The sequence below is a fragment of the Cryptomeria japonica genome, chromosome 4 (genome assembly GCF_030272615.1).
Source record: "Cryptomeria japonica chromosome 4, Sugi_1.0, whole genome shotgun sequence".
In the NCBI taxonomy this organism is placed as follows: Eukaryota; Viridiplantae; Streptophyta; class Pinopsida; order Cupressales; family Cupressaceae; genus Cryptomeria; species Cryptomeria japonica.
Window position 1 is genome coordinate 121,566,672 of NC_081408.1, and position 144,179 is coordinate 121,710,850.

Sequence of the window (144,179 nt, forward strand, 5' to 3'; positions counted from 1 at the left end):
TGGCAATCTACATCTTAAACCATACACTTCTTAAAATATTCTAGGAATTATCCACAATCATAGCAAAAAAACAAGAATTTTCTTTCTTTCATTACACCAAATTACAACATTAAAAGAGGTAAACAATAATTACCATACTCATTCTACCAAGCAGGACAAGAAAACATGTCATCGTGATCAATTTCTCTTACCAATTCATCCTTTTACAAAACTTTATTGCATAGAACTAGCTTCAAATATCAATTTCTACAACCAAGTTAACTTTCAATGAATAAGAGAAATGTAAATAACTCAATTGTTTACAATTTTTAGGTATATAAAAACCTTTCCAATGACTATGCCCCATAACATAGTGACAAGTTAACACCATTTAATCCATGATTACACATAATAACCATCCACGTGACTGGAATGCACAACACAAAAGGCCACATCTGAGCATGTCTAATGCTCGGTCAAAGATAACATGCATGATCAACATCTCTATACCTAATCTTAGAACAAATAACATGATCATAAATATCCAACATCTCACTCAAGGGCTTGATGGTGCTAGGGTACACCATAGAGGTGCTACTTTCCATGCAAGACCCTTATGAATATCCCTTGTTGCATAAGGTGGTTAGCCTCCAAGAGATAGTCACCACACATAGGTAGGTAGTGGATCCTAGTTGTCTCATAGCCTCACATACCCCCATCCTCAAGGTTCCCTACGTCTACTTCCTCGTATACACTCAACCAAGACCATCTCCTATGTTCTTGGAGAGGAATTCACATTTCAACATAAGACCAACATATGAAAACAACAAGGATAAACCATTTTAGCCACCAACGAACAAAAGAATAAAGATAATAACCATCAATTCTAATAGTAAGGCAAGAAAATAATTCTGGAATTGCAACATCAAATCAAGTAAGAAAAAGATCACAAGATCATGGCTAAACCTTCAAGGTCAAAATTAAATAAACTACTTGCCCACAAGGAAATAAAATTAAAAAATATCATAAGTGCACATAACATCACTATGTGACTAGCATCTAGCCACCAACGAGGAAGGAAGGAACAATCGTCTAGCTATCGTAGTAGCTCATCATGTGGTGTGGCCTAGTCACACGTTTGCATGGCATGATAGTGTGCACCTTGACATCACCCTGCATCACGTCATCAGGTGGAATGGCTCTACCCTAAACTTGCCAGTAGGCCACATGGAAATGTCTACTACATCCCGCATCGTGTCTCAGCACCGCATGGAAATACTCCAAGCAGAAGGAGCACACAATGGATGTATCCCGCATGGCAATGTACCTCATGAAAAGACACACACAGTTCACACCCCACATAGTGACATTCCTCTCAGGATACTCGCCATAAGCCAGAGGTATACATGGCTAAGGTCTACTCACAAGTCTACCAATGCTAGTCAATTGTCAGCTAATGTGGAAACTAACATACCTTTCATGAAGACAAGGAAAAGATCCTCCAATAAAACCCATCATTCTGCTCAAGAACTGACATCAATATGCTCAAATAAAGGAAAGGAATAGGTTGGCACACATGAACCTTATACATCGATTCATCACAAGGGAAAGTATTGAGGACACCTATAATACAGTTTCATTCCAAAACTATATTTTTCCTTGAAATAGGGAAGCTAAATTTGCTTCGCATCGACATTACTCATACATCATTCCATACTATTCAAGGAATGGTGACTTCTACTACCACCCCTTCACATACTAACTTATCAACAACCCATGGGTTGGCACTTAGTAAGGAAACAAATAAGCAACATCACATAAATTGTATGGTTTCCCATACTCATAAGAAAACATATCCTCCATGGTTGATTACTTCACCATCCCATGGGCACACATAGCAAGTACGGATTTCTTACAACACACAAGGAATAGCACCATTACTGGTTTAGTCACATTTATGGGGGGTACTTTTCAGTATGTTGTCATCTACTCAAGGTTTTAATTATGCTTTTCACATGAATAACTAAATAAAGTTTACTCTAGGTACAATTACTGAAATTATTAGCCAATTCACCATTATATAAGGCAATAACATTATTCCTATTTCTTTTCTAATTCCACTAAGCATTCACAACCACATTACTAACTATGCAAATTTCGTTATGAAACTCAAGACTTTCATCTTCCCATAAGAAGCCCAAAAGCAAACATACAATTTCATATGCATTATAAAAATTCATTTTTTTAAATCAATGCATTCTTGGTAGAATTTCTATAAATCTTATGATTTAGGTAGAGAGAAGGGAAGGAGATTTTGATAATCAAACTATTTCTGATAAGACACAAGATCAACAAGATCACACTACCAGCTAAAATTTCTCACTATAAGTCTATCATTTTAATTGCACGGTTTTCATTTTGCTATGGTTTAGGAGGATGCCAAACAACCTAACATGACATTTCCAATTATAATGGTTGCACAAAATGTTCTAGTTTTCCAAACAACAGATATCAAAACAGGTAATCTTCTGATACTACAAGACCTCTTGAGAACACTCACTATTCTTAATTCAATACAAAAACATATCATAATCTGCAACCTATCATTGAAAATCAAAATATGATAAGAAGGTAAATGAGGAGCTACCAAACAAATAATACACATTTATGCATACACATCAAACAAGCTTTTCATTCGTACTTTCTAAACATAATAAGGAAACTACATATATCCAAAAGAAAGTTCAATGAAGCATTTCTAAAATAGATCCTCAATCAAACCAGTTTAAAGAAGCACATAAAACAATCTTTCATTGAACACATTAAAACACTCTTGAAGCTACTATAACATGTTCTCTTTTAGATACTTCTTTTACAAACAAAGTAGTTTTCACATAATTCAACAATTCACATATTAATGCACATTACTTAAGATAGAATTTAATTATGTTACTCCTATGAGACACATGGAGAATTCTTTAATGTAAACATACAATTTTTTTTTTTAATAACCAATATGAACTTTCATCCGAAGCCCTTTTATAATCTAAAAAAACATAAGCATTATAAGCTCACACAAGGGCTCAAGAAGTTGCGACCTTCTCTTGTAAAAGAAAACTCAAATAAAAGACAATTAGACATATAAAAAACATTTTAGTTTTGTAGAGAGAGAGAGGAGGAAGGGTCATAATCATTCAATTTACTACATAACAAGCATTCAATATCTACCACACTAGTCCTTCAAGCGAACAACACTAAGCTAGATCACAACCTTAAACAAGCACATTTTGTACTTTTAGATTCAAGACAACACTAACCAACCCAAATGGTCTAGTCAAAAGAGTACAACGAATCAAAAGGAAGGTACATATGACTCTCTTTCAGAATAAGAGAAATCATAGACCAAGATCTCAATAAGCATACAAAGCACATAAAATCATTCCAAAGCACCCACATCAAGAAGGTGAAAACAAGGTGTGAACACACACGTTACACACTAGTTAAGGTCTGCTCAATCACACTCACACAACAAGTAGGACAAGCATACAACATAAGGTCAATACACCTCACACCAACTAAGGGCACAAGAAAAACTAGAGATCCCAGTGTTGTAACCTAGGCTCTAATACCAAATGTAATGCCCTATCAGGAAACCGCGTAGGGTTAAAGCTAAAACACACTCAAGGAGTACAATATTTTTTATATTTTATTTATTTTTTATAAGACACAACATTAAGACCTGTGATGACAAACATCCACAAACAGGTTTGGAAAGAAAAGAATAATAACAAAGAAGTTAATAAGTTAGAAGGAAAAAGTGGAAGTTGTGTCAATATATCAAAACCATCAGAAGAAGATAGAAATGACCTTCCTAACAATCCCCCTACGAAGGAGAACAAAAAGAATGAAATCAGGGAGTTTGAGATCAAAAAAGCCAATACCTTTGAGGCTCTACAGACATAGGAGAAGGAGAATGAAATCAATGAAGAGACACTTGAAGAGGGTGAGATTGAGAATATCACTGATTTCCATCACGAGGTCTCTCAAGATTCTATATCCAAAATAGAAGAACAGTGCCTAGATGAATTTGAAGAACATGAAATTAAACTTGGAAGGAGTAACAAGTTTGGATTGCCTCAGGTAAATTTAAATGCTTTGTTCCAGAACATTGGAGTTGATATGCTCACATCATCCTAGAAAAGAGGAGAACTATGGAGTAATATGCAAGATGAGCCTAGTAAGGAACAAGAAGAAAACATAACAGGAAATGGAAAGAAAATAAAAACCAAGAAGGTAGGAGGCCTTAATGGGGTGAAAACTAGAACTAGGTCCAAGGCTGATTTTGGTGCTTCAAAATCCCCATCAGGACATAAAACTATGAAATGGCATAGGGACCAGGAGAGCAAGCAAAATATAGCTAGTGGAAGGCAACAAACTATAAAGTAATCCTACCCTTAGGCTTCCAAATGAAGATAATATCTTGGAATATCAGAGGCCTAAATGGTCTCAATAAACAGGATATATTACGGAACCTTACTCAAGATCAAAATTCAGATATTATCCTCTCAGGAAACCAAAATGAGTAAAGAGAAAGTGGAGAAATTAAAATTCTTTAAAAATGGGGGAGTTTGTGGTAGTAGCTCGAATGGAGCAGCTAGAGGGGTAGCAATTTTGTGGAACAAGAAAACCATCTCTAGAGAAATGATTGATGAAGATAGCAATATTTTATCCCTAAAATCTAAAAGCATCTATGATGGAATGGAATGTGTCATTACTAATATCTATGCCCCTAACTCCAAATCAGCTTGATGCAAATTCTGGGATTAAATCTAGCAAAAAAGAAATTCTTTCCCTTCGAACAGCTGGGTTGTGATGGGAGATTTCAATACTCCTCTACAAGAAATTAATAAATATGGGGGTACCCGAACTCAACCAGATAGCAGATCTGACTTGATGGATTTTATTAATCACAATGCTCTCATTGATATGGATCTCAAGGGGGTATCCTACACTTGGTCTAACCGAAGGGATGGTGAAGATCTCATACAGGTAAGACTTGATAGATCCCTTTTCACTAATGATTGGATTCTTTCTCATAGATGCTCCCTTTCTATTATTAATAGAATTGGTTCAGACCATTATCCCATCTCTTTTGTTACTGAGAATTTTAAGAATAATCAAAGCTTCCCTTTTCAGTTCGAAAAGATGTGGATTTCCCACCCTAATCTTGAAAAATTTATTGCCAACTGGTGGAATATTGATGTAAATGGAACTGCCATGTATAAAGTGGCCAAAAAACTTAAAATTATCAAATTCAACATTAAGATATGGAACAAGAAGGTCTTTGGTGATATTTTTGATGCAAAGAAAAAGCTAAAAGAGGATTTGGTTTAGATCCAAAATTCTATATAGAAAGATGGCTACAAAAATTACTCCAAAGCCATGGAAGATGATGTTTTAGTCAAACTTCACAACATTATCTCTAGGGAAGAAATCTATTGGAGGCAGAGATCTAGGGCTATCTGGCTGGAGGTTGGGGACAGAAACACTAAATTTTTCCACATGACATCTTTAAAACATAAAGTTGTAAATAGAATTTCAAGACTTATTGTTGAGGACAAAACTCTTCTCAATAAGGATGAAATGAAGGATGAGGCTGTAAGTTTCTTCAATCAGCTCCTCACTAGTAACAAGGACATTCATCATACCCATCAACACAATTTGGTAAATATCATTCCCAAGATCTTTAATCCTATTCAGAATAAGTCCCTTTCTGCTATCCCATCTGCTGGAGAAATTAAAAAAGTTGTCTTTTCATTTCAAGGGGATAAAGCTTCGGGTCCTGATGGCTTCCCTGTGTTCTTCTTCCAGGAATTCTGGCATATTGTGGAAGAAGACATAGTTAATGCGGTCAAATAATTTTTTGGATCTAGAAGAATTCTTAAGGAACTCAATTCCACGTTTATTGCCCTAATCCCTAAAGTTGCTAGGGCGGATTCTATGGGAAAATTTAGGCCTATAAGTCTATGCAACTCTTTCTATAAAATCATATCCAAAGTTTTGACCACTAGAATTTTGGCTGTTGTCCCCTTCATCATCTTTGAGGAGCACAAAGGTTTTGTTCCTGGTAGGCAAATATTGGACTCTATCATTCTTGCACATGAGAATATTCATTCACTCAATACTGCTAAAAAAGAAGGCTTCTTGATAAAATTAGATTTGGCGAAGGCTTATGACAGAGTGGATTGGCATGTTCTTTTCATAATCATGGAGGCTTTTGGATTTGATGAAAAGATAATAAGAATTATTAGAGAGCTGACCACCACTCCTATGTTTTCTATTCTAATTAATGGATCTTCTACAAAATTCTTCAAATCGTCAAGCGGGCTCAAACAAGGAGATCTCATATCTCCTATTCTTTTCACCATTTTGGCTGGGAGCATGAGCAGATTGATTTACAAACTGAAATTGAGTAAAACCATCAAAGGCCTTCAACCTTCCTCTGCTAATATTTTTTTCTCTCATCAGCGGTTTGTTGATGACACTATCCTCATGGGATATTCTTCTATTAGGGAGGCTGAGGCCTTCAAAACTGCTCTTAATTCCTATGCTTTGGCTACTGGTCAGCAAGTCAATTGGGACAAATTGGCTATATATTTCATGAATACTCCAATCATAAGACAACAGAAGATAGCTAAAATTATTGGGTGCAAGGTGGAAATGCTCCCTTCCACCTATTTGGGTATTCCCTTGGATCTAACTCCCCTAGATTCCTTTTGGAATAGGCTTACTGATAAAGGTTCCATGTTATCTCAGGCTGGGAAATTGCAACTCCTTCAAGCTACACTCTAGAACCTCCCTATTTATGCCCTTAGTTTATTTGGCATCCCAGCTAAATTTTTTGAAGCATTGGAAAGAATCCGGAAGAAATTTTTATGGTCAGGAGTTCAAGAAAAAAAGAGGATATCCTTGGTTGCTTGGGACAAAGTTTGTAGACCAAAAAACAAAGGAGGGTTGGGGATTAAAGCTCCAAAAACCTTCAATAAAGCTGTTCTAGCAAAACAATTATCGAGAGCTTATGATGCCAAGAAAGATTGGAACCAAATATGGTTTGATAAATATATTCAAAACCAGCCAATCCAAGGGGTCCTTAATTCTAAAGACATCCATGTTGGATCCTTTATTTGGAATAGCATTATCAAATCCATTAAAGTGGCCAAAGCTGGAGCTGGATGGGTACTCAGAAAAGGTGATATAATAAGGTTTTGGGAGGACATTTGGATGAAGAATGAACCTCTTTATGATCAAGTCAACAGTCAAGTTATTGAGGAATGTAAAAGGAGGTTTGGGCTTTTGGTGTGTGACTACTGGAAGGAGGACAAATGGGTGAGGCTTGATATTATTCACTTTGGTTTTGCCTTACTCTAGAAGGAGCTACTGTCCTTTTCCCCTAACAAAGACTATAATGATGTTTTTCTATGGAAGAGTAATCCTAGAGGTGAATTTACAATTGCCTCTGCCTACAAAAACACTTTTTCTCAGACTAGTAATCCCATTTGGAGAAAAGTTTGGATTAGCATTCTGATCCCTAAAGTCAATATTTTCTTTTAGCTTGCTTCTCATAATAGTACCCTTACTCTTGACAACTTGGTCTGAAGAGGTTTCAAATTCCCTAATAGATGCGAGTTATGCCAAAAAGAGGAACAATCAATTAATCATCTCTTTTTTCACTGTTCCTTTACCTGGGAGATTTGGTGTAAGATGTGGGAGAAATGGAAAGTTAATTGGGTTATGAATAAGAGTATCAAGGATATTATTTGGCAATGGAACTTCCCCACCAAATGCTAGCTTATTCGAAACCTTTGGTCTTTGACCCTCCCCATGATTTGCTGGGGTATTTGGAAAGAAAGAAATAATAGAATATTTAGGGAAGCTAAGTGTAACCCTTAGGTGGTTTTTGAAAAAATCTGTAGGGCTATAAAAGAGAACATTAATATCCCTCACAAGAACAAGAAGTAATGGTTTGTTACTGATGTGAATGATATGGAAAAAGAAATCCTCACTGAATGGAATCTAATACATAAAGTCTACAAATCTGACAATAAGAATAGGAGAGATAACATTGTTTGGTGCTTTCCTGATCATGATTGGATAAAGGTGAATTTTGATGGTGTGGCTAAGGGAAACCCTGGGAAGTCTAATGGTGGAGGAGTTATTAGAAATACTCAAGGAGTCTGCATTGTTTCTTTTGCCTCTCCTTTTGGGATCCAAAATAATCATGTGGCTGAAGCTTTGGCCATGTTAAAAAGCCTCTAGCTTGCTTAGGGATTCAAATTCAAAAAAAAATGGCTCAAAGGGCACTCCTTAAACATCATCCAAGCCCTCAAAGGAACAAGCTCTGTCTCTTGGAATATTACTAACTTAGTTAAAAGTGCTAAATATTTGTTAAATAACTATGATAGCATAAGAATAACTCATACTCTAAGAGAAGGCAATAAGGTTGCGGATCTCTTAGCAAATGAAGGGGTTAATTTAGAAAATGATGTTAAATATATTGGAGAAACTCAATGTAAAAGGCAGGTTAAAGAGCAATTATATTTTGATCATATCAATGGATCAAGTTAATATCATGATTATATTGTGGGGAACGAATTCCAAAGATAGATTTTGGAGGTGGATTAACTGCCAGTTAATGAGTGCTTTTTGGCATCATTTCCATGATCATATGCATGAGGAAGATTATAATCATAATTGTTGGGTTTGTGCGGCCATAAACACAAGTTTCAAAACTACAAAAGAGTCTCTATTCTGTAACTCCAAAATTTACAAGCATTTGGGGTTTCATCTGCGAACTGAGAATTTTAGTTGCTGGTGCTTCTACTTGGAGCTCAAAATGGGTGGTAATTTAAACAGGAATGAGCCCCCAGGATACAAAAATTGGAAGAGTGAATGAAAAGTCTAGAGAAGACTTCACAGACATGGATTTACTGACTATATCGAAAAGCTTCATGGAAGCAGAAATTATGTTTCTCATGATTTTGCCAAAAGCTGGAGTAACAACAGAGTCACCCTGTTTGGGGAGATATGGCAAATTGATGAGAACCTAGTCGCAGAGGTCACAAGTCTCTAGAAGGAAGGCACCAAATTCTACAGGGAAAGGAAGTATGCAGCTGAAGCATTCAAAACCTTTTTGAAATTAGAGGATGAGAAGGGAAAGCTTGTAAAGAAAGACAACATTTCCTATTACATTCCCCAGCAGGTAAAGCCCTTTTGGCAAAAAATTTAAAGGGTTTTAATGGAGTATTTAACTGTTGATGGTAGATTTACAAAAATATATAATTATCACTTTGCTATTTTGAACCACTTTCGTCATGGGGCCAAAATATCCCTGCCTTTCTATTTAGCATCCTCTCTGAATGAGAGTCTTGCTAACGACGCTAAAAAGCCTAACTCTTACCCTATAGCCCACCATGGGCTAATATTGCTCATTTATGAACATTTGAAGGACAAGGCTAGGGTGACCAAAGATGACCCTCTGATCACAAATGCTCATATCTCTGAGAGTGGCAAAGATTCAGATTCAGATGAGGATTAGCCAAATGCCTCTACCCACAAAAAAAGGAGGGCTGACATAGATAATGTGGAAATGGAGGTGCACTATGATGTGGAGGAGGAAAAGAGGAAGGATTTTGAAATAGATATGGAGTATGAAAAGGATGAGAATATTAGTGAAGAGGATGAAGGGGGTAACTCTGAAAAACCCTCACTCTAACCCTATGGGCTTGGACAACAGGAATGATGCTTTGAGTTCTAAGGAGGATGACAATCCTAACTCTATGGGTACCAAACAGGGTAGGGACTCTGCGAACACCATATTGAAAACCACCCATAACTATACTCTGGAGTCCTTCAACTTCTAGAAATGGGTTGTCGACAATATTACTAGCATGCAAAGTAAATAGCGGGAGTTGGAAAACAAGATTAATAAGTTGATTAAGGATTCTGGAAAAAAGAATGATGATACTGAAACCAGTGAAGCTGAGGAGGAAATCAAGATGGAGGATTGGCAGGAAAAAGATTTGATCAAAGGGGATTTGAAACACCTTGAGGATGTTATAAGAAATTTGAAAGAACAAGCTAAAGAGGACAAAGACAACATCAACACATGGGTTGCCCATACCGAGAAGGATTTGAAAAACTTCATGAACCATAGCCTCCAGGTCCTTAAAGTCTCATCACAGAACATGAATGCTTTGGTGGATCATCTGGAAAGGAAAAATCAGGACAAGAATCTAGTTATCATTGATGATATTCCAACTTCCAACACCACCCACCAGACTCCCAGGTGCAGAACAAGGTAGAACACCACTAGGATGGAGATCAATGTGAAAGATAGCCAACTAAGAGAGGAAAGCAATGACCCGAGGGAAGCAGCCAAGGCAATGATGCTCTTGGTTCAAAATGCTGAGGATTCTATTAAAGTTTTTAATTAATTTGTAATGCTGGGTTTGGAGCCAACTTCTTATTGGCTTCTTGCTGTCTTTTTCTTAGCTGCTGGGTTTTGTGCTGGTTTTTGCAGCTGTTTTATTTCATCTCTTTCATGCTCATCTTTCAAACTGTAGTCAGGTTTCGGGTCCCTTAAAACCTATTTTTACTTAATCAAAAACATTAAGATACATTAGAGTTATCTAAAGCTTTGATAACACAACGGAAGACCTAAACAAACCTAAAGGGTTTCCCAACGTGATTACGTAACTTAACACCTAACTCAATTAGCGACATTAGATCCAATTAAGTAGGTTATCTTAATTACATATTATTTTTTAAAACATGGATACAATTTATTCAGTAAATTAACAATATAGATAGTAGGACGTGCTCATCCATTATGGTTGAAGATGAGTCTAACATGAGGATATCTACCCATAGAGGTTAAAACATAGGTAACAAATGAATTCATCCCTTAAGGTTAAAATATAGTTAACTTGATGAGTCCATCCATTTTAGATACCAAAATAGCTAATATGATGAAGTTCATTTATTAAGGTTAAAATGTAAATAACCCATTGAGTTCATCCATTATAGTTAAAATATAGCTAATAAGATGGAGTTCATTTATTATGGTTAAAATGTAGGTAACCAATTGAGTTCATCCATTATAGTTAAAATATAGCTAATAAGATGAATTCATCCAATAATGGTTATCCAATCATTTCGTTCAAACTTTTCCTTAACCATATACCATGCATTTAATTTCATTACATGCTTTAATTTCTTCATAACCTACTGAGTTCTTTCCATGCATTCTTAATTGTATTATCAATAATTGAAATATATTACATTCTATTATTCAAATCTACATCCTTTCATGATCCAATTATTGCATTTAAGAGACGAATACATACATGCATTATGATAAATCTCATCCAATCCACTTACACATTCTATCAAAGTGTCATCCATACATGCTAGCACTAACCCTAAAACATTAGAAACAAAAGCATTGCATAACACTGAAATGATCGTGGAGTTCACCCCTAGAGGGCTACATCTCCGGGTCTGCTCAACTGCAAGACCTCTCTGATAATTAAATAAGTTTAAGGTACATAAGGTTCACATTATTTACAATCCTGCCATTCAGGCGAACATAACCAATATACAAACGACCACTTCGGTCAGTAAATACATAAATGATCCCTACATAGAAATGAATCCAATGGAACATATTAAAAGCAAATACAAAGGTGTCTTGTCTAACAGTACTCTAATTAGGGACTTGATCAACTATGGCCAACCACAAGTCAACCAAACGATAGGGTCCAGATGAACATATCAAGGTCTTGCCATTACTTTGAACAAAAGGGAATACAGAAATTAAACTTGCATAGGCATTAACCGGTAGAGGCAATCTTTTTCCTTATTGATTTAAACACTGAATGTCGATCAATTTTTCTAAATGATCTAAGTTCTCAAAATACAACAACATAAACGAAACACAATTACAAGGTAAATTCAATACCACAATTGCACTAGCTCAATCTTGCCTATTTCCCAATTTAGAGAAAAATATAAATTAACAATTTATTCTACTATATGAAAATTTCATTTACCTGCCAAATTTTCCTAACGATGCTTTATTTAACTCCCAATATTTCCAAAAGTATATTATTTAAGTTTCCAAAATACCCCATGATATAATATTCCTATTTTCTAATTACCTAAAATAATTATTAACTAGTACATGTTTATTCACCCTTAGATAATAACATATAACCATTAATAATTTACTAATACACAATTCCAAATTAAATACCAATTAATATATATTTATATTAATCCTCATTAATAAACTGTATATATTAAAAATAACTTAATAATACACCACCTTCAAATTAATTATTAATTAATACATATCTATTAACCCTCATTAATAAACTATATATTAATAATAATTAATAATTAAGAAAATAATTAAAATACCATTAAAATAAACTTTCATTAAAATAAGTTTTTTCTTTATTTATATATATTTAAAAAAAAAAATAACTTAAAAAAAAAGGGTGGGGAAACCCTGCGGGGCCCACCTCCAATCGTGGGAGTGGGGGAAGCCACCATAGCTCTCCCCACTTACGGCCACCATAGTGGGCACAGAGGCCCTTGCTGCCACTACAGGTGCAGGTCCCTGTGGCCATTGCGGGCGCAGGGAAACCCTGCGGGCCGCCATGGGCATAGGTCCCTGCGGCCGCCGTGGGTGCAGGTCCCTACAGCCACCATGGGCACAGGTCCCTGCAGCCACCATGGGGCGCAGGTCTCTGTGAAATTCCGCAGGGAGTAGGGTGTGGGTAGAGCCCTCGAATCCTCCGCCCTCCAACCCTAGTTTATTTATTTTATTTTTATTTTTTTGTTAAAAGCAATAAAATTTTAAATTAAAACAACAATCCCCCATGGGATAAAATAAAATAAACTATAGCCCCAAATTTGCAGTCTCAAACTCAGAATTTTCTAAGAGGTAAATTTCGTTTTCAATCTTTAGACATGTATATGTTTTTTTTTTTTTGATAATCTCAAACAAAACCCTCAAATGAAATAAAAGTAAACTAAAACCCCCAATTCCTTTCATTCACAGTCCCATATATTTTCCAGAATGTTCAAAAAACAACAATATGAGAAATTTTCCCAGCAAGATCATGATTTTCCAAATACACAATAACTTTCAAATGGGCAAGATTTGCTCAGCCACAAAACATATTTGGCTTCCTAAGATGGATTTACTCCCATTTATCTACTCCATTTTAACAATCTTCACCCAAAACCAACCAATTTTTCTAAACTAAAACCTAAATTTTAAGAACATTCATGGAGGTTTTAAGCAAGAAATCTTCAAGAAAAACCATTCCCCTTTTTTTTTTTTGAATAGACAAACCCAATATCACAAGAAATCAAGATATGGATTTGAATCCTACCTCATTTCGCATTCCTAGCAAGATTTTGAAGATGAGCCCAATCTGCAGCTGTAGAAATCCTTCCTTACCCAAAATCCCCAATTTTCTCCATCCAAAAATATTTTTCCCAAAAAAAAAATCAACAACCCTAAAAATATTTTCCAACCTAGGTCAAATGGAATAAAATTTGACCTAATCTCCAAATTTCGAATTTAAACACTTTTTAAATAAAAAAGAAAGAAAATCATACTTTTCAACTATTAAATAATTTAACTTGTTTTTCTAATTAAAATTAAAATGCCTCTTTCTCATTTAATTTTAATTCTTTCAATATTAACAAAGCTAACATTTAAATTTCACAATATTGATGAAGGTAAAATATTTTAATTAAATTAAACTCCCAAAATCAATCTTTCACACTATATCAAATATATATATAAATTAAACTTGCTTTCTAATAAAAATTGATTTTCTTAAATAATTAAAATTAACCTTTCTATTCTAAAAAAAAAAAAGGGATTAAATTATTTTTATTTCGAATAACTTTAAATCTTCCCTTTTTAAAGTGCATAAACTAAATAAATTCATGATTTTAAATTAATCATTAAATTAAACTTGCTACAACATATATAGAGCGATCTTCTTAATTAATGATTAATCACATAAAAGAACCTATTTATTTTAATTCCTCAATTACTAATGCGTAAATGAACACCTTAAATCGAATTAAATATTTAAACTTGCTACAAACATAAATAGAGCAATCTTTTTAATTAATGATTAATCACATAAAAGAAACCTATTTATTTTAAATTCCTCAATTAGTAATGCGTAAATGAACACGTCAAATCAAATTAAACACTTAGGATAAAATACTCAATTTTTACCACACGCAAGACATGCAACCCAAGAAAGCCAACCAAATACATGACCCGCAAACCCAAACGAAAAGGAAAACTGACGGACCATAGGTGACGCTCACTTGAGCATTACTAGGGTAACATGAGGGTTTTATGACCACCTAACCCAAATTCTAAGGATGAAAGAGGTATACTCAACCTTGCAAATCCTGATGAAGACGAACCTCGAACCTAGGTGGTACTATTCCTACAATCTCTTGCAACCATGAGTCACACAAGCATACACATATATATATAATAAAAGTGTTAGCTCAAGATTAATAACAAGAATCAGGAGAACAATTAAACTTACATAAGAGTTGATGCAAAAGCACATTAACATGTACGTACAGTAATCACAATATCTGACTACAACATTACATCACGGTAAATCAACCATTCAAGAATGCCACATAAAAAGTCAACCAAGGTCAAACTGGTTTTACAAAGCTGACTAGGGTAAGAGGACTATAGGTTTCTTAGAGCTACTCAAGCAAAGAAATCAAATCTATCGATTAAATCTATCAAGCAATCAAATATATCGATTCAAATCTATCAATCAAATCTATCGATTCAAATCTATCAATCAAATGATCAATCAACAATCGAGCAATCAAGCCAATCACGTAATCAATCTATAAAAATCATTCAAGCTATCTATCCAAAAACATCATGCAATCACTCAATCAAGTCCATATTTCATCATCAATGTGTATTAAACATGTTACATTTAATCATTAAAGTGATTTTTAGCCTTTGCACTTATCAAAAATATCAAATTTGAGCAAACGCGCTAAACTACAAGCATATGCACTATCTTTTTTAACACATGCGCTAAATCTACAAGCATACGTGCTAACCCATGCAAAAACGCTACCTTTTTTATCATATGCACTAACAAATGATGTATTTGAGCTATCCTATGCATAAGCACTAACATCTTTAACATATGCACTAACAAAAAAAGCATATGTGGTATCCTATGCATTTGCGCTAAACATAATTGCATATGCGCTAAAACACACTACAAAAGCGCTAACTTAATGCTGAAAAAATTGAAAAAATTAGAAAATAATAAAAAACGCTCCTAAAAGAAAAAAATTTGAACGAAAACTTGAAAACAAAGCTTGGGATAAAATACATACCAGATACCCATGCTTGACAAGCTGCTGGTAATGTCAAACATGCTCAAATTGATGGTTCTCCATGGGAATCACTATTTCACCACCTCAGCAAGAATATTTTCTCCACAAGCTGACAAGGATAACAATGAAGTTAAAATTAGCCTTGGTTAATTTTATATTTTCTATTTGAAGGGTAATTAATTTCAAATGGGGCAATTTAATTTATTTTTTACAAATGAATTTAATTGACTGAATTTTTATCAAATTATCATGAGATTAATCATTCAAACTAGAATTTTCAACAATTTCACGATCAATCTCCTGAGGGGGCACACAATCAAGATTTATAATCTTTGCCAGACACACTATCGAGACTTGATTTAATCTTTGAAACAATGTTGTTTCGACATCATTTCAAAGAGGGACAAAATGTATACACATAAAAATGGCTATGAGTGATTAAATAAACATTTCATATTTATTTAATGATTATTCTTCTATTAAATAGTTAATTTGAAAATATTAATTTATTTAATTCATTTCGTGTCTTTCTATTAATTAATATTTTATTAATTAATTCATCTATCTTATTCTTCTAATCAATTAAATAACTAATATTTAATTATTCCTATTCTTCTAATTAATTAAATATCTAATATTTAATTATCCTTCTAACCAAGTTAATTAAGTATCTAATATTTAATTATCTTCTCCAAGCAATTAAATATCCAATATTTAATAGCAATTCTCCCATTCTATAGTCTCAAATATTAAATAATTTCTAATTATTTAATATCCCTTATCCAACTCACCCTCCATCTCCACTTCATCTTCTCTTTGCTAGCTCATCAAACATGTGGCTAAGGAAATTAATATTTCTTAAATATTAATTCATCATTTATCCTCAACCTCCAAACTTAATGAAAATTGTGTATGTACACATATTTCATAACCATTTCCTATATTCTCTCCAACATCCCTACATCTTAGGAAGGACTTGAGTCCACTTGTCCTCTCATGCCTAAATTTCCTCCAACCTTCCCTAGATTCTCTCAGCCAGCAACCCAATCAAGGTCAAATGAGTGACACTTGTCTTCTCCTTCCCCTTTTCTCTCAACCTTCACCTTTGCTCACAGCCATCCAAATCTACAGATTTGATCATGACCGTTGATCTGAGCCACATCATCTAATCCTCTCAAAGTCTATAAAACCAAGAGCTTCAGTTGAGAGAGAGTTAGTCTTCAAATCAATCTTATGCATCCGTGAGTTTTTGAAGCAATGAGCTATTAGCAAATAGCAAATAGAAAATAGCAATTATCATTTTAGCATAATCATGTAGTATTGCATATCAAAGTACTAGTTAACTACAAGTTATCAGTCAATTCTTCATATGCCATCTTGGAAGCCATCAGTGCATTGTCTGAGAGCACACCATCTGCAACCAAGAACAGTGGAGTTAAGATACAATGGGACATAAGCCATGAAGGTAATATTAGTATTTTATTTCATATGTACTTCATGTAGTTTCATTGGTTGAAATTTGGATTTCATGTAGCATTTCCATTTGTATTTTGTGAAACTAACTTATTGCAGGAAGCATTCTGAGGATGAAATTCAAGTCGACACAAAGTTTATTCCTAAATACCCATTTAGTTCCAATTACATTTTTGTCATTAGGTTGGGGAACCAATGTCCATGTATTGTTCTTTTAAATTTGTTCTAATTCATCTTCCATTTATTTTATCCAATGTTCATCTTGATAAGATTCAATAATAGACGTTGGTTCAACTTGAGAAATTAAGCATACCTCTTCATTTGCCAGTCTTCCTCTTGTCACCGTGGAATTCTCTGATGATGTCAGTGTGCCTCGATCAACATTATGTATTGGTGCACTCTGTATTGGTTCATTTATGATCATTTCAACTGCCAGTTCAGAATCTACAAACCTTGAATTTCCTCTAAACTATTCATCTATCTTCACATTAGTACTCTGAATGATCTTTTGCAATCTTTTATTGAAACATATATATGCTTTGCTGTTAGATGAATAACCAGGAAATATTCCTTCACCACTTCTAGTATCAAATTTACCAACATACTCATCTCTCCTAATATAACATTTGCTCCCAAATATTCTGAAGTACTTAAGAGTAGGAGTATTACCAAACCATAGTTCATAAGGGGTCTTGCCGATTTACCTTTGATGTGAACTCTATTGAAAGTGTTAACCATTGTATTTACTACTTCTGTCCAATATATGTGAGGTATATTAGCTTCCAATATCATGCTTCTAGCTGCTTCCAGAATAGTTATGTTCTTCCTTTCCACAATTCCATTCCACTCAGGTGTCTGAGGTGTTGATAGTTGTCTTTTGATTCAATTCACTTCACATAATGTATTAAATTCCTTAGATATAAATTCTCCTCCTTGATCAGATCTCAAACATTTGATTTTCTTACCGGTTTCATTCTCTACCATTGCCTTGAATAACTTGAATTTTCTGAAGGCTTCTGATTTCTCCCTGAGAAAAGTAACCCAACACATTCTAGCATAATCATCAATAATTAGCATGAAATATCTATCACCCTATATACTTATTCTTCTTGCAGGACCACACAAGTCAGTATGAATTAAATAAAGAACATTATTGGATTTCTTAGAAATGCTTTTAAAGGTTGTTCTAACCTACTTTCCCATTTGACATTCCTTACATACCGGATTACGAGGTTTCACAATCTTAGGTAAATCCCTTACTACCTTAGTTGTATAGATCTTTACAAGGCAATCAAAATTCACATGACAGAGTCTCTTATGCCATAACTAAATTTCATCAATATGTGCAATCAAACATGTCTTATCACTATTATTCAAATGAAAGATATTATCTTTAGTTTGATTATTGATTGCAATCTCCAATCCAGTTTTGTTTCTAATTTTGCATTTTCCATTCTTGAATTGTAACTGAAATCCCTTTCCAATTAATTGACCAACACTCGAAAGATTATGCTTCAATCCTTCAATATAATAAACATTGTCAGTATTGTGCTTACCATCCAACGATATAGTGCCTTTTCCTTTGATCAAACAAGCATTATCATCTCCAAATATTACTAGACCTCCATTGTATTCCTGAAAAGATAAGAATTTACTTTTATCAACTGTCATATGATGTGAACATCTGCTATCATTGATCCATTCATCTTTCTATTCAATTTTAGCTACTAGGGCCTACTCTACTAGTGCTAGTGGATCTTCTGTTATTGCAACAAAAGCAGATCCATTGTTTGTCGGTTCTTCATCAGAATCATTTGTAACTCCTTCATTAGCATAGTAACATGGTTTATCTTTGTTCTTCTTAAATATGTATCTCTGATATTCAGGGTTAGGCTTATATGTTCTTTCAGCTTCCTCTCTCAATCTTGCATGTCTATCAGGACATCTAGATGCTATGTGACTAACTTTATTGTAATTAAAACATTTAAATAGTGCTTTACCTTCATAGTTACTTCCAACTGGACTTTTAGGCATTTTCCTTGCAAATAGTGCTTCAAGTTCTTCCAGTTCTTCATTTTCCCTCCTAATATCTTCAAGTTCTTTTGCATAAAGTGTTTTCCAATCATATGATGATGATGATGTTGTAGATGATGATGCTTTGAAGGATAAATCAATTTTAATTGTAGCAACAAGACCAAATTCCTCAAGCTCAAATGTTGAAAGTTTACAAACCAAGGTGTCTCTAGAGACTGATGTATTAGGCATTGTTCTCAATTCGTTAATAGTAATTACTTTCATTTTGTAAGTTGGTGGCAAAGCTCTTAATAATTTAGAAATTATTTCATCCTCACTCGAGGAACCTCCACAACATTGTATACCCAAAGCAATTTCATTGACTCTTTCCATAAAAGTAGAAATTCTTTCATCTTCTTCCATTTTCAAATTTTCATACCTAACCCGGTAACATTCCAGTTTAGCAATTTTGACAATGGTATCTCCTTCATTCAAAGTCTCCAATTCATCCCAAATATCTTTAGCAGTAGATCAGTCTGATAGGACCCTAATTTGTTGATCTGATAATGTGCTCAAAATTACTTCTCTTGCTTTGCAATCCTTCTCATAATCCTTGGTCAAATTTGGTGGATTAGGTTGACTCTAAGTAAGACCAACATAGCCATTCTTTGTAACTTCCCATATATCTCTTCCAATTCAATTTATATGTGTCTCCATTCTAATCTTCCATATACCATAGTTAGTTTCATCATGTTTTGGATTGTCACTCCTGAAAATGTTAGTTGCCATAGGATCTCCTCAAGTTGTTAGGCTTCTGCAAAAAGAGGTCTTGGCTCTGATAAAAATTGTTAGGAACTAGAAGGACAACTGAGAGGGGGGGTAAATCACTTGTCAATAAATTTCAACCCAATTATAAATTACTTCAACTTAATACTTAATATCGGTAAACCAATCTTAATGTCGGTTAACGGATTAATAGTGAATATCAATACCGGTGCAACTTAATGCATGAAACAGAAATAGAAACAACATCCACAATACATAACACAAATATTTTTGACATGGGAACCCTATAAGGGGAAAAACCACAGTGGGAAACCTTACCCACAATCAAATGATGCTATTGCAGATAGTATTTCTATACAAATGGGGTCTGCACATGTAGAAATGCCAACCGCCTAGAGCACACTACTCAAATGGGAGTCACAATGACTACATTAGGATGGTTAAATCCTAGAATAATGTACTTCTTCAAAGTGCATCTACATTGTTGGATTCAGTATTGGTTTAAGATTTGAAAAAACCTTCAAACGTTTCTCTAACCTTCTCATATGATCTTCAATATTCGCATTTACCAAATGCCACACACTGTTACATCTCCATCTCACAAATGAGATCTTACATTTATTTTCTCTAAGATCTACTCATATGATCTTTAATATTCACATATACCAAATACCACACACTGTTACATCTCCATCTCATAAATGAGATCTTACATTTGTACAAAACCTAAGACCAAATACTAAGGTCGACTCACTAAGAATATTACATTCAAATCAATTACAAAATAAGTCTTGATACAATACAAGATGTTGGCTTCAATACAATAACCAATAACAAATCATCTCCATAACGTATTGTGTTGATCTGGACTAGATAACGTGTACCGGTCCATAACCTAGACCTATTTATCGATAATCACAAATATGTCAAACCGATTAGACCAATTACAAAAACACCAAAACCAAGTATCTAAACCATGTCCTTGACATAATCAAGTGATCTTAAGATGATAATAAATCATCATCAGTGTCGGTGAACCATATAACCTACCAATGAGCATATATCGGTGACAGTGCATAAGTCACTGACTTTACTAGTGAACATAATATGCCGGTAACATAACCATAGATCTCTAGAAGGATAAGTGTTGACATCAATGAAAAAAATAATACAAAACATCCATAATACCAAAAATATCCCCCTTTGGTATTGAAGCCAATACTAGATGGAAAAATATCTAAGTGCCAAAGCAAAGTGCCAAAAACCAAAAACCAATAGTCTCCCAAAATAGAGATTGATACCAGAATTCAAAAACCAAAAGGCAGAGAGTATATATCTCTCCCCCAATGAATAATCTCCCCAATAGGATAATGTTTTTTCATAGACATCTCTCCCCCTTTGACATGAAATTCCAAAGCAATAAAGAAGGTATACCAGAATATATAACCAGCTACTCCCCCTGAGAAGTATCTTTCCTCCACCAAAGCTAGAAAAAGGTTTCTCAATTAGTTTCTATCGGTTTGATGCTAGTCTTCAATCAACCAAGTCTTTGCTAGTGAGGGAATTACCCCAAGCAACTCTCTGAGATATTCAAAAGTTTCCTTAGGCAAAGGCTTTGTAAAGATGTTTGCAATCTGCTCTTTAGTATTCACATAAACCAATTTCACTTCATTTGTTTCAACATTCTCTTGTAGAAAGTTATACTTAATAGAAACATGCTTATTCTTAGAGTGAAATACTAGATTCTTTGTGTAAAGCGGAAAATGATCGAACCCTAGTTGCTCTCCCCTCTTCCAACTCCAAGGAGAGAGAAGGGAGGTGACTAGGGTTGACAGTTTTCACTTAGGGGAGACTTTACATTCAAAAGAGGGGTTGAAACCCACAAGATCCAATCCCACACAATGCAAGATTGGATTCTAAATGAGTTTCAAGGGTTAAGACAGCAAGGCTACCCTCTTTTGTAAAGAATGTAGATACAATGATTAAGCTAGGAATGCATAGAAAGTGAGAAAGATTCGCTTATAAACTGAGATAGGGATATAGGATGAAGCTGTGGACCTGGAATTAGCAGTAAAATGTCGATACGGCGCTGTCCTGCAAATTTGAGCAAAAGTTGACGGGACGATGGCGCCCGGCGTGCACACGGTCCTCCAAAAAATCCGTGAAACGAAGGGGGATCTATTCGTCTCTGCACAAGGATTCCAGATCTTCAATTTCAGCCACGTACCTGCAACCTACACACAAAAAAGCGAAGACGATTGGGGGGTTAGGGATTAGGGGTTTGCCCTTCGGTCAAACCCCAGTTTTGGAATTAACCAAGAAATGAGAAATGCTGTAAATGTAAATGTTTGTAATGTAAAACAAGTACTAATACCTTGTTGTAAGGATGTTTGTATCCTTATGTGCGAAGGTATAGATGTTGTTGTATGTTGTATGTTGTATGTTGTATGTTGTAGTATGTGATCTCCTCTTCAATGGTTGAATCCTTGTCTTGATTGCAACACTTAGCCTTGAATGGAGACTTGGAATGATCAATTGCTTGAAGGAATGCTTGAATGCTTGAATGCTTGAATGCTTGAATGCTTGAGTATCATTTCCACGTCTTGTACACATATGTCCTTCTTACCCAAAATGGGAGAGGAAATGTAGTTTATATACTTGCCAATTAGGGTTGATAGACTGATTTTTTCGACCTTGGGCCGACAAGGAAAGATAATTTTCCAATTTGCAAACAAAAAGACCCGAAGCCCCATAGGAGACCAGGCCCAAAATAGGGCCAGGGACCAGGGCACTGGGCGCCATGGTCCTGGGGGACCAGGGCGCTGGGTGCCCTGGTCCTGAAGGACCAGGGCACTGGGCGCTCTGGTCCCACCTCTCGGGATAGCAGGGTGCAAGGAGGGATCAGGCCAGGGTGCAAGAAAATGCAGTTTTTGATGTCGTGGACAAGTTTCAGGGTCTCCATTTAGGTTCCGTGTTGCATCGCCATCGTGAAGACCCAAATGCGGTCGAAATTGCAACTGTCACAATTTTAGGACACTACATTTAGCCCCCACTTTAGCGGGAGTATAGGCGTACGCTCATACTTCCGATAAAGTACAAGGAAACAACATTGAAAGACTTTCACCATGTCAAGGAGGCAAGACACACCAAGCCCCCAATGGACTAAGGATCTTACAACTTCGATTGACAAAGTAAAAGGGAAGATCATGAGGGAGAACCATGACTGTCAGTAGTAAAGTTCCCTCACTATGAGTCATGCAAGAGAAATACCAAAAATTTTCAAGGCAAAGCTAAGTTCGCCAAGAAATTTTCAAGTATCTTGAAGGGATAGACAGGGTGTATGCCCCCCTACGTTAAAGCGATCGCACATGCCTCAACGGGGGTGATTTCTTTAAGGTAGTGATACACATAAGAAAGGAGAAAGGAAAGGAGCACATTATCGCAAAGATTTAGCCCCCAAGTGTGAGATAAACCCAAGGATAATAGACACAAAACACAAAGCACGAGGTGACTTCGCTTTCCTCGGGGTCAGTATGCTGTAAGATAATTCATGTATATCATATGTATGTATGCATAATTGTTCTTCATTCCCCAATCAAGGAAGGTCACCTAGAAGAAGGGAACACATGTGTCTTTTGAGTCAACATGAGAGAGACCAAAAGAGATCTCAATGCTTTGCATCGTCCTCAAGTAGACAACACTAAGGACAACAAATAGAAGAATGAGAATAACATATAGAAGAAGTAACAAAAGAGAGGAGGAGAGAATCTGCTATGCTAATGAAACTAGTCTAGCACGTCATCTACCCCCCGATCTTGCTGATCAATGCTTCGGGAAGGCAGGGAACACGCTAGAGGAGGAACATCCAACACAGCAGATGGAGCTATCACAAGATCCAAACAAGGGCTATGTTCATGTTCCAAGCCACGTTGTTCTTGTCTAGGAGCTAGGATAAGTGCTTTAGAAAATTCATTAGATAAATGGTTATCGATATCAACAAGTTCATATTCACTATCAGAAGCAAGAGGAGTAACATTTTCATCATGAATAACATTTTCATCTATATCATCATCAAGATTTATAAAAATAGGATCTTTGACTCGCACAGGATCAAGACCATCATGCATCTTATGTTTAGGAGATTTTGGAGAAAATGGAATAATGCTTGTTGAAGGTGTTTTTGGAGATTGCAAAGTTTGAGAAGCGGCTGCTTGAGCTCTAAGATGACGCTTTCATTGGCATTCACGTGCAGATCGATTTTGTCTAGTCTTAGTAGGAAGTGGAGAAGATTGAGGAGGAGGAATGTTCTCATCCTTATCACTTGGGTGTTTAGGTTGTGGTCTCTTAGGCTGGATAATAGGAGAAGAAGAAGGTTTCTTCTCTCTATAAAAAGAAGGAGGAGGAACTGCTCCATATAAAGGAGGAATATTTGGTTTAGGAAGGAGACCAAGTCCATCATGACGAGGAGGTATAGGTCTACTTTTAGAAAGTTTATTCGGCATAGACATAGTCACATCCATAGGAATGGGTTGGGAATCTTCTTGAGGAAATACATTAGTTTTATCTTTCAAAGGAAGAACTTCCTTCTCAAGAACGATAGGAATATCAAGTTTGGGTGTTCTAGGTTCACTTAAAGATAGGATCATATCTGTTTTCCATTTTTGATAAGATTTGAAAAGATGATCACTTCGCGAAGGAAGAGATTGGAATTGTTTAGGCCAAAAATAATCAATAGGAATGCTAGAAGTTCTTTCAGCTGGTTTAAAGAGACTATGATTGATAGTAACAACTTCACCATTATGGGGAAATTTCAAACACTTGTGAATAGGAGAAGCAATAGCTTTCATGGAAGATAGCCAAGAATAGCCAAGCTTCACACGAAATTGTTCGGATGAAGGAATAATAGCAAAGTTCACATCAAGGGATTTGTTATGGACCTCAATAGGTAGTGTAATAGAACCAATTGCAGGAGAAGAAAATGCATCAAATAATTTCACAATCACATCTGTTTTGTCATAGATCACTTGATTCAATTGCAAAGTAAAAAGAAATTCTTCAGTAATAACATTAACCATGCATGAAGGATCAATAAACACTCCACGACAAGGTGTATTCTTAACTTTTGCAACTATGTATAAAGGACCATCAGGTGCCCTGATAGTTTCATTAGAGTCAAATGTGATGGAAGGTTCTTTAGGGTTTTCTTGCTGCTCTACAAAGTTAATCACATTTGGAGTCATAGACACAAGACCATCAGATGAGAAAGAGGAATCATTAGCCTCAATCGCATTAGAAGTATGAGAAGGTAATGGATCAGTAAAAATCTGAATATTTTGGTTAGGAGGAGCGACAGATGTGTTGCCTTTATCATTCACTCCAGAAACAGAGATAGTATTATTATCAATCAAATCTTGAATTTTACCCTTTAAAGAAAAACATTTTTCAGTATCATGCCCAGGTTGACGATGAAATTGACAAAAAGATTTGTTATCAAAATAAGGTGAATTAATCTTTGCAGGATCAATTTGCCTTATAGGAGGAAGAGTAAGCACATTTTGTTCCAATAACTTATTCATAATACTATGCAATGATTCATTCAAAGGAGTATACTTTCTTTCTTTCTTGAAAAACTTAGAAATAGGAGGCACACCTGATGCTGCATTCACATTGTTGTTGATGATGTTTTCATTGAATTTGATGGAATCTCTGTTTGGTTTAAACTTTCCAAATGGTTGTTGACTACTATCACCCTTATCACTCGGAGCCATAGGATGTGATTGTTCCATTTGACTCACAGTCAGTTGATAATTGTGAAGAGTTGCACACAACTGTTAGAAAGAAGTAAACTCAGAAAACAAGAGTTTGTCTCGAATATCTTTTTGTAAATTAGAAATAAAGATTCTTTGAATATCATTGTCAGGCACTGCAAAAGAAATTTGAGCATACAAATGCTTATATCTGCCAATGAAATCAGTCAGTTTTTCTTTAACACCTTGTTTACAATGCATTAAATCAATCAAAGTAACTTTAGGACTTATATTGTTCTAAAATTGTTGAATGAAAGCATTTGCAAGTTGTTCAAAAGAAGTAATAGAATAAGAAGGCAACGAGCAATACCATTGTAGGGCTTTATCTCTTAATGTTCTAGTAAACAGTTTTGCAAGCAACCGTTGGTCATAAGCAAAATCAGTACATATTGTTTGAAAAGTCTTAACATGTGTTAGAGGATCACGCTTACCATTATAAAGCTCCAAATGCAGGATTTCAACATGTTTAGGAGGGATAGCTTGAACAATTTCAAGAGAAAGTGGGCTCGCAACATCAAATGTGGGCACACTAAACTTAGATTGATTCATAGAGGCAATTTGTTGTTGTAAAGAAGAGACAGTTTGTGCAAGATTGTTAATGGTCGCTTCAGTCGAAGAATTCATATTAGATGTGTTAGATTGAGATGGAGGTGCTATGTTATTGAAAGAAGGTAGAGAGTAAGGTGGCGGGACACTATGATAGTTAGTCATAGGAGATGATTGGAAAGGAGGAACACTACAAGGAGGAATGGAATGGTTGAATGAATTGCCCCCTTGCGTCATGTTCATTTGTGAAGATATAATAGGAACACTCATTGAAGGAATGAATGAAGAAGTTGGATTAAATGAAGGCAGAGGGTTAATTGAAGAAGAAAGATTGCCCCCATGACTGGTGATCATAGGCGGAATGTCTTGTATAGAGGTAGTCATTATGTTTGGTGTAAAGGTAGGTATGCTAGCAATAGAAGTTGTCAAAGGAATAGAATGATTGACTTGAGTGGGAGGTTGTGTATAACCTAAAGTTTTGGCACAATTCTTCATAGGCATCACATTCGAATCCACAATGTATGCAATACCATGCAAAATATCAATTCCATTCTTATCACTTTGAAGCATATGTTTTAGACCCTCAATTAAAGGAAGAGCTTGACTATCGGGGTATTCTTGAGACATCCATTGTCAAAAATCGTCAAATTGGTTATCCAATTTCGCAAGTTGTTCTGCAGAATCCTCATGGAGAGCTTCTTCATTATTAGGAGGATTAGAGGAATTACCCATGTCCTCGTTAAAAAGGCTACTCAAATTAGGTTCCATCTCCTCGGTAGTTAAACCTCAGAAAGACTTAATTCTACGGCTTCGTCTAACGGGAATAGTGTAAGTAGGGCTTATTATTGTAAAACTCATGCACTAGAGAGGGAGAGAAAATTTTGAATTTAGAGGTAGCAAATTTCAGTAAAACCAGCCAATCTCCTAGATTTAAGCTGTTAAATGCAATCACAACAATCTCCCGAAATTTCGGAAAAAATGTCAGGGACCGTGGCGCTCGGAGTGCACATGGTCCTCGCAACTTTTTTCAAAATTTACAGGGATGAAAGGTATGATGATTTTAGAGCTAATCTGAAAAAATTGAGTGATTTTACGATCTGTAGATAGGCCAAATTAAAGTTGCAATCTCAAAATTGAACACCACCAAAATTGTCGAAAAATGCAAAATTTGAATTTTGAAAAAGAGAGGGAAATTGAAATTTTGAATTTTATGATTTTAGAGGGAATGTTAAGAGCAATGCAAGTTTTGAAATTTAAAAATTGACTCAATTTCACACAAAATTCAATTTTGAAAGCGGAAATCAAAGTTGTTGTAATTAAGCACTTAATTTCAAAAGTCACAAATTGCAAGAATTTGAATAAAGCACTGAAATTTCGAATGAATGTAAACACACTTTTCAGATTTAGGATAGTAAGAACACAATTTTGACACAAAAATTTCAATTTCAACAATTTTTTTGAATGATTAGAAGCCTTAATCCAAGCAACCACAAGACCAACTTTGACTTTAATTTTGAAAGTGTTATAATTGATAAAATCAGCCAAAATTCTGGATTTTAGCAGAAAAATATAGTAAGATCTAGCTTCTGAAATTTTGGAAAAAAATGTCAGGGACGATGGTGCTCGGAGTGCACACGGTCCTCACAACTTTTTTTCAAATTTTCAAGGATGAAAGATATTGTGATTTTATTGCGGAATCCAAAGTTACAGCTGATTTGGAGATGTTTTGATCAATGAAATTGTCGGACAAAGGTTGAATCAAGAGGGTTTCAAAAATTAGGGTTTTGACACTTAACCACTTAATTTTCAAAATTAAAGCACAAATATGAACTGATAATTTGTAATAGAAGAGCAGATCTGAAATAAGCATTAGCAATTAAACATTTCACAAGTTCAATTTCCAAAAAGAAAATTTAGGGTTTTTTATGCAATTAACCTCTAAAATTTTGCAAAAGATCAAACATGGAAATGTAATCAAGGAATCCAATTTTCAGATCTAACCATGAATAATCAAAAAGGATGTTCACGTCAGGTTCACCAAAATGTAGAGTGGAAAATGATCGAACCCTAGTTGCTCTCCCCTCTTCCAACTCCGAGGAGAGAGAAGGGAGGTGACTAGGGTTGACGGTTTTCACTTAGGGGAGACTTTACATTCAAAAGAGGGGTTGAAACCCACAAGATCCAATCCCACACAATGCAAGATTGGATTCTAAATGAGTTTCAAGGGTTAAGACAGCAAGGCTACCCTCTTTTGTAAAGAATGTAGATAGAATGATTAAGCTAGGAATGCATAGAAAGTGAGAAAGATTCGCTTATAAACTGAGATAGGGATATAGGATGAAGTTGCGGACCTGGAATTAGCAGTAAAATGTTGATACAGTGTTGTCCTGCAAATTTGAGCAAAAGTTGACAGGACGATGGTGCCCGGCGTGCACACGGTCCTCCAAAAAATCTGCGAAACGAAGGGGGATCTGTTCGTCTCTGCACAAGGATTCTAGATCTTCAATTTCAGCCACGTACCTGCAACCTACACATAGAAAAGCAAAGATGATTGGGGGGTTAGGGATTAGGGGTTTGCCCTTAGGTCAAACCCCGATTTTGGAATTAACCAAGAAATGAGAAATGCTATAAATGTAAATGTTTGTAATTTAAAACAAGTACTAATACCTTGTTGTAAGGATGTTTGTATCCTTATGTGCGAAGGTATAGATGTTGTTGTATGTTGTAGTATGTGATCTCCTCTTCAATGGTTGAATCCTTGTCTTGAATGCAACACTTAGCCTTGAATGGAGACTTGGAATGATCAATTGCTTGAAGGAATGCTTGAATGCTTGAATGCTTGAGTATCGTTTCCACGTCTTGTACACATATGTCCTTCTTACCCAAAATGGGAGAGGAAATGTAGTTTATATACTTGCCAATTAGGGTTGATAGATTGATTTTTTCGACCTTGGGTCGATAAGGAAAGATAATTTTCCAATTTGCAAACAAAAAGACCTGAAGCCCCATAGGAGACCGGGCCCAAAATAAGGCCAGGGACCAGGGCGCTGGGCGCCCTGGTCCTGAAGGACCAGGGCACTGGGCACTCTGGTCCCACCTCCCGGGACAGCAGGGTGCAAGGAGGGATCAGGCTAGTATGCAAGAAAATGTAGTTTTTGATGTCGTGGACAAGTTTCAGGGTCTCCATTCAGGTTCCGTGTTGCATCGCCATCGTGAAGACCCAAATGCGGTCAAAATTGCAAGTGTCGCAATTTTAGGACGCTACACTTTGATATATCAATTGTTGTTGAATTGTCACAATAAATGATTATTAATTCTTTTCATTTTACCTTTATGTCCTTCAACACTTGTTTAATCCATAATGCCTGAGTACAATTAGTTGTTGCTGCAACATATTCTAATTTTGTTGTTCATAACGATGTACAACTCTACTTCTTGCTTAACCATGAAATCAATATGCTACCAAGAAAGATTGTTGCACCAGTGGTACTCTTTCTGTCATCCACATCTCATGCCCAATTTTCATTGATGTATGCACATAAATCAAAATTTTCATCTTTAGGATACCATAAACCAAGATTTGTTGTGCCTTGTAGGAACCGAAAAATCCTTTTTACTATTGATTCATGATTTTCTTTAGGATTACTCTGAAATCTTGAAACAATATAGTGTTTATTCATTATATCAAGTCTTTTTTGTGTCATATACAGTAAACCTCCAATCATAGATTTGTATCTTGTTGGATTAATAGGAGCTGAATCATCCTTCAATGATAGTTTATCAATTGTAGTCATAGGAGTACTTACCAGTTTAGAATTTTTCATACCAAATTTCTTTAGTAGTTCCTTCAAATATTTTGTTTGGTATATAAATATACCTTTATTAGTTTATGAAAACTGCAATCCTAAGAAGAATTTTATCTCAACAATCATAGACATTTCAAATTATTCCTACATCTTGTTAGCAAAGTCCTTACACAATCCATCTTTACCTCCAAAAATGATATCATCAACAAAAAATTCAATATCCAAGATGTCATCATTAGTCACTTTGTAATATAATTTGTTGTCAGTATTACCTTTAGTGTAACCAAGCTTCAAAATATATTTGTCCAGTCTAGCATATCAAGCTCTAGCAGCTTGCTTCAATCCATACAAAGCTTTTCTTAATCTGAAAACCATATCATTATCATTGGTCAGTGAAAACCCATCAGGTTGTTCAATGTAAACTTCCTCTTGAAGATCACCATTCAGAAATGTGCATTTTACATCCATCTAATAAACTATGTAGTCCTTATGAGCTGCAAATGCAAGAAATATTCTAATTGCCTCAATTCTTGCTACCGGTGCAAAGGCTTCATTTTAATCAATTCCCTCTTTCTATGAATATCCTTTACAAACTAATCTTGCTTTGTTCTTGATTACCATACCATCTTCATTAAGTTTATTCCTAAATACCCATTTAGTTCCAATTACATTTTTGTCATTAGGTCAGGGAACCAATGTCCATGCATTGTTCTTTTCAATTTATTATAATTCATCTTGACAAGATTCAATAATAGAGGCTGGTTCAACTTGAGAAATTAAGCATACCTCTTCATTTTCCAGTCTTCCTCTTGTCATAACTCCTTGATATTTATTCCTAATTATATAATTATTTGAGTGGTTCAGTCTTACATACCTAGGTTTGTTCTGATGGTGTTGTTCTTCGGTCACTATGGAACTCTCTGATGATGTCGGTGTGACTAGATCCACATTGTTTACCGGTGCACTCTATATTGGTTCATTTATGATCATAACAATTGCCGGTTCAGAATCTACAGACCTTGAACTTCCTCTAAACTATTCATCTATCTTCACATTAGTACTCTCAATGATCTTCTACAATCTTTTATTGAAACATCTATATGCTTTTCTCTTAGATGAATAACCAAGAAATATTCCTTCATCACTTCTAGGATCAAATTTACCAACATACTCATCTCTCCTAATATATCATTTTCTCTAAAATATTTTGAATTACTTAAGAGTAGGAGTATTACCAAACCATAGTTCATAAGGGGTTTGACCAGTTTCACCTTTGATGTGAACTCTGTTGAAAGTGTAGACCACTATATTTACTGCTTCTCTCCAATATATGTGAGGTAGATTATCTTCCAATATCATGCTTCTAGCTACTTCCAGAATAGTTTTGTTCTTCCTTTCCATAATTCCATTCCACTGAGGTGTCCGAGGTGCTGATAGTTGTCTTTTGATTGCATTCACTTCATATAATGTATTAAATTCCTTATATGTAAATTCTCCTCCTTGATCAGATCTCAAAAATTTGATTTTCTTACTGGTTTCATTCTCCATCATTGCCTTGAATAACTTGAATTTTCCAAAAGCTTCTGATTTCTCCCTAAGAAAAGTAACCCAACACATTCTAGAATAATAATCAATAATTAGCATGAAATATCTATCACCCTATATACTTCTTGTTCTTGTCAGACCACACAAGTCAATATGAATTAAATCAAGAACATTATTGGATTTCTTAGAAATGTTTTTAAAGGTTGTTATAACCTGCTTTCCCATTTGACATTCCTTACATACTAGATTATGACGTTTCATAATATTAGGCAAATCCCTTACTACCTTAGTTGTACGGATCTTTACAATGAAATCAAAATTCACATGACAAAGTCTCATATGCCATAACCAACTTTCATCAATATGTGCAATCAAACATGTCTTATCATTGTTATTCAAATGAAAGATATTACCTTTAGTTTGATTAGTGGTTGCAATCTCCAATCCAATTCTCTTTCTAATTTTCCATTTTTCATTCTTGAATTGTAATTGAAATCCCTTTTCAACTAATTGACCAACACTCAAAAGATTATGCTTCATTCCTTCAACATAATAAATATTTTCAATATTGTGCTTACCATCCAAAGATATAGTGCCTTTTCCTTTCATCAAACATGCTTTATCATCTCCAAATCTTACTAGACCTCCATTATATTCCTGAAAAGATAAGAATTTACTTTTATCACCAGTCATATGATGTGAACACACGCTATCAATGATCCATTCATCTTTCTCTTCAATTTTAGCTGCCAGGGCCTACTTTACTGGTGTCAGTGGATCTTCTATTATTGCAACTAAAGCCCATCCATTGTCTGTCGGTTCTTCATCAGAATCATTTTTAACTCCTTCATCAACATAGTAACATGATTTATCTTTGTTTTTATGAAATTTGAATCTCTGATATTCAGGGTTAGGCTTATATTTTCTTTTAGCTTCCTCTCTCAATCTTGCATGTCTATCAGAACATATAGATGCTATGTGACCAACTTTATTGCAATTAAAACATTTTAATGGTGCTTTACCTTCATACTTACTTCCAACTGAACCTTTAGGATTTTTCCTTGCAAATAGTGCTTAAAATTCTAGTAGTTTTTCATTTTCCCTCCTCATATCTTCAAGTTCTTTTGCATAAAATGCTTTCCAATCAGATGATGATGATGATGATGATGATGATGATGCAGATGATGATTATTTGAAGGCTAAATCACTTTTAATTGTAGCAAAAAGACCAAATTCCTCAAGTTCAAATGCTGAAAGTTTACCAACCAAGGTGTCTCTAGAGACTGGTGTATTAGGCATTGTTCTCAATTCATTAATAGCAGTTACTTTCATTTTGTAAGCCAGTGGCAAAGATCTTAATACTTTAGAAATGATTTCATCTTCATTTAAGGAACCTCCACAACATTGTATACCCAAAACAATTTCATTGAATCTTTACATAAAAGCAGAAATTCTTTCATCTTCTTCCATTTTCAAAATTTCATACCTTACCCGGTAACATTCCACTTTAGCAATTTTGATAGTGGTATCTCCTTCATTCAAAGTATCCAATTTATCCCAAATAGCTTTAGCAGTAGATCGGTCTGATAGTCACATGATTTGTTGATCTAATAATTCTCTCAAAAGTGCTTCTATTGCTTTGCAATCATTCTCCTTATCCTTGGTCAAATTTGATAGATTAGGTTGACTCTAAGTAGGACCAACATAGCCATTCTTAGTAACTTCCCATATATCTCTTCCAATGTAACTCAAATGTGTCTCCATTCTAATCTTCCATATACCATAGTTAGTTCCATCAAGTTTTAGACTGTCCTTCCTAAAATGTTAGTTGTCATAGGATCTCCTCAAGCTGTTAGGCTTCTGCAAAAAGAGGACTTGGCTCTAATACCAATTGTTAGGAACCGGAAGGACAACTGTGAGGGGGGGGGGGTGAATCAATTGTCAATGAATTTTAACCCAATTATAAATTACATCAACTTAATACTTAATATTGGTAAATCAATCTTTATATTGGTTAACAGATTAACAGTGAATATCAATACCAATGGAACTTAATGCATGAAACAGAAATAGAAATAACATCCACAATACATAACACAAATATTTTTGACGTGAAAACCCTGTAAGGGGAAAAAACACAGTGGGAAACCTTACCCACAATCATATGATACTACTGCAGATAGTATGTGTATACAAATAGGGTCTACACATGTAGAAAGGCCAACCTCCTAGAGCACACTGCTCAAATGGGAGTCACAATGACTATAGTAGGATGGTTAAATCCTAGAATAATGTACTACTTCAAAGTGCATCTGCAATGCTAGATTTAGTACTAGTTTAAGCTCTGAAAAATACCTTCAAACCTTTCTCTAACCTTAAAATGATGTTTGCTTGATTTTCTCTAAGATTTGCTCATATGATCTTCAATATTCGCATATACCAAATACCATACACTGTTACATCTCCATCTCACAAATGAGATCTTACATTTATATAAAACCTAAAACCAAATACTAAGGTCGGCTCACTAAGAATATTACATTCAAATCAATTACAAAATAAGTCTTGATGTAATACAAGATGTCGACTTCAATACAATAACCAATAAAAAATCATCTCCATAATGTATTATGTTGATCTGGAATAGATAACGTGTACTGGTCCATAACCTAGACCTATTTTCTATTAACAACAAATATGTCAACCCGATTAGACCAATTACCAAAACACCAAAACCATGTCTTTCGCATAATCCAGTGATCTTTAGATGATAATAAATCATCATCAGTTTTGGTGATCCATATAGCCTGTCAGTGAGCATATACTGGTGAGTGTACATAATTCATTATCTTTACCAGTGAACATGATGTGTCAGTAACATAACCATAGATCTCCAGAAGGATAAGTGTTGACATCAATGACAAAACTAATGCAACACATCCATAATACCAACATAATTCTTTTTTGTGGTTGTCTAAGTGGTCTACAATCCTCCTTTATATAAATACACTAGGTACATACTATAGGATCAATTCCATGCATGTCTTTGTAATCCCACACAAAAGCATGTTAATGACATTTAAGCAACTCAACTAGTATTATTCTTTGAGTCTTTGTGAGTTGATTATTGATATTTAAATATTTATTTAGATCAATTTCCACTTTGACTGTAAGATCAACCTGAGATGCCTCAAAAATATGAGAAGTGCAGACTTCTTGTGGCAACATGGTATGTAATATGTCAGTGGCTGCAAGAAAATCTAATGTTGTAATATTTGGTGTTAACTCCTCCGACTATTTCTCTTGTTTTAACTAATTTGCAAGAATTTTATAGAGGATTGAATCATCATCCTAAACTTGTATGAATGATTCTCTATTAATAATCATAATATGATTGACAGAGTTGACTCCTTCCTTAAATTATTCTCCCACATTATCCCAAACAACTTTCTCTTGATCAAGTTGGGGCTGAGTAGGAGAATACATAGCCATAGTTTTGGTACTATTTCCATGAGAAATAGTCATATCCCCTGACTGACATCCAATATATTCATCAGTTGTAGCAAGCCAAGGTCTCCCCAAAATAACCAGATATCCTCCCAATGTGGCTTTAGGAGACATGATCATAAAATTTGCAGAATATTCCTAGGAATCCAAAGTAACAACTACATCTTCATCATACCATTAGGCCAAACTATGGAACTGTCAGCAAGATGCATGACTATAGGTGTAGGCCTAAGATTGGTTTTGTTAATTTTCTGCATAATATGTCTTGTCATTACATTAATGGTTGCTCCCAAATTTATTAAAGCATTCTTTATATGAGTTCCATTGATGAATTTTTCCACAATAGGACTACCAGGATCAGCATATTTAGGAATTGAAACCTTTCCTAACATAATATAAGCCAATTGACCCATTACATGCACTATTTACAAATACTTTTTCTTTCTAACAAGCTTCTTTAAATATGCCTCCTTAATTGTTTTACCATAAATAGGGACATCCTTAATAGCTTGAAACAATGGAATTTTAACACATGTTTCAGCTGATCTATGATATAAAAATTTACTTCTTCATGTAGAATCTATTTAAATAGCTTACAACCTCTGAGGAAATGGGGGTATTTGTTGATTTTGAGGTTTTGGGTTGTTGGGCTAGATATTTACTTTTCCTTTTGTATCTCAATTATAACTAGAGGGGATGGGTTAGGTAAACTTGTCCCAGATCTAAGGTGAATATCACTTATAGAAAGAGAATAAGTTGAGTATTAATTAGGATAAGCTGGATAAACTTGTTGTTGCTGTTGAGGCTTGTTATTAGTATTTGGCATGGGTTGAGTGGGTAGTTGTGTAGGTTTAGGTGGAGCACTATTGGAAATAGGAGGAGGCATTATAGTAGGTTATTGTGGAATTTTATATTATAGTAGGTTGTTATAGCATTTTATATTTTCATTAAAGGGACATCCTTAAAATTATTGTAGGGTACCGGTTTGTTCTTCCTACAATCAAAGCTCTTATGTCCATATTCATTGCACTGATAGCAGACAACATTCATATCCAGGAGTACATTAAATGAATTTCTACTTTCATAATTCATAGAAGCCTTATTGTTTAATCTACAGTCAGCTATTATGTGCCCAAATTTATTAAACCGATAACAATAACCATGAAAGTATGATACATATCGGTTGGGTTGTCTTGGTCCTGAATGGAAATGCCTCATTGGGTGTCTTCCATTCATGTTGTTGAATTTGGTGAATCCTTCTCAATCAATTCTTGCATGCCTCCTTGGGTCGGCATATTTATGCATGAAATGTGGCCTCTAGTTCATTTTTGCATATCGGTTTTGATGTTGATTTCCAACAACATTTGAATATGTCTTTTTTCCCATATCCTTGCCTACAGTGAATGTCTTCTTTTCTTCACCTTCAATTGAAGAGGTGAACATTATCTCTTTGTCAGATTTACCTTTGAGGGTTGAACCTTGACTAACTTCAAAGCCTAAACCTCTGGTGTCTTTGGATTGCTTTTGTTTTCTCAACATCTTATCCAAAGACTCAGTGTTGCCTTCATACTTACTTATCATCTTTATTTCTTCCTTGCTTTCTTCAAGCTCCTTATTATTTCTGCTTCCAGCTCTTGATGCTCCTTTTCTTTCTTTGTCATATCAAGGGTTGTAGCTTCACCGATCCTCTTAGTTTCTTCCAGCTGTAGTTTAAGTCAAATATGATTTGACCGGACTCTTCCACAGATTGCTTCAAGAGATCTTGGTCTCTTCTTGTTTTACTCAATTCTTCAAATGCACTAATATGTTCACTTTCCAAATCCACTTCAACCTCAATATCCTCTTCTTCGTCATCTTCATTAGCAGGTTTGTCAAGTGCCATGAAAAGATTTACTTTTCTATCATTCTCATGGTCATCATCTTCTAATGGATCTTCATCATCTATTATGTCATCCTCAATGGTATATAGGTTGTTTTGGTTTCGTTAGCCTCTTCTTCCCTGTCGATAGTCATTCCTATCTCTGTCTTTGCCAGTAGATCTTTGGAACTCTCTTGACTCATCTCCACCGACTTCTTTGTGAGGACAACTTGGAGTGAAGTGTCCTACTTTCCCGCAGTTGAAGCAATTAAGTGGTAGCTTTCCCTTGTATCAGTCAGATCCTCTTTTGAGCTTCCTGACAAAGTTTTCTACTTCAACATCAGAGTCTTCATTGGATTCTTTATAATTAATGGCTTATTTTCCCTTTTTGGTGATGTTGAATGCTGCTTCTTTCCTTGTGGAAGTCTCACCAGTTGTTCTCATCTCATAGGTTGTCAGGGATCCAAAATGTTCATCCATTATAAAAGTCTTCAGATCCTTGGCTTCTTCTATGGCTGACACCTTAGTATCATATTTGGGAGTGAGAGATATAAGTATCTTTTTGACAAGAATCTCATCTGTGATCTCTTCTCCAAGTCCCCTAATAGTATTCATAGTTTCATCAGATCTGTGAAGATAGTCTGTAATGTTTTCATCATCTTTCATTTTGATGCTTTCTAGTTGGCTCCTTAGCATTTTCAACTTCACTTCCTTGAGATTTGCATCTCCCTCAAACAACCTCTGCAATTTGTCCCATGTCTCCTTTGCTGAAACATAGTGCATGACTTTGACAAATTTATTATAGGATAGTCCACTCAAGATGGCATGTTTTGCCTTTGTATTATTCTCATACTCCCTTTTTGCATCCGGATCAGTGGGAGGAGTATTGGGAATGGCATACCAATTCTTGACCGACATCCACACATCAAAACCAAGAGATGAGATATAGGTCTCCATTCTTCTGCTCTAGAAGGCATAGTTGAATCCATCAAACATGGGGGCTTTTGAGAAAGCAAACTCACTTCTTGCCATTGTGCTCAAAGTCCAGAATCTACCCAAGGTTTAAAGATAATTGGGAACCTCACTCTGATACCAATTGTAGAACACATAATACCACTAAGAGGGGAGCGAATCAGTGGTTTCTAAGTCTTTTCTTTTACCGATCTAATTTCAGACAATCAACTATTTACTTAATAATGAAACAGTCATACCGATAATGGAAGAGAGAAAAACAAAGAGATCATTCACACACAAGAGATTCACAACACCAGATTTACGAGGAAAACCTAATTTGGGGAAAACCTCAATGAGAAGAGCATTTGGAGACTACTACTCCAATCCAGCCTCACAAGTAAAACACCAACTTATAAATATTTTGGGAACCAACCCAAGGAGCATCAACCCCTGCACCGTTAAGGGCACCAACCCAAGGAGCACCAACCCTTGCACCAAGCTTCAAATTGGTGATGTATATTGAAATACTATTCTAATACAATTAAGACTTCTTGTTGCAAATGGATTCTATAACTCTTGAATCAAATAACTCTTTGTTATCTTTCTCTCCCTTTCACACACAGTCTCTCAACACACTATATCACACTAGGATGTTTCCTACTCCCACACCTTGCCAGTTAGGTTCAACTACCTGACTATGATACTGCTGGTAGAATCCTCTCACCGGTTTTCTCACTCTCTCACACTACAACTTTCTCAGATCACCTTCTAAAGTATTTTTCTTGCTCCCTCTTTCTTCTCGTCACTCCACAATCTTCACAGCATCAACCTTGTTCTTGTCTAGAGCTCTCATTACTTATCCTCTATTTTCCTACCAGAATGCAATTCAAAAACTTGAGTGATTAGGGTTTTCTCTTTTCAACACAATCTTCATGAGATCCAATCCCACCTTTCTTGGATCAATCACTTATCCTTGAATACTACACCTACACACTATTTTCATCATCCAATGCATGCTTTTCTCAGAGTGGCAATCATCTATCAAATCTTCTATCATGAAGTCAAACAACACATAAAGTGTTCTAGAAGTTTCCTTTATGAGAATAACCTAAATTAGATTTACTTTGCCTTGATTCAGGCATCAATTGCTCCTTGATCTTCCTCTGTCATTTCGTCTTCCTCAATCTGCAACCAATTAGATGCAATCCCTTGATTTATAGTTTCCTTCATTAATGACAATTTTTTGTTTCACCAACCCTGTTGATGAAGCTTCACCAACCACAACACACTTGCCAACTTAGCTCCACATGAAATCACATCGATCAAGACATGGCCTACCAACATGCAATCAGTTTAGCAAAAACATATCAATAAGACCCTTGGCGAGTAGAGTGTTCTCCTTCTATTAACCGGTAGAGCATTCGGTACCAGTTGCACATTTTCACCTTTGGTGGTGTGAGACAAATTTTAACATTCTACCTCTTCATCATAAACAAGCAGCCATCCTTCAAACTGGTTTGTACTTTTATCCTTTATACTCAATCTCCACTGATTGACATCAATGACAACTTCGTGCCAAAATGCCAACAAGAAATCTCTCTAGATAATCTTCTAGACTCTCATCTTCCTTTTGTGTCATTCTAAAAATATCATCCCCATGGTGGTCAGTCCCTCTACAATAATCCTTATATTTCACAAGAAATAATCATTTCATCTCATCCCATGTAGTGATTGTACTACTCCCTAGACTCATAAACCATCTCAAAGCTAATTCTTTTGAACTAGCAGGGAATATTTTGAGTCTATGGGCATCTGTAGTATAATCATAACTCCTACAAAGGACATCAAATTCAAATAGGAAAGTGTCAGGATCCTCTATCACTAATCCATAGAATTTAGGAAGGGAAGTAGTTGGGATGTTCTTGAGATTAGAATTATCATGTAGATCAGAAATAGGAAACTTAAACGTTGGATTCACAAGTGGAGGTAGGTTATTCCCACCAAGGGATCAATTTACTTGCATTGGTATTTGAGGAGGGGTTACTAAATGAAGTTCCTCTTTAGGATGTGCAAAGAGGAAATGAAGGATGTTCTCAAAAAGTTCAAACTCAAGAGGGTTTAAATTATCTAGGGCTTAGTATAGTGCAGCAAAAGGATTTATGTCTAGGGGTTCATATTGTTAGGAATCGAAAGGCAACTAAGAGGGGGGGTGAATCAGTTGTCAATGAATTTCAACCCAATTATAAATTACTTCAACTTAATACTTAATACTGGTAAACCAATCTTAATGTGGGTTAACAAATTAATAGTGAATATCAATACTGGTGAAACTTAAAACATGAAACAGAAATAAAACAACATCCACAACACATAACACAAAGATTTTTGATGTGGAAACCCTGTAAGGGAAAAACCATGGTGGAAAACCTTACCCATAATCAGATGATACTACTCCAGATAATATGTATATAAAAATGGGGTCTGCACATGCAGAAAGGCCAACCACCTAGAGCACATTGCTCAAATGGGAGTCACAATGACTACAGTAAGATGGTTAAATCCTAGAATAATGCACTGGTTCAAAGTGCATCTGCAATGCTAGATTCAATGTCGATTTAAGCTTTGATAAACACATTCAAACCTTCATCTAACCTTCAAATGATGTTTTCTTGAATTTCTCTATGATCTACTCATATTCGCATATACCAAATACCACACACTTACATCTTCATCTCACAAATGAGATCTTACATTTATACCAAACTTAAGACCAAATGTGTAGATTGATTCACTAAGAATATTACATTCAAATCAATGACAAAATAAGTCTTAATGCAATACAAGATGTCAAATTCAATACAATAACTAATAACACATCATCTCCATAACGTGTTTTGTTGATCTGGAATAGATAACGTGTGCTCATCTCTAGGATACCATAAACCAAGATTTGTTGTTCCTTGCAGGTACCGAAAAATACTTTTCACTACTGATTCATGCTTTTCTTAGGATTACTCTGACATCTTGAAACAATACATATTGCATTCATTATATCAGGTCTTGTTTATGTCAAATACAATAAACCTCCAATCATAAGTTTGTATCTTGTTGGATTAACAAGAGTTTAATCATTCTTCAATGACAATTTATCAGTTGTTGTCATAGGTGTACTTACCGGTTTAGAGTTTTCCATACCAAACTTCTTTAGTAGTTCCTTCAAATATTTTGTTTGACATATGAATATACCTTTATCAACTTGTGAAATTCGCAATCTTAAAAATAATTTTATCTCACCAATCATAGACATTTCAAATTCTTCCTCCATCTTGTTAGCAAAGTCCTTACACAATCCATCTTTACCTCCAAAAATTATATCATCAACAAAAACTTCAATAACCAAGATGCCATCAATAGTCACTTTGTAATATAAGTTGTTGTCGGCATTACCTTTAGTGTAACCAAGCTTCAAAATATATTTGTCCAACCTAGCATACCAAGCTCTAGGAGCTTGCTTCAATCCATACAAAGCTTTCCTTAATTTCCAAACCATATCTTTATCATCGGTCAGTGAAAATCCATCAGGTTATTCAATGTAAACTTCCTCTTGAAGATAACCATTTAGAAATGCACATTTTACATCCATCTGATAAACTTTGTAATTATTATGAGCCGCAAATGCAAGAAATGGTCTAACTACCTCGATTCTAGCTATCGGTGCAAAGGTTTCATTGTAATCAATTCCCTCTTTCTATGAATATCCTTTACAAACTAATCTTGCTTTATTCCTGATTACCATACCATCTTCATTAAGATTATTCCTAAATACCCATTTAGTTCCAATTAAATTTTTTGTCATTAGGTCAGGGAACCAATGTCCATGTATTGTTCTTTTCAATTTGTTCTACTTCATCTTCCATTGCTTTTATCCAATGTTCATCTTGACAAGCTTCAATAATAGAGGCTACTTCAACTTGAGAAATTAAGCATACCTCTTCATTTGCTAGTCTTCCTCTTGTCATAACTCCTTTATTCTTATTCCCAATTATCTAATTTTCTGAGTGATTTAGTTTTACATACCTGGGTTTGTTCTGATGTTGTTGTACTTTAGTCACTATGGAATTCTCTGATGATGCCAGTGTGACTAGATCCACATTCTATGTCAGTGCACTCTGTATTGGTTCATTTTTTATCATCTCAACTATCGGTTCAAAATCTACAAACCTTGAATTTCCTCTAAACTGTTCATCTATCTTCACATTAGTAATCTCAATGATCTTGTGGAATCTTCTATTGAAACATCTATATGCTTTTCTCTTAGATGAATATAACATTCCTTCATCACTTCTAGGATCAAATTTACCAACATACTCATCTCTCCTAATATAATATTTTCTCCCAAATATTTTGAAGTACTCAAGAGTAGGAGTACTACCAAACCATAGTTCATAAGAGGTCTTACTGGTTTACCAAGAAATATTCCTTCATCACTTCTAGGATCAAATTTACCAACATACTCATCTCTCCTAATATAATATTTGCTCCCAAATTTTCTGAAGTACTCAAGAGTAGGAGTGCTACCAAACAATAGTTCATAAGGGGTATTACCGATTTCAGCTTCGATGTGAACTATGTTGAAAATGTAAATCGTTGTATTCACTCATTCTCTCCAGTACATGTGAGGTAGATTAGCTTCCAATATCATGCTTCTGGTTATTTCCAGAATAGTTTTGTTCTTCCTTTCCACAACTGCATTCTGCTGAGGTGTCTAAGGTGTTGATAGTAGTATTTTCATTCCATTCACTTCAAAAAATGTATTAAATTCCTTAGATGTAAATTCTCCTCCTTGATCATATCTCAAACACTTGATTTTCTTACCATTTTCATTCTCTACCATTGCCTTGAATAACTTGAATTTTCCAAAATCTTCTGATTTTTTCTTGAGAAAATAAACCCAACACATTCTAGAATAATCATCAATGATTAGCATGAAATATCTATCTCCCTGTATACTTCTTGTTCTTTCCAGACCACACAAGTAAGTATGAATTAAATCAAGAACATTATTTGATTTCTCAGAAATACTTTTAAAAGTTTTTCTAACCTGCTTTCCCATTTGACATTCCTTACATACTGGATTATGAGGTTTCACAATCTTAGGTAAATCTCTTACTGCCTTAGTTGTACTGATCTTCACAATGGAATCAAAATTTACATGACAAAGTCTCTTATGCCATAACAAACTTTCATCAATATGTGCAATCAATCATGTCTTATCACTTTTATTCAAATGAAAGATATTACCTTTAGTCTGATTACTAGTTGCAATCTCCAAACCAGTTCTATTTCTAATTTTTCATTTTCCATTCTTGAATTATAACTAAAAACCCTTTTCAACTAATTGACCAACACTGAAAAGATTATTCTTCAATCCTTCAACATAGTAAACATTCTTAGTATTGTGCTTACCATCCTAAGATATAGTGCCTTTTCCTTTGATCAAACAAGCTTTATCATCTCCAAATCTTACTAGACCTCCATTGTATTCCAAAAAAGATAAGAATTTACTTTTATCACCAGTTATATGATGTCAACATACACTATCAATAATCCATTCATCTTTCTCTTCAATTTTAGTTGTTAGGGCCTGCTCTATCGGTGGAACAGTAGGTGCCGATTCATCTACTATTTCTTCATCAGAATCATCTATAACTCCTTCATTAGCATAGTAACATGATTTATCTTTGTTCTTCTTAAATCTGCATCTCTAATTTTCAGGGTTAGGCTTATATGATCTTTTAGCTTCCTCTCTCAATCTTGGATGTCTATTAGGACATTTAGATGCTATATGACCAAATTTAGTGCAATTGAAACATTTAAATGGTGCTTTACCTTCATACTTACTTTCCAACTGGACCTTTAGGCATTTTCCTTGCAAATAATGCTTCAAGTTATTCCAGTTCTTCATTTTCCTTTCTAATATCTTCAAGTTATTTTGCATAAAATGCTTTCCAATCAGATGATGATGATGATGTTGCAGATGATGATGCTTTGAAGGCTAAATCGGTTTTAATTTTAGCAACAAGACCAATTCCTCATGCTCAAAAGCTAAAAGTTTACCAACCAAGGTGTCTCTAGATACTGATGTATTAGGCATTGTTCTCAATTCATTAATAGCAGTTACTTTCATTTTGTAAGCCGGTGGCCAAGCTCTTAATACTTTAGAAACAATTTCATCTTTACTTAAGGAACCTCCACAACATTGTATACCCAAAACAATTTCATTCACTCTCTCCATAAAAGTAGAAATTCTTTCATCTTCTTCCATTTTCAAATTTTCATACCTAACCCGGTAACATTCCAGTTTAGCAATTTTGACAGTGGTATCTCCTTCATTCAAAGTCTCCAATTTATCCCAAAAAGCTTTAACAATAGATCGGTTTGATAGTCCCATGATTTGCTCATATGATAATGTGTTGAAAAGTTCTTCTCTTGCTTTGCAATCATTACTTGATCCTTAGCCAATGTCAGTAGATTAGGTTGATTCTGAGTAGGACCAACATAGCCATTCTTAGTTCCAATTCAATTCAAATGTGTCTCCATTTTGATCTTCCATATACCATAGTTAGTTCCATCAAGTTTTAGATTGTTCTTCCTGAAAATGTTAGTTGCCATAGGATCTCCTCAAGCTGTTAGGCTTTTGCAAAAAGAGGATTAGGATCTGATACCAATTTTTAAGAACCAAAAAGCAACTGAGAGGGGGGGGCGGTGAATCAGTTGTCAATGCATTTCAACCTAATTATAAATTAATTCAACTTAATACTTAATACCAGTAAACCAATATTAATGTGGATTAACAATGAATGTCCTAAATGGGATGAAGTTGATAGAGGCAAAGATAGAAGAGTTCATTTGACTTTTTGTTTGGGTCGGCCAAAATTTGAATTTGTTTTGGTAATACCAAACTAAATCGGATATGTGTTAATATCCGATATCTGAATTGTGATGTCACCATTGTGATGTCATATTTTTTTCAAATATGATTATCCATTTTTCTCAACATAAAAAATATAGTTTAGTAAAATGGGCATAACGTTTGCATTTCTTATCAAAATTTTGATTTTTTATAGGTGTTGGAAAGGTAATTCAAAGGCCTATCAAATTGATGAGGTAGTTGATGATACTATATAACAAAAATTAAGTATAATCATTTGAAGTTAGTCCTTCAATTTTAAAACTTTAAATACTCACAAATTTTGCATACAAAGTCTCTTTTTTTTCCTATCACCTCCTTTATCTATCACTTGTCTATCTATACTTATATAATATATTTTATCTATCTCTTTATTCTATACTTATGTAACTTATTTTCTCATCCCATCTAGATAAATAAATTCCCAAGTTACATGCATCTCTACATATATCTCCATCTTTCTATTCCTATCTCTCCCTCTCCCACTCAATCATTGTCACTCCTTATTTCTATATTTCTCTCTAATAATATCTCTTCTCTCTATTTATCTCCCTCCTATACCTTATCCTACCTATACTTATATATTACTTGTCTCTATCACCTCCTTTCTCTCCATATCTTATCCCCTCTATCTCTATATCCCTATAGATTTGTCTTCATGTATATTTATATCTCGTTATCTCTAAATCTCACTTATTCACTCCATCTCTCCCTCCATTTGTCTTACTCTCTCTATCACTTTCTATCCATATCTATATCTATCTCCATCTTCACATCTCCATCTCTTTCCCTATAAATCTCTCTTTTTATATGCTCCTCTATCTTTATATAGCTTCCTCTATACATGATTAATCTACTTCTTTGTCTCTTCCTCTATTGCCCTCTTGAAGTATTTTTCCCTTTCTCTACCTTTATCTCTTTATTTTCTCTATCTTTATATTTCTCTGGCTCTCTCCCTACATCCTTCTCTATAATTCCTTTATATATCTCTATATCTTCATCTTTCTCTCTCTCCATCTCTATCTATCCCTATCTATAATCTCTATCTCTCTTTCTCACTCTCTTGCACTATCCATATCTATCTATCTATCGATATTTATCTTCCTTTATATCTCTCTATCTCTTCCTTTTTTTATCTCTCTCTTAACCCATCTCTATCCTTTTTTCTCGATCTCTTCATATATTTATCTTTGTATTTACCTCTCTCTTTCTCTATATCTATTCATTTCCCTCTCCCTTTATCTTCATTTTCCATCTCTATCATCCTCTCTCCTTTTTAATATCTAGATATGTATACCTATTTGTATCCATCCTTGTCCTTTAGTTTTTCTCCCTCTTACTTCATACTCCTTAATATCTACATCTCTATTTATGTCCTTGTCCTTTAGTTATTTTTCCTCTCTTTAGTTCTTCATCTCTCTTCACCCTTGTATCCCTTCTTATTTGAAAATTAGTATGTATGGTCTCCTAATGGGTTATATCATGTCCTAAGGGGTCATAGAACATCATATGACCCCTTAGGACACAATATGACCCCTAATTAAACCATATGGTCTCCTAAAGGGTCATATGGTGTCCTAAGGGGTCATAAAATACCATATGACCCCTTAAGACACAATAAGACTCATAATGACACCATACAGTGTTCTAAGGGACCAAGTTACCCCTTAGGACACCATATGACCCCTAATGACACAATGTGGCATCCTAAAGGGTCATATGGTATCCTAAGGGGTCATAGGACACCATATGACCCCTTAGGACACCATATGACTCATAACACTATATAGTGTCCCAAGGGATCATATGGTGTCCTAAGGGGTCATATAGTGTCCTAAGGGGTCATAGGACACCATATGACCCCTTAGAACATCATATGACCCCTTATAACACAAGAAGACCCATAATGACATGATATGGTGTCCTAAGGGGTCATATGGTGTTAGGAGACACCATATGACCCCTTAGGACACAATATGACCCCTAATGACACCATATGACCCCTTAGGAGACCATACAATCCATAACAACATAATATGGTGTCCTAGAGGGTCATAAAGCACCATATGACCCCTTAGAACACCATGCAACCCATAACAACACCATGTGGTGTCCTAAAGGGTCATAAGACACAATATGAACCCTTAGGACATAATAGGACTCCTAACGATGTCACATAGTATCCTAAGGGGTCATATAAAACCATATGACCCCTTAGAACACCATATGACACCTTAGAACACAAGAAGACCCATAATGACATGATATGGTTTCCTAAGGGGTCATATGGTTTCACAAGACACCATATGACCCCTTAGGACACAATATGACCCCTAATAATATCTAAGGGGTCATATGGTGTCCTCAGAGGTTATATGATGTCCTAGGAATCTTTAGGACACAATATGACCCCTTAGCACACCATATAATCCCAAACAACACCATATGGTGTCCTAAGGTGTTGTAGGACACTATATGACCCATTAGGACACAATATGACCCCTAACAATACCTAAGGGGTCATAGGACACCATATGACCCCTAACGACACAAAATAAAGCCTAACCATACTTAAGGAGTCATATGGTGTTCTAAAGGGTCATAGGACATAATATGACCCCTAATGACATCATATAGTGTTCTAAGGGGTCATATGACACCATAAAACCCCATAGGACATAATACGACCCCTTAGGACATAAAATAAACCCCAATGACACCTAAGGGGTCATAGGACACTATATGACTCCTTAGCACAATATACGACCCCTAACAACACCATATGACCCCTTAGGACACCATATGACCCCTTAGGACAACATACGACCCATAGCACCATATAGTGTCCTAAGGGGTCATATGGTGTCCTAAGGGGTCATAGGACACCATATGACCCATTAGAACACAATATGATCCTTGATGACACCTACGGGGTCATAAAGTATCCTAAGGGGTCATAGGACACCATGTGACCCCTTAGGACACCATACAACCCCTTACGACACCATATGGTGTCCTAAGGGGTCATATAGTATCCTAAGGGGTCATATAACATCGTATGACCTCTTAGAACACAAGAAGACCCATAACAACATGATATGATGTCCTAAGCGGTCACATGATGTCATGAGCCACCATATGACCCCTTAGGATACAATATGACCCCTAATGATACCTAAGGGGTCATATGGTGTCTAAAGGGGTTATATGATGTTATATGAAGGGGTTGTATGGTATCCTAAGGGGTCAGAGGACACCATATGATCCTTTATGACACCATACAATCCATGATGACAGCATATGGTGTCCTAAGGGGTCATATGACACCATACATGACCCCTTAGGATACAATACGACCCCTAACGACACCTTAGGGGTCATATGGTGTCCTCAATGGTCATATGATGTCCTATGACCCCTTATCACACCATACAATCCCTAATGACACCATATGGTTTCCTAAGGGGTCATAGGATACCATATGACCCCTTAGGACACCATATGGTTTCCTAAGGGGTCATAGGTTACCATATGACCCCTTAGGACACCATATGACCCATAACAACACCATATAGTGTTTTAAGGAGTCATATGGTGTCCTAAGAGGTCATAGGACACCATATGACCCTTTAAGACACAATATGAACCCTTAGCACACTATATGACCCCTAACAACATCATATGGTGACCTAAGGGTTCATAGGACACCATATGACTCATTAGGACACAATATGACCCCTAACAACACCTAAGGGGTCGTATGGTAAAGTTAGAGGTAAGGATAGATATGACAGAGAGATGACATTTGGGGAAGAGAGAATTAGAGAGAGTTGGGGGTAATTAGGTGTTGGGAGGAGAGGGGGGATGGGAAAGTATCAACAAAGGGTGAGAGGTAGAGATGAGGAGAGAGGTTCAAAGAGAGAGGTCTAGAGAGAAGGTAATTAGGGGAAGGGGAGGGGGGAGAGAGAGGGAGGGAGTGTGAACAAAGGAAGAGGGGGGAGAGATGGGGAGAGAGCCCCTTGATTACCCTCTCTCTAGTCCATCTCTTTGTCAATACTTCCCTCTTCCCCTATACTTCTACTAATTATCCTCTTTCTATCACTCTCTTAACCTCTCTCCACATCTCTCCCTCTCACCTTTTGTTGACACTTACTCTTCTCCCTCTCTTCTTATCCAATAATTACACCCAATTCTCTCTCAAATTATTTCTTTCCCTCAATTACCCTTGATCACCTCTATCCTCCTATGGGTTTATAGATACTTCCCTCTCTCCCTCTCCCCACCCCCTAATTATACTCTATGTCTCTCTTCACCTCTGTCCCCATCTCTCTTCTTTCTTTGTTGATACTTTCCCTTCTCCCCCTCTTCTCCTACCCCCTAATAATCTCAAACTCTCCCTCTCATTCTCTCTTCACCCCAATCACCCCCTCCCTCCCTTTCTTTGCCTTCCACCTAATTACCTATATCTCTCTCTCTCTAATACTCTCTCTTCCCCCCAATGAATCTCTCCTTCTCACCTCTCTCCCCCTCTCCTTTTTTTGATACTTCCCTATGCCTCTCCTTGTCCCCTCTGAATTTTGTTTCTAGAGATGAGAAAGAAATGCAGAGAGACTAGTCTAGATCTTAGGGAAGAGAGAGTGACATAGAAAATGAAATTATCAAGAGTTAGAAGTATAAGAACCTTGTAGAGATTGAGAGATTGAATGAGGTATTCATTGATAGTTAGAGATATAGGTCTAGAGAGAGATGTATAAATATGGACAAAAGAGAGGGAAGAAGTAACAAATAGGTGGAGTGATAGGTTTAGGAGAGAGAGGTGGAGAAAGGAACAAACATAGATAACACGGTTCATCAAAATTTATCGAACTCAATAAAATTCATAAATTTTCTATTATTGATTAATTACTTATTTAGTTTATTTTGAGATGATTGTTAAAAAAATTCAAGCAATAGGGAAATCATATGAAAAAGTCATGAGTTTTTTATGTTTTAAAAATGAAGGATGAATTTAAATGAATTATAATTATTTTTTAAAACAAATAATTGAAAACATACCTATTCCATATCATAGAGCTCTTAATTACCTTTCCAATGCGTGTAAAAATCAAAATTTTGATATAAAATGCAAAAGTTATGCCCAATTTACTAAAATATATTTTTTTATTTTTTCAAAAAAGGATATCCGATTTTAATGGATATTTGATTTTAACGGATATCTGATTTTAAAACATAAATTTTTCCCTCCATCTTTTGGTTCGGTCTTTCTTTGGGATTTGTCTTGGAAGTGACAAGTCTGGAAAGTCAACTGAAAAAATGTGTTTTTCAGTATTCCTTGATTTTCTAGACTTTACACTGGTGGCTAACGACTTTTTTAATAGACAAAATTGATAAAACAAAAAGGGGTTTTTAAGGACATTCTTAGCTTGCCAACAATATAAGGCTTGTCTTATTTCAACTTTAATAAATAATTATTATTTATTTTCTATTTCAATTCTAACAAAAGTCTTGATTGATAGACTGATTGAAAAATACTCATAACTTTCAAACCGCATAATATTTTTTGAATCCGAAACATGCGTCACAACTTATGCTTCATCTACCATAGGGAAAAAATTTCATAAGGTTTTGACCAAGTTAAGTTGGTCAGACGTAGGAGTTTCTGAATTTCTAAAAAGTTGTAGTAAAAAATTCATAAATAATTATTTACTTTATAAAAAATTATAAAAAAATATGTGTCACATCTGGACATGAGTCTAATACTTATATTATAAATCTTATAAAAAAATATTATGATTTGATTGTGATTAGGGTGGTCAGACATACACCTACTTCTTATCTTTTTCCTAAAATTTTTGTACCACTGCATTGAAATTTGAAATTTTCATCAAATAGGATTTTTTTTTCAAAAAACAACTAGTAGCTTAGAAACTACATTCAATTTTCTATAGAATCTCTTCTTACATATTTTTAAAATAATGTTCATAACTTATTCAATTTTTCATGTCAAGTTGCATAACTCTAATTTTTTGAAATTTCATTGCCACTTAAGGGCCCGTTTTGGCACACCATGATCCTGCACATACCCATAAGTGTTGTCATCAATGACAAAAGTAATGCAACACATCCATAATACCAACACATATGGATTGAGTCTTGTATGATTAGGACAATTAGGAAGGAATCTACATTGAGAATCTCTTCTTCGTCTATGCATGCATATTCATGAGAATTACTTAAAACAAACTGAGTCATCAAAAAAAAAAATACTGAAAGCTTAGAAATTCATAACCATAACAGATTCTTAGTTTTATACCATCCCTGACAGCGATGCCAAAAATGTTTGCCTCACTAATAGGAACAATAACTAAAGCTAAAGTCTCATCTCAAAGATTCAACATTCACTCTGTGAAGTTATTATCTCTACAACTAAAGTTCATTTATTTGTCAACCTAGGGGCGTATTACTTGAAATGGGTATGCACTATATATGCACTATGTTCATGTGATAGCTATTATGCATTACCGCAACAACTAAATCTATTTGAAATAAACAAGCAAGAATAGTAATAAATGAATGGCTACAAGAAAGCTTAGCATTGACAAATAATTCTAATTAAAGAACTGTTAACTAAGTTCAGAGCTGACAAACAAGAATTACTCTATCTTCTTTGGCTGCAGGAACAGTCACAAGATTTGGTTCTAGTGGCTGTAGGAATAGTCAATCACTAGAACATCTACTGCAGCAATTTAAGGAAAATTGAATCTAACTAATGCACAAGAATACTCACCAAGTGGGCCCCCTTAGATGAGTGTATCTAGACTTCAAAGATAATTCTATATACTTAGAATAACATCATTTTTATTTATTATTTTTCAAAGGTCGATACCATACATAAAATGAAAGAAAATGATTTTAATTCTAAAAAATACTATGCAACTTTGTTTCTAATTCTCCTATCTCTAACTAGCCTCTAAGAAGAGACAAATGCTCTTATTTAAAATAAAACTATAACAACTTCCTACTATATAGGTCACACCAATGAAATTTGGCAGAAAACATTTATGACAACAAACAGAAGGAGTTAATCCACACAAAATATGGATCTCTGCTAAACCACAACCAATATAATAGCATGGCGGTGTTACAAGATAGATGTTTGTTAAAGGCAAACATAAATGAGTCTGGCATGCCTTTCTATTCCTTTGCTGCCTCTTACACAAACTAATCTCATTGCTATTTTGAATATTTAACCACTCCTTAAAAATATGCAGCTGCCTTTATGATGCAACACAATAACCGCTTTTGTAGCATCTCATTTATTCCTGCAATTAAAAAGATAGAACATACAAGCAAACATATATATCTATTTTAATTAATCATAACACTTATACATTTGCACATGATATCACCTATGATAATCAACATGGTAACATGAATAATTCACATGGCAATAGGAATAATTGATCAAAACAAAATAGGATTTAATGGGTTTGGTTATCATCTAGAATGTGCATAGTCAAACCCTAATACATCATATGACTCAAACACTATCTTGTTATACAAATTAAAACATGGAAAAAACTTATCAGCTATAGGAATAAAAAGAGCTAATATCTTAGCTCATCAATGAACCTGAGGACAAAGAGATCCTAAGAGTTGAGAAAGAGATAGAAGACAAAGATGTTGCTGATAAAATCTAGGTTTCAAGTCTTGAATGGCTTGAGTGTGATGAGATTGATGGTATGATGAAAGAATAAGTATCTGGTAGAATACTGAGAGGGAGGGGGAGTGAATCAGTATATTGAAAAACTAATACAGAGTTCCCAAACTCAAATTCAATCTCACAAAGTAAACTTTTCTCAATCAAAATCAATAATCATAAGAATACTTAACATTAACTAGTTTGATTGTTATAGCAACTTAATAGTGAGACAACTTCAACCTTTATGTAAATAAACAATGCTTAAACTTAACTCAACATAGTCATCCTTCAATGCTACATCAAAAATTAATCTAATCAACATGTAACATCACATCCACAAAAGCATTCACCATTTGACACAAATGTTTATACGTGGAAAACCCAAAAAGGTAAAAAGCCATGGTAAGATGGGACTCACAAAGATAGCTATCTAAACTCTTCTGAAGTTCGCCCTGTTAGGATTAGAGCTTTACAATAAGTCCTATTAAGAACTAATTCCTATTTAGGAATCACCCAGTCAAGGGATTTACAAATATGCCTTTATGAAAAAGCACAATACCCTGTTAGGAGTAACCTCACTGGAGGATTTAAGAATCCAAGAAAATGGACCACCTTGTTATAGGATTTAATGAGTAACCAATATTGTTAGAGCTTACCCAGTTAGGGGATTTCACTTCTGTTGTAATTGTTAGAAAGCAATAGTTTCTATTGATCTGTCTGAATAGAACTATACTTTCTTGATCGGATCCTTCTTAAGCTTCAATTTGTCTTTACTCAAAGTATAGATCCATCCACCAGTTAGGCAACTGCAGACTTACACATTTCTACCAATCTTGTCAAATTTGCCAACACTTTTACAAACAACTTCATCGACCTTAAATACACAAACAATTTGGTTGGTAACACAAGTAAAAACCTAATTATCATCATCGAGATTACAAACAAGTCGGTACAATATTGACTATTAGAAATCATAACAATCTCTTCACATTCTTCAAGAAAAATCCAACTGCTCCATTGGACTTTGTAACTCATCAGGTGTTGTGCATTAGATGCAATCCACTTTTCTCCTTTCCAAGAAATCAAACAAACGTGCTAAATTGATTTGAACTTATCCTTGTACAATGATCACACATGTATCCATCACTTCTGCTCAACAGGTAATAAACCAATAAACTTGATCAGTTAGGGTTTATCAACAGGTTAGGTTTTACCATTTACGTTATATAGACATGTTTAACCCTTCATACTAGTTTACCGGTTTTACTCACAAAATTTACATACCAATTACAACATTTTACAAATTACTTCTTACTCTCTTCTTACTAGTTTACAAGACAAAAGAAATAATAATAATAAGATCAGCAATATCATGAATATAATTATATTGGTTCAATTGACATCAATGACAAATTATCATTAATGCAATCTATATGCAAAATGCCAACAATCTCCCCCTTTGGCATTGATGGCAATACAAATTCAACACCTCGATTGCTGCTATGATTGGTGAATAGGAATCTTGTTTTACATTACCAAGTATTCATCTTGCTTTGATGGTATGATGAAAGAATAAGTATCCAGTAGAATGCTGAGAGGGGGCGATGAATCAGTATATTGAAAAAACTGATACAAAGTTCCCAAACTGAAATTCAATCTCACAAAGTAAACTTTTCTTAATAAAAATCAATAGTCATAAGAATACTCATCATTCATCAGTTCACTGTTATAACAAATTAATAGTAAAACAACTTTAACCTTTATGTAAATCAACAATTCTTAATCATAGCCTTCAATGCTTCATCAAAAATTAATCTAATCATGTAACATCACATCCAGAAAAGCATTCACCACTTGACACAAATATTTATATGTGGAAAACCCAAATAGGTAAAAACCATGGTGAGATGGGACTCACAAAGATAGCTATCTTAACTCTTCTGAAGTTTTCCCTATTAGGAGCCAAAGCCTGTTAGAGCTTTACAATAAGTTCTGTTAAGAGCTAATTCATGTTTAGTAATCATCTAGTTAAGGGATTTACAAGTATGCCTTGATAAAAAGCACAATACCTTGTTAGGAGTAACCTGGCTGGAGGATTTAAGAATGGAAGCTAATGGACCACCTTGTTAGAGGATTTAATTAGTAACCAAGCTTGTTAGAGCTTACCCGGTTAAGGGAATTTATCTCCACTATAATTGTTAAAAAATAACAGTTTCTATTGATCTGTCTGAATAGCACTGCACTTGCTTGATCAAATCCTTCTATAACCTTCAATCTGTCTTTACTCAAAGTACATATCCATCCACTAGTTAGGCAACTACACACTCACAACTTTCTACCACACTTGTCAACTTTGCCAACACTTTTACAAACAACTTCATCGACCTTAAATACACACACAATTAGGTTAGTAGCATAAGCAAAAACCTAATTCTCATCATCAAGATTACAAACAAGTTGGTACAATCTTGACCATTAGAAATCATAACAATCTGCTGATGAATAATGATGAATAGTTAGTACCAAACCGATATTGAGAGCGGGGGGGGGTGTGAATCAGTACAGACAAAGAAAACTTTCCCTGAACCATTTTGACTACAAATACTACACTTAACTGGTAAACAGTATCACCAGTCTAAATCAGGTCAGTACCTATAAAACACGGTGAGAATGTGAAAGACATAAATTGGTAACACTTAGATATTCACAACGCCTAATATCTCATTTCCACTTCACCTATGCATAAACAAGTAATACATCATCAGAAGTATTATGACCACTAGACCAGCATGCATTACAACTTAATAGAAAACACTAATCATCACATGAAAAAGCATCACACATGACACACTAATTTGTCACATGGAAAACCAACTAGGAAAAACCATAGTGGGGATGAATACCCACAAGCTGTTCTTTGAACTCTTCTATAGTCCACTCTGTTAGGAGCCTAGTCTAGTTAAAGACTTTACAATAGGTTCTGTTAGGAACCGATCCTGCTAGGGATCACCTGGTTAAGGGATGGCTAAATACCCTGTTAAAGGTTACCTCGCAAGAGGATTTGAAGAACTCATTGAATTGAGTCACCCTGTTAAAGCTACCTAGATTTTCCAACTACTGAAATGGTTAGAAGTCAACAAGTAAATCATTGATCTAATAACAACACACAATGCCAAGGTAGATCCTCTTTAGCTCTTTTGCTTTTGAAATCACACTCTGTAGGTATCCACACACTTCTCTAGTCTGGCAACAATCGGGTATCTCTTCACTTGGATACACACATAACATTTGCCAATAACTTCAAAATGAAAAACATCATCGACCTTATAGGAAACAAATAGGTCGATAGCATAAACCCTAGACCCTAAACATTTAGGTATATACATTCAGTCGGTTCAATCCTGATCATTAATCACACTGCATTGAATACAACAGTCTTGAACAGATCTCAAGACATTCTCCAATGCTCATTCTTTACTACTTCAGGAAGCTAATAACCCATCACACGCTCTCCACCATTTATAGAGACTTTGCACATTCCTGAGGTAGATAGGATCAATCTTCTTCATGCAAGATCCTCAAGAAAATCCTTCAAGTGCACAAGGTTGATGTGGCAACACGATCTAATCTTCATTACAGTGCTAACTCATCACAAGATGTCATTGATTGAATCACATAGGCTTGGAATGCATCAACCGAAAACCCTAAAGCTGAGACTACCAATCGGTAGTCATGCCAAATGAAACCTTGATACAAAACTTCCCATATACCAGTTCTCATTCCAACATACCGCTTCACTTTTTCACATATACCGGTTCACAACATCATACTGGTTCACTTGCCAGTTTTCTTTCATCAATATACCAGTTCATACTTCAGCATATTAAGGTCAATGACAACATACAATATCATCATGTCATCAAGCTCTACACATATGCCAACATCTCTTCACATTATTTAAGATAATTTCAACTGCTCCATGATCACTGCTCCATTGGACTTTGTAACTCATCACGTGATGTGCATTAGATGCAATTCACTTTGCTCCTTTCCAAGAAACCAAAAAAATGTGCTAAATCAATTTGAACTTATCCTTATACAATGATCACACGTGTCTCCATCATTTCTGCTCAATAGGTAATAAACCAACAAACATGATCGGTCAAAGTTTATCAATAGGTTAGGGTTTATCGGTTACAATACATAGACACGTTTTATCTTTCATACCAGTTCACTTACATAGACATATACCGGTTCATCGGTTTTACTCACAAACTTTATATACCAGTTACAATTTTTTACAAATCTCTTCTTACTCTCTTCATACTAGTTTACAAGACAAAAACAATAACAACAATAACATCAGCAATATTATCAATATCATTATACCGGTTCAATTGGCATCAATGACTACATATCATTAATTCAATCTATATGCAAAATCCCAACAATTTGAAAATACCAACATGCTTTGTCTATCTTCACTTTGTCACTGGTTCTTCTCCCTTTCAATCACATAATACTTCTCCCCCTTTGACAACAATTCCAAAGTGAAAGTAAAAACATGTAATTCTGCTCTCATTGTTCATCAACATCATACTGCAACTAGATGCTCCCCCTATGGAAAACATCCACTTCATCAATCTGTGTAAGATTCTACAATAAATTTAGGGACTGATGCAATCAACATCATGCTCAACTAACTTCATAAAGAGGGACAACCCCCAACTAACTTCTAAGATACTCAAAAGTGGTCTTAGGCAAAGGTTTGGTAAAGATATCTGCAAGCTGCTTCGTAGTAGAAGCATACTCCAGGATAACATCTTTACATTGAACTTTTTCCCTCAAGAAGTGATACTTTAACTCAATATGCTTAGTCCTTGCATGCAAAACATGATTTTTTGAAATGTTTATTGCACTTGTATTATCACACATAATCTTTATAGGTTCTAAATTTTCATCTTAAAACCTTCCAAAATGTGTCTCATCCACATAGCTTGTTTACAATTCATATGTGCTGGTACATACTCAACTTTAGCAGTAGATTCTGAAGTACAACTCATCTTTTTGCTACTCCAAGAAAATAACCTTTTTTCAAGAAAGAAAGCTCCACCGATAGTACTTTTCTAGTCATCAATATTTCCAGCCTAGTCAGTATTTATTTTCACTTTCAAATCAAAATTTCCACCATATGGATACCATAACCCATAGTCAATAGTACCTTTCAAATATTTGAAAATTTTCTTACTTGCCATTAGATATGCTTCCTTTGGATTTTTCTGAAATCTAGCAACAATACCAACTGTATGGGCAATATCCAGTCGATTGTGAACAACACAGTGTAATTTGCCAATCATTGATTTGTATTCCTTTTCATCTATAGACTTAGATGCATCATCCTTGGACAATTTACAACCTGTAACTATTAGGGTTCCAATTGGTTTACAGTCACTCATACCAAAAGTTTTCAAAACCTCTTTCACATATTTGGATTGAGTAATGAAAATGCCATTCTTCATCTGCTATATCTGTAAGCCTATGAAATTTTTTATTTCCCCTAATAATGACATCTCAAATTCATTTTTCATTTAATCAGAAAAATAATTACTCATGTCATCATTACCTCCAAATATAATGTCATCAAGAAAAACTTCACTAACCAGTATATCGTCTGTTGGATACAATTGTTTAATTGTGTATTGTCTTTGATGTTACACAAATGTCATATCAGTCTACCGAGCTCAGAATGTTCGGCAAGGCAGTTAGACAGAGTCTACCGAGTTCAGAATGTTCGGCAAGGCAGTTAGACAGAGTCTACCGAGTTCAGACGGTAAGAGAAGCAAGTTACAGAGTCTATCTAGCACTCCAGAATGCTATACCGAGTTCACAGTCTTTACCGAGTTCAGTCGGTCTTCGAAGAATATGTGAAGGAAAGTCAGTCTTTACCGAGTTCGCAGTACTTACCGAGTTCAGTCGGTTACCGAAGAATCAGCAGTGTTCACCGAGCATCAGTGAAAGGTTTATGTAGCCGACCAAAGCAATATTTATTAATTGAAACTTGTATATGTAGCCGACCTATGTAATATTTATTGTAACTTGTAATTGGGCCGACTTGGTAACCTGAATGGTATATATGAGAGATCAAGTTGCGATTTCGAAGTATGGTGAAGTGTGTGAAGTATGGAAATGTGAAGGAGCAGAAATGTGCGAATTCTGATGAAGGATCAGTGATATCCTTGAGGTGCAGAAAAGATATATGTGATCAGTAAGGATCTATTGGCGCAGAACAGAGATCTGTATCAGCAAGATAAGTTGTATTTAATTCAGATCACTTCATTGTTGCTTTCTAACCATTGTAGCAGTGATACCGAAATCTCTTAACAGAGTTGGTCTAACAACCATTTTTGTAAATCCTCTGACAAGGTGACAATTCGGTTGAATTGTTCTTAAGACCTTTCACAAGGCCACTCCTAGCAGGGTGATTAAATCCTCTAACAGGGTCACACCTAACAGTGTGTTTTGTAACCTTTAACAGGGTTGGCTCCTAACAGGGCTCACTTCAGAAGAGTGAAAATCAGTAACTAGTTACATTGGTGGTTTTCCCAGAATTGGGTTTCCACGTTATATCTGGTGTTACTTGTGTTCATGTTATTTGTTTTATGCATGTTAATGTTTAATGAACAATGATAAGTTAATTTACCGAGTTTCAGCAGTTTATATTTAAGACATCTAAGGGACTTGTGGATTTATTTTTGTGGTAACTGATTCACCCCTCCCCTCTCAGTTACTCCATCCATATTTCCAACAATCGTCTCCTTTAGACTTGAGATAAATGTTGCTATCATCACTGGTTCTAGCAAATCCTATCTTCATCAGATGAGTATGAAGTCATTCATACCATGCTTTGGATTCCTGCTTCAATCCATACAAAGCTTTATGAAATTTGCATACTATATCTTCCTTATTTGTCAATGCATAACCATCAAGCTGCTCTATATAAACTTCTTCCAATATCCCATTCAAAAATACAGACTTGACATCCATCTGGTATACCTTGAACTTTTTATGTGCTGCAAATGCAAGTAATGTTCTGACACCTTCCAGTCTTTCTATTGGTGCAAAATTTTCTCCATAGTCTTCTCCTTCTTCTTGTGCATACCCCTTGTAGACTAATCTTGCCTTATTTTGAACTACAACACCATCTTCATTTAACTTGTTTCTAAATACCCATTTAGTACCTATAACATTCTTGTTTACTGGTCAGGGTACTAGGGTCCAAGTGTTGTTCTTCTCAATTTGATCTAACTTCTCCTTCATAGCTTTCACCCAATGATCATCACCAAATTCCTCTTTAGCACTTCTAGGTTTAAAAGTGGATATCATGCAAGAGTTCTCTTTTAATCTTGTTCTATTTTGTACTCCAACATCCTTATTCCTAACTATCTATTTAGGATTGTGATTCAGTCTCACATACCTAAGTATAACATGATCATTCTCTTCAGGTTTAGCTTCATCATTGCCATCTTCCTCTAAATTTATTTATTCTGGTTGAACAAGTACATCAAGATTTACTTTACTGATTTCTGTCTTAATAGTTTCAGGTTCCAAAAGAAAAATGCAAGGATCTTCATCCTTTTTATATGAACTTCTTCCTTCAGCAACTTCAGGACATTCACCTACACGAACATCAACACTCGCAAAAATTCTTTATATCTAGTTGTTGAAGCATTTATAGGCCTTACTCTTGGTGGAATAGCGAAGAAATATACCTTCATCACTCTTAGCTTCAAACTTTCTTATATAATCACCTCTTTTAATAAAACATTTACTTCCAAATATTTTAAAATAGCTAACATCAAGTGATCTCCCATACCAATATTCATAAGGGGTTTTGTCCTTACCTTTTCTCATCAGAACCCGGTTCACTGTGTAGACTATTGTAATTACAGCTTCTCTCCAAAATGTTCTTGCCACATCTCCTTGTATCAGCATTGTTCTGGCCGCTTCAACTACTATCCTATTGTTTATTTCAGCTATTCCATTCTGTTGTGGTGCCCTAGGTGCAGAAAGCTATTGCTTGATACCATTATCATCACAATACTTAGTGAATTTCTCAGAAGTAAATTCACCACCTTTATATGTTTTGATACATAAAATCTTCTTGTTACTCTCTTTCTCAGCTAAGGCTTTGAATGCTTTGGATTTACCAAAAGCTTCATTTTTCTCTTTCAAGAATGTGACCCACATCATCCTTGAACAATCATCAGTGAAGATCATAAAATATTTATCACCTTGAATTCTTCTTGTTCTTATTTGTCCACATAGATCAGTATGAACCAAATCTAACAAGTGTTCCACTAAGAAGGACTTGCTCTTGAAAGTTCAGGAAGTCATCTTTCCTAATTGACATTCTTTACAAAGAGCATTAACCGATTTATCTAGCTAAGGCGTACCTCTTACAGTCTTAGATTTTATTACTTTAATAATATTTTTAAAATTAATATGACAAAATATCCTATGCCAAAGCTAGCTGTCATCCATCTTTGCAATCAAATAGTTGCTAACTTTAGGATTGAGATGAAATAGATTAACTTTGGTTTGTTTACCAGTTGCAATCAATTCACCTTTGTTGTCAAATATTTTGCACATACCATTTTTGAACTCCAGTGGGTATCCTTTATCATTAACCATATAGGGTGAGTCATTGCCAAATCTAACAACACTACCATCAAATTATTTCAAGGAAAGAAATTTGCTCCAATCACCAGTCATGTTATGTGAACAACCACTATCAATGATCCAATCATTAGAGTTATCCATCCTCGATACTAGTGGCTTCTGATATGATAATTCTTCCTTAATAGCTACAAACACAATATCTTCACTAGCACCTTCATCAGATTCATCATTAGAGATACCACTGTCAATAGCCACAAGAAAATCTCTCTTGGCTTTACCCTTATGCTTCTTAAATTTGTCTCTTTTGTACTCCTTTTCACCATTAGGGAAATTAGCTACTATATGACCAATTTTGTTGCATGCAAAACATTTTAAAGGTAACTTACCTTTATATTTACCGGTGCCTCTAGGAAGTCATTTTTCCAATAATGCTTCAAGTTCCACTAAGTTGTCTTCATCATCAGCATCTCTGCTGGATCTAGATTCATAGCTATGGCTAGCATCTTTACTTTTTTCTCACAGATGGGTTAGAAACAGAGGCTCTAAATACAGATTTTGATCTTTGTACACTACCATCATAGCCATTTAGTTCAAAAGCAGTAAGTTTACCAATAATAGAATCAAGAGATACCTTAGATTTGTCAATGGACTTCAGCTCTTGAATAGCTACAACTTGGATAGCATAGATCGGTAACAGGGTTCTCAATACCTTACTGATCACTATGGTATCTTCCACTTTCCCTCTTGCACTCTTAATCTATCATTCTCTCTCTTTTATCCTTTGACCATACTGCTGGATATTCTCCCCTTCAAACATTCTCATATAATTGAACTTTCCTCTTAGACTCTCTTCTTTAGCAATATTTACATGCTCATCACCACTATAGATATCTTCTAGTTTCTTCCATGCTTCATATGCAGTTTCAAGACCATGAACATCTACATATTCAACATCACACAAGGAACTGATAATAGCCTCTAATGCTTGATGATTTTCTTGTTCTTCTTTGTTATGATCATGAGTTAGGATTTCAGTAGGTGTGTTATACTTGGTTTCTACATGATCCCAATATTGGCTACCAAGACTCTTGATGAAAATATTCATTTTGTCACTCCATATTCTATAGTTATCTTTGTTGAACTTCAGACCTTATTTCTTCATCACGATCTACAAGATATTTTCCTCAAGCTGTTAGGCTTTTAGATAAAGAAGACCTGAGAGGCTCTAATACCAATTGATGGTATGATGAAAGAATAAGTATCTGGTAGAATACTGAGAGGGGGAGGGGTGGATCAGTATATTAAAAAACTAATACAGAATTCCCAAACTCAAATTCAATCTCACAAAGTAAACTTTTCTCAATCAAAATCAATAATCATAAGAATACTTAACATTAACCGGTTTGACTATTATAGCAACTTAACGGTAAAACAACTTCAACCTTTATGTAAATCAACAGTGCTTAAACTTAACTCAACATAGTCATCTTTCAATGCTTTACTAGAAATTAATCTAATCAACATGTAGGATCACATCCACAAAAGCATCCACCATTTGACACAAATGTTTATACGTGGAAAACCCAAATAGGTAAAAAACCAAGGTGAGATAGGACTCACAAAGATAGCTATCTGAACTCTTCTGAAGTTTGCCCTATTAGGAACCAAATCCTATTAGAGCTTTACAATAAGTCCTGTTAAGAACTAATTCCTATTTAGGAATCACCCGGTCAAGGGATTTACAAATATGCCTTAATGAAAAATCACAATACCTTGTTAGGAGTAACCTCGAAGGAGGATTTAATAATCCAAGCTAATGGACCACCTTGTTAGAGGATTTAATGAGTAACCAAGCTTGTTAGAGCTTACCTAGTTAGGGGATTTCACTTCTGCTATAATTGTTAGAAAACAACAGTTTCTATTGATTTGTCTAAATAGCACTATACTTGATTGATCACATCCTTCTTAAGCTTCAATCTATCTTTACTCAAAGTACAGATCCATCCACCAGTTAGGCAACTGCAGACTTACAAGTTTCTACCAATCTTGTCAACTTTGCCAACACTTTTATAAACAACTTCATCAACCTTAAATACACAAACAATTAGGTTGGTAACACAAGCAAAAACCTAATTCTCATCATCAAGATTACAAACAAGTCGGTACAATATTGACTATTAGAAATCATAACAATCTCTTCACATTCTTCATGAAAATTCCAACTGCTCCATGATCACCACTCCATTGGACTTTGTAACTCATCATGCATTGTGCATTAGATGCAATCCACTTTTCTCCTTTCCAAGAAATCAAACAAACACGCTAAATCAATTTGAACTTATCCTTATACAATGATCACATGTATCTCCATCATTTCCGCTCAACGGGTAATAAACCAATAAAATTGATTGGTTAGGGTTTATGAATAGGTTAGGGTTTACTGGTTACATTATATAGACATGTTTAACCCTTCATACTGGTTCACTAGTTTTACTCACAAACTTTACATACTCATTACAATATTTTACAAATCTCTTCTTACTCTCTTGTTATCATTTTACAAGACAAAAGAAATAATAACAATAACATCTGCAATATCATGAATATCATTCTACTGGTTCAATTGACATCAATGACAACATATCATTAATGCAATCTATATGAAAAATGCCAACAATCTGAAAATGCCAACAAAGATTGTAATTGGGACTGTGGTATGTCCTTTGAAGGGTACAATGCAACAAGGTACTCTTGTGATGACAGATGGTGAGGCTAATGTTGTAGCCTTGAAGTTGGATATAGAGTTGGTATGCCAAGAGGAATGGCATGAGAAGGTTGATATGGTCTTAGTGGAAGAGGAGACTAATGATGAGTTGGTGGTAGGCCTTGAGAAGGCTAAAGAGTTTGTTTATTCTCCAAGCATGGAGATTGAGGATGTTGAGTATGTTTATGTTACCAAGATGGAGGGTAGTCTTTGGATGGTGCAGATGATTGAGTTGCAGTTGTATGCAACAGTGTTAGAGGTGTTGGTCATCATGAAGTTGCCAATGGATGGAAAAGAATAGCAGGTAGTGCTACTTCTGGCAATGGGAGGCAAACCAAAAGTGAAGATAAAAGAGAGAGGGAAGATCCAAGAGGCTAAAGATCAAGAAAGGAAGAGGTTACAACAAGAGGATAAATGGAAGCCCAAAGTCAAGATGAAATTTGTGTTTTATTTTTCTAATGTTTTATTTTGCAGGTGTTTCCAAAGGGACTTGGAAATTTTGAACCCTTAGGAGTATTGTGCAAGAGCACCTTAGATAAGATTGGCCACCATGAGACCATAATGAATATGATGAATACTAAGAGGGGGGGGTGAATCAGTATACCCAAAAACTTTACCAAACACTTAAGCAGTTTTACTGCAGACCAGTAAAGACCTTTCAATAGTAAATTAGTTAATACACAAACAAGCCAAATAGAAAATAAACATTAACCCACAATAACACAATCACCATAACACAAGATATTTTAACGTGGAAACCCATATGGGAAAAACCATGGTGACTAAAACTCACAAGTCAACTATCTGCAAAATAGCAACTAGAACAGTTAAGGTCAAACCAGTTAAGGCCTTACAATGTTCTTCACTAGAACAGATCCTATTAGGAATCTTGATCTCTGTTAGGAGATAAGTCCTATTAAAGACTGTCTTGTTAAAGGATTTCAGATCCACAATTGTATACCACCTTGTTATAGGATTTAGAATAGGCTTGACTGACCCTACTCGGTTAAGGGTTTCTAACTTGTTGAAGAGATTAGTAATCAACAAGTAAGTGATCTAGAAAGTAGCACAAAATGCCTAATTAGATCCTTGATAGCTCTCAATTAATCCATTGCAGCATTACTTCACTCTTCTATCTTTCGCACATTCAATCTCTATCACAAGATACCTTCTTGCAAAGACCTAATCTTCTTGCACAACACTTCACACACCTACAAACAAAACCCTAGACATGATTTCCTCATGTAGGAATCTAATTTCATGTTGTTCCAATGAGATTAGACTATAATTTCCTAAGTACAGTGCATCTAGACATAATTTGTAATAGACATAGAATCACCGCATCAGTGTTAGTGGATGATAACTCATCACACTTTACAAGTTTGTCGGTTAACAAAACACAGTATACCGATTACCAGTTTACAAACAAATACTGGTAAATTGGAACATAGTGTTCCAATCTTAAAAAGATTGGCTACTACTTGGGGTCTTCATACTGCTTGAATTCCACATATCGCTTGAGGTCCTTGGTCATGCTTTGACTGGTAAGCTCCTTCTACAAACATTGATAGCCTTCTATAAACAAAGACTATACATACAATGACATATAATACTGGTTTGAGTAATATATCACATAGTACTAGTTGAGAATAACTCATATAACAAATAAGTGTGTGTCCATCAATGACAATCACAACTAAAAATCATCAAAATGCCAATAATCTCCCCCTTTGGCATTGATGGTAACACTTGAAAAATTTGACATCTAAGTGCTTACAAAACAAAAATGATGCCATAATCAAATTACTCCCCGTAAGCATATACACTACTCCCTTTGCCAAAATCACAAGCATGTACTACTTCAAAATCACTCCCCATAAAATTTTCAATACAATATCACTCCCCCTTTGACAACAATGACAAAGTAATGCAAACATGCCAAAATCATATTGCATAACATGAAAACAAAGTATATGTTTATGAAAATAATGAGTTAAACTTTTCAAAAATGAATTTAAAGTTTTTCAAAAATTCCTTCATGTCTGTAGACCACTTATCTAGGAGTGAGGCAACAATTTCACTCTGAGTCTTCATCTAGAATGCTAAATCCTCCATGGCATCAACAATGCTCAATTCCTGAGTGACAATGATGGCATCCATGTTCAGAAAGCACTTCTAAAGAATTTGCAACTTAGGTAACAAAAGCAACTGAAGTTTCTATAGATCTTGAGACCGCTTGCAGATCTCTGAATCAATCTTGTCAATCTATTGTCAGTGAGTTTGTATAGTCTTCCCATACATTGTGAAGGAATCATATGGCACTTTGAAGCTATCTATATACTACTTTAACTCTGATTGGAGTTGAACCTTCTTCTTCAGAGCATCATCATAGAATAGATTAGGTTGGTAGATTTTTCTCAAAAGTTTATGTCCTTCAGCCATTGCCAGACTGATATCATCTCTCTGATGGATCAACTTGGCTCTATCTTCATTAAATTGCTTCACCAATGCAAATTTTAGTTCCTTTGCATGCTTTTTCTCTGTAGTAGCTTGGGCAGCATCTTCCAATGATTGTACTTGATCACCCACTACTGTGCATAGAAGTTTCAACTAGGCCAGTGCAGAGTCGGTTTCAGAAAGATCAAAATCAAGGACTAAGGTTGAAAGAGTGTCAACAACAAGTTGAATAACATCTTTTTATTTCTTCCTTCTTAGTTCCTCCAATCTTTCTTGAGCAAGTTGAATACTTCTTAGGAGCTCATTTTCATCTACCGATCTAGTGAGACAGGCAAGAGTCAATTCACTGTGACTAGTGGGATCAACCTATTTGGCTTGAACTTGATCATCGGTTGCCTTGGGAGTTTGTCCACCTTCCTTTTCTTTGATCTCCTCTTGTCTCTTCTCCTACTCTTCTTTCTCCTTAGCCTCCTTGTCGGCCTTCTCTTTTCCCTCTTTCTCCTTCTCCAGTTTCTCCTTCTCTGCCTTCTCCTTCTCTGCTTTCTCCTTCTCTGCTTTCTCCTTCTCCTTTTTCTCTTTCTCCTCTTTTTCCTTCTCCATTTTCTCCTTCTCTGCTTTCTCCTTCTCCTCTTTTTCCTTCTCCATTTTCTCCTTCTTTTCTTTGTCTTTTTTCACTTTCTCTTTCTCAGCTTTCTCTTTTTCTGCTTTCTCTTTCTCTACTTTCTCCTTCTCCACTCTCTCTTTTTCTGCTTTCTCTTTCTCCACTTTTTATTTCTCTGCTTTCTCCTTTTCGGCTGTCTCCTTATCATTTTTCTCCTTATCTGCTTTCTCCTTCTTAACTACCTTCGATTTAGTATCTTCACCATCTAATGCATCCACATCAATAGGATCATTTTGCTTAGTTATTCTTTCTCCCTTATCATTGAAGGTTTCATCTAGTTTAGATTTTGATAGGTCAAGCTCTCGCTCAACCTATCGATTTGCTTCAGATACCTACTACATCTTGATAACTGATGGGTGTCTTTTTCCACTTTAGAGATTTTACCTCCAAGTAACTGAAGTCTTCTCTTTCTCATGAAAAATATGCCTTTGTACCGATCAAGAAGCTCATATAATTCTGAATTGGAAGCATCTGAGAAATATTGAACAAAAATTTGCTCTCTAATTGTTTGCTCCTTTTCAATGACAATGTGCCATTTATTATCCAAAGAATTAGAAAGAACAGGTTTAATATCACTTGGAGACCAATCATTTATCACATAAATACTTGATGGGTTCTTTCTCTACTTCTTGCTCTTTAGTATCGTTAAGATCATGAAAATAATCTTTTAAATAATCAAGAATTTTCCTTCTACTATTCTTCATAATCCTTTGAAAATGTGTCATAGGCTTGTAAGAAGGAACGTGTATATTTAATGGTGTAGAGGTTGCAGGTACATTACCAGTTGGATTGGTCTTCTTACTCAATTGCCTCACCTTCTTTATTTCATCTTCTAATTTAGTGTCTATAGAATCCTATGCTTCATTCTTAGTTTTCCTCTTCCTCTCAAATACCTTTGGCAGAATAGCCTCCAATTTCTTCTTGGTTGGTGACCTTTTGGTCACTTTAGGACTAGCAGCAGATGTAACCGGTGCCGATGTTGATGGCACAACTTTCATCTTCTTCTTCTTCTTCAATACTATAGTAGGATTAACCCTCTCAGAGTAGGTACCAGTCCTCTTCTTCTTGGGATCAAGTGGTGAAGCAAGTAGGGTAGAGGCATACCCAGCGAGTATATCGTTCACCACTTCATAGCCCATAGGCTCAATTTCATCTTCTATTGGCTCAACCACTTCCATTATGCAATAATCCACTTTGATTGTGAAACAAATATCCTCTTCATACTTCTTTATCAGGTCACCTGATATCCTTGTTCTGTAGTTCATCTTCAATCTGAACTCATCAAAATATTTGTTCAGAATATCTGGATAGGTAGATCCCACTACTTACAAACTCTCCTTGATTTATCTAGTAACCAATAGGTCACTTGACCATTGAACATCACCAACTCCTAGAAAATACCCTTGAAAGTAGAAAAACAATCTGAGAAGTAGTTGACCCAATTCGAACCTTACTGTCTTGTCTTCTTTGATGGATTTCAAATTCTCCATGAGTTGTTTTTGCATATAGGTACACAAGTCATATTTTGCATCATCCTTGATCATCCGATAAGTGACATGTACCACAGCTGTAGGAACAGAGTTCATTCTACTAGCATAGAATACTCTATACCCAATCGCCATGCACACATACTTCACCAAGTCATCTCTTATGGTGTTGACAATCATTTCCCTCTTGTCACTCACAGAACCAGTGAGCTCTAATACTTTAGCCTTTGTGATCTTATGAAGAACAAGGACTTCTCCAATATTGTAGAAACTGGTCACAACATGGATTGCCTTCGGTGTGATATCATGGGTTCACTCAAGATACATCTTGTCACCATGAACCCTACCAAGAATAATTCTTGTATGATCTTTTGTGAATTCCTCGAGAAAATATACTGCATTGTGGAATTCCTTCTTCTCGATCATGTTGTACTCTTGTTTAATCTTCTTATCTTTTCCACAAAAAAAACTCAACTGGGAATGAATCACTAAAGACCCTAGGTCTTCTAGTTTGCAATGAATGTAACCAAAAATATCCCCTTCGACAATTTCGATGGGAATTTGAGATAGGGCATTGTATTTCACCTTCTTCCTAAGAGATTAAAATGACTCTTCAGGTGAGGAAGAAATAGAAGAGACTTTGGATGTAGAAGCCATGTCTAAATAATTTCAAATGATAAGTGTGATTAGACAAAAAGAAACTTTTCACTCTGAACTAGGGTTCACCAATATCGAGCCCAACATACTTCTCCAAAGGCTTGCTTTACCACTCTGACCTCCACTCTGGATAACTTGAAATATTTGTTGTGTCTTGCACAAGATTTATTTCTAGATTTATTCAAATGCAAGATTGATTGCTTTTGTTGCTTTGCTCAAGTTAGAAAAATGCTTCTTCAAAAATAGTAAGTAAAAATGACTACAAAAATCACCTTTATACATGGTCCTACCTACCATAATAAATGCATCATCGTTAGGGTACAAACACTAATTTTACCTTTTACCACTTTATTTCTTCTATTGGTCAATAGGTAAGCAATATCGATAATAGCATTTTGCCGATAAACTCCAAGGGTTCAAAACATTGTTACCAATATGTTCCCCCGTTAAGCTTTCCGAAGCTCAATTTGTCGATTCAGGGGCCTTCACACTAGGTGTGGAAAATGGTACATCTTGTGGCTTCTCTTCAGATTTCTTTTTCCAAATTTTATCTATATCAGCCTGAATGGTTTCAACATCAACCTTCTCTTTACCTTCTAGGTCGACTAGTTTATCTTCTGATGGGTTTTGTCTCAGTCTGCATGCTTTGGTAAAATGTCCCAGTTTATTACAATGATAGCATACCATACTAGGTGCTCTCCATGGTCTAATGTTCACCTTTCCATTATTTCTCCTACATGTTGTAGTAGTGTGACCGCTACCATGACAGATCACATAGTTTTCTCTCCAACCATTTGTCACTCCATAACCATTTGACCTATGGTCATAGGTTATATACCGGTTTGGGTTCCAATTCATAAGAGGTTCTTGGACAAATCCTCTTGTTCTCAGTGCATTGTTGGTATTTTGGATATGTTGATGATAGGGAGGCAGTGCAACTGGAATGCTCAAGTGACTTATATGTTCACTAGGTATAGGACCTTATTGTTTTCAAGGAATTTTTTCTATAATTATAGTGCAAAGGTTCATAGACCATCTCAAACTTCCTATTGTTTCACCTCCCTAAGTCAAGACCTCTTGTATGCTGAAAGGATTCAACCCCATAACCACTCTGGCTTCCTAAAACTATGTTCTTGGGGTCTATCCCACAAAAGGTGTCAAATTCATGTGAGGAAAACTTGTTTCAACTAGCATTGATGTCTTTTGTACTTTTCATTCACCATTTGTCTACCCAATTTGACCAAAATTCAATTTTAAGGCCTAAAAAGGCTACAAGCAATTAGCCCTCCTTTTGGGGTTTTGTGCTCACCTTGTTCAAGCGATGGACTTCTAGACTGAAAGGTTCATATTTTTGAATACCCTTTTGGGAGTTCTTGAAGATTCATCAAGTTTGGGGATCCCTAAGTCCTTCTCCATGACTGTCCCAAAAATGGGTGAAAAAGGAGGGTCTTGAAGGGTTTTGATGGTGAAAAACCAAGATTCTACCTATAAACCTCAAATATGGACAAGAGACCTTAGTGCCATCATAGTACTGACTAATTAAGCCACAAATAAGAAGATTTACACTTCCAAGTTTAAAGAACAAGTTTTTACAAAAAGTTGCTTATGAGGAAAATGCAACATTTTACAACTTTTCCAATTTTGCCTCTTTCAAACACATCTTTTGCAACCAAAACCAATTACATTCAACATGTAAGCATTCCTATCATTTAGAAACAAAGGGAATCTTGTTATCCCTGCATACAAGAATTAGGCAATTACAAAATGGAATTAATTCACTGTTAAGCTGACTATTGCTGCCCCTTGTCTTTCACTGTTTTTTGTAGTTCGTTGTGACCTGCACTTTCACTATTAGAACTCCTCACAAAAAGTTTGTTTAGTGCTCCTTAACAAGGCTCAATCTCTTCTGACTTATTTTCCTTCATACCTATCATTTGGGGGGAGAAGAATATGAGTATAACTTCAGGCAAAAAAAAAGTAAAACTCAGTCCTAGTTGACTGGGACAGCAAATGGGCATTCAAAAAATCTTGCCTCAAAGATCATTGATTGATCTTGGAAACTCTAAACTCATGGAAGACATAAATAAAAATCCTTGTGATTTTTTTCAAGCAATTAGAAGGAGGTACAACAACCTTACAAGCTCCAACACATGGTGGAGAGTAAGCTAATGGAAGGAGATTGCTTTTTAAAATAGTGACTCACTGTTTTTACATTATTTTCACAAACTAAACATGGAAACATTCTCCTCATGGCTTAGGAAAACCTCTTTTCCTTGGAATAAAAGCTTCATCATCAAGGCAAGTCTATTCCAATATTAAATGCACTTGCTATAGAAGAGCAAAGCATTAAAGTTTCTTCAAGACCCTAGCTAAATGGCACACTTGCCAAGGGCTTAATGGCCATAAAAACTCCTTGTACCTACACTCTTGAAACCAAAACTAATATTTACATATTTTAAAAATTGACCAACTAGTTCTTGAGAAGCCATGAACACTTTAGGACTCCAAGAAACCAAGTTGGTCAAGCATTTTGCCCAAATTCCTAGGCTGGGCAGTGAAACTGTCAAAACCAAATATTTTTGCACAAAACTCAAAACTTGATGAAATCAAATGCCACCAAAGGGAAAATTTTAGGAAAACATGTTAGAATCAGAAAATAAAAGAATACTATGGCCAAGTACAATAGGTTTACAAACTGTTGTTCACATGGAGCCAAAAACTAGAGAAAACCAAGTAAAAACTAGTGCAAGTTTGCAAAACTTCTCATAACTTCGAATGATCAACCCTTAAAAAAGTTAAAATAGGAGTTTAAATACCTCTCCAAGTTGGTTAACCTCTTGTACGGATAGGTACATGTCCAAAGGCACTTAATTTTGACATTTTGATGCCTAAATGACAACTTTTGGTGCCTAGAAAATGCAAGATTGACCTCCAAAACTAACCATCATCTAAAAACACTTCTTATACCTTAAACCCAAACATAAAACATTTCTAAAACCTTTCAAAAACAAAAACACCTAAAAACTCTCTTTTTACAACATTTTGCCAAGCAACACCAAAACTAGCAATTTTGAGCAAAAGTTGAAAATAGGAAACGAAAACCACACAATGAGTTCAAAACTCATCCAAACAACCTACAATGACTTCAAAAAGAATGCTAAACAACTTTCCAACTTAAAATAACACAAATCAAACCTAAGATGAAAAAGAAGCTGAGAATGAGCTAGGTGCTCCTGCACCATACTCCCCCGGTGACAAAGAAGTCATGTGACTCCTTTGGGCAGAATAGAGAGAGGAATACCAGCCTTGGTGAAGTCACTTTTAGGTATCCAAGTGGATTCAGAAGCTGGCTAATCTTTCCATTTGATCAAATGCTAAAAGTAGTCATTCCTTCTAGTCTTCTTAATGATTCTGGAATCAAGTACCTATTCAGGAATGGGAGAAGAAGAAGAGTGGAGAGGTAGATCAGAAAGGGAATTTGAAATGTCTGAAACTCTTTGATTCTCTACTGGAGGTTTCCCCTTGAAAGGTACCAAATCTGCAACATTAAAGATAAGAGATAAAGAAACATCAGCAGGTAAATCAATTTTATAAGCATTTGGACCATACTTAGCCAAAATCCCACAAAGTCCAATTCTTCTCATCTATAACTTGGTAGGAACTCCCTTCTATAATCTATACTTGTTGACATGCACCATCACAAAATCCCCAGCTGTAAATTGGACATCCCTCTTTGAAGCATCCATGCTTGCCTTGACTCTTGCTGTGGTATCCTGCAAAGACTGTTTAACCTGTTCATGTATCTCTTTGAGAGATTGTGCCATGTCTTCTACTGTCCCACTAACATGTTGCAAGTTAGTCACATCATGTAACTCAAAAACACCTCTTGGATGTATACCATAAATACTCTGAAATGGGCTCTTACCAATGGATCTGTTTACATTGTCATTAGGCAAACTCTGCCTGTGGGATAAGTTGATCCCAACTTTGTCCATACTCCTTGGTGAGACATCTGAGTAGATTACCCAATGTTCTATTCACCACCTCTGTTTGACCATCTATCTATGGATGGTAAGTTGAGCCAAAAGACAAGTTAGTACCCAATTTCTTCCACAAAGTCTTCCAAAAATGACCCAAAAACTTAACATGTCTATCTGATACAATACTAGATGGAAAACCATGTATTCTAACAACCTCTATATAGAAAAGAAAAGCAATATGACTAGCATCATTAGTAGTTTTGCAAGGAATAAAGTGAGCCATTTTACTAAATCTGTCCACAACCACAAAGATACTGTCATGCCCTATTTTAATCCTTGGTAAGCCTACAACAAAATCCATATTGATGCATTCCCATGGCCTAGAAGGAATGGGAAGTGGCTGATATAAACCAGCATTAGTGCTATGTCCTTTGGCCTTCTAACATATCATGCACTATTCAACATACCTCTGGACATCTCTCTGCATCTTAGGCCAGTAATAAAAATGTTGAACCAACTCTAAGGTCTTGTTGAGACCAAAATGGCCACTCAAACACCCATTTTGTTTCTCTTGAATGAGATTTTCTCTCATGGAACCTTTAGGAACACATAGCTGTCCTCCCCTGAATAACAAACCATTCTGCAATGTATAGTCAGCATACTCACTATGAAAATGATTCTCAAAAGAAAGACAAACTTTATAAGCAGCAGCAAAATCATCATCATTAGGATATAAATCTCGAAAGCAATCTATCCCAACACTCTTTACTTGGATCTCCTGGATAGTCAACAATCTCCTACTTAAAGCATCAACTACTTTGTTACATTGGCCTTTCTTGTGCTTAAGAGTGAAGGTATATGCTTGTAGGTACTCTACCCATTTCACATTCCTATAGTTGAGTTTGTCCTGAGAATTCAAGAAATGGACTGCCTGGTTGTCTGTATACACAACAAATTCTTTAGGAAGCAAGTAATGCCTCCACTTCCTAAGTGGCTGGACCAATGCATATAACTGTAAATCATAAGATGAATACTTTTTCTTTGCATCATTCAGTTTTTCACTAAAAAAGGCAACTGGTCTATTATCCTAACTCAAGACTGCACCTACTACAAGGTGACTGGCATCACATTCTATAGTAAAAAGCTTATCAAAGCTAAGAAGGATTAACACTGGTTGTGTAGCAACTCTAGTTTTGAGTAACTCAAACCCCCTATTGGCTGCTTCTGTCCATTGAAACTTGACCTTATGACCACCCTTTATTGTATCTAACATGGGTGCACAAATTTCGCTGAATCCTCTGATAAACTTTCTGTAAAACTGGGCTAGACCATGAAAACTCCTAACCTCACTGGCTGATTGTGGGGTTGGCCAAATTGTTATGGCTGCAAATTTAGAATGATCCATCTTAAGATCTCCACTGGACACAACAAAACCAAGATAGACTAGCTCTTGCTGCATAAAATCACATTTCTCAAGATTTATGGTTAACTGCTCATCAGATAATCTTTGTAAAACAATAGCTAAGTGTTTCAAATGCTCCTCTTTAGTCTTACTATAGATGAGAATATCATCTAAGTAGACTACCACAAACTTACTGAGAAAATCCTGCAATACTTCATTCATTAACCTCATAAAGGTACTGGGAGCATTAGAGAGTCCAAAAGGCATAACCAACCATTCATAAAGACCCTCATTTGTTTTAAAAGTAGTTCCACTCATCACCCTCTTTTATTCTTATCTGATGGTAACCACTCCTTAAGTCTATTTTGGAGAAATACCTCACACCCCCTAAACAATCCATCAAATCTTCTATCCTGGGAATGGGGAATCTGTATCTTATTGTGATCTTGTTGATAGCTCTAGAATCTATACACAATCTCCATGTGCCCCCTTTCTTAGGTGCTAACACAGTGGGCACTACACAAGGACTTATACTCTTTCTGATTAATCCTTGACCCAATAACTGTTGAATCTGTCTAGCTACCTCTTTGTTTTGTTTAGGATTCATCTTGTATGTTGCTTTTTTTGGCAAAGAAGCTCCTGGTATAAAGTCAATTTGATGACTAATGGCTCTAGGAGGAGGTAATGTTGCTGGGTGTCCATCACTGATGATGTTCTTAAAACTATCAAGAATTTACTGCACCTCTTGTGGGATCTCTACTTGTTTTTCTTTCTTATCCTCCTTAGGTTTCACTACAAGTGCATAGCCAATCCCATCTCCCTCTTTCATGGTTTGGATGAACTCTTTTTCATTGACTAATAGCACTTTAGGTGCCTATGGTTTACTATTCTCTATCTCTTCACTAAGGGACTGAATTTTGTAGACAATGCCATTCTTTTGAAAGGAATATGTGTTTTTTTCACCATTATGGTGTGCCTTTTTGTCAAATTGCCAAGGTCTACCCAATAGTAGATGGCAAGCATCCATGGGAAGGATGTCACATAGAATCCTATCTTTGTACTCACCTATATTGAAGTCCACCTATGCTTGTTCATTCACTAGGACATGTTGCCCCTTGTTTAACTAGGTTACCTTGTAGGGTTCATTGTGCTTCATTCTAGGTAGGTTCAATTTGCCAACTGCCTCCTCTGAGATGATATTATCTATGGAGCCTAAGTCAATAACAACCTTACATACCTTGCCCAAGGTTTTGCACTTTATCCTAAACAAGGCTCTTCTCTGAGACACTTCATACTTATGAGGTTCTTGCATCAATACTCTCCTTATCATTAAACTCTCACCATCTTCGGGTGCTAGGTGCATTGTTGGAGTTCTTGTACTACTCCCTTCCTCCTGAACATAGTTCACTTTTCTTTCACCTCCATGGGAAGAACTAGGATTTTCAGGACACCTATAAGTAGGATGACCCAATTTCTGACAGTTGTAGCATTTCATTGTGGAGAAATAAGACCCTCTACCTGGGCCACTAGACCTACCCCTTCCTGGGTTGCTTGATCCCCTTCCCCTAAAATTAGGTTTGCTCTGAGAATCCCCGCTTTGCTCAATAAGCTTAGATTCCCCTTGGGACCTTTGGTTTATGTGTCTTCCCCCAAAACTGCCTTGATGGCCTCGACCATCTTTGCCTCTTCCTCTACCTCTATTATGCTACTGTTGCTTCTTCCTACTCCTTTCCTCTACCTTGAGTGCAAGTTGATAGCACTTCTGGACTATTGTAGGGCACAATAAACTTAACTCTTCCTGTATGTTCCATTTCAAACCATTGAGATACCTAGCCCCCTTGACATTCTCGTCCTCTTGAATCTTTGACCTAAGGCATAACTTCTAAAACTCCTCGGTGTAGGTGCTGACATCTAACTCCTTTTGCCTAAGGTTTTGCCTTCTCCTATGGAGCTGTATTTCATAGTCCTCTAGAATGTAAGCCTCTCTAATCTTGGACAACATTCCCTTCCAGGTTGCTATGGGCCTTTTGTCCTCTTTCTCACATTCATCCTGAATGAACTTCCACCATGTTAAGGCAGCTCCTCTCAACTTGGACTTAGCCACCTTCACTTTCTGGGCCTCTGTCACACCATCACACTCAAAATGGTTCTCAAGCCCCTCAATCCACTCCATGACCACTTTTGGGTCCATTTTACCATTGAATAGTGGGGCTCCTTCTAGTGTTCTCCCACTCATAGCCTTCAAGGCTTTCAAAAAGGGCTCATTCTCTATAGCTATTAGCTTACCCTTACCTTCTTTTCCCTCTATCTTATTGTTGGCTTCATCTACCTTCACTTCTACTTCACCCAACTTCTTCTCTAAGAGATCTAACTTCTCTTTGAGTAACCTATTTTCTTCTTCCTGGTTTTCCACTTTCTTTGCTAATTCTACATTTGTCACCATGGTTGTCAAACTGCTACTTCATCCCAAGTGTAGCTGAGCTCTGATACCACTATGATAGGAAGGCAGTGCAAGTGGAATGCTCAAGTGACTTATATGTTCACTAAGTATAGGACCTTACTATTTTCAAGGAATTTTTGTTGTAATCAGAGTGCAAAGGTTCATAGACCATCTCAAACTTCCTGTTGTTTCACCTCCCTAAGTCAAGACCTCTTGTATGCTAAAAGGATTCAACCCCATAACCACTCTGGCTTGCTAAAACTATGTTCTTGGGGTCTATCCCACAAAAGGTGTCAAATTCATGTGAGGACAACTTTTTTCAACTGGCATTGATGTCTTTTGTGCTTTTCATTCACCATTTGTGTACCCAATTTGACCAAAATTCAATTTTAAGGTTTAAAAAGGCTACAAGCAATTAGCCCTCCTTTTGGGGTTTTGTGCTCACCCTATTCAAGCGATGGACTTACAGATTGAAAGGTTCATATTTTTGGATACCCTTTTGGGAGTTCTTGAAGATTCATCAAGTTTGGGGGTCCCTAGGTCCTTCTCTGTGACTGTCCCAAAAATGGGTGAAAAAGGAGGGTCTTGTAGGGTTTTAATGGTGAAAAACCAAGATTCTACCTATAAACCTCCAATATGGACAAGAGACATCAGTGCCATCATATTAATGACTAATTAAGCCACAAATAATAAGATTTACATTTCCAAGTTTAAAGAACAAGTTTTTACAAAAAGTTGCTTATGGGGAAAATGCAACATTTTACAACTTTTCCAATTTTGCCTCTTTCAAACACATCTTTTGCAACCAAAACCAATTACATTCAACATGTAAGAATTCATATCATTTAGAAACAAAGAGAATCTTTTTATCCCTTCATACAAGCATTAGGCAATAAAAAATGGAATTAATTCACTGTTAAGCTGACTATTGCTTCCCCTTGTCTTTCACTGTGACCTGCACTTTCACTATTACAACTCCTCACAAAAAGTTTGTTTAGTGCTCCTTAACAAGGCTCAATATTTTTTGACTTATTTTCCTTCATACCTATCATTTGGGAGGAGAAGAATACAAGTATAACTTCAAGGAAAAAAAAGTAAAACTCAGTCCTAGTTGACTGGGACAGCAAATGGGCATTCCAAAAATCTTGCCTCAAAGATCATTGATTGATCTTGGAAACTCTAAACTCATGGATGAAATAAATAACACTCCTTGTGCTTGTTTTCAATCCATTAGAAGGAGGTACAACAACCTTACAAGCTCCAACACATGGTGGAGAGTAAGCTAATGAAAGGAGATTGCTTTTTAAAACAGTGACTCACTGTTTTTACATTATTTTCACAAACTAAACATGGAAACATTCTCCTCATGGCTTAGAAAACCTCTTTGCCTTGGCATACAAGCTTCATCATCAAGTCAAGTCTATTCCAATATTAAATGCACTTGCTATAGAAGAGCAAAGCATTAAAGTTTCTTCAAGACCCTAGCCAAATGGCACACTTGCCTAGGGCTTAATGGCCATAAAAAATCCTTGTATCTGCACTCTTGAAACCAAAACTCATATTTACATATTTTAAAAATTGACCAACTAGTTCTTGAGAAACCATGAACACTTCAGGACTCCAAGAAACCAAGTTGGTCAAGCATTTTGCCCAAATTCCTAGACTAGGCAGTGAGACTGTCAAAACCAAATATTTTTGCACAAAACTCAAAACTTGATGAAATCATATGCCACCAAAGGGAAAAGTTTAGGAAAAAATTTTAGAATCAGAAAATACAAGAATAGTATGGCCAAGTATAGCAGGTGTATGGACTGTTGTTCACATGGAGCCAAAAACTAGAGAAAACCAAGTAAAAACTAGTGCAAGTTTGCAAAACTTCTCATAACTTCGAATGATAAACCCTTAAAAAAGTTAAAATAGGAGTTTAAATACCTCTCCAAGTTGGTTAACCTCTTTTATGGATAGGTACATGTCCAAAGGCACTTAATTTTTACATTTTGATGCCTAAATGACAACTTTTAGTGCCTAGAAAATGCAAGATTGACCTCCAAAACTAACCATCATCTAAAAACACTTCTTATACCTTAAACCCAAACATAAAACATGTCTAAACCCTTTCAAAAACAAAAACACACTAAAAACTCACTTTTTACAACATTTTGCCAGGCAACACCAAAACTGGCAATTTTGAGCAAAAGTTGAAACCAGGAAACCAAAACCACACAATGAGTTCAAAACTCATCCAAACAACCTAAAACAACTCCAAAAAGCATGCTAAACAACTTTCCAACTTAAAATAACACAAATCAAACTTGAGATGAAAAAGAAGCTAAGAATGAGCTAGGTGCTCCTACACCAGTTGATATGGTTTTGTCATTGATGTCAACACTTGTCAACCTTATCAACACTTGGAGATATTTGGTTATTTTCACCGGCAAGTCAATGACCTATGCATAATCACTGATATTTGGTTCACTGACAAGTTATATTGTTCACTGACACTTGAAATGACTTGGATACTACTTGGTTATGTCGAAGACATTATATTATCACTTGGTTTTGGTGATTTGGTTATTGGTCTATTCAGGTTTGCATATTTGTTGTTACCGGCAAATAGGTCTAGGATTTACACCAGTAGGCATATTTATTCCAGATCAGCACAACACGTAATGGAGATGATTTATTATTATTATAAATGCATTGAGCTGACATGATGCATCGCTTATTGATTCATTTATAATTGATTTTATTGTAATATCTTTTAGTGAGCCAACCTATTCAGTTGGTCTCAAGATATGGTATAAATGTAAGATCTCATTTGTGAGGTTGATATGGGATTGGAAAAAGAATTCTAAGAGGTTATATGTGAAAATAAGCAGAACTATACATGCTAATAGCATTTGAAGGTTGAAGGAAGGTTTTTGTGAAGGCAATCAGAACTAAACTAGTACTCAATCCAACATATAAAGATGCTATTTTAAGAAGTACATTATCATTGGATTTAACCATCCAATTGTAGTCAATGTGACTCCCATTTTGTGATTGAGCAGTGAGCTCTAGACAACTAGCCTTTCTACATGTGCAGAATCCATATTGTACACACATACTATCTGCAGTAGTATCATTTGATTGTGGGTAAGGCTTCCCACTGTGGTTTTTCCCCTTACAGGGTTTCCATGTACAAATATTTGTGTTATGTGTTGTGGATGTTATTGTCTTTCTATTTCATGTATTAATCTTTACTGGTACTGCAATTAATTGATAAAACTATCCACCGACATAAAGTTTGGTTTATTGGCATTAAGCATTAAGTTTTGGTTAAAGTTAATTTTGGTTGAATTTATTAGACAATTGATTCACCCCCCCTCTCAGTTATCTTTGGGACCTAACAATTGGTATCAGAGCCTAGTCCTCTTTTTTCAGAAGTTTAACAACTTGAGGAGATGTCTTCTAACTACTTCAGGAAGGACATTCTGAAACTTGATGGAACCAACTATAGCATATGGAAGATTGGGATGCAGACACATTTGAATTGCATTGGAAAGGACATATGGGATGTTACAAAGAATGGCTATACTGCTCCTACTCAAGGTCAACCCAATCCACCTAACTTGGCCAAAGATGAGGAAAATGATTGCAAAGCAAGAGAAGCACTTTTGAGTGCATTATCAAATCAGCAAGTCATGGGATTGTCAGACAGATCTACTACTAAAACTATTTGGGACAAACTGGAAACATTGAATGAAGGAGATTCCATGGTCAAAATTGCAAAAATTGAATGCTTCCGGGTTAGGTATGAAAATCTGAAAATGGAAGAAGATGAAAGAATTTCTTCTTTTATGGAAAGAGTAAATGAAATTATTCTAGGTATACAATGTTGTGGAGGAACCTTAACAAAAGATGAGATTATTTCTAAAGTTTTAAGAGCTTTGCCACCGACATATAAAATGAAAGTTACTGCTATAAATGAATTGAAAACCATGCCTAATGCATCAGTATTTAGAGACACCTTGGTTGGAAAACTTTCATCTTTTGAACTTGAGGAATTTGGTCGTGTTACTACTATTAAGATAGATCTAGCTTTCAAAGAATCATCATCATCTACAACATCATCATCATCATCTGAGAAATCTGATTGGAAAGCCTTCTATGCAAGAGAACTTGAAGCACTATTTGCAAGAAAAATGCCTAAAGGTCAAATTGGAAGTAAGTATGAAGGTAAAACACCGTTTAAATGTTTTAACTGTAATAAGATTGGTCATATGGCTTCTAGATGTCCTGATAGACATGCAAGATTAAGAGAAGAAGCTAAAAGAACATATAAGCCTAACCTTGACTATCAGAGATACAAGTTTAAGAAGAATAGAGACAAATCTTGTTATTATGCTGATGAAGGAATCACTGATGATTCTAATGAGGATTCGATAGACAATGGATGGGCTTTTGTTTCTATAACAGAAGATCAACCGACACCTACTATTCAACCGATAGAGCAGGCCCTAGTAGCTAAAGGTGAAGATAAGGATGAATGGATTATTGATTCGGGATGTTCATATCACATGACTAGCGATAAGAATAAATTCTTAACCTTTCAGGAATACAATGGAGGTCTAGTGAGATTTGGAGATGATAAAGCTTATTTGATCAAAGGAAAAGGCACTATATATTTTGATGGTAAGCACAATACTGATAATTTTTACTATGTTGAAAGTTTGAAGCATAATATTTTGAGTGTTGGTCAATTAATTGAAAAAGGATTTTAGTTACAATTCAAGAATGGTAAATGGAAAATCTTAAACAAAACTGGTTTAGAAATTGTAACTGGTAATCTGACTAAAGGAAATATCTTTCATTTGAACAACAATGAGAAATCATGTTTGATTTCTCATATTAATGAAAGTTGGTTATGGCATAAGAGACTTTGTCATTTAAATTTTGATTGCATTGTGAAAATCAGTACAACTAAGGCAAAAAGAGATTTACCTAAGATTGTTAAACCTCACAACCCGGTATGTAAGGAATGTCAATTTGGAAAGCAAGTTAGAGAAAATTTCAAGAGTATTCCAGAGAAGTCTAGCAATGTTCTTTATTTAATTCATACTGATTTATGTGGTCCAGAAAGAACTAAAAGTATACAAGGAGATAGGTATTTTATGCTAATCATTGATGACTATTCTAGAATGTGTTGGGTTACTTTTCTCAGGGAAAAATCTGAAGCATTTGGGAAATTCAAACTATTCAAGGTGATGGTAGACAATGAAACCAACAAGAAAATCAAATGTTTAAGATTATAACAAGGTGGTGAATTCACATCTAAGGAATTTAATACATTCTATGAAGTGAATGGGATCAGAAGATAGTTATCAACACCTTGGACACCCCAGCAGAATGGAGTTGTTGAAAGGAAAAACATAACTATCTTGGATGTAGCTAGAAGTATGGTATCAAAAGCAAATATACCTCATATATATTGGAGAGAAGTTGTCAATACAATAATTTATACATTCAACAGAGTTCACATCAAAGGTGAAACCAGTAAGACCCCTCATGAACTATGGTGTGGTAATACTCCTATTCTTAAATATTTCAGAATATTTGGAAGTAAATGCTATATTAGCAGAGATGAGTATATTGGCAAATTTGATCCTAAAAGTGATGAAGGAATATTTATTGGTTATTCATCTAAGAGCAAGGCATATAGATGTTTTAACAAGAGATTGCAAAAAATTGTTGAGAGTGCAAATGTGAAGATTGATGAATAGTTTAGAGGAAATTCAAGGTACATGGACTCTGAACCGGCAATAGAGATAATCACAAATGAACCTACTATGAGTAAATCTGCACAAAATGATGATCCAGTTACACCGACATCATCTGAGGATTCAACAGTCACCGAAGAACAACAAGTAAAAACACCCTGATATGTAAGATTGAATCACTCTGAAGATCAGATAATTGGAAACAAATTTCAAGGAGTTATGACTAGAGGAAGATTGGCAAATGAAGAGGTATGTCTTATTTCTCAAATTGAACATACATCAATTAATGAAGCATGTGAAGATAAATATTGGATTAAAGCTATGGAAGATGAATTGGAACAAATTGAAAGGAATACCACTTGGTCATTAGTTTCCCAACTTAAAGACAAAAATGTAATTGGAACTAAATGGGTCTTTAGAAATAAAATTAACAAAGATGGTAAGGTAATCAGAAACAAAGAAATATTAGCATGTAAGGGATATTCATAGAAAGAAGGAATTGATTACAATTAAACCTTTGCATCGATAGCCAGAATTGAGGCAGTCAGACTTTTATTGGCTTTTGCAGCACACAAGAACTATAAAGTATATCAAATGGATGTTAAATGTGCATTTTTGAATGGAGATCTTGAAGAAGAAGTTTATATTGAACAGCCGGATGGATTTTCTTTGACAAATAACAAAGACATGGTTTGTAGGTTAAGGAAAGCTTTATATGGACTGAAAAAAGCTCCTAGTGCTTGGTATGCTAGATTGGACAAATATCTTTTAAAGCTTGGATACACTAAAGGTAATGCTGACAGAAATCTATACTACAAAGTGACTAATGATGACATCTTGGTTATTGAAGTTTTTGTTGATGATATAATCTTTGGAGGAGAAGATGGATTGTGTAAAGACTTTTCTAACAAAATGCAACAAGAATTTGAAATGTCTATGATTGTGGAGATAAAATTCTTTTTAGGATTGCAGATTTCATAGACTAATAAAGGTATATTCCTATGTCAATCCAAATACTTGAAGGAATTACTAAAGAAATTTGGCATAGAAAACTCTAAACCGGTAAGCACGCCTATGAATACAACTGATAAATTATCATTGAAGGATGAATCAACACCTATTAATATGACTAGATACAAGTCTATGATAAGAGGTTTACTGTATTTGACACAAACAAGACCTGATATTATGAATGCAATATGTATTGTTTCAAGATTTCAGAGTAATTCTAAAGAAAATCATGAATCAGTAGTGAAAAGGATTTTTCAATACCTACAAGGCACTACAAATATTGGTTTATGGTATCCTAGACATAAAAAATTTGATTTATGTGCATACATAGATGCTAATTGGGCAGGAGATGTGGATGATAGAAAAAGCACCATCGACGGAGCATTTTTTCTTGGTAGCAGACTAATTTCATGGTTGAGGAAGAAACAAAGATGTACATCACTATCAACAGCAGAATCATAATATGTTGTAACAACTACAAATTGTACACAAGTATTATGGATCAAATGAATGTTGAAGGACATAAAGGTAAAATGCAAGGAACCTATGACTATTTACTATGATAATATGGTAGCAATTGATATATCAAAGAACCTGATATTTCACTAAAAAACTAAACATGTTTCTAGCAAATTCAATTTTCTAAAAGAGAATGTTGAAGCAAAATAAGTGAAATTGATTTATGTGAATACTAAAGAGCAGATTGCAGATATTTTTACAAATCCTTTGCCTAAGGAAAATTTTGAATATCTCAGAGAGCAACTTGGAGTCCTAACCCCACTGGTAGAGACTTAGACAGTTGATATTTGTCAACAACTGACAAAATTAACAGAGAAATCTTTTATTTCAGCTTTGATGAGGAGAGCTACTTCTCAGGGGGAGTAGTTAGCATGTTGTAATAAGTTGGTATTTTGTATTTGAATCTGGTTTCTATATTGCTTTGGCATTTGATGTCAAAGGGGGAGAGATATTATGGAAAAACATTTTTTTGGAGAGATATCTTCTAGAAGAGATTATTCCTAGGGGAGAGACATCATGTATTTTAATTTTTGGTTAATGATCTATTTGGGAGATTGTTGGTTTTTGGTTTTTGGCATTTCTGTTTTGGCACTTTGATGGTTTTTCCATCTTGTGTTGCCATCAATGCCAAAGGGGGAGATTGTTGGTATTTTGGATATGTTGATATGGTTTTTTCATTGATTTCAACACTTGTCAACACTTGTCAACCTTATCAACACTTGGAGATCTCTGGTTATGTTCACCGGCAAGTTAGTGACCTATGCACAGTCATCGATATTTTGTTCACCGATAGGTTATATTGTTCACCGACACTTGAAATGACTTGGAGAATACTTGGTTATGTCGAAGACATTATTTGATCACTTGGTTTTGGTGATTTGGTTATTGGTCTATTTGGGTTTTCATATTTGTTGTTACCGGCAAATAGGTCCAAGATATACACCGACAGACATATCTATTCCAGATCAGCATGACACGTAATGGAGATGATTTATTATTATTATAAATGCATTGAGCCGATATGATGCATCGCTTATTGATTCATTTGTAATTGATTTTATTGTAATATCTTTTAGTGAGCCAAATTATTTCAATTGTTCTCAGGATATGGTATAAATGTAAGATCTCATTTGTGAGATTGATATGGGATTGGAAAAAGAATTGTAATAGGGTATATGTGAAAATAAGAAGAACTATACATATAGACATCATTTGAAGGTTGAAGGAAGGTTTTTGTGAAGGCAATCAGAACTAAACCAGTACTGAATCCAGCATATGAAGATGCTATTTTAAGCAGTACATTATCTTTGGATTTAACCATCCAATTGTAGTCACTGTGACTCCCATTTTGTGATTGAGAAGTGAGCTCTAGACTGCTAGCCTTTCTACATGTGCAGAATCCATATTGTACACACATACTATCTGTAGTAGTATCATTTGATTTTAAGTAAGTCTTCCCATTGCGATTTTTCCCCTTACAAGGTTTCCACATACAAATATTTGTGTTATGTGTTGTGGATGTTATTTTCTTTCTGTTTAATGCATTAATCTTTACCGGTACTGCAATTAATTGATAAAACTATCGACCGTCATAAAGTTTGTTTTACCGACATTAAGCATTAAGTTTTGGTTAAAGTTAATTTTGGTTGAATTTATTAGACAAGTGATTCACCCCCCCCCCTTCTCAGTTGTCTTCAAGACCTAACATGCATAACCTCCAAAGTTGTTGATAACCAATCTGCACTCAAAGGATCTATGCCCAAACTTGTTGCATGCATAACAATGACCATTAAATCTACTAATTCTAGTCTTTTGGTCATACACATTGTTTTACATGTAAGGGAAATTATTATAAGCCTTGCTCCTACATACATTGGTAGTATGTCCTTCCTTATGACAATTAAAGCATACAAGTTTGAACTTTGTCTTACCTTTGCTTTTGTTTCTTTTCTCAGATACTGGTTGCTCTTTTGGTGCATCAATCTTGATTCCAGATGATTTACTTTCCTCAAATATAGAGAAACTAAGTCTAGTGGTATCCTTTGATGCCTTCATTGATTCTAGCTTTTGGTCCAACTTTGCAGCACTCTGATTGAACTTTGCAAGTATCTCCTTTGTCTCAGCAAGTTCTTTGGAAAGAGCTTCTTTGGTCTTCATTAGGGTTTCATTCTAAGAAATGGCTGCATTGAGTTTTTCTTTCCTTTCTTCTTTCTTTTCCTTACCCTCTTGCAGATAAGCGATAATGGTACCAATTTCTTGTTTCAACTTAAAGATCTCGTGCTCCTTGTCCTTAACTAGATCCTCAACTTTTCTTTAGTTTTATAGTTCTTGACTCATCCTAATGGCAAGTCCTTTCTAGCTCCCTCCTTAGATTAGTTTTGGACTCATTTAGTTTCTCCACTTCTTCGACTAGGGCATCCATGTCTGCTTCATCAAAAGAGCTATTTTTAGTAATCTCCAACATTTTCTCAACAAGTTCTCTTCTTTTGGCTAAAGAGGCTTTATACTTGACCGTAAGTTCATCATAGGCGTTCTCAAATTCAGCCAAATAGTGAGTGAATTCCCTCATGTTGTATTCCCCCATATTTTCTTTCAAGTAGTTAGACTTAAAGAAAGGTTGGCTCTAATACCAATTGATGAATACTAAGAGGGAGGGGGTGAATTAGTATATGCAAAAACTTTACCAAACACTTAAGCAGTTTTACTAATAGACCAGTAAAGACCTTTCAACAGTAAACCAGTTAATAAACAAAAAAGCCAAATAGAAAATAAAGTATTCACCCACAATAACATAATCACCATAACACATGATATTTTGACATGGAAACCCAAATGGGAAAAACCATGGTGAGTAAAACTCACAAGTCAACTACCTGCAGAATAGCAACCAGGTCGGTTAAGGCCTTACAATGTTCACCAAAACAAATCCTGTTAGGAATCCTGATCTTTGTTAGGAGATAAGTCCTATTAAATACTACCCTATTAAATGATTTTAGATCCACAACTATGAACCACCTTGTTAGAGGATTTAGAACAGGCTTGACTGAGCCTACTCGGTTAAGGGTTTCTAACTTGTCAAAGAGATTAGTAATCAACACGTGATCTAGAAAGTAGAACAAAATTCCTAGTTAGATCCTTGATAGCTCTTAGTTAATGCATTGCAGAATTTGTTCAGTCTTCTATCCTTCGCACATTCAATCTCTATCACAAGGTAACTTCTTGCAAAGACCTAATATTCTTGCGCAACACTTCACACACCTACAAACAAAACCCTAGACATTATGTCCCCATATAGGAATATGATTTGATGTCAGTCCAATGAGATTAGATTACAATTTCCTAGGTACAGTGCATCTAGATACAATTTGTAACACGACACAAAACCACTACATCCATGTTGGTGGATGATAACTCATCACACTTTACAAGTTTTTCGGTTAACAAAACACAATATACCGATTAGCAATTTACAAACAAAGACTGGTAAACTAGAACATAGTGTTCTAATCTCAAAAAGCTTGGCTGCCACTTGGGGTCCTCATACCGCTTGAAGTCCTCGTACCACTTGAGGTCCTTGGTCATGCTTTGACTAGTAAGCTCCTTCTGCAAACATTGATAGTCTTCTACAAACAAAGACTATGCATACAATGACATATAATATTGGTTTGAGCAATACATCACATAGTACCGGTTGAGAATAACTCATATAACAAATAAGTGTGTCTATAAATGACAATCACAACTAAACATCATCAAAATGCCAACAAAATATTTATGAGATATTAAGTCTATGAGGTTAAAATGACCATTTGATATTGTAATTATGGCTAATAATGCCATTTGAAGTCATATTGTTCATGTATTGAGTCATTTTGTAATTTGTCATGAGGGCAAAACAATATCAAAATGGGTAATGTAATGGTATTCAATGAGTAGATAGGAGTTTAATAAGGTCTGACATGACCATATTCGTGCAATAGAAATATTGGTTAGTTTCATAGCACAAGGGATATCAAAAGTTGTTATGTAAACCAAGTGAGTAATCATGTGTGGAACAATCAAATTTGGTTCAAAAGTTAGTTAGAGAGGTTGCAGTTAGTTTTGGGAGTCTAAATGAGTTTAAAACCTCATTCTCACATGTGGGAGAGTTGTTTTATGGTCAAAATTGATTGGAATTGTAAGTGTTTTGAAGTTTGAGCAATGAATACACAATTTTCCCTGCATTTTTGATAAAAAATCTGAACTTGTAACTATTGTAATTTCCTTTTCATGACTTCTTTTGATCTAATTATTTTTGGAGGTTATAGGGAAATGTTTTAACTTTCATTTGGAATTGATTTGAGGGCTTAATCAATCGTTTTGTACATTTAATATTGATTGTCCTAAAACCAATCATTTTGGACAACTTTACAAGGGTTTGAGGGTCATAATGAAGAAATGACCCATTCCACTTTATGTATTTATTGTTTCTTCTAGAATGGGTCCTGAAAGTTGTATTATAGGTTGTTATAACATTCATAGTGCAGGTATGGCCATGGAGATGTGATGGTGAGACTCTAGGGTGAAAAGTGGTGAGGAATGGTGTGTTGAGTAAGTGGAAATCGGGTGCCTTGTATGGGTCTGAGTGAAACCATTGAATTAGTGGGTATTTTTATGGTTTTTGGAGTTTATGGAGATCATGTGGATAGTGTTCGATCCATTTTTAAAGTTGTGAAGTGTTTGGAGCTGGTGTGTATGTTAATGCCCTAGTTTGTAGGCCTAAAAGGGAGGGTTTTGTGTTTGGGTAATTAAATGAGCATGTCACTATCTAAAAAATGGAAAATTTGTTGATTTTTATCATGCAGTAAGACTTTTCTAGGGTGTGGAGTCTTGGTGAAGAGTTTTTGAGGTAGTTTCTTCATAAAAGTGGGCTACTTAGCCTAGTTTCAACCATAGCAGGGTGTTGGTCGGTACAGTTTATCCAAAGTACCTATACCTTAGTTCTGGATATGTTTTATAAATTCCAAATGGGTGTATTAATATGTAATTTTTTGGGCAATTTTTTTGAGAAAGTTTTGAGTTGTTGTTGAGTTACTCGATTTGAAGGCCTAGTAAGATTGAAGCCTAGAGGGAGCAGTTTGGGTTTAGGAGTTTGAGCCCCAGTTTTGGGGTTTGTAGAACCTTTTTTTATGGTATTTTTGATGTGTTAAGACCATTAGAATTGTTGGAACTAGCCATTGGTTTTTTATCCTCGATTGGGTGCATTGAGTAGAGTCTAGGAAGTTGGAAGAAAGGCCTTGTTTTGGGATCTTGTGATTGATCCTAGTGTTGTAGATTGGAAAAGTGATTTGACATATGAATCTATGATTAGATATGGTGATTTTAATGAATCTATAGGTGGAGTATTGTTTTAGAAGCCTTGGATTGGTGAATGATGTTACAAACAAGAAGAAAGAATGAAGATTTGTAGTGTGATTATGGGAGGGTCCATGATGTTCTAGCATCATCCCCCCCAGACAAGGAATAAAGATTTGCTAGACTACAAGAGTTGGAACTATTGGATGAAAGGCACCTCAAGGCCTTAAACCATCTCTAGGTATATCAAAATTGTCTACGCTTGAGTTACCACAAGAAGGTCAGAACCCGGGAATTTGAAGTTGGTGATCTTGTCCTCATGAAAAATCAGAGAAACCTTCAAGATAGAGAGAAGAAAGAAAAGTTTGATCTTAGTTGGTGTGGACCATATGTGATCACAAAAAAGTATGGATTAGGGGCATATTAGTTTTCTACTCCTGAAGGAGATCCCTTGGATAATCCAATGAACATCATGCACCTGAAAAGGTTCTATGCCTAGTCCTCAGAAGATCATCAATTGGCTTAAAATCAGAATAATCAAAAAAAAAAAAAAATCAAGAAAAAGGCAAAAAACAAAAGATCCTGAAAAAAGATTGTCACTCTAGCGAAAACCTGGTAAACATGCACCTTGTGACACAAAAAAACAAAAAAACAAAAAAAAGAGAAATGAAGCAAAAAGTAAAGAAAAATCAATTCGTCCATTGGTGAAAACCACTTCGTGGCACTATGGGAAAGTACCTTGGTGAAAAGCTACATGCAGGCACCAAGGTAAATAATCAGGATCCATCTTCTATCAGGATAGATTTCCTCCCCACCTCTTATTAACTAGATATCCATGTTTGTTTCTATCCAATCCCTTTACCAAAGCATCCATCACCCTCCTACTCGCCCACACTCCTCGCTGCGTAATCACTTGTATGATGATGCATCTTTTCCCAAATCATGAATAGGGATCACCTCGTCAAACTGAGATTTATCCCATCAAACTAATATTTTGTCCTCCATATACAAAAATTGCACCACTATGTGAGCTTCATCAATTCTTGATGTCAGTCCTACATCTGTAGGTTGGTCCGCATGGTCATCTGGTCAAATGCCTAGTCAATCATATCGACCTTATCCTTTTCCCTTAGGATGAATCCTTCCCTCACCTAGCAGATTAATCTTTTAATCCTAGTCCTACTCTTGGCAAGAGACGTCAGTTGGTCATGTATTAGTGACTTGTTTGATTTTTGGATTTTAATTTTTTTCTTACATCTTTTGTCCTACGACTGCCAGGATCTTCCATATCTTGGTATGCTTATGATGGGTGTATACTGGGACATGTTTTCATGGCATGGTGTGTTTTGGATCTCTCTTGTATGAACTGACGACCTAGTACTAGTGTTTATCAACACTTACCTTGTCGTGTACAAGAGGTATTGGTGTGTTTGAGGGTTTCCTTGCATGTACCCATAACTTTGTATCAATGTTCTTCAACACTTATATAGCTATGTGTAGAGAATTCCTGATTGTCTGTGGGTCAGTCCATGCCTTGGGTTTCTCATGGCATCCTAGTTCCTATAATTAGTGGTGCGGGTTACCTAGGGCAATATTAAACTTGGCTATCTCTCCACATATTTTGTACACAACTCTCCCCATTATTCCATAAATTCCTAATTCCTCTCATCTAATAACCTCGCAGAGTCTTCAATTTTTCCTCCTATTTCTATCCAAGGTCATTATATTATTATCAACATATTCACAAAAAACATTTTCTATTACTCAATTAATTTAAATTATCCATTCATTTCATTGCATTGCATTATCCATTTAGATTGCACTATACATATAAATTATATTGCATCTATTACATTTCTCATTCATCTACATTCATCTTGAATATATCATTCATTTAAGTTATGTCCTTTAGATTGCATTATCCATTCATTGCATTATTCATTAAGACAGCATTATCCATTTAGATTACATTCATTCAGATTATATTCATTGTTCATCTTGTATTAATCATTCATTTACATTGCATTATTCATTCAATTAGATCACATCGTCCATTAATAATTTCCATAAGCATTAACCATTTAGATTGCATTCATTTTCCATTTAGATCACATTTGTCACTCATTTAGATTGCATTTATTGCTCATTTAGATTAATTTATCACTTCAATTGTATTGTTCATTAAGCATTTGCATCCATATTTATTATTACATTGCATATTCATTTTATTGCATAATCATATACATTATACATATAACATACTCATATACAACATATATACACATCAAAACATCTTAGAAACATATGAAATCACATAATCAATCATCTTGCATCCATAACATATCATACACACATGCACATGTATCCATCCTGTATCCATGAACATGTAAGCAACACATCATAAGGATGGATATATAAGCATCCATCATGCAACACAAATAGGTCAGCACAATACATTCATAATCATCATCCATGCATCATGTAGACACCTAAAAATGGTCAACGCTTGCGGAGTCATACTTTAACATTTGCGCATTGCCTCATTTTAGGTTTTTGCATCGCATTAACATTTCTCCCATGATTCGCACTTGGTCTTTATCATTTGTGAACATCGAGTCATTCCTCTACATTCTTCATTCGTCTCGCTCTCAAATTTGGTCTTGTCGACAACACTATCTAGTCATGATTTTGATTGAACTTATCTTGTCGCATCAATATGCGTGCTAATTTGTCATCATTTTGGACATCGTCAATCCTAATTTAGGGTTTTGTCCTCCTGTCAATCTTGCGATTGATTTGTCATCGATCATTGTCCTCTTATCAATCTTGTTGATTTATCATCAATCCTTCAATCTTGTCATTGATCATTGTCATGTTCGATCTTGTCATTTTGCGATTGATTTGTCATCAGTTGTGGTCATTTTCAATCCTGTCATTTTGCAATCTATTTTGTAATCAAATCCTTGTCTTTTTTGTCAATCTTGTCATTTAACGATCAATTTGTCATCGATCATCATCCTTCTCAATCGTGTCAATTTGGATCAATTTGTCATTGTTCCTCACCAATTGGCGCATTTTCTCAATCAAATCATTTATCACATCGATCATTTATCAATCCAAAATCAAATCAAATCGAGTCAATTATCTTTCAAGACCTAATTCATCTTCTAGGGTTTCGTGATTTAATCATTTAACCTTGTGTGTGTCATTTCTTCCTTTAGGATTAATAAATTGTTTATTTATCCTAAGTCTTCTCATTACAATTAAATGTTCATTTAATTGGCTAATTATTCATCTTTGTGAATTAATTAATAAATGACACATTATTAATTAATTTACCTAATTTCTAATTTCATTATTTCCTAATTCCTAATTTCCACCTATTTTCTAATTTCCTAATTTTAATTTCCACCTAATTAACTTGTCTTTAGTGCTCCCTATTTTTGTGCTTCATGCATCATACTCTTGGCATAGCAAGATGTCATAGGGTTCTAGTCCTCTAAGCTTTGCATTGGCAATATGTCATAGTTTATGACATAGAAGGTGTCATAACCTTCTTCTTTTCACTCATTTTTCCCATTTTGAAATCAATTGCTTCTAATATCCATTTCATGCTAAATTTGATCCTATCTCCAATTTATCTATAAATTGGATGATCTTCATTAATCAAAGTGAATTTGATAATCAGACTATCAAATTTACACTTTGAGTATTCTTGTGTCAATGTCAATCTTGCTTTCACAATTAGGTGTATGCACTTAAAGGTGAGATCCACAACAAATCTATTTGGAGAAGAAAGAAGAACAATGGAGCCGCATGAAGGAGCATTCAAATCATACCTTTGGTTTTCTTAATTTCTAGTTTTGAATGTTTTTATTTCATGTCTCTATTGAGTGTGTTTTAGGATAGATCATTGCATTTTAGTTTTCGTGATTGAGCTAGATTAGTATTTGGATTTGCATGTGATGATTTCTAATTTCCTAACGTACATTGATTGGTGAACTTGACATGAACACTAACCTTCTAATCCCTTTACTGTGTTTTTGAGTGCTTTCAAGTTGATTTGCAGGCCAAAAAACCCAAAAATAGGGTCATGCAGGGTTTTCTGGGGACTTCTGCGCCTGTGTGAAGCAACTTGCACCTATGTTGAGCATTCTATGCTTGTGTAGAGGACATTCTGCACTTGTGTCATGGGTTCTGCGCCTATGTCATGAGTTCTGCGCCTGTGTAAAGTCCAGAACAGAGGTAAAAAATGCAATGTTTACTTGAAATTTGTTGTGTTTTTGCATTCTGTTTTCTGTGCTTTGGATTTTGCAATAAATCAAACTACTAACACACTTTTTGTAGATTAGAAAGTCAAAGAATAAGCGTATCAAACTTCTAACTTGGGTTTTTGCAGGTTGCCTTAGAGAAACAATCAAATTTTGTGTTTGCATTTAATTTTTAGGCACCTAGTGATTTCTAAATAGGTTGGAATGAACATTTGTTTGCTTTGATTGTTGAGTGTGACATTGGAGTAGGAGAGTATGCTCTCATCCTTCTTAGGGTGATCAGAAATCCAGATCTTCAATACCATGCTCATGTCTTAGATTGTTTGTCACCTTTAGAGGGCCTACCCTCCCAACCATTTGCTTTTGCAAGCAAGTGACAATTGTGAGAAGGGAACAACCCAAAGTGAGTATGGATAGAATACTTTGGCATTCTAACTCACTATAAAAAAATACCTGATGGGCGAAAGCTTTGAAGGAAGTGTTACGTGGGAATTGCAGTTACTTGGGAAGTGATGACCCTTGAACTCTTTCTCATATCAACATCTAAGTAGGGCCTCTTGGTCTAAATTGTGCTTGCGTGACTACATTTGTTTGGTATCTTGATGGGCTTAATGTCTCAATCATGCTTGTGTGACATCAAGGAGTGACACTTTAACAGAAATCCTTACTAAACACCTTGTATTTAGAGGCCAAAAACCCTTCTAGTTGCTTGAGAAGGACAAGTTCGGATACTTGGAAGAGATACTAAGTTCGCCATGGGGAGATTTCCATGGGGACTGATGCTTGGCTGCCCTGAGAAGTGAGTGTCGTGGAGGGGAGCCTGTGGGGTCAAGCATCTATGTATTCTCCTTGAATCCCATAATGAGTCTACCTCTCAAGTACCTAATGTCCTTGCCTACCATAAGAAATGTGGGAATGAGCATGACTGTCTTGAGTCTAAGTGGAAATATCTTGTCTTCTTTGATTGTCAAAAGTTGAATTGCATCTCATTTCCAAACAAGACAAATTGATTCAAAACAAGATTAAACACAAGAATATTTCATTCAACAAAGTTCAAAACACCTTCAAACATGGTTGTCAAACATTGTTCAAAATCTTGTCGTAATATTCATGTCACTTAGCTTTAGGTTCATCCTAGGTTTGCATTTTGCAAATTCATTGTCAACTACCAAGGTTAGGTTTCATCTAGATCATACTCCTTTGCATATCAATAAGGATCATTCATTTGCATGTGTCCTCTTGCATTAAAGTCATACTATTGTCAGACATTCATATTTCCATACCCTAGGTCTCTTTATTAAGCTTAGGTCATTATCATATCATATTAGGGTCATTTGCATAGTAATTGTCCCTTTGCATATAGTGTCAAAACTAGGTTTTGTCATACTTGAGTAATGCAAATATTTGATAAACCCTAAGTTATTGTTAGGAAGTCTAGACCTTGTCAACCTTTTGTCCTTTTGTCATCAATATCATTTCGTCAAACCTAGCTTAGTATCCAAGCATATAGGGGAGACATTGTCATTTTGTCCTTTTGAGGTCTAGACATCATTTCAATTTCCTAAGGGTCTCTTTTTATATTTGCATTTCAAAAGTTTGTCAAAATCTTCAAAAACACCAAAAACATAGGTTGCATTCTTGCCATAGATTGCATTTTCACCTATTTAGTTTGCATTTAGTTGCATATCATATATTATCCTTGCAAAAATTCCAAAAATATTGCATTTGCATAGTGACATGTCTATCAAAACAAGGTTTCAAGCACCAATGATACAACAAAGTTTGACGTATCAATCGACAATGCAATCGAATTTTAATCCAAGGCAATCACACTTCTATCCAACCCAACAACAAAGCAGCATTGATCAAACTTTTTATGATGAAACAAGTCTCCAAATACAAAAGTTAGAGGAGAAGCTAGCTCAAGAAAATGAGATATTGGAACAAAGAGTGAAAAGCATTCAGAGGAATAGATCACAAACATCCAAAATGTTTCGAAAACTTCCAGGTCGAAATCCAAAGATTAAGCCAATTGATGTAAGATGTCTTATTGAACGATTAGACATACCAGCTCTCCTCTCACAAATAGAGATGATGAAACAATTTCAAGAAAAGAGACAACATCAATTTGAATGTTATGTGCCTCCACAACAAGAACAACAAGGTGTTTACTATCAATCAGATTTTGAACCAATACAACCAATTGTTCAACATATACAACCAACACAACCAATGGTCCAATTTCAACAATATGTCCAACCAACTATACAATGTCAACAAATGGTTCAACCAATGGTGGACTATAAACAACTTCAATCAACATCTCAATGTCAACAACCCCAACCAAACATTCAAAAACAAAGGTCGCAGCACACACCAAGCCAAGTTTCAAACATGTCAGAACAATTGAACCAAGTCCAATATAAAAACATGACATCAAATCAAAAACAAGTTCAAATCCCAGATACAACTATGTCAAAACCTCGAAAGAAAGGTGGCTTTATTGCAATGCTCTTAAGGAAACTACCAAGTGAGTTCTTTGAGGAAGATCAAGATAATACAATTATGTCTAGCAATGCCTCATCCCCCTGCAAGCAAATTGACTCCCCAGTGGCATCTATCCCTACACCTTTAGAAGTTTCACAAGAACCTTCTATATTGTCCTCATCAAACAATGAACCCAAGGATGCAATTATCCAAGGGCTATCCATAATTGATTGCCAAGATAATCCAATTCATGATGCACATCCTTGTCATGTTTCAAAAATACTAGACCCAATGCAACCATGCACTTTATTGCCATTACCTGTTTTAGAGGATCCCATTCAAAGTCCTTCTTCCTCATGTTCAAGCATTGATTCCTTTCCAGAATCCATCACAAATGTTCAAAGTGCATTTCCTTCATGCCAAAACATTGATTCCTTTTCGGGATCCCCCATGCATATCCAAAATCCAACCCCATGTCAAGAGGATAATTTAGAGCATGAAGAAACATGTCTTGAAACAGATCAAGATCAAGATCTCAAAACCTTATCATCCCATCCAATTGTTGACCAGGACCCCATATTCCCAAAAACTCATGATGATTCTCCTATTCTTGTCCATCATATCCAAAGTCCTATTGACATTCCACTCCCCGAGCAAGATCAAGATATTCTAGTCCATCCAATCCCAAATGATCCCCTTCCATTTCATGAACACAATGTCCTTTCAAATCCCATTGGCATTCCACTTCCTAAGAAAGATCAAGATATCCCTTCCATCCTTTCCGATGATCCCATTGAAAGTCAAGAGAAAATCACCTTTAAAGAGGATTCCAATGATCTTCCTCCTTGTCAAGATCAAATTATTCCTTCAGATCCTCCACAAGATCCTTTTGTTGCTCCATCTCCTTGTCTTAATGCTCCATATACACTCCAAGATCGCATTTCTTTTGATGATCCCATTATTTCTCCCATTCCATCTCTTGAAGAGCCTGTCATTGAACCATGTCCACTATGCAATCCTAGTCCCCTTCATGATTCTCATGATTCTAACATGTCAGTGCAAGATGTTCATGAACCCTCGACATGCACAATGGGTTCTTCCACTTTGGTGCAATCCGATCCACTTCAAGATCTCATTATTTCTCTCATATCATATCCACCTCAAAATGGGCTCGCATCTTCTTGCCAAAGTAAAGAGTATCCTATTAGTCAAAATATTGATAAAGGTAAAGGGGTAGACCTTCACAAGAAAGAACCCCTTCATATCAAAGAGTATACTAATGGTCATGGCTATAGAGCTCACACTCAAGGCATTGGTATCCCTTCAAAGTCAAAATCCAAATGTCCACCTTCCCCATCATCACTTCCATCCATTCTAGGTCCCTATATCCCTCCATCTCCTATGCAACATCAGCAAAGGCACACATCTTGGAGAACCTTCCATCCATCCCACATGCCTCCATATCATTCCCATCCACACCAACATTCATTTCCTCCTCCAAGCAATTTGGATGCCAAGTATAAGCATCATAAGTCTAGCAATCCACATGTATTCAAGGATCAACATGTCCAATATAATCGACATGTCAAAACAAAGAACAATATGATCCAAAAAGAAAAAAAATATCCAAAAGGCCCTAGAGGCCCACTGAACAAAATAAAGCAAAGTCAAATTCTATATGGGTTCCTAAATCCCTTGTACAAGCAATGCACTCCAAGGAACCACAAAAGCATGAAAAATCAAAAACCATGTGGATCCCTAAGCAGCTCCTTGAAGCACAAAAGCCTAAAGAAAAATCCAACTTGGCATCCAAAATTGTTGTTCCTCCATCCAACCCTCTCAAATCTATTCCTCCATCACCTTCTTCATCCATTTTGGGCCCTTATGTCCCAAAATCCATAGCCTTTCCTTCGTCAAAATCTCAATATCCAAAATACATTTGTCCTCCATCAGTCCATCACCCCTCAAGGTGTGTGCCAATGTCAATCTTGCCTTCATTTCCATCCAGTGAAGCCCAATTCTTCCAATACCCTATCCATTATCCAATGCACATTTTCCATCCTTCGATCCCTTTTATCCAATCCTTTGCATAAATCCTTGCCTTAGTTTCATCTCATTTTCCATGTCCTTATCCTACCAATGTCTTTGAGCATACTTTTAAAGGTCATGGTCCATTTTTTTTTTAAGGTTACTATCCAAAACGAAAAAGATGCTTGAGTCCTTCTTCTATCCCCTATCATATGTCCATCTTCTATGGAAAAAGTCAAAAAATTTCAAAAAAAGTGAAAGAAAAAAAAGACAAAAAACAAAAGAAAAAAAATAAAGAAAAATAATTTGTCCACTAGTGAAAACCTGGCAAATAGGCGCTTTGGGCAAGTATCGTGATGAAAACCTGGCAAACAGGCATCATGCGTAATCTATGAACTTCTTGCACACCACACTTGGGGGGCAAGTTTCCTCCTTCATATCCTTTTGTCCTTCATTGTTCCTTTATCCTATCGAACCCCTGTCATTACCCTTCATATCCTATTGTCCCTCATGTCCATTTCCTCTTTCCACCTTTGATCTTGACAAGGCTAAGGATCTTCATGAGCATCATGCATCTTGTTTGCAGCTTTTAGTCTATCATAGCTTTTGGTCTTTATCCATTTTCTTATTATAACCTTTCATCCATATTCCCTGGCTTATTGCAACTTTCTGCCACTATCCTGTATCCTACCCTGACCTTCAGTCCATGTCCCTTATCCATTCTTGGTCTTGCTTATCCTATCCATACACTCTTTTTCATTCCTTGATCTTGATCTGACATAAGGACGCAAAATTTAAGCATAGTTTCAAAAACCTCTTGACATGTCCCTCATGCCATGTTCCTGCTTTACATTGTCATATCCAGTCTATTGGCCCATCGCGCAATAGCCCTTGGAAATTGCATCCATATTGTCTCCATAATAAAAGGCCTTTGTCTTCCCCTTATCCACCAACATTTCAGCAAGTCTATTTATTCGCTTGTCATATTCCTTGCCTTGCTAGACATTGGGGGCAAAATCATAAAAAAATTGAAAAATGTCCTGAATAAAATCCAAAAAAAATTGGAAAATGTCCTAAAATAAAATTCAAAGAAAAAAAAAATAAAAAAATGTCCTAAAAAAAATCCCTAAAAAGTCAAATAAAGTCCTGAAAAAATGAACACAAAAAAAAATTGTAAAACCTCAAAAAAGCAAAACAAAAACAAGCATTTTGCAAATCAATAACTTCTCTTTGCATAGACAAATCACTGAGCATACATCCAACACACAATCACACATTGTTCTTTAACTGAAATCATGCATTAACAGATGAAATTTTTCATTCAAACCAAACATTCAAACTGATCACAATTGTCATATCAATCGAACATCAACATCAATATCGTTTATCCTTGGCATACTATCATGAGTCTTATACAGGGTGTGGTATACTCGAAACCAGACTGTGTCCTGTCTTAGACAGGGTACCACATGTCCTGAAACCAGACAGCATGATGGTCCTATCAGCATTTTCAACTTTTGACAATGAAGATCAAGATGTTTGTTTGATTTGTTTGAATTTGTGCATCTTATCATTTATTGATTTATCCTTGATCATGTTCCTATGTTACTCGATGATGTCACTGAGTGATTTAGAGTGACCAGGATGGATCATGATCCTTTTCTTTTTGATTGTGATTGTTGTTTGTCTGTGATGTGTCTATCTTTTGCAAAAAGGGTTGCATTTCAGCTCTAGCCTTCAATGCCATGATGCTTCGCATCCATTTTGCTACATAAAAATAAAGGTTCTCACCTACAAAGTGCATTACTGAAAGCAAGTTTTTCTTCGTCATCTCTAATTTCCCTCTGTCTCATTTCTTCTTACTAACATTTCTTCCATCAGTTCAGATAGTTAGTTTGGTCTAGTACTCCAATTTCTCCATACATATGTTGCATCCTACATTCATTGGTTAGTACATTTGCATTACATCAAGCATATTATCCATTTCATATTATCAATGCATCAAAAACACATAAAAAAAATATATCCATACATGTTCCACAATTCATACATCAATAGTGCATAAGTCATCCATACATGGAAAATAACATCAGTCATAACACATTGCATCCCATCATATCAATGCATATCATATCATATGTCAAAATAATATCGGAGTACAAAATTGGACTATCTGTCCTAAGTATGGCCCGCAGGCTGACTATATAATGTCAAACTACATAATGTCCATTGTCTGTCATAAGGAGCACGTGCCTCTGTCACTGGGTTCTCCCTCTATCCTCCTCATCCCTACCATGTCTCAAGTCTTGCTAATGTATCTCTATCCATGCTTTTGAGTCTATGTTGTAACATGAAGCAGTCAGGTCGGTTCTCCCGTGTGATCAACAGATACTGTTAACTCTGCATCACAATTGGGGCATATTTTGTTAGTTTTAGGGTTTGCTCCTATGGGTTGCATTTCCTCATTTCATCCACACATCAGGTTGTTTTCTATTTATTTTGATCAATCCTACCCTTATCCCCCCTTTTCGGATCATTCGCATGTCATTTTGGACCAAAATTGAGTTCCCAATGCACAACTACGCTTGTGTCAAGGAACCTGCGCTTGTGTCAAGAAACCTGCACTTGTGTCATAAAACCTACACTTGTGTACCCTTACATAAGTGTAGAAGACCTCACACAAGCACAAAAGACCTTACACAAGTGCAGAATACCTTACACAAGCGCAGAAGTCAGTTTCTGCATCCCCTGTGGGCCCCGCAATGTTCCGCAAGCAATCAAAATTCATGAAATTGAAAACATGGGTTTTTGATATCCATACCACTTCTCTTGCAGCATCTGGTTGTCTGAATGTGCATACACATTCTCCAAGGTGATCCGCCATTGGAATGTTCACCATCTATTTGCAAGTGTCTTTTTCCAGAGCAACAAATTCTCCTCTTTGTCTAGTGCAAATGAACAATTTTCACTCTCTTGGTCCCATTTATAGATCTTTGTCAGTGCATAGATGGATGTGCATCCTCTCCATCTTATGTTGGTCATGGTCTTTTGCACCTTACATTGCTTGTCCTTCATGCATCCGATCTCCAATTGTCCGTTCGTTCGACCCTATCATTTTTATCGATCAATTGGCCTCTTTTCTACATGTTTCCGGCCAATTTCTTGAGGGGGCATGCATATGTCATTATTACTGTCTGGGGCATTTTCATTATTGTTCTTTGAAACAATTCTTAAAATCACATTGTCTCAAAGAGGGGCAAAATGTAGACACCTAAAAATGGTCAACGCTTGCGGAGTCATACTTTAACATTTGCGCATTGCCTCATTTTAGGTTTTTGCCTCGCATTAACATTTCTCCTATGATTCGCACTTGGTCTTTATCATTTGTGAACATCAAGTCATTCATCTACATTCTTCATTTGTCTCACTCTCAAATTTGGTCTTGTTGACAACACTATCCAGTCATGATTTTGATCGAACTTATCTTGTTGCATCAATATGCGTGCTAATTTGTCATCATTTTGGACATCGTCAATCCTAATTTAGGGTTTTGTCCTCCTATCAATCTTACGATTGATTTGTCATCGATCATTGTCCTCTTATCAATCTTGTCGATTTATCATCAATCCTTCAATCTTGTCATCGATCTTTGTCATGTTCGATCTTGTCATTTTGCGATTGATTTGTCATCAGTCATGGTCATTTTCAATCCTGTCATTTTGCAATCTATTTTGTCATCAAATCCTTGTCTTTTTTGTCAATCTTGTCATTTAATGATCAATTTGTCATCGATCTTCATCCTTCTCAATCGTGTCAATTTGGATCAATTTGTCATTGATCCTCATCAATTGGCACATTTTCTCAATCAAATCATTTATCACATCGGTCATTTATCAATCCAAAATCAAATCAAATCGAGTTAATTATCTTTCAAGACCTAATTCGTCTTCTAGGGTTTCGTGATTTAATCATTTAACCTTGTGTGTGTCATTTCTTCCTTTAGGATCAATAAATTGTTTATTTATCCTAAGTCTTCTCATTACAATTAAATGTTCATTTAATTGGCTAATTATTCCTCTTTGTGAATTAATTAATAAATGACACATTATTAATTAATTTACCTAATTTCTAATTTCATTATTTCCTAATTCCTAATTTCCACCTATTTTCTAATTTCCTAATTTTAATTTCCACCTAATTAACTTGTCTTTAGTGCTCCCTATTTTTGTGCTTCATGCGTCATACTCTTGGCATAGCAAGATGTCATAGGGTTCTAGTCCTCTAAGCTTTGCATTGGCAATATGTCATAGTTTATGACATAGAAGGTGTCATAACCTTCTTCTTTTCACTCATTTTTCCCATTTCGAAATCATTTGCTTCTAATATCCATTTCATGCTAAATTTGATCCTATCTCCAATTTATCTATAAATTGGATGATCTTCATCAATCAAAGAGAATTTGATAATCAGACTATCGAATTTACGCTTCGAGTATTCTTGTGTCAATGTCAATCTTGCTTTCACAATTAGGTGTATGCACTTGAAGGTGAGATCCACAGCAAATCTATTTGGAGAAGAAAGAAGAACAATGGAGCCGCAGGAAGGAGCATTCAAATCATACCTTTGGTTTGCTTAATTTCTAGTTTTGAATGTTTTTATTTCATGTCTCTACTGAGTGTGTTTTAGGATAGATCATTGCATTTTAGTTTTTGTGATTGAGCTAGATTAGTATTTTGATTTGCATGTGATGATTTCTAATTTCCTAATGTACACATCATATCATAAAATAATAAAAAATAGTCCATCATAATGTTGATAAGAAGATAGATGTATAACCGCCACCAAAAATTATATATATATATATATATATATATGAATATATATATATATATATATATATATGTATATATATATATATGTATATATATATATATATATACATATATATATATATATATATATATATATACATATATATATATATATATATATATATATATGAATATGTCTGTCATAATACAATGATCACCCTAAAGGGTCAAAAATAGCACATAAGACAAAATTGAGCTATCTCTCTCCACCTATCTCCCCAACCCCCTCCTCATCACCTCTCCTCCTAGCTCCTCCTACTCCCCCTAATCTAGGTGGCCTAAAACTAATCGATCCACCTATCTACTAGCTTTGTGTAGGTTATTGGCTATGTGTCCAATGGGAACATACACTCTCAGTGTACGATGCTACTTGCTGCTCTACTGTTACCACCCTGTGGTGCACTCCCCTGTAATAGGTCACCTCACTCTCTACCCTCTCTGCCCTCTCCCTTTGTTGCATCATGTTTGATTTCATCTGCCCAAGCTCTATGGGGACCAACATCTATTGTGTTGCATCCCTCCCCCCCCACAAGCATGTAGAATTTGCCTCAGCCCTATGCACCCTGGCTCACAACCCCTCCAACTCCTCATCCTATCATCAAAGAGAATCCTGTAATTCCCCAATGGCAGTCCCTAACCTAGCCTCCTCCAACATCCACTCTGACTCCTCCCTATCCCTCCTCAAATCATCCACCTTCATCCTCGTTATCTAGAGGCTCTCTATCAAATCCCTCATCTCCCATTGCAGCCACCCAATCTCCACCTCCAGGCTCTCTCTCCTCGCTCTCTCTATCTACACCTCATCATCGAGTGAGTGAAACCTCACCTTGGTGGCATCTCTCTGCTGTAGGAGTCTATCAAAATTTGCTTGCACTACCCCTCCTCCCACCTCCGTCCTTCCACCTTGTACCTATACCACTGTTATATTGATGGGTATGGCCTCATCTACACCACCCTCCCCTCCCAAAACAAATTCTCCTATCCTTGGTGTTGTTTCATGTCTCTGGGATACCTCAACCTCTTTCCTCTATACCACCCTCTGTTGGGATCCAAGAACACTGAGAGAGGGGGGGTGAATCAGTGTTTTTCCAATAAGATATGATTTTATCCTTTTATAGAATACATATATAAATTGATAAATGAATAAACATATAATTTGAATAAATAAACCATCCACATAAATGAACACCATAACACACATAATTTATACATGGAAAACCTCAAAGAGGAAAAACCACAGTGGGATTTGTGACACACAATATCAATTCATTGGCCATATGAAATATATTACATAGTATGGGGGCCTATACATGTAGGAAGGTGCACTGCCTAGAGCACACTACTCATCACAAAAGATTCTAATAGACTACAAGCTTCTACTAAGAGAAAATAGTAATAATGAACTCACAAAATGCATTTGTAATACCAAAAAGAGTTCTAGCTATAGCTCTTCTCTATAACAGTTCATAAACCCTGAACACTTCTACTAGTATCTTCTTTCCTCCAAGAATGCTTTACAAACCATCTAAAGATCATTGCATGATATAACATTCACATACAAATGCTCCACATACATATCCTTCGTATTACATAGTTCTCCTATATCCTTCTTATAATTTGTCATGTCACATATCATAATGACCTAACAGACTGACCTATATACCCTTACAAACAATATGCCTTATGTCGGCTTACAATACATTAAAAAAAATATACAATGTTGACCTTATAAAATAATTACAAAATGATTTTACAATTAAAACTTTCTTTGGGTAAAAGACAGATGTTGGCATCATCGAAGTGTTGGATGTCAGTGTTGGTGCCAGTGCTGGTTGTAACCCTGGATACACAATGTTGGTGTCTATTGGTGTATACTTCCTTATGAATCTTGTTGTCATTAATGACAACATATGAGTCCAATGAGTGTCAATTGCCAACAATATCCCCCTTTGGCATTGATAGCAACACTCATGTGAAAAATGGATTCCCTATTGGTTCAACATGAAGTATGCCCTCCCTGAGCAATACACTTTGTCTGATATTTTTCACATTATATACACTCCCCCTTTGGCATCAATGCCAAAGACCAATAAAATATTTGAAGGAATTTGGTTAAGAATCTGTGCAAAAGAATGAATAAGTATAGATTACTCTACCAGAGCTTGACCAATTTCAAAATTTTCAGATAAGCTTTGTCTAGAAACTATAAATATGTATCCCAACCGGTTTTGAAAGTTTCAAATATGGATACAAGTCCACTCAGTAAGTGTGCAAGTGTTTCTATCTCTGCGACTTCTACTAGTGTGGGCTTTGCAATCATATCCATACATTCCCTCTTATATACACCAAGTGAATCCAATCTTGAACTCACCAATCCTTTGAGACTCCTTCCTCTCCGAATGATCTTGTCTCTTTCCTTTTCAAAGGAAAAAAATTGGTTTTCCAAAGTCCATCAATAGATGTTGTGAGTGAGGTTAATCCATCAAAAGAATTAGCAATATTATCAACCTTTTCATGTAACTCCTTTAACCTGCTATCTACATTTGTTGTAAGAATTTCTATAGTACAACAAACCTTGTAGATATTAGTACATTGTTTCAAACAATTTTCAATTTAAGAATTAGTTTTTCTCCATTGTTCTTCTTCTCGATTTCAATAATCTAATCAAAGGCATCTGTTTTAGCCAAAGTAAATCTCTCAAGTATTTTTCAGTCTGAAATTTTTTGCAATGATTGAAAGTTGTTAGATATATGCCCAGTTAATGCCTTACGCTTGCTGTAAGGGCTTACTTAATTTTCAATCTTACAATCAAGAATTAGTCTATGCAAAACTATAATTGACTAATCTATTATTCCTTTATTTGTCGACCCCTCCTTTATTAATTTCTAAGTAGCCATCATCATTAACTCAGTGGGACTCATCTTTGTGATTGATTTCTTCTCAACTTGAGAAGTGTCAATTGCCAAAATCTTTGCCAGGGAATCAACATCAACTACCGATATACTCTTATCAGTCCCCTTTACCTTATCCTCTTTTGCACTAGTGGCTTCACCACTTGGTGTAGTATCAATTATTATTTGGTGGAGTATTACACACAATATTTTCAGTACCCTATACATTATCTACATTGCCTTGCTCAAAAGTTATCTCTACTAGTATTGACTGTACACTCTTCTTTACTGTCGGTGGTGTCTGTACACTCATAGTTACTGTTGGTTTATTCAAAATTTGAACTGAACTACCCAAAATACCTTTCCCTTTAGATTTGTTTGGGATGGTGGAAGTTGTTTCCTTAACAAATTCTTCTTGGGAGGTGAGGAAGTCAAGATTCTTTTAGAAGAATTTGGACCAACCATCTCTTGTCTCATTTATTACCTCATTTACCCTGCCCATCATTAGGTTTATTTGTCAGGGTTTTCTGCTAAAAACTATTATGTTTGCAACATCAATGCATCATTTCATTTCCTTGTTGTTTATTGAGCTACACATACTCAAAAATTATACTTCCTTTATATATTCCTCTTGACTGCATCAAGTCTTCTTGCATCTAATTTATTATATAGTGACTGAGGAATTTCCTTGAAAAATTTTACTAAGGCTTTCTTATATATATTTATATATCTATGTGTAACAAAATTGCCTCTTCAATTTCATTCTGCTCATTATTATCTGAGTTTTCATAGTAAATAGATACATTCTTCAAAATACCATCCTTTGTTATCTCATCTATCAGTTAAGCACAGGTCATTGTAACCTTACTAGATTCGGTTCCTTCATCACTCTTTTTCTTCTTGTTGGGGGTTGCTAGAGTGGATGAAAATGGTTTCCTTTTCTTAATAGGTTTCCTTATTGGAGGTGTGCATGTAGTAGGTTTTGTCACTTTTCTCACAAGCTTCCTCCTTGGCTCCACCTTCTTCTCCTCTACTAGTGGCTGGTCAACTTTCTTTCTCTATGCCCTTATGAATGCTAGAGGTTCATTATACTCTGGATCAAAGTTAGAAGTGATAGAAGAAATGAAAGTTTCAGGCCTCTTTGCCTCAGAAGCACTAACCAATGCCAGTTATTTTGCCTATTTGGATTCAAAACCTAGTTCAACATCTGTCTTATGGATTACATTTTGAACAAATTCTTACATCTTATCAATTTTCTTCTCTCTTCTTTTCTTGTTGAAGCCAATTTTGACTTCAAGAGCCTTTTCCTCACTAGTGCAAAAATGTTCTATATTATCATCTAATGGAGCTTCAAGCAACACTTTTGCATAAAGTTCCAAAATGTTATCATCCACTTCATATCCAAGCTTAGTGACCCATATGGCCCTAGGTTCTGCTGCCTCCATGAGAGTTTTGTTAGTTTTTACCATAAAAGAAATATCAGTGGAAAATTTCTCCACAATGTGCATTGATATTGTTTCCCTCTGTCTCATGTTTTCCTAAAAAGTTTTGAAGAAGCCCCAAAGCTTCTCATCTCTGTCGATACCAAGACCGGTGATTGCATCCTTGATTTACATACCTACTGGTATGTCATGAGCCCAACACTTCTTCCCTAGACCAGGTAGCTCATTTATGAAGTACAACATTAAACAGATGATAAGATTCCCAAACCTAAAAGTTACTTTCTTGACACCCTTAATTTTATCAAGATTCAACATTAGTTCACTTTTCATTCATTCACATAAATCATATTTTCTATCATTCCTTAGCATTTGGTGTGCAACATGGATACAAGAACTAGCAACTGTGTTCAATCAACTTGATTGAGTTACCTTGTAACCGATGATCATGCTTGCAAACTTCACATCTATGTCCTTGATGGTGTTGGTCCTCATTGATCTTCCATCATGGGATGCGCCAGTGAGCTTCTCAACCTTAGTGTTAGAAATCTTCTTCCCAGGTTTTTGTCTGACTGTGGGTAAGCCGGTGACTGCCTGAATTTCTTCCTTGGTGATAATGTAGGGCCAGTCTAGCTAGATGAACTCATTGTGAACCCTACTCAGAACACATCTAATCACTTCATCCTTGAATTTCAGTATGTATAGGATACTGGTTAACCCTAGATCTTCGATGACCTTTTATTCTGGCTTGATTATTTTGGAGTTGCCTAGTATTACAGACTAATACATGCCCTTTATCTCCTAAGTGCCTAGATCTTCCAAGGTGCAGTGAATATATGCCCTTACATATTCTACATACATTTCACCATCGGGAACACTAGAGAATGCGCTCGTAGAGTCTTCCTTCTTGGCTATTTTGGGAACTTCCTTAAAAATGGGTCTTAGCCTATCCTTGACTTCAACAATGGTGGGATTTCCAATGAAAGTAGGAGTAGATGATCTGGATGCCATTTCAAAGAAATACCTAAAAATGATTGTCAGTTTGAAGATTTGATTTCTTATCAGATAATTGCTGGAAATCCTTTCAGAATGCCTTTTCTCACTCTTAATTGCCTGAGATTTTCCTTTGATTCGCTTTGGATTGCTTAAATGTTGGGTGAGTGAAAATGGGTTCACTTTCCCCTTTTATCAGTGAGTAAACCTTAATCCTTCACTTTCATAAATGCTTAGCAATGTACCTTAGCAAATGTTGGTTTCACACTTATGCTAGGTAAACCTTCATCAATGATTAATAAAAATCTCCAAATCTCTTCTAGATCTCCTCTGGGGAATATGAAAGATTTGTAATAAATTTGCCAACCCCTAAGGCATATGCCTTAGTTACCATTTGAATTTCCTATCGGTGCAGGAAAGCTCTGTTCTACCAGTGGAGTTACTAGTGTAGTTCAATTTCTACTTGGTTCTTCAAACTTTCTAACCATCTCTTGGTGTGATCTTGTTGTATTTCATCTACCTTCTGCTTTCCTTTCTCATTGCTATCCGGTTTAGTTTTTTTTCTGCAGTACTTAGCAATATGACTTATTTTGTTGCATCCATTACATGTAACATTGTTTTTTTGAATTGCTTTAACATATCCAATGTTATTCCTTGACCTGCATTGATTAGCTAAATGTCCAAATTTTCCACATGCATGACATTTAACATTCATTCTACAGTTTTCTAATTTATGACCATATTTTTTGCAATTTGTCCATTGACCAAAAATAGAATTGTAGTTTTGATTTTCTCTATTTCTACATTGTTTAGCCATATACCTATATTTATTAGAAACAAATAATCTAACATTTAATTTATAAGCATTATATTGCCTTACCGATTTCCTCTGTTTTGATGGGTTTTGCATACTGGTTGTCTGATCTTTATTTGTAGTACTGGAGCTTTCACCTTGTACAAATCCAAGTCCTCTAGAATCATCACTCTGCCTTTGTCTTTTTAGTAAGTCATCCAACTATGCAGCAGTGATCCTAAATTTTTCTTTATACTCACTTGCAGAAGTTGCTAGCATTGCATTATCATTGATGTCAACCGGTATGGGATGTCTACTGGTAGGAGTGATGTATGTGCAACATTGTAAAGGAATAATACAAGAAAAAATAAGATATTTTTAATATCTTGGTGTGTTTAAGAACATTGGTAAAGCAAGACAGTGGTTACTGGTACACAAGTTAGTTTCTAACTTGTGTGGATGAGGTGAGAAGGTTACTAGTATAGTGTATCACTGGTAAGGAAAGGATGTCAATTGGTACATGATGTGTTGACATGAAGAAGTCAGTTCAACCAAGTGAGTGGTTGACAATTGACAAGATGATGACTAGGGTACATGCAGGATGGGAAAGGTGCTTGAGTAGTTGTTTTGTGATGAAGAGGCATAATGCTACCAAAATCACATCAACATAGGAGGAGAAGGATGAACAGGTCATCAGTATGCTGAGAAGTTGCAAAACAATAGTACTCCCACTAGATGAAGATAGAACCATCATAAGGAGCCACATGAGTGGATTGCAAAAGGCAGATATAACATAGGTGTCACTCCACTAGTAAATGGAACTTATCTTTTAGTATGCATAACATGCATCATATGTTATGTTGAGATGTTGGTACAGATGATGGGTGACAGTTTTCTCACTTTGACAAACTAGTTGTGACATGGTTCAAGCTGATCAAGAAGAAGAAATGGTTGGGCAGATGTAGTCAAAAGAAAAGGCTGGGTAGAAGATGGAGTTAGTTGAAGGCTAATGACATGGTGTCATCAAGAGGGTTTTACCGATATGGATGATCACCAGTAATATAGACAAGGTGTAGATGCAAATGACTCCTCATCTAATAAAGTTGTACATAATGCAAGTTAACAAGTGTGCCAACTATTGGCATATGAACTGGTATGATGACATGATGATATTGTATGGTTTTCATTGATGTCAATATGCTGAGGAGTGAACCGCTATATTGAAGTAAACAACTGGCAAAGTGAACCGGTATATGTGCAAAAGGTGAAGTGGTACATTTGACCAAGTGAACCGGTACATGGAATGTGGTATGACTACCAGTTGGTAGTCTCAACTTCAGGGTTTCCAGTTGAAGTGTTCCAAGCCTGTGTGACTCAATCAATGATATCATGTGATGAGTTAGCATTGTAATGGAGATTAGATCATGTTGCCACGCTAGCCTTGTGCGCATGAAGGATCTTGCATGAAGGAGATTGATCCTATCTACCTCAGGAATGTACGTAGTCTTCATAAATGGTGGAGAATGTGTGATGGGTTATCACCTCCATGAAGTGGTGAAGACTGAATGATGGAGATCAATGGTCAGGATTGAACTGTCCAAATTGCTCATCCTAAATGTTTAGGGTTTAGGGTTTATGCTACCAACATATCTATTTCCTTTAAGGTCAATGTTGTTCTTCATGTTGAAGTTGTTGGCAAATGTTGTGTGTGTATCTAAATGCAGAGATACGTGATTCTTGCTAGACCAGATAAGAGGATGGATACCTACATAGTGTGTGTGCAAAAGGAAGGAACTAAAGTGGATCTGCATTGGCATTGAGTGCTATTACTAGATCATTGTAATACCTGTTGATCTCTAACCACTTCAATAGTTGGAAAATCCCTTAACAGGGTAGCTTTAACCAACTTGCTGTAAATCCTCTAACAGGGTGACTCAAAGCCATTGAGTTCATAAAATCCTCTAACAAGGTAACCTTTAACAGGGTTTAACCCTTAACTGAGTGATCCCTAGTAAAATCAATTCCTAACAGAATCTATTGTAAAGTCTCTAACCGGACTAGGCTCCTAACAGAGAGAACTTCTAAAGAGTTCAAAAATAGCTTGTGGGTATTCATCCCAACCATGATTTTTCCCAGTTGGGTTTCCACGTGAAAAATTTGTGTGTCATGTGTGATGCCTCTTTCATGTGATGTTTTGTTATTTCCTATTTAGTGGTGAATCGTGTTGATCTAGTAAATTATTGTATCTTTGATGATAGATTATCTATTTATGCATAAGGATAAAGTGGAAATGAGGGATTAGGTTGAATGGAAAGCTATGTGCTACCAATTTATGTCTTTCACAGTCGCATTGGGTTTTACCACTAGTAATCTGGTTCAGACCAGTGTTAGTGATTGCTAGTCAAGTTCACTGTTTGTAGTCAAACCGGTTCAGAAAAAGTTTTTGTGTCTACACTGATTCACACCCCCCCCTTCTTAGTACTGGTTTGGTACTTGTTGTTTATCATTGAGTTATCAATTGGTATTAGAGCATCCTCCAGGTCCTCTGTGTTGTAAGCTTAACCGCTTGAGGAAAAGATCCCACTCTAATGTTGAAGAGGGAAGGTCCAAAGTTTAACAGAGATAACTTTAAGATATGGAAGGACAAAATGAAGATATATATTAAAAGCATGGGTGCTCAACGCTGGAGCTATGTTGAGAATGCTTATGTTGTCCCTACCAGTACTCTCACTGATGATCAAAGAAGAGAAATCTAGGAGAATAGGCAAGTAATGGAAGCTCTTATTAGCAGCCTTTCTGATATTTGGTTTATTGATGTTCAGGAAAAAGAAAATCCCAAAGATGTATGGGATACTCTAGAGTCTATCTATGGTGGTGATGAGCATGTGAAGCAAGCTAAGGAAGAAAGCCTTAGAGAAAAGTTTGAAGACATGTGGATGGTTGAAGGTGAGACCATTCAACAATATGGAATAAGAATTAAGACTATTCTTGGAGACATCAAGAGTGCAGGAGGTAAAATAGATGATGCCACTATTGTTAGCAAAGTCTTGAGATCCTTGTTACTGGTCTATGCTATAAGGGTTTCTGCTATTCAGGAATTGAGGTCTATAGACAAGACAAAGGTATCTCTAGACTCCATCATTGCTAAGTTGATTGCTTATGAGTTAAACAGTTTTGATGGTAGTGTTCTGATGACTGAATCAACCTTCAAGGCATTTATTGTACTATCTAGAAATGATAAAGAAGCTAGTACCATTTGTGAACCCAGACAAACTAGAGAAATGGATGATGAGGAGATCCTGATGGTATTTGAAGCTCTTCTTGCCAAGAGATTTCCCAAGGGAACCGGTAAATATAGAGGTAAGCTTCCTTTGAAATGATTTTCTTGTAACCGAATAGGACACATTGATATAAACTGTCCTAATGGTGATAGCAAAGACAAACCGGAAAAGTTCAAAAAGTTCAAAGGAGGAAACTGGAGAAACTATTTTGTAGTAGTTGATGAAGGTGTCACTGATGAGGAATCAAAATATGAAGAAAATGAAGATATTATGTTTGTTGCAGTCAAGGAAGATGTGTCAGACAAGAAGGCTCTTGTCTCTTGCTTTGATAATTCAAATGAGTGGATTATTGACAATGGCTGTTCTCACCATATGACTAGTGACCAGAGTAATTTTCTATCTCTTGAAGAGTATGATGGTGGTGTTGTTCGTTTTGGTAATGATGCACCATGTATGGTCAAAGGCAAAGGGTCTATCTCTCTGAATGGAAAGATTAGTGCTGACAATGTGTATTGGGTAGATGGTCTTAGACACAACCTTTTGAGTGTTGCCTAGCTAAATGATAGTGGACTCACTCTAGAATTCAAAAATGGAGTGTGCAAAATCAAAGGGAAGAATGGTGAACTGATGGCCACCGATATGCAGACCAAAGGTAACCTATTTTAGCTGAATGCAAATATCAATACATGTCTTATGGCTAAGTTTGATGATAGCTGGATATGGCATAGGAGACTCTGCCATGTAAACTTTGATAACATTGTGAAGGCAAGTAAGATCAATCTAGTTAGAGGATTGTCGGTGCTAAGAAAACCAAAAAATTCTTTGTGCAGAGAGTGTCAACTAGGGAAAATGTCTTCCTCAACTTTCAAAGGTAAATCTTTCACTACAAATAATTTACTTGATCTTGTGCATACTGATTTGTGTGGTCCTATGAAAACTAGGAGTGTGCAGTGAGATAGGTATTTTATGATTCTTATAGATGATTGATCAAGAATGATGTGGGTCACATTCTTAAAGGACAAGTTTGAAGCCTTTGGAAAGTCCAAAGCTTTCAAAGCACTGGTAGAAAAGGAAAGCGGTAGAAGATTCAAATGCCTTAGAACTGATCAAGGAGGGGAATTCACTTCTAGTGAATTCAAAAAATATTGTGAAGAGAATGGCATCAAGAGGCAACTGTCTATCCCCCATACTCCACAGCAGAATGTCTTAGTAGAAAGGAACAACCAAACTATGGTTGAAGTGGCTAGAACTATGTTGATCCAAGAAAAGGTTGCTCACACCTTTTGGAGAGAAGCAGTGAGCACTGCAATCTACACAATGAACTGGGTACTCATCAATAAAAGTAAGGACAAGAGTCCTTATGAGTACCAAACTGGTAAGACACTGGTAGTAAGCTACTTTAGAGTGTTTGGTAGAAAATGTTATATCAAGAGGAGTGAACATCAGAGCAAGTTGTGATGAAGGAATATTCCTAGGATATTCCACCAAGAGTAAAGCTCTCAAATGTTTTAACAACAGGACTCAGAGAATTTTTGAAAGCATCAATGTTAGAATTGATGAAAACTCTAAGAAACCAAAGGAAACCGAGAGTGAGAAAGTAGGAGATGAACCAGTAGTAACCTTTTGGGAACTGGTTGCAAATCAGCCCAGTACTAGTAATTGTGCTCCTACACCGGTAGATGTTGATGCTGATGAAGATGAGGATGATGAGAAAAAACAAGAGGAATCTATTAAGAATATACCTAGGTATGTCAAACTCAATCATGATCCAAAGCAGATCATAGGAGACAAAGATGCAGGAATTCTTCCAAGAAGAAAGGTCAGAGAAAAATCATGTCTGATCTCTAAATTTGAGCCTAAATCATTCAAAGAGGCACATAAAGATGAAGACTGGAGCAAGGCAATGGAAGAGGAACTTGATCAAATAGAGAAGAATGCTACATGGTCTTTGGTACCCAGACCGGAGCATAAAAATATCATTGGAACCAAATGGGTCTTCAGAAATAAGTTGAATGAGGATGGCACAGTGGTAAGGAACAAAGCCAGACTGGTGTGTACAAGATATGCCCAAGAAGAAGGAGAAGACTATGGAGAAACATTTTCTCCAATAGAAAGATTGAAAGGAGTTCATATGCTTCTTGCATATGTAGCTTTTAAAGGATTCAAGGTATACCAAATGGATGTAAAATCTGCATTCCTAGATGGAATACTTGAAGAGGAGGTGTATATAGTGCAACCAGATGGGTTTGCCTATCAGAAGATAGTGACATGGTGTGTAGGCTTCACAAAGCCTTGTGTGGACTAAAGCAGGCACCTAGAGCATGGTATGAATGCTTGCACTCCCATCTTGTAAAGATTGGATTTGGAAGAACAAGTGAAGACAACAATATCTACATGAAATCAGGAGGGGATCAGATTATGATCTGTGAAGTATTTGTTGATGACATAATCTTTGGTGGAGATGACAAGATGAGTCATGACTTTGCAGATGAGATGAAGAAGGAATTTGAAATGTCACTCATAGTGGAGATTAAGTTCTTCATTATATTGCAGATTTAGCAAATGAAAGATGGAAGCTTTATTACCCAGTCCAAGTATGTTAAAGAGGTGTTGAAGACCTTTGGTATGGAAGACAAAAAACTGGTTGGTACACCAATGGTGATCGGTTGTAAACTATCAAAAGAGGATGACTCAGCATTGGTAAATGAGAAGGAATACCGATCAATGATTGGTAAGTTGCACTATGTAGTGCATAGTAGACCAAACATTGCACATGCACTAGATATTACCGCTCGGTTCCAGAAAAACCCAAGAGAATCCCACTTGGTAGCAGTCGAGTGGATTCTTAGATATTTGAAGGGAGCTATTAACTATGGATTATGGTATCTGTAGCATCCTAAAATTGTGACACTTGCAATTTCGACTGCATTTCGGTCTTCATGATGGTGACGCAACACTAAACTTGAATGGAGACCCCGAAACTTGCTCACGACATCAAAAATTGCATTTTCTTGCACCCTGGCCTGATCCTCCTTTGCACCCTGCTGTCCCGAGAGGTGGGACCAGAGCGCCCAGTGCCCTGGTCCCCCAGGACCATGGCGCCCAGCGCCCTGGTCCCTGGCCCTATTTTGGGCCCGGTCTCCTATGGGACTTCGGGTCTTTTTATTTGCAAATTGGAAAATTATCTTTCCTTGTCAGCCCAAGGTCGGAAAAATCAGTCTATCAACCCTAATTGACAAGTATATAAACTACATTTTCCTCTCTCATTTGGATATATGACGGAAAAAGTGTGGAAACAATACTCAAACATTCAAGCATTCAAGCATTCAAGCATTCCTTCAAGCAATTGATCATTCCAAGTCTCCATTCAAGGCTAAGTGTTGCATTCAAGACAAGGATTCAACCATTGAAGAGGAGATCACTTACTACATACTACTACAACATACAACATACAACAACATCTATACCTTCGCACATAAGGATACAAACATCCTTACAACAAGGTATTAGTACTTGTTTTACATTACAAACACTTACATTTACAACATTTCTCATTTCTTGGTTAATTCCAAAACCGGGGTTTGACCTAAGGGCAAACCCCTAATCCCTAACCCCCCAATCATCTTCGCTTTTCTGTGTGTAGGTTGCAGGTACGCGGCTGAAATTGAAGATCTGGAATCCTTGTGCAGAGACGAACAGATCCCCCTTCGTTTTGCGGATTTTTCGGAGGACCGTGTGCATGCCGGGTGCCATCGTCCTGTCAACTTTTGCTCAAATTTGCAGGACAGTGCCATATCAACATTTTACTGCTAATTCCAGGTCCGCAGCTTCATCCTATATCCCTATCTCAGTTTATAAGCAAATCTTTCTCACTTTCTATGCATTCCTAGCTTGATCTTTCTATCTACATTCTTTACAAAAGAGGGTAGCCTTGCTGTCTTAACCCTTGAAACTCATTTAGAATCCAATCTTGCCTTGTGTGGGATTGGATCTTGTGGGTTTCAACCCCTCTTTTGAATGTAAAGTCTCCCCTAAGTGAAAACTGCCAACCCTAGTGAGCTCCCTTCTCTCTCCTCGGAGCTGGAAGAGGGGAGAGCAACTAGGGTTCAATTTTTCCGCTTTACATTTTGGTGAACCCGACGTGAACATCCTTTCTGATTTTTCATGGTTAGATCTGAAAATTGGCTTCCTTGATTACATTTCCATGTTTGATCTTTTGCAAATTTTAGAGGTTGATTGCATAAAAACCCTAAATTTTCTTTTTAGTAATTAAGCTTGTGAAATGTTTAATTATTAATGCTTGTTTCAGATCTGCCCTTCTATTACAAATTATCAATTCATATTTGTGCTTTAATTTCGAAAATTAAGTGGTTAAGTGTCAAAACCCTAATTTTTGAAACCCTCTTGATTCAACCTTTGTCCGACAATTTCATTGGTCAAAACATCTCCAAATCAGCTGTAACTTTGGATTCCGCAATAAAATCACAATATCTTTCATCCTTGAAAATTTGGAAAAAAGTTGCGAGGACCATGTGCACTCCGAGCGCCATCATCCCCGACATTTTTTCTGAAATTTTGGGAGTTAGATCTTACTGTATTTTTTTGCTAAAATCCAGAATTTTGGTTGATTTTATCAATTATAACACTTTCAAAATTACTATCAAAGTTGGTCTAGTGATTGCTTGGATTAAGGCTTCTAATCATTCAAAAATTGTTGAAATTGAAATTTTGTGTCAAAATTGTGTTCTTACTATCCTAAATCTGAAAAGTGTGTTGGCGTTCATTCGAAATTTCAGTGCTTTATTCAAATTCTTGCAATTTGTGACTTTTGAAATTAAGTGCTTAATTACAACAACTTTGATTTCCGCTTTCAAAATTGAATTTTGCATGAAATTGAGTCAACTTTTAATTTTCAAAACTTGCATTGCTCTTAACATTCCCTCTAAAATCATAAAATTCAAAATTTCAGTTTCCCTCTCTTTTTCAAAATTCAAATTTTGCATTTTTCGACAATCTTGGTAGGGTTCAATTTTGAGATTGCAACTTTAATTTGGCCTATCTACAGATCGTAAAATCACTCAATTTTTTCAGATTAGCTCTAAAATCATCATACCTTTCATCCCTGCAAATTTCAAAAAAAAGTTGCAAGGACCGTGTGCACTCTGAGTGCCACGGTCCCTGACATTTTTTCCAAAATTTCTGGAGATTGTCGTGATTGCATTTAACAGCTTAAATCTAGGAGATTGGCTGATTTTACTAAAAATTGCTACCTCTAAATTCAAAATCTTCTCTCCCTCTCTAGTGCATGAGTTTTACAACAATAAGCCCTACTTACACTATTCCCGTTAGACGAAGCCGTAGAATTAAGTCTTTCCGAGGTTTAACTATCGAGGAGATGGAACCTAATTTGAATAGCCTTTTTAACGAGGACATGGGTAATTCCTCTAATCCTCCTAGTGATGAAGAAGCTCTCCATGAGGTTTCTGTAGAACAACTTTCAAAATTGGATAATCAATTTGACGATTTTCAGCAATGGATGTCTCAAGAATACCCCGATAGTCAAGCTCTTCCTTTAATTGAGGGTCTAAAACATATGCTTCAAAGTGATAAGAATGGAATTGATATTTTGCATGGTATTGCACACATTGTGGATTTGAATGTGATGCCCATGAAGAGTTGTGCCGAAACTTTAGGTTATACACAACCTCCCACTCAAGTCAATCATTCTATTCCTTTGACAACTTCTATTGCTAGCATACCTACTTTTACACCAAACATAATGACTACTTCTATACAAGACATTCCGCCTATGATTACCAGTCATGGGGGCAATCCCTCCTCTTCAATTAACCCTCTTCCTTCATTTAATCCAACTTCTTCATTCATTCCTTCAATGAGTGTCCCTATTACATCTCCACAAATGAACATGACACAAGGGGGCAATTCGTTTAACCATTCCATTCCTCCTTGTAGTGTTCCTCCTTTCCAATCATCTCCTATGACTAACTATCATAGTGTCCCACCACCTTACTCTTTGCCTTCTTTCAATAACATAACACCTCCATCACAATATAACACATCTAATATGAACTCTTCGACTGAAGCGACCATTAACAATCTTGCACAAACTGTCTCTTCTTTACAGCAACAAATTGCCTCTATGAATCAATCTAAGTTTAGTGTGCCCACATTTGATGTTGCGAGCCCACTTTCTCTTGACATTGTTCGAGCTATCCCACCTAAACATGTTGAAATCCTGCATTTGGAGCTTTATAATGGTAAAGGTGATCCTCTAACACATGTTAAGACCTTTCAAACAATTTGTACTGATTTTGCTTATGACCAAAGGTTGCTTGCAAAACTGTTTACTAGAACATTAAGAGACAAAGCCCTACAATGGTATTGCTCGTTGCCTTCTTATTCTATTACTTCTTTCGAACAACTTGAAAATGCTTTCATTCAACAATTTCAAAACAATATAAGTCCTAAAGTTACTTTGATTGATTTAATGCATTGTAAACAAGGTGTTAAAGAAAAAGTGACTGATTTCATTGGTAGATATAAGCATTTGTATGCTCAAATTTCTTTTCCAGTTCCTGACAATGATATTCAAAGAATCTTTATTTATAATTTAAAAAAAGATATTCGAGACAAACTTCTATTTTCTGAGTTTACTTCTTTCCAACAGTTGTGTGCAACTCTTCATAATTATCAACTGACTGTGAGTCAAATGGAACAATCACATCCTATGGCTCCGAGTGATAAGAGTGATAGCAGTCAACAACCATTTGGGAAGTTTAAACCGAACAGATAATCCATCTAATTCAATGAAAACATCATCAACAACAATGTGAATGCAGCATCAGGTGTGCCTCCAATTTCTAAGTTTTTCAAGAAAGAAAGAAAGTATACTCCTTTGAATGAATCATTGCATAGTATTATGAATAAGTTATTGGAACAAAATGTGCTTACTCTTCCTCCTATAAGGCAAATAGATCCTGCAAAGATTACTTCACCTTATTTTGATAAAAAATCTTTTTGTCAATTTCATCATCAACCTGGGCATGATACTGAAAAATGTTTTGCTTTAAAGGGTAAAATTCAAGATTTGATTGATAATAATACTATCTCTGTTTCTGGAGTGAATGATAAAGGCAACACATCTGTAGCTCCTCCTAACCAAAATCTTCAGATTTTTACTGATCCATTACCTTCTCATACCTCTAATGCGATTGAGACTAATGATTCCTCTCTCTCATCTGATGGTCTTGTGTCTATAACTCTGAATGTGATTAACTTTGTAGAGCAGCAAGAAAACCCTAAAGAACCTTCCATCACATTTGATTCTAGTGAAACTATCAGGGCACCTAATGGTCCTTTATACATAGTTGCAAAAGTCAAGAATACACCTTGCCGTGGAGTGCTTATTGATCCTTCGTGCATGGTTAATGTTATTACTGAAGAATTTCTTTTTACTTTGCAATTGAATCAAGTGATCTATGACAAAACAGATGTGATTGTGAAATTATTTGATGCATTTTCTTCTCCTGCAATTGGTTCTATTACATTACCTATTGAAGTTCATAACAAATCCCTTGATGTGAACTTTGCTATTATTCCTTCATCTGAACAATTTCATGTGAAGCTTGGCTATCCTTGGCTATCTTCCATGAAAGCTATTTCTTATCCTATTCACAAATGTTTGAAATTTCCCCATAATGGTGAAGTTGTTACTGTCAATCATAGTCTCTTTAAACCAGCTGAAAGAACTTCTAGCGTTCCTATTGATTATTTTTGGCCTAAACAATTCCAATTTCTTCCTCCGCGAAGCGGTCATCTTTTCAAATCTTATCAAAAATGGAAAACAGATATGATCCTATCTCTAAGTGAACCTAGAACACCCAAAATTGATATTCCTATCATTCTTGAGAAGGAAGTTCTTCCTTTGAAAGATAAAACTAATGTCTTTCCTCAAGAGGATTCCCAACCCATTCCTATGGATGTGACTATGTCTATGCCGAATAAACTTTCTAAAAGTAGACCTATACCTCCTCGTCATGATGGACTTGGTCTCCCTCCTAAACCAAATATTCCTCCTTTATATGGAGCAGTTCCTCCTCCTTCTTTTTATAGAGAGAAGAGATCTTCTTCTTCTCCTATTATCCAGCCTAAGAGACCACAACCTAAACACCCAAGTGATAAGGATGAGAACATTCCTCCTCCTCAATCTTCTCCACTTCCTACTAAGACTAGATAAAATCGTTCTGCACGTGAATGCCGATGAAAGCGTCATCTTAGAGCTCAAGCAGCTGCTTCTCAAACTTTGCAATCTCCAAAAACACCTTCAACAAGCATTATTCCATTTTCTCCTCAACCAGAAATTGAGCCAAAATCTCCTAAACATAAGATGCATGATGCTCTTGATCCTGTGCGAGTTAAAGATCCTATTTTTATAAATCTTGATGATGATATAGATGAAAATGTTATTCATGACGAAAATGTTACTCCTCTTGCTTCTGACAGCGAATATGAACTTGTTGATATTGATAACCATTTATCTAACGAATTTTCTAAAGCACTTATCCTAGCTCCTAGACAAGAACAACGTGGCTTGGAACATGAACATAGCCCTTGTTTGGATCTTGTGATAGCTCCATCTGCTGTGTTGGATGTTCCTCCTCTAGCATGTTCCCTGCCTTCCTGAAACATTGATCAGCAAGATCGGGGGGTAGATGACGTGCTAGACTAGTTTCATTAGCATAGCAGACTCTCTCCTCCTCTCTTTTGTTACTTCTTCTATATGTTATTCTCATTCTTCTATTTGTTGTCCTTAGTGTTGTCTACTTGAGGACGATGCAAAGCATTGAGATCTCTTTTGGTCTCTCTCATGTTGACTCAAAAGACACATGTGTTCCCTTCTTCTAGGTGACCTTCCTTGATTGGGGAATGAAGAACAATTATGCATATATACATATGATATACATAAATTATCATACAGCATACTGACCCCGAGGAAAGCAAAGTCACCTCGTGCTTTGTGTTTTGTGTCTATTATCCTTGGGTCTATCTCACACTTGGGGGCTAAATCCTTGCGATAACGTGCTCCTTTCCCTTCTCATTTCTTATGTGTATCATTACGTTAAAGCAATCACCCCCATTGAGGTGTGTGCGATCGCTTTAACATAGGGGGCATACACCCTGTCTATCTCTTCAGGATACTTGAAAATTTCTTGGCGAACTTAGCTTTGCCTTGAAAATTTTTGGTATTTCTCTTGCATGACTCATAGTGAGGGAACCTTACTACTGACAGTCATGGTTCTCCCTCGTGATCTTCCCTTTTACTTTGTCAATCGAATTTGTAAGATCCTTAGTCCACTAGGGGCTTGGCGTATCTTGCCTCCTTGACGTGGTGAAAGTCTTTCAATGTTGTTTCCTTGTACTTTACCGGAAGTATGAGCGTACGCCTATACTCCCGCTAAAGTGGGGGCTAAATGTAGCATCCTAAAATTGTGACACTTGCAATTTCAACTGCATTTCGGTCTTCATGATGGCGACGCAACACTAAACTTGAATGGAGACCCCGAAACTTGCTCACGACATCAAAAATTGCATTTTCTTGCACCCTGGCCTGATCCTCCTTTGCACCCTGCTGTCCCAGGAGGTGGGACCAGAGCGCCCAGCACCCTGGTCCTTCAGGACCAGGGCACCCAGCGCTCTGGTCCCCTAGGACCATGGTGCCCAGTGCCCTGGTCCCTAGCCCTATTTTGGGCCCGGTCTCCTATGGGACTTCAGGTCTTTTTATTTGCAAATTGGAAAATTATCTTTCCTTGTCGGCCCAAGGTTAGAAAAATCAGTCTATCAACCCTAATTGACAAGTATATAAACTACATTTTCCTCTCTCATTTGGATATATGATGGAAAAAGCGTGGAAACGATACTCAAACATTCAAGCATTCAAGCATTCAAGCATTCCTTCAAGCAATTGATCATTCCAAGTCTCCATTCAAGGCTAAGTGTTGCATTCAAGACAAGGATTCAACCATTGAAGAGGAGATCACTTACTACATACTACTACAACATACAACATACAAGAACATCTATACCTTCGCACATAAGGATACAAACATCCTTACAACAAGGTATTAGTACTTGTTTTACATTACAAACACTTACATTTATAGCATTTCTCATTTCTTGGTTAATTCCAAAACCGGGGTTTGACCTAAGGGCAAACCCCTAATCCCTAACCCCCCAATCATCTTCACTTTTCTATGTGTAGGTTGCAGGTACGCAGCTGAAATTGAAGATCTGGAATCCTTGTGCAGAGACGAACAGATCCCCCTTCGTTTCGCGGATTTTTCGGAGGACCGTGTGCACGCCGGGCACCATCGTCCTGTCAACTTTTGCTCAAATTTGTAGGACAGCGCCGTATTGACATTTTACTGCTAATTCCAGGTCCGCAGCTTCATCCTATATCCCTATCTCAGTTTATAAGCGAATCTTTCTCACTTTCTATGCATTCCTAGCTTGATCTTTCTATCTACATTCTTTACAAAAGAGGGTAGCCTTGCTGTCTTAACCCTTGAAACTCATTTAGAATCCAATCTTGCCTTGTGTGGGATTGGATCTTGTGGGTTTCAACCCCTCTTTTGAATGTAAAGTCTCCCCTAAGTGAAAACCGCCAACCCTAGTGACCTCCCTTCTCTCTCCTCAGAGCTAGAAGAGGGGAGAGCAACTAGGGTTCGATTTTTCTACTTTACAGTATCCATACAAAAAATGATTTCAACCTGAGAGTGTTCATAGATTCTGATTGGGTTGGTAATGTGGATGACCGGAAGAGCACAACCAGTGGTGCATTCTTTCTCATTTTTAGACTGGTCTCATGGATGAGTAAAAAGAAGAGTTGTCTCTCTCAGTCTACAATAGAAGCGGAGTATGTTGCAGCTTTTATGAACTACACCCAAACTATTTGGATGAAGCATGTATTGAATGGCTTCAAAGTTCCTGTATCTGAACCAGTAAGTATATTTTGTGACAATACAAATGTAATTAACCTCTCCAAGAATCAAGTTTTACATGCTAGAACCAAGCACTTTGAACTCAAGTATCATTTCTTGAGGGAAAAGGTTCAGAACAAAGAGGTGGTATTGGAACATGTTTCCAATAAGGAGTAGTTAGCAGACATATTCACCAAGCCACTACCGAAGGCTACATTTATCTATTTGTGTAGCGTCGTAAATTGTACGCACTTGCTAGGGTGGTACAATTTCACACCTAGTTTAGCACCCGCCTTGGCGCATTTTGCATTTTGCATTGCATTTCCCCTTTAGCACTTAATTAATTAAATTAATTAGGTCTAAGGTCCTATTTTATCATCTCCCATATCATAAAGTTGGGCCCTTTCATTAAAGTGTGCCCCTTTCATTTTATTCTTCCAATACATCATTTAATCAAAAACCCTAATTAGGTCCTATTTTGAACTTGGGGGCTTGATTTCGGGGGTCAAAACATCTCAAAATCACCTGTAACTTCGGGATTCTCTCTAAAATCATCATATCCAACGGCCCTGAAAATTTGGTGAAAAGTTGTCGGGACCATGGCGCCCGTGCAACATGGTCCCGGACATTTTTCCCGAAATTTTGGGAGCACGATCCAATCATAAAATAAAGCTTAACCCTAAGAAATTGGCGGGACATTCAATCTCTAGGTCGGCCAAAATACGAATTTACGACCTAGGGTTTCATACATAAAAGCTCTCTTTCCTCATTGGAAAGGATCCGATTTTTGTTTCCAGGAACTTCATATGCAGCAAAAGAGCAGATCTTTGAAGACTTCAACAACACTCAACATCATTCTATCAAGAATCTATCAAATTCATTCATTCATCCAATTAGGGCTTGGAAGACATTGAAGAACAATAGGAGATTACCGACTGAAGATTGGCTTGTACTCCTCCCTTGAGGGTTGGGTATGATTTCATATTGTTTTCATGTCCTTACATAAGCTTTGATATATCATTTATTCATGCTTTAGATCACATTGCATCTTGATTTAGAGCATTTGCATTATCATTTACAAGCAATTAGGGTTTACTTTCTAGGTTGCTCTAGTTTGCTTTCTTGCATTTTGGACCTTGCACACACACTAGGTCTGCACACACAATACATTTTACAAAACAACTTGGCTATTCGTGGAGGTGGAAATCACCAAAGCGGGGGTTTGACTAAGGCAAAACCCTATATAGCCGCCCCTTCCCCTTTTCAGATATTATTGCAGGTTTCGAGACTCGGACGACGCCGCAGGTTGCAGATCCGGGAGAAGTAGACTGAGACCGACCTTCCCACCAAATTTCAGAGAAAAAGACCAGGACAGGGGCGTGGGGCGCCCTGGTCCTGCCAGGACAGGGGCGTTGGGCGCCCTGGTCCCTTTTGGGCGCCCTGGTCTGACAGCATTTTCAGCAACTTTGACAGCTTTTTCCAAAGTGCAAAAACAACAGTTTTCGGAGCAGTTTCAGGGTCAGAATCAGGACAGTGGCGCCTGCGCCCCCGTCCCGAACATTTTCACTCAGATTTTAACTCCGAGTATGCATTTTCATTCTTGTCTTATCCTTGTGTTTACAGCTTTCCATCATTTAAGTTCAATTCTGCAATCTTGTCATTAGTTCCTACTTGCATTTTGAGGTTAGGGATTGAACTTGCATCATTTGATCTTCCAATTTCAACAAAGGAATAGAAATCCTAATAGATATCCCGTGGCTCTCTCTTTCACAAAAAGAAGTAGCCAATTGTGCGATATCTCTAGGCTCTTTCGTATTCCATAATGTGTGTCAAAAGGTAGGATTAGGGCATGTTAACCTAGTCTCGCTTTTTCTCCTACACATTTTGGTGAACCCGACGTGAATCTATCATTGCTTCCTCTTGCATTGCATTTGTTAGATCTAGATCTAGATTTAGTGTGTTTTCATTTCATTTTCATTAAAAAGAAAAAAAAAAAAGTGTGTTTCTTTGCATTGTGTGTTTAAATTTTATGCAATTTCAAAATGTTAGATTTTTATTAGCAAGATGATCATATTTGTGATGATTATGAGTTAGATGAAGCTTTAGATGAATTTTTGAAACCTAAATATACCAAACCTTCATTTTACCAAAAACTCATAAACCTTGTTACTATGCCATTTAGATGTGATGAGAAAGATAAGTCAAATGGTTCCTCTCAAGGGTACATTCCTATCAACTCTTCCACTAAATCTAGTAACATGGTTGTGTTCAATAATCCCCTCTATGAGGAAATATCTCCTTTTGAATCAAAAGATAAACCTTTTAATAGATATGATCATGCTTTGTGGGATGATGCCCTTGATGCCTTTGTGTCTCCTAAAAAATGCTCCCTTCATGAGGATCCTTGTGTGCAAGAAGATGACATTATCCCTACATTTCCTAGTGATGGCCTTTCCTTTTCCAACAAAATTCCCACTAGAGATGATGAATTAATGGTAAATGCTTACCCTTCTCCTAAAGTTGATCTTACCCATAAGCATCCCTTAGAGAAAGAAGATGAAATAATAAGCAATTTCCTTAATTCTCTCTCCCCTAAAGATCATATTGAACATATTTTGAGGAAAGAGGATGAGTTTAACACATCTATTAATGCTCTCCCTCCTAAGGATGAGGAATTAATAAACAATGTTATCTCCTCTCCCGAAATTGACAATACTTCAAACATTCCTTTCAACAACCTCACTATTTGGGATGAACCATTAGAAGAAGGTATAGATTATTCTCTACCCCTAGCCAAAGGGGATGAAATCAAGATTGGAAACTCCCTTGATAGTTTCTCCCCTTCCTTGAATCTCAATTATTCTCCCTCTAAAAATAAAGCATCTCCCTCTCCTCAACTTGGTTCTACTCATAAGGAAACCCTAGTTCAAAGCAAGATGGTTAACATTTCTTTCAAAGATCTCCCTCTCAAAAGTGACACTTTAGAGAGTAGTGTTGATCCATCTCCTAGAGAGTTTATTCCCCATGTAGATCCTTTGATGATAGAGGATGATATGACCTTTCCTCTTCCTACTAGAACATCAATGCCTACCCCTTGTCTCTCTCCTAAAATTGATTTAAGTCGTGATGAGATTTTAGTGCAAGAGAAGACTATCAATAATTCTTCCAACACTTTTGTTCATTCCTCTAAACCATCCTCAATCAATTTGATACATGTGAATGAGACACCTAACAAACCTCTCTTCACTGTCTAAGGTGCTTGTCCTTCTCAAAATTCTCAACCTTTAAATAAGCCTATCTTAGTGGTTCAAGGTGGTTATGCTAATGATTCTTTTTGCACTCCTAAGAAACCGGTTATTACTGTGCAAGGAGGTTATTCCTCTAAGAGCCCTTATGAGTATGTTAAGCAATTGACTAGAGAGAGTTATCATGCAGTTGCACATACCTATAACACAAGAAACAATAGGCAACCTAATCCTCCTCCAGTTATCCCAACTTCACTTCCTCCTTCCCAACCTATTCTTCCCCAAGCACCTCGTATTTCACAAGTTCTTGGTAAGGAATATGATCTCATAGAACAACTTAAAGCTACCCCTGCTAAGATATCCCTTTGGGATTTGATCCAAACTTCTTCCGCTCATCATGGAATGTTACAAGATGCCTTGAAATATTTGAATGTTCCTCCACCTAATACATCTAGTAATATAGTGTCTTTGGTTAACTCTGTGATGAATCCTAAAGCTCAAATTGTGTTTACCCAAGATGAGTTGCCTACTAGTGAAATTCAACAACAATATGATCCCTTGATGATTGTGGTTATCATAAATGATACTGCTATAAGACGAACACTGGTAGATAATGGCTCTGGCCTTAATGTGTGTAGCATTAATCTATTGCATAAGATGAATGTGGATACATCCCTTATTGAGCCTGACTCTCATCCCATTCGAGGCTTTGATAATGTGGCTAAGTCTTCATTAGGTATTATCACCTTACCCGTCACAGTGGGACCTGTTACTTTGCCTACTCCTATCCATGTTATGTTGGGAAATCTATCATACAACTTGTTATTAGGGAGACCTTGGATTCACAGTATGCAAGCTGTCCCCTCTACATTGCATAGACAAGTTAAATTCATTTATAACAATAAGACATATACCTTGATAGGCGATACTAATCTTCAGGCTTGTTTGCAAACATCTACTTCAAAAGGGAGTTCTTCTAAGCCTTCCTCTTCTAGTAATGACTCTTTGAACAAGATACCTATGGATAAATCATCACCCTCTAATAATCAAAATTCGTTGGATGAGCCTAAAGCTCCTGAAGAAGATCCTTCTGGACTTGAGTCTACACATGAAAAGGCTTTTGATCCTGGGAAGGTTCTCGCGGAAGACGATTGGGGATCTCTTGATTTTAATCCCACCTTTGTAGGTGAATATAGGGTTCCTCCTAGAGATCTTAAAGGTAAAAAGAAGGAAGAAACTAGAGATCAATCAGTCTTACCTGAATCTATGAGCAATAATTTTGTGGCCGCTTCTCAAACTTCTTCTCCTCACACCTCTAATTATGAAGAGTTTGATTCTTTGTCTTATGAAAAACCACCTTCTCTTCCTGAAATGGCTGATCGTTATGGTCGTGGTTTTCGCATTTTTGCTAAGCATGGGTATCATGGAAATGGTTGTGGCGCTCATGAACAAGGGATAAAAGTTCCTCTAGAGACTAATTTTCACAATTATGCCTTTGGACTTGGATATAATCCCTGCAAACGCACTAAAGCATCTAAAAGACCATCTCTCAATGTGAATGCTATATTTAGTAGTGATGATGATCTCACTTCAACTAAATCATCTTCTACTTCTATCAACTCTCATTCCCCTCATAAGGAAATCTTGGCAATGAACAAATCTCTTTATGACTCCCCTCAAATTTCTAAATCCACTTATGAATCTTTATCTCCTATTCATCATAAAGTCCTTTCCTCCAGGGATAAGGCTCTAATAAATTACACTTATCCCTCTTCTAAGAGTTCTTGTGACTTTTCTTCTTCAATTTTATACATGTTTTTGATCTCACTTATAGTTGAGCATTTAGCATGTCATATTCAAATACCTCATTCAATCTATCATGTCTTTAAATAACATTAATGGCTATTATGTTGCTCATCATTATGTGACATTGGTAGCTCATTTACTGGGGGCTCATTGTCATTCATGATGGTACAATGTCAAGTGCAATCATATTTTTTTTGAAGCAACATAATAGCCTAATTTTCTTGTTCCTATGGGGACAAGAGTGATTTCATACATCTCTTCTTTTGCTTATGTCCAAATCTCTCCCTAGAAGATTGTGTAAGTCCTTCTCATTGAGGCAATGATCTTTCCTTATTTTTATCTAAGGATCCACTTTTTCCTATTTTGTGGATGGTGTGAACTTTATTACTTGATGTTATTCCTTGTATGCATTTGTTGTTGTTTGTTCAAGGACTCTCTCTTACAAGAGGTGTAAGTCCTTGACTACAACCTCTTTTGCACTTGGTAAAATACATCTATAATGAATTCACTCTCCCAATTGGGTTAAAAGGAGCATCATCCTTCATTAAGAATCACTTTCAACTCGCAAAAGAAGAAAGTATTGCATTCTTATTCTCTTCTTTGTCTTATTCTAGAAGATGTTACATTTGTCTAACTCATGGATCACCAATGTGTGTATTCATGCCTTTTTTTTCCTTTCTTTTTCTTCTCTTTGCATTTTGTTTCCATGTACATCCTTCATCTTGTGTTAGAGAACTCTCAAATCCTTACATTCTTTGTCGTGTTGGAATTGAGATTTAGTCCTCTTTCTTACCAAATGATTCTCCATTAGTTTTTGATCTCATATCAAATCTTTTTGTGAGCATTTGTCATCAATATTCTTTAACAATTCGAAGTGGTAAACATGATACCCTGTTTCAACTCACTAAAATTAGCAAGCCGAAACAAGGGGGGGCATATAGCTACCCTCAAATTTTCATCACCTTCCTTAGTAAGCATTAGGTGATTTTGTGATCTAACGTGTGTTTTGTAGGGTGTGGTTCCTAACTGTGTACTGCAGATACCGCTGGGGGCTTCGTTCGACAGACTTATGGATATATCCTTTCTCAAATAATGTTTACTTTTCTGTACTTTAGCTTGCATATGCACATAGTGTTCATATGACTGCTAAAGTGGGGGCTAAATGTAGCGTCGTAAATTGTACGCACTTGCTAGGGTGGTACAATTTCACACCTAGTTTAGCACCCGCCTTGGCGCATTTTGCATTTTGCATTGCATTTCCCCTTTAGCACTTAATTAATTAAATTAATTAGGTCTAAGGTCCTATTTTATCATCTCCCATATCATAAAGTTGGGCCCTTTCATTAAAGTGTGCCCCTTTCATTTTATTCTTCCAATACATCATTTAATCAAAAACCCTAATTAGGTCCTATTTTGAACTTGGGGGCTTGATTTCGGGGGTCAAAACATCTCAAAATCACCTATAACTTCGGGATTCTCTCTAAAATCATCATATCCAACGGCCCTGAAAATTTGGTGAAAAGTTGTCGGGACCATGGCGCCCGTGCAACATGGTCCCGGACATTTTTCCCGAAATTTTGGGAGCACGATCCAATCATAAAATAAATCTTAACCCTAAGAAATTGGCAGGACATTCAATCTCTAGGTCGGCCAAAATACGAATTTACGACCTAGGGTTTCATACATAAAAGCTCTCTTTCCTCATTGGAAAGGATCCGATTTTTGTTTCCAGGAACTTCATATGCAGCGAAAGAGCAGATCTTTGAAGACTTCAACAACACTCAACATCATTCTATCAAGAATCTATCAAATTCATTCATTCATCCAATTAGGGCTTGGAAGACATTGAAGAACAATAGGAGATTACCGACTGAAGATTGGCTTGTACTCCTCCCTTGAGGGTTGGGTATGATTTCATATTGTTTTCATGTCCTTACATAAGCTTTGATATATCATTTATTCATGCTTTAGATCACATTGCATCTTGATTTAGAGCATTTGCATTATCATTTACAAGCAATTAGGGTTTACTTTCTAGGTTGCTCTAGTTTGCTTTCTTGCATTTTGGACCTTGCACACACACTAGGTCTGCACACACAATACATTTTACAAAACAACTTGGCTATTCGTGGAGGTGGAAATCACCAAAGCGGGGGTTTGACTAAGGCAAAACCCTATATAGCCACCCCTTCCCCTTTTCAGATATTATTGCAGGTTTCGAGACTCGGACGACGCCACAGGTTGCAGATCCGGGAGAAGCAGACTAAGACCAACCTTCCCACCAAATTTCAGAGAAAAAGACCAGGACAGGGGCATGGGGCGCCCTGGTCCTGCCAGGACAGGGGCGTTGGGCGCCCTGGTCCCTTCTGGGCGCCCTGCTCCCTACTGGGCGCCCTGGTCCGACAGCATTTTCAGCAACTTTGACAGCTTTTTCCAAAGTGCAAAAACAACAGTTTTCAGAGCAGTTTCAGGGTCAGAATCAGGACAGTGGCGCCCGCACCCCCGTCCTGAACATTTTCACTCAGATTTTAACTCTGGGTATGCATTTTCATTCTTGTCTTATCCTTGTGTTTACAGCTTTCCATCATTTAAGTTCAATTCTGCAATCTTGTCATTAGTTCCTACTTGCATTTTGAGGTTAGGGATTGAACTTGCATCATTTGATCTTCCAATTTCAACAAAGGAATAGAAATCCTAATAGATATCCCATGGCTCTCTCTTTCACAAAAAGAAGTAGCCAATTGTACGATATCTCTAGGCTCTTTCGTATTCCGTAATGTGTGTCAAAAGGTAGGATTAGGGCATGTTAACCTAGTCTCGCTTTTTCTCGTACACAATTTGAGAGGTGAATTAGGGGTGTTGCCCCTTCTAGAGGTAAACTAAAGGTATGTGCTCCACATCAATCAAGTCTTACATTGATATATCCTTTCAGGATTGATGTGTTGAAGGATGCTACTCCTTGGGGGGAGCAACATAGTGGAACAAGGTAGCTCGTGCCTCCACTTTGGCATTGTTGTCAAAGGGGGAGAAGATGTGAAGTGGCAAAGATATCTGTAGTATTAAGGATAAGATGCAATGAAGAAAGAGAGATATCTTTGTATATTGCCATCAATGCCAAAGGGGGACTTTTGTTGGCATATGAACTGGTATGATGACATGATGATATTGTATGGTTGTCATTGATGTCAATATGCTGAGGAGTGAACCAGTATAGTGAAGTAAACAACTGGCAAAGTGAACCGGTATGATGTTGTGAATTGGTATATGTGCAAAAGGTGAAGTGATACATTTGACCAAGTGAATCGATATGTTGTAATATGAACCGGTACATGGAATGTGGTATGACTACCGGTTGGTAGTCTCAGCTTCAGGGTTTCCAGTTGAAGTGTTTCAAGCCTATGTGACTCAACCAATGATATTGTGTGATGAGTTAGCATTGTAATGGAGATCAGATCATGTTGCCACGTTAGTCTTGTGCATGTGAAGGATCTTTCATGAAGGAGATTGATCCTATCTACCTCAGGAATGTGCGGAGTCTTTGTAAACGATGGAGAACACGTGATGGGTTATCACCTCCATGTAGCGGTGAAGAACGAACAATGGAGATCAATGGTCAGGATTGAACCATCCAAATTTCTCATCCTAATTGTTTAGGGTTTAGGGTTTATGCTATCAACCTATCTATTTCCTATAAGGTCGATGTTGTTCTTCATTTTGAAGTTTTTGGCAAATGTTGTGTGTGTATCTAAATGCAAAGATACATGATTCTTTCTTGACCAGATAAGAGGATTGATACCTGCATAGTGTGTGTGCAGAAGGAAGGAACTAAAGCAGATCTACATTAGCATTGAGTGCTAATCGTTGTAATACCTATTTATCTATAACCACTTCAACAGTTGGAAAATCCCTTAACAAGGTAGCTTTAACCAACTTGTTGTAAATCCTCTAATAGGGTGACTCAAAGCCATTGAGTTCATAAAATCCTCTAACAAGGTAACCTTTAATAGGGTTTAACCCTTAACTGGGTATTCTAGCCATCCCTTAACCGGGTGATCCCTAGCAGGATCATTTCCTAATAGAATCTATTGTAAAGTCTCTAACAGGACTAGGATCCTAACAGAGCAAACTTCTAAAAAGTTCAAAAACAGCTTGTGGGTATTCATCCCCACCATGGTTTTTCCTAGTTGGGTTTCCATGTGAAAAATTTGTGTGTCATGTGTGATACCTTTTTCATGTGATTTTTTGTTATTTTCTGTTTCATGGTGAATCATGTTGATCTAGTAAATTATTGTATCACTGATGATAGATTATCTATTTATGCATAAGGATAAAGTGGAAATGAGGGAGTAGGTTGAATGGAAAGCTATGTGTTGCTGGTTTATGTCTTTCATAGTTGCATTGGGTTTAACTGGTAGTAATCTAGTTCAGACCGGTGTTAGTGAATGCTTGTCAAGTTCACTATTTGCAATCAAACCAGTTCAGGAAAAGTTTTTGTGTCTACATTGATTCACCCCCCCCTCTCTGTACCGGTTTGGTACTCGTTGTTCATAATTGAGTTATCACCAACTGATTGAGCAGCCCACTAAAAGAGAAACATAATGCAAGGTGGATGACACACTGGCTTGAGGGTTTAACTGGTAGGGTTAGTAAACCAACAAAGAAGAGGAACTAGTAAAGTGTTTTGTTGGGGAAACTATCTAAACCGAAATGATGATCTAAGCTAGTAGTTGGTCGACATGGATACCACATGGAGTGAAGGTGGTGAACTTGCATGCAACAATAGGAGGTGTTGTCATTCTACACTCATATGAGATTGGTTGATGTTGTCATTGATGGTAACCAACCAGTATTGGGTTACACAGGATCACCGATAATAGGTTATTCACCAGCACTGTCATCGGCAGGCGCTTACACCGGTATTCAGATTTCACCAGCAACAAAGCATACTGGCACTCAGACCAACATGGGATGAACTTTTGATTATTATACTATAATGTAATTATCTTTTGTGAGCCGACTTGATATATCGTAATGACTCATATAAGTATGAGATCTGAAAAGTCTTTTTGTATGTATGGTATTGTATGTATGAGAGATAGTGAATATTGTAATCAAGGAGATTATTGTATAAGGTGATTTAGTGATAGCGAAGGTTTTTGGTTAAGGTATCTATCTGAGCTTAAAATGGTACTGAACCATGTAAGGAAGTTAAGTAGCGGAAACAACTTCCTACACTAACCTTGAGAGGAGGGTAATGCAAAACTTTTTTAGATCGTTACAACAGTTACAGAAAATAGAAATAGATATAATAGCATTCATACCATAACACAGTGATTTACGTGGGGAAAACCCTTTCGGGAGAAAAACCCCACCCTCCAAAAGCAGCTCAATAATTTATTCAGCAATCAAAAATAGATTACAACATACTTGCAGAGCAAGCTCTTCATAGGAGTACCATTAATCAGAGATTCAGAGGCAACTCAATAGCCATAAGACTCTTACACACAACCTCTATCTCTCACACCTCATAAATAGGAGATACAATACAAGAAACCGTCAAACGGTATTACAAAACCATGGGCTAAAACCACCCAATAAGGTGTAGCCGACCTTATCTTCCTTCTAGATGCCCTATGACATGTTAAAGCACACATCAACACGTGTCGCTCCCTTTTTACAGCTCATTTATGTATTCGATACAAATTATTTTTCCTATTTCAAGAGTACATACTTCCGGAGGCCATAACTTGAGAACCGGGTGTCTGATTGACGAACCATTTGAAGTGTCGAAAAGCTCGCGAAGTGCTCTATCACCTCGTAACCGGCTTCGCCAGTTACAGCTACTTTTCAGGGCGTTTCGGAGCCTCTAAAGTCCCCAAATTTAAGTTTAAACATTTTATTGCACCCCTCCAAGACGAAAACTTTAATATCTTCAAAACTAGCTGTGACCTTGTGACGCAACTTTACCGGAATGCTTATCTAGCCAACCAGAAGCTTCAGGGAGAGTTTCGCACCATTTCATGCTGAAATGAAAACTTACTATAAATAGTAACCTCACATAAATGCAAGGTTGAGACACCATTTTTCCAACAAATCTCCCACTTGTCGAACACCTTGCATGAGCGGAAGAGAATGTCAACACAATGAATCAATTGCTAGGGGCCATAAGGCCCATAGACTCTGCACACCATCTGAACTTCTCTGTGCTCACAGCCTTAGTTAAAGCATCTGCAACATTCATCAATGTTTCCACCTTAACCAGCTTCACCCTACCATCTTCGACCATATCTCTAACAAAATGATACTGAACATCAATATGTTTGGTCCGGGCATGAAATGTCGGGATCTTAGCTAGGCTAATTGCACTCTGACTATCACAGTAAACTGTCACTATACCTTGTTTTATTCCAATATCCGAACACATTCTCTTAAGCCAAATGGCCTCTTTACAAGCATGAGTAGCTACCATATACTCTGCTTCAGTAGTGGATAAAGCAACCACAGCCTGTCGCTTACTCATCCAACTAATTGCACCACCAAACAAAGTAAACACATAAGCACTGGTGGATCTTCTGCTATCAATATCACCTGCCCAATCTGAATCCACATAACCATGGATATCAAGGGAAGTCATGTCTCCAACTGAATTACCATGATAACACAAAGAATACTCTGAAGTACCCTTCAAATATCTGAAGACCCTTTTGACTGCATCCCAATGAACTCTACCAGGATTAGACATATATCTAGAAAGTACTCCCACTGCTTGGACAATGTCTGGTCTAGTACAGACCATAGCATACATTAAGCTTCCAATTGCACTCTGGTAAGGCACTCTGCTCATGTCTTCCATCTCTAGTGGGGATGTAGGACAATCTGAAATAGATAGTTTCATTCCAACTGTAAAAGGAACACTCAATGGTCTACAATTCTGCATGTTGAACCTCTGTAACACTGAATTCACATACTTACTCTGGCCTAGCCATAGCTTTCTGTTCACCCTATCTCTTCTAATTTCCATCCCAAGAATGTGCTTTGCTACACCAAGATCTTTCATTTCAAATTTAGCAGCGAGATGAGACTTCAGTTTTGAAATCATACCTTTCCCTTTACCAATGAATAACATATCATCAACATACAATGCAATGAATAAGAAATGATCACCATAAGATTTATAATAAACACAGTGATCTGATTTAGAACGTTCAAATCCCAAACTCAACACATATGTATCAAATTTCTGGTACCACATCCTAGGACTTTGTTTGAGGCCATACAAAGATTTCTTCAATTTACAGACCAAATTACTTTTGCCTTTCACCACATAGTGCTCCGGCTGTGTCATATAAATATCTTCCTCCAAATCACCATGAAGGAAAGCAGTTTTCACATCCATTTGCTCAACCTCTAAATCATAAGCAGTAGCAATAGAAAGCAAAAATCTAATGGACGTCATTTTTGCAACAGGAGAAAATATCTCACCGTAATCAACACCCTCAACCTGAGAGTAGCCTTTTGCAACCAACCTTGCTTTATACTTCTCAATGCTTCCATCTGAACCAATCTTTTTCTTGAACACCCATTTACAACCAACAGGTTTTCGTCCTTCAGGCAATGGTACAAGATCCCATGTATCATTTTTTTTCAAAGCTGCCATTTCTTCCTCCATAGCAATCTTCCAGGATTCTGCATCATTCATACCTAATGCCTCTTCTACAGATTTCGGTTCATCCACACTAGTATTCAGAGCAAAAATACATCTCCAATCATTAGGTGAATACCTTTCAGGTGGTTGTCTATGTCTTGTAGACCTTCGAACAAGCTGAGTTGGAGGTGCTTCCTCCTCTTCTGAAGATTCAGAGCTAGACGAGCTCTCCTCAACTTCTTGCCTATCTAGGGGTCTCGATTCAACTCTTTCAGGTGTAGAAGGAAGTTGAATCACATCTTCTTTTTTAGTCTGTTCTGGCTGCAATGTAATAGAAGGAGACTTAATTTCTCTAAAAATAACACTTCTACTGTGAATTACCTTTTGTGCAACAGGGTCCCAAAGCTTGTATCCTTTCACACCATAACTATACCTGATGAAGATACATTTCACAGCCTTGTTCTCCAACTTTGTTCGCTTCTCCTTTGGCACATGTGCATATGCCTCTCAACCAAAAACTCTAAGATGTCTCAATGAAGGCTTGTGACCTGACCATGCTTCCATAGGTGTTTTATCAACAAGAGCTGATGTAGGAGACCTGTTAATCAGGTAGCAAGCAGTGGCAATAGCTTCAGCCCAAAACTTTTGTTCAAGACCAGCACCACTCAACATACTCCTAGCCTTCTCCATCAGTGTCCTGTTCATTCTTTCTGCAACTCCATTCTGCTATGGAGAATACGGAGTTGTCTTCTGCCTATTAATTCCACAGTCTTTACAGAATCTATCAAAATCATTAGAGCAAAACTCACCGCCATTATCAGTTCTCAAACATTTTATTTTCTTTCCAGTCTGCAACTCAACCATTGCTTTAAATTCTTTAAAATGACTAAAAACTTCATATTTACTCTTTAGAAAATATACCCATGTCCTTCTACTAAAATCATCAATAAATGAAACATAATATGTGGATTTTCCAATCGAAGAGACATCTACTGGACCAAACACATCAGAATGGATAAGATCCAAAACACCACAAGTTTTATGAGAACTCGAGTAAAACTGAACGCGGTTTTGTTTTCCATAAATGTAATGCTCACAGAAATCAAAGTCAAGATTACAATCATTCAAACCTTCAATAAGATTTTTATTTTTCAAGGTCCTTAGACCCTTTTCTTCAATGTGACCAAGTCTCTGGTGCCATAACATAGTCTTCTCTACAGGTAACTTTGCTTCAGACGAAAGAGCACCCTTAGGTACCCAAAAACCATTTCCATCTGCTGAAGGTGAAACCTTCAAATCTTCCAGTGAAGTATCCGCAGATTTACTTTTTACAGAAGTGCTATTACACTCAACAGTGTATGCTTCAAGCTTATACAAAGTGCCAAACCTGACACCTCTAGCAACTACCATAGCACCCTTAATCATCTTACATCCTGCTTCAAAAAAGACTACCTGCACACCTGCATCTATCAGTTTGCTCACAGATAACAGGTTTTGTTTTAATCCAGGGATATGCAGCACACCATTAATCATTTTTATTCTACCATCAGAAAAACTGATTCTAACTTTACCTCGACCAACAATGTCTAGAGGTGAATCATCACCCAAGTACACCTTACCTCCATTAAATCCTTCATATTCAGAAAACTAATCTCTATTGGAAGTCATATGAAAAGATGCACCTGAGTCAATTAGCCAGGCATCATTACCTGTATGAGTCGCCAAAGCCGCAATAAATGCATCGCCATCTTCCTTGTCGGACTCAGAATCAGAATCGAACCTTTTCTTTTTCTTCTTCTTCTTTTCTTCTTTGCAGTTCTTACGGATGTGACCCGGTTTACCGCAATTCCAGCAAATGACTTTGGACTTTCCAGGAGATTTCGATCTCCCTTTGGATTTGGACTTGTCGTGCTTCTCATTCTTCTTGCCTTTCTCCTTAGGTCTTCCACGAACGGTTAGGGCTTCCTTTGAACTGATGGATACCTTCCTTCGCATCTCTTCACCAAGTAGGGCACCCACCACATCTTCAGATTTCAAAACAACAGAAGTACTACCGATAGCCATAACAAGAGAATCCCACGAATCAGGCAAAGAACAAAGCAAGATCTGACATTTCTCCTCCTCATCCATCTTAACACTGACAGATACTAATTGAGCCACCAACATATTGAATGCTTCCAGGTGGTCTGCAATTCATCCACCCTCTTCCATCTTCAAGGAATACAATTTCTTTCTTAAGAAAATTTGATTTAATAACGATTTCACTTGATACATCTCACCAAGCTTAGTCCATAGCTTCTTTGCAGAGTTCTCTTCATGGACATTGATTAGAACAGAGTCTGCCAGGCACAGTCTGATTAGACCCTTGGCTTTTCGGTCCATAACATCATACTGAGCTGCCGCAGTAGGATCTGAGGGCCTTTGGACATTCGCATCAACAGCATCCCAAAGATCTCGATCTATTAGCAGATCTTCCATCTTCAGCTTCCACATCTCAAAATTACTTCCATTAAATTTCTCCACCTCTATTCTCCCTGACGAACTCGCCATCTGAATATTCCTGCAACAAGATCAAAAAGTGTCTTCTGCACAAGCTCCCACTCAAATCTGGATTAGTTCAAAAAACCCAACTGCCCACAATTGAAACCAAAGGTGATCAGGCTCTGATACCACTTGTAAGGAAGTTAAGTAGCGGAAACAACTTCCTACACTAACCTTGAGAGGAGGGTAATGCAAAAAATTTTCAGATCGTTACAATAGTTATAGAAAATAGAAATAGATATAATAGCATTCATACCATAACACAGTGATTTACGTGGGGAAAACCCTTTCGGGAGAAAAACCCCACCCTCCAAAAGCAGCTCAATATTTTATTCAATAATCAAAAACAGATTACAACATACTTGCAGAGCAAGCTCTTCGTAGGAGTACCATTAATCAGAGATTCAGAGGCAACTCAATAGCCATAAGACTCTTACACACAACCTCTATCTCTCACACCTCATAAATAGGAGATACAATACAAGAAACCGTCAAACGGTATTACAAAACCATGGGCTAAAACCACCCAATAAGGTGTAGCTGACCTTATCTTCCTTCTAGATGCCCTATGACATGTTAAAGCACACATCAACACATGTCGCTCCCCTTTTACAGCTCATTTATGTATTCGATACAAATTATTTTTCCTATTTCAAGAGTACAAACTTCCGGAGGCCATAACTTGAGAACCGGGTGTCCGATTGACGAACCGTTTGAAGCGTCGGAAAGCTCGCGAAGTGCTCTATCACCTCGTAACCGGCTTTGCCGATTACGGCCACTTTTCAGGGCGTTTTGGAGCCTCTAAAGTCCCCAAATTTAAGTTTAAACATTTTATTGCACCCCTCCAAGATGAAAACTTTAATATCTTCAAAACTAGCTGTGACCTTGTGACGCAACTTTACCGGAATTCTTATCTAGCCAACCAGAAGCTTCAGGGAGAGTTTCGCACCATTTCGTGCTCAAATGAAAACTTACTATAAATAGTAACCTCACATAAATGCAAGGTTGAGACACCATTTTTCCAACAAACCAAGCATTAGAGATTCTATTTTGAGCAATACATTGTATTGGATTTTAATTATCCATTTTGTAGTTAGTGAGAATCTTCTGAGCAGTGAGCTCTAGGATGTTGGCCTTTCTGCATGTGCAGGCCCCTATTGTAAATTGGCTAGTGAGTAAACATTATGGGTCACAAATCCCACTAAAAATATCTTGTGTTATGGTGTGCATTTATGTTGTTTCTATTATTTCTCTTTACTGCACTATTTCTTGCTTATCGATACAATATTTTGGGTTGCAAAGTTATAAATAAGTTTAAATATTCAATCAACTAGTTAGACATTGATTCACCCCTCCCCCCTCTCAGTATCTTTGGGATTGTCATTGAATCTAAAAATTGCTATCAGAGCTTGGTCCTCTATTTGCAAAAGCCTAACAACTTGAGGAAGATTCTAAAACCTATACTAATGGAGAGTTTGAGAAAATAATTGGAAGGAGCTCTTGAAGATTTTGATGCTAAAAAATTGAAGAACATCAAACTTGAAGATGATCTGAGGACTACATAGGAATTCATTAAAGGACTTCAGGAGAACCTAGTTATAGCATAAAACAAGAGAAAAGAACTTCATGAGCAAATGTAGAATCATCATGATGAAAAGAAATCTCTTAGAGATATTGCAGATAAGCTGAGACAAGAGAATAGTAACATGAGGAATCAAATGTAAGATCTGACAATGAGGCTATGTGAGGATATTGAAGATAGGAAGAAGAATGAAGAAGACTTGACTAGGAGACTTAATGATGGAGAAAATGAAAATCTAAGACTTGGTCAAGAAAATGAGATGTTGAAGACAAATCTGATTCACATGCAACATGATAAAGAGGAGCTTATGAGACAAGTTGGAATTCTAGAAAGAGAGTTGATCACTGCAAATGAGTACAAAGACAAATTCAAGAAAAGTTCAGAAAAGGCTTGATGACATGGTGAAAAGACAAAAAACCGATGGAGATACAGTTGGACTTGGTTTTGAGGTTGGAGAAAGTTATGGTACTTCAAACAATCAATATCAAAACAAACCGATAAGACAACCTAATGCTTATAAATTTAATGGGAAATGTTTTAATTGCAACAAGTTTGGTCATAGAGAAAATTAGTGCAGATTTAGAAATAATCAGAATAACCCACCCACCGGTCAATGTTCCAAATGCAAAAAAGTTGGTCATACTTTAGAAAATTGAAGAATGTATGTGAAATGCTATGTTTGTGGTAGATTTGGGCATTTATCCAATCAATGTAGATCACAAACCGCACAAGGATATGGAATGGCTATTCAGGGGAATAATGTAACTTGTTATACATGTAACAAGATTGGGCATATTGCAAAATTCTATAGAAGCAAGACTACACTGACAAACAATAAAGGATCTAGTGTGAATGGAAAAGAAAAGGTAGATGAAGTAAACAAAGAATTTTCAAAACAATGGATTAAGAAGATAGATCAAAGAATTGATGAAACTATCTCTGCACTGCTAGAATAGAGTAATCCTAGACTGATAGGAGATTCTTCATCCGATTGAGTAATAACCCTTGGGGGTATTGCAGAAAGTTGAAAATCATGCATTCTACCTTTGGCTGAGGGTGAAAAGACACATTTATTCTTTAACGACAAACATGTTAAGTTTTCACTTAACCGACAAGCATTTAATGTGGTTGTTGAAGAACATTTTGGCTATATAACACAGGAAATCCCTCATTTTTGACTCATTGAGCATTCAAACAATCAAAGAGCATGAAACTGAGAAAGGACATTCTAAGGCAAATTAGTGAAGTGATTTTCAGTATTTCAGAGAATTTCAAGTTAAGAGGTATTTATCAAAATGGCAACTTCAACTTCTATTCCTGAGTTTATTGCAAACCCTACCATTGTTGAAAACATCAAACACCCTAGAACCATGTTTAAGATTATTCTTGAGATTGCAAAGAAGGATGATTCTGTCAGAGCTTTTTCAAAAATTGTGAAGAGTATTGCATTTGCTGAAGACCCTATAATCTACATCCATTGCAACATAGAAGATCTAGGGATTGAGGATTTGAAGAAATTTTTTAATGAGGTTATTACCAATAAACAAGGTGTGATTAAACCTAAACATAAGACTGTGGAAGACTTAGGTTTTGTAGAAATACTGAACATTCCCTAATTTCCAAAAGAAGTTGTACGACTTGTATTGAGCAGAGTCCATGGAGAGTTCATGTGGTTAGAGTTAGTTTGCAAGTTAACCAAGGAAGAAATTAAGGTAGTTACTAGTTTACCTTCAACTGGTAGTAGGTCTAATAAATATGAGAAAATACCTAACAAGAGTGTGACAAGCTTAACCGGAGCCACATCTGATAAAAGGTCACTTAGAGTCAATGATGTTAAGGATATAAATGTGAGATATGTGAGTATGATACTTGGATATAAAAAAACACGTGTTAAATTTTAATACTAGATGTAAAGTATTGATGCCAATAGCTAACAAGATGAGAGGGGGGGGGGGGTGAATCATACAAATCTAATCTTCCATAAAATCAACAGATTCAACCTCGATAACATATACTTCAGCAATATAACCAAAAAGTGCTAAACATGCAAACACATAAACATCATAACACATATAACACAAGTTTTAACGTGGAAACCCAAATAAGGAAAAACCACTGTGGGATTTCGGACCCACTAAGAAATATACTCTTCTAGAGTATGCTCGATTAAAAGCAAATCCTATTAAAGATTACAAACACATTGCTAGATGTGACCCGATTAAGGGATTTCCCATAGATCTGTTAGGATCTTCACTTTGTTAGAAGTGACCTTGTTAAAGGATTTCAAACACTCATTTAGAATGTTACCTTGCTAGAGGGTTTACAAATAAGACTGTTAAGTCCACTCAGTTAACAGATTTTTTGTCACTTACAAAATAACAGTAATAAAATATATCTGCAACTTCACATCTAAAATGCTAAAGCATATTCTTATTTTCTCAAAACAATCTAGTCATAAGACTTATCTAGTCTTCTGTTGGGCTACTTACTCTATTATCCAAATAGGTATCCAAGCTTCTGTGCTCGGTAATCACTATGTAGCATCCTTGTGCTTACACTTGCTTGCATACATTGTTCATCAATGATTTCTTATTTATAAACAATTCTAACCGCTTAATCTCCTTGACCACATTTCCCATGATCAATCTTAGCCATCAGATATTCAAACTTGACTAGGTTCAATGCATCCTTCAATCTAAAAATGTTTTACCTTGCATAGGGACTTGCAATCCTTTCTTGGAACTTGTGCAAGGTTATTGTGGTTCAATCTGCGCTGTAGATTTTCCAGTGAATTTTTCATTGCCATAGATCCTTAACAAACTTCATGCGTGGCATACCAATCATTTATACATCTCCAACTAATCATTGTCCTTCATTAAATAATGCTTTCATTCATCCAATGCCCTCTATCATAACTTGGTTGCAACTTCGTAAATACTAAACTTTAATCGATAGACATTCCTCCTTCATTAACTGATATTGATAACCTTAGGGTTTACCGACTAGGTTCCTTGGGGTTTACTGACTAGGTTCCTTGCTCGGTGACATAGTATAGTATTAACCTTACAATCAACAACATTTGTAGGATATCAAAACAATCTAAACATCATGATCTCATCATTGTCTAACTCGGTAATAGTTGCCCATTGAATAACTTATTTCTCCCCTTATTCATCACATTCTTTCTATGTCACTTACTGACCACTTAATACTCATCAAAACATGCTTCTTAAGATATGGCAACATCATACTGAATCAGAAAATCAATTTCTTGACATCAATGACAAAATAATGTTATAAAGATAGTTATCATCCTTTTTTAGTTATTTCAATAATCTCCAACAACCTTCTCAATATCCTTAATGAATATCAACAATCTCTCTTTCTATTGAAAATGCCAACAATCTCCCCCTTTGGCATTGATGGCAAAACCAACTTTTAAATGGTAATACCAACAATATATTCAAATTGATTTGGATTCAGATTGTTGTAAGACTTCTCCTATTATCCTTGAGCTGTAGACTTCTTTCTGAAATCTTCTCCCCCTATCATTTAGTCTTCTCCCCCTTTGACAACAATACCAAAAAGTAAAATAACTAAATCATGATTTTTTCCTCTGTGAAGTGAGTTGCCTTGCTGTGTATCATCTTAGTCTTGGTTAGAGTAACTTGTCTCTAATTCCTATTTCCTGCACAACTTTAGAAAACCTTCTAAAGTGCATAAATCA